This window comes from Carcharhinus amblyrhynchos, chromosome 17 (assembly GCF_965287045.1).
Source record: "Carcharhinus amblyrhynchos chromosome 17, sCarAmb.v2.hapA, whole genome shotgun sequence".
Classification (NCBI taxonomy): Eukaryota; Metazoa; Chordata; class Chondrichthyes; order Carcharhiniformes; family Carcharhinidae; genus Carcharhinus; species Carcharhinus amblyrhynchos.
In genome coordinates, this window is record NC_137340.1 from 27799750 (window position 1) to 27921645 (window position 121896).

Genomic DNA, 121896 nt, shown 5'->3' on the forward strand with positions numbered 1-121896 from the left:
TGTCTTGCACACTAGATGCCCACTTAGTGTTTCCTAAAGATTTGCTCCCCAATCATAGATACAGTAGCTCCTGTGTTTACCTCCATGTCTAAGGGTGGCCATTTACCTGAAGTTTAATCTTGACTGGGGGCACTTGGGTGCAGTGATGCAAATTAGTTGCATTAATTCCTTATCCTCAAGCTGATTTAGTTGCAAAACTCGGCCTTGAGTTTGCTTTACCCTTTGACTTGGGCAGTATGCATTTTGCCTGTTTCAGTAGCCTTGTCTTAGTTGGACCTAATGACTACAAGTGCAGCATGGATGTACTTGCTCCTCACTGAATTGTGGAGAGACTTCCCATCCAATTCTGGAATCTTACAGCCTCTGACTCTAATCACCCCTCCTTGGCAATAAATGAGAAACATGAGTGTTATCTGCTAGGAACTTGGTTCTGTGCTATAGGGGTCACACAAGTCTGAGGACAGTACCATCTATGGGCTCCTGAAGTTCCTCAGCTCCTTCCTTCACATTTTCGCTAGAAAGGGCCAGTTCTATGGTTTTCTTAAAGTCCAGATTTGGCTCAGTCAATAGCTTACTTCGTCCCTTAACATTTCTGAAATGTTAAGGTGGCCCATATTCAGTGTTCCACCAATTTCCCAAAGTTTTCAAGATTCAGTGGCTGGTTCCCCAGGGAGTCTATTGGCCTTGTTAAATCTGTAGCGCTGCAATATAACAGAAGGTTTGGGGTTGTAATGGTTCACTACCATATCTATCAATGATGGATTTAGAATCCAGGGCTGCTGGGTAAATTAAACTATATATGATACTGAAAGTGGGGGTCCTACAAGCGATCAGGAGGATGACTTTTTGCATGGTCATCTCCTTCTATCCTGTTTGCCCAGAAGAAGCATATCTTTCATTCGGAATTCTGGGGCCAATCCTCCACACCCACATCATAGGTTCCACTTTCCCAAACAGTGGCATTTTCAAATCTCTCTGTTACTCTCTTACCGTGTTCTGTGAAAGGCAAGGTTATTCATCGCCAATGTAATAATTCAGGAAGCCCAACTGGAAAAGAATGGCATTTATTGTTAAACACAAATTTAAGCCTCTGCTCCATGGCATACATACACAAGTCCCAGCTGGGAAACCGTTCTGTAGACCCTTGCTGGTGTCTGCCTTACAAAGGGTTCAGGTGATGAGTTCCTCCTAGGCAGGCAATTGCCAGTTATCAGGGGAACCCATATTCAATGAGCCCCATGGGGAGATCAATTAGAGATTCCCTATAGAACTCATGGGGGTGGTTATCACACGTCAGATATGTCTGTAGCAATCCTCATCAGCTCTTCTCTTTCCAGCTCTGATATTGGCTTCCCTGTACAGTATCCTGTTCTCAAGTTCCTCTTTGTTCCTTTTTACTTCAATATTCCCAGTGTTTCTTTTCCATTCTCTGGTTTCTAGAACTAACTGTCCTTTAGTTCCTCTGGAGGTTGCTTTTATGCACTTTACTTCATTGTATGGCATTTCTGCTTCTAGCAAAGCTTAAAACTGGTCACCCTTCTACTTCCAAGCCCCAACTGCTATAAATCCAGTTAAAACTAACCTCAAAATAGTATCCTTACCCTAAAGGTGCCCCTGTTTGGTTGCTAAGCACCAGCTCATTACTTCTCTATCCTCATGTTTTAAAGTTGTAAATTCTCTCAGCACAATAGGAACAGAGCTTGAACTGAAACCTCCATCCCCACACATGTTAAGCACCTTTGCCGAACATGAATCTAGCTATTGGTTTATCCTTCCTTACACAGAAATACTAAATTAAATCCTAAAACTATATCTTAACTTTATCAGTGTGGCACTGCTGCCTCACAATGCCAGGGACCTGGGTTCAATTCCGACCTCGGGCCACTGTCGGTGTGGGGTTTGCACATTCTCCTCGTGTCTGTGTGAGTTTGCTCCAGGTGCTCTGGTTTCCTCCCGCAGCCCAAAGATGTGTTGGTTAGGTTGATTGGCCATGCTAGATTGACCCTAGTGTCAGGGGATTAGCAAATTAAATATATGGAGTTATGGGAATAGGGCCTAGGTGGGATTGTAGTCGTTGCAAACTTGAAGGGTGAAAGGCCTCTTTCTGTACTATAGAGACTCTGTGATTCTAACAGTACAGAAATAAATCAGTTAAAGCTACTTCTGTTTTCCTGACAATATGACAGCGAGGTTTGTAATATATTTCATGAAGTTTATGAGCTCAAAGAAATCAAAACTGATATTGACCTTCATATACACCTATAAGTTATAAAGGCAGGTGGATATACAGCTATTAATGTTTCTCGGCTTCCTTTGTTATAACATCCTCTGCTCAAACAGGGAATGTTTTCTATCAAAGCATTGTGGCATCATGAAGTTCCACGCTGACGACCACATAAATAGGGAGTGCTGTCTACAGTTTATTTGTGTGTGAAACTTCTTGACGTCAGACTAGGTGTATCATACAGAATAGCCCCTGGCTTTACCTACCAGTTTTCAAAAGTGACTCATGGTAAATTGGATGACCAGAAGTAAACTATAAATTACTTCTATCTCCCTTGACAGGAAAGGCTTGATGATATCTTTCCAAGTCAAAGTGGTGTGTGGCTTGGAGAAGAAGATGCAGGTGGTGACTTTCCCATGTATCTGCTGCCCTTGTCCTTTCTAGATGGAAGAGGTCGTGGGTTTGGAATGTGCTGTGGAAGGAGCCTGGGTTAGTTGCTGCAACGTGTTTTGTTGATGGTACACATTACCGCCACTATGTGACCCCAGGGGAGGGAGTGGATTTTGGGATGCCAGTCAAGGAACCTGCTTTGTCCTGGATTGTGCTGATAGACTTTCAGCTCACCAGTATAATATTGGTGTAACAGAGGAAATGCTCATAGAGCAGAATTATGGAGCTAAAGCTCAACGGAAGCTCCTTATATGTAACTATTAAATCTGGAAGGTAGATATAATATCACCCTGCAGCTCTGCGATTACTGAGAGAAAAACAATCAGCTGGTGGTGATGTCCTCTGATAGTCTGAACCTGAACTAGTAAAAGGCAACAACCAATGTGTTACACATCTGTAGCTCACCAGATCTTTCAATTTTAAATATATCTGAGAAAACAATAAGAGTTGCATTTTCTTCCCTTAAACTACAAAAAAAATCTGTAGTAGCAGTAAAACAGTAATGGGAGGAGCTGTCTTAGAACCTGTTTAACTAGAACCTCCTACAACAAAGGAACAAAAAAACTAACACCACAAATCAGGGCACGAAAAAGCTGTCAAAATGCTTGCTGATGAAAAACAATTTCAGAGTTCTTTGAAAAGGGCACAGTAAATAGGCAGATCTATACTGGACCGTGTGAGCTCACACGCTCTCTGAAGCACATTAGAATTAGGAAATAGAATTATTAGAATATAATCTTAGACTACATTTTCAATTTCCCTTTGTTTGGAGTAATATATAAGAATATTATAATCTTTCCATTCACTAAAATACATATATTCATTTGTCCAATTATTATGTTTTAAATGAGTATTGTGTTAAGTCAATTATTCTACGTTACTTGAATGAACAATGAAACAATCAACTGCATACATCAAATATTCACTCACATTGATCTTGACTGACTTCAGGTACAATTGATCCTCTGATAAGTGTATGATCAATACAAATCATCAGTGGGACAAGTGAGCATTGTTGCTCTGGAAACGAGGCAAGCCTTTGTTCACTGTCTATGCATACATGTGTGAATGATATAAATGGTTTCAGAAAGTGTCACCACATTTTAAAAACAAATCAAATAAAAGCACTGAGCTGAAAACTACCTGTGATTCTTTTGAACCGTATTGCTGCTCAAAACTATTTTTACTTTTTCTTTTCAAGTAGCTGCTTGAAATAACAAATGATATTGAGCTTTCCAATTTGACAGAAATAGAAGCTGTCATTAGTAGCTCACTTGATAAGTGCACTACCCAAACTACACAAATCTGGAAGTGCTCAGCTGCAGCCCCTTGTTTGTGCTGAGTTATTGATATCAGCTTGTTAGCAGGCCATAGGAGAACTAATAATGACCCCAGTACTGGGGGTGATGGAAGGTAAAGTTATTGGGATCCCTATTCCTTACTGCTATCAAATGGCCCTCTTACAAAGTCTTAGTGCATAAATGTGAGTGGGAGAGGGAATGAAGTGCAGCTGTAATTCTACCCTCAGTCAATAGCCAACAGATATTGTTTAGGTTTATACATGGCCATTAGTCAGTTGGGCAAAATACAAAGCTTCTGGTGCATCTGGAATTACACCTGAGAAAGGCAATCCACTGATGTGGGCAAGTGCAACATTTTCATTATTTCCATAGATTCCCTACAGTGCAGAAGGAGGCTAGTGAGCCCATCGAGTCTGTACTTCCTCTCTTAATAAACACCCACCCTATTCCAATAACCTGCACATTTACCATGGCTAATCCACATAACCTACACATCTTTAGACACGAAGGGGCAAATTTCATTGACACGATGCAAAGGTAAGTTATACTGATAGAATAAAGTCTGATCATGACTGCTGTTCTGAAGGATCTACAGAAGAGCTCCATTTCTAACAATTATCATTTAACATTCTCTAGGTTTACGATTATGGTCTTTCTTTGTCCTTCTGACATTCTTTGCAGTCAATATTCACCATTTCCGCTCCTTTCTATGGTCCATTTCAGCCACTGTCCTCTCTTGGTTCTCTATCTCCCTGTCTCAGTGCATATGTTGGCTTCTCATTACAAATCAGGCCCTGTTTCACCAGCTCTCTGTAAGTGGCAGAGTCCTCCTGGCCCACAGCACGAGCTCCTAGCTTACCTGCCTTTAAAAGTTCTCTCAACATTTCGAATGCCTTTGGCTACTCACGTCCTGTAAGTCTGAAAATAATGGAAACAGAATAGTAACAATGTGAAGAGCATCAATGAAAAGGGGGGCATTTTAGCATTCTAATCATGGCTGCTGTGGCACTCCTAGGGTGCTGTTGACGATAGGAATCAGAGGTGGGACTAATTTCCCGGTCTGTATGGCTTCAGTAGCACATATTGTGGCGAGTTACACCCCGCCATCAGCTCTGCATTCTGCACAGCCCTTTTTTCTATATACAGACTATTAAACGTGGCGCTTTATTCTATTGTTTCCAATGTATGTTGTTTTCTGAGCAGAAGAATCCATGGTGGGGCTGGGCTTCATAGCTGTCACATAAAGCAAAGATGTGACCATTGCAATGTGAACATGTAGTTGTTTCATTTGGCTGCCCAGTCCCTCAGGCAGCTAAATGCTCCCTTTAAAAGCCAATTCTCTTTATTGTCGTAGAGGGAGATCGCTCTCAGTTGGCTCGCTGCGCCATCTAGCACGATAATCGCGACAGCAACCAACACAGTGTGACTCAAAACTCCAAGGGGGGGGGGGGGGGGGGGAAGAAGGGGAGTTCCAATCGGAAAACGAATCTTTTTTTAAAAAAATAAAACACTGACATTTCAATTTTTCAAAACAGACAAGGTTCGTACTTTGCACATGGTTGGGCGGCCAACAACAACCTTTTCCTCCTATATGTAAAAAAACACACCGAGTTCCCAACAACAGACTGTCCAGGAAGTGACAAGACTACTTCCCTTTGCAATTTCAGCTGATTAGTAGTAGAGTGGACGGCTCCACATCGGGAAAGGGGAGAGAGTGAAAGGAGAGATCGCAGCCCACGGATTGTGTGTGTGTGCTGGTGGTGGGGGAGAACACAAGGAAAGAGAGTCTTGCTCAGGTATTTGCTATCGGGGTGGAGCAGGCGGCTGCGGGCAGTGGGCTGGAGGCAGGTTGGCAATTCCAGCTTCCACCCCCCTCCTCCCTGCCCTGCTTTGCGATAGGAGAGGCTGCGTGCGGATATTGTTACAATGTGTAGCGTCCAAGCTCCTTGATACTGAGTTTGTGACAGCGCTGACTGAGACAGAGCCTGGATAGCAGCTGAAACCTTCCTGCTGGGCTGAACATGTCTTTAACCTCGCATCACCACGGGGAATTGTGAGAGGGCAAAAGAGAGAGAGAGAGAGAAAGGAAAATTACACGCTCAAAGGAGCTGATCTGAAGAAATAGCGTTGGAGTAAAATATAATTATTATAGATAAACAGGTCCAGCACGTCGCATCCTCTTCATCCTGAAGGATGGGTGATCCTGTGGGTATTATTTTCATGTGACTATACAATAGTTTCATATCCAGCCCGTGTCAAAAGTAATATTTAAATAAATATGTCTGAGAACGAGCAAAGGCTCAGCTATATTTAATAATGCCACTAACCTATTGTTCAATAGTTTGACTTGGATTTGTATTTCTGAGCAACCTTGCCGTGGAGTTTGAGGGAGGGGGAAAGTCTCTTTCTCTGCTCGTAAGGGAGGCACCGATTGTATTTTTAGTGGGAAGCTCGGCTTTTCTTGGAGTGGCTGCTCGGGATTCCTTTCCAGTCCCTTTGGTGCGGTTTTGCCAGCGGGCTGCACATGGCGAGCGCTCGATCCCCCGCTCTGTAAGGTTGCCAAAGGGCTGTGCGCCAAGTGGTGCGGGAAACGCCAGTTATCCCGGGACTCCCCCCCCCCCCCCCCCGGCGGCTGTGTCTCACTGTCACGTTTTTGCACGGCCACGATTGTGCTAAAGGGAAACTCTTTTAAAGTTTTGTTTTGGGGTGGGGAGGGGAACAAGGTTTGCAGTCATGGTGAGATTTAAAGCGATCATTTCTCTTCCCAAATAACAAGAATAGCGCCTACCAGTTATATTCTTGTGTCATTCAGTTCATGCCCTGTCCAGTTGTATGTAGATCAACATTCCTTTGCTCTATAGAAAGAATACGATGGCAGTTAAAGCAATTGTAACCACTTAGGCAGTTTTTATGCATCTATGCTTCGCATGGTTAGTTTTTACAAGTATATAAAATGCAGACTTTGCCGTATTTGCTGATGTTCTAAAAAAAAGTTGACTGGGTTACCTGATGTCAAGAGACAAAGTACAAATTATGCTCTTTTTAACTGTGTTGACAAAATGAAAGCATGATTTGCTGCCAAGATCAGATACTGTAGTATATTCCTCCTGCATCAAGCTGGTGCCACAATACGCAACTGCATCTAGTTGGGAGGATGGAATGTGTAAGGTATTTTGAGGTTTGGGATTGGTGTCTCATAAAGAGCTGTGTACAGTATGTACATTTGGATGCCTTTTGTGAAGGCAGCTGGCAACAGTGTTATGTATGTGGAGCGGGGACTTTGTAATACATTATATTGTTTCTAATACGAGTTGTACTTCTGCTGTCACTCAACGCTTACAGGGCTTTTATTGAAGTTCTATTTTCTCCACTGGATTCTCACTTTTTTTCAATCTCTGACGTTTTCCGAGGGAAGCATTATTGGTTTAGCACTTGTTTCCTATTAGGTTTTGCAGAAAATTGAAAAAGATTAAAAATGTTTGAATGCTTTAAATTCTTTGAGTTGGCAAATATAATTGGATATCTATCCACACTGAAAATACTGTTTAAAAAGTCTTAATTTTTTGCAAGTTTACGGGGGAGGGGGTGTATAATTAAACAATGAGGTCTTAAAATTCAATATACAAAGATGACGAATCCTTTACATTTAACCATATTCCCATTTAGAGAGACCTGACTTTGTATTTGGAAAGTACAATTTGTGTCTTTGATGTCTCAAGTGCTTTGTAGCCAATGGATTGCTTTTGAAGTAATGGATTATGGTTGTTTTGTGGGCAAAGAACCTTGGCAGTGTTGGCTGAGGGAGGAATGTTGGCCAGGAGGCGGGATGAACTTCCTATTTCTGGTTGGAAAAAATGTGATTAAACATCCCATAGCACCACCAGCATTGCAGCCTTCCTTCTGCACTTATTGAAGCACCAAATAGATTATAGGCTGAAATATTTGAGTGGGGCTTGAACCCACAACCTGAGTCTGGGGCAACAGAGCTATCGACTGAGTAAGCTGATACATTACTTTGTCATATAGCATTAAGCTTCAGTTAATTTCTAACAGTGAGAACCTTCATTTATATCCATCCACAATTGGCTGTAGGCTTCTCATAGAATCATAGAACTCCTACAGTACTGAAGGAGGCCATTTGGTCCATTAAGTCTGATTGACCACAATCCCACTAGGCCTTATCCCAATAACCCCACAAATTTACCCTGCTAATTCCTCTAACCTACACATCCTGGGACACTAAGGGGCAATTTAGTATGGCCAATGCACCTAACCTGCACATTTTTGGACTGTGGGAAGAAACTGGAGCACCCGGAAGAAACCCATGCAGACGTGGGGAGAACGTGCAAACTCCACACACGCACACTGACTCAGGCTGGGAATTGAACCTAGGTCCCTGGAGCTGTGGGGCAGCAGTGCTAATCACTGTGCCATCATGCCGCCCCACTGTCTTCTCACTGTTCCCTGCAGTTCTGTGCATTGCTGTCATCCCTCCATATGTCCAGTTTCTGATGTTATCTCCCCATCCGATCCTCCAGCCTGACTTGTTCTTTCCTGACGTTTCACTTTCTAGTGCTGCCAGTGCCGGTTGCTCACCCTGCCATTTCAAGTGGCTGTCCTTTCTCAATTTCCAATTTCTTCACTTCAGCTGAAAGCTGGACCTCAAATTTTCATGCAGTCAAATTCATTTATGTTGCACCTTTTTGATAAGCTACAACCTTCCAAGGTGCTTCAAGCATTATTTTAAAGAAAGGGCTTGCATTCCTTTCGTGACCTTTGGTTGTGTCAAACTGCTTCACAGACGGTGAAACAGTTTTGAAGTTTAGCTGCCAATACAATGTGGCCAATTTGCACATCGGGAAGTGCTCTGAGCATCAGTGTGAAAAATTTCTGTATAATCTGTTCCTGTGTGATAGTGTTTAAGGGATAGATATTGATTAGGCACCAGAATCATAAAATCATAGAATCCTACAATGCAGAAGGAGGCCATTCAGCCCATCAAGTTTGCACCAACCACAATCCCACCCAGGCCCTATTCCCATAACCCCAATCGATGTATTTACCCTAGCTAATCCTCCTTGACATTAAGGGGCAATTTAGCATAGCCAATTCACCTAACTCACACATCTTTGGACTGTGGGAGGAAACTGGAGCATCCGGAGGAAAACCACGCAGACATGGGGAGAACGTGCAAACTCCACACAGACAGTGACCCAAGCCAGTAATTGAACCCGGGTCCCTGGAGCCGCGGGGCAGCAGTGCTAACCGCTGTGTCACCATGCCGCCCTGAAAACCAAGGAAACCCAACCTATTTGCCCTTGAATAATGGCAAGAAATCTTTTCTGCCTACCTGCAAAAGCAGAGGGCACCTTGGTTTAGCATCTCACCTAAAGAAGGCACCTCCAACAGTGCAGATATCTTTTTGCACAATTCAGCCTGGAACAAGAAGTAATATTAACTCAAAAGTGAAGTACACCTATTGTGTATTGGAACCAGTAGCTGAGTCTACTTGTAGCTAATAGTATGATGGTGCCACTTCAGTTTACATGTGATAAGAACAATAGGGTGGACTTGGGTGACAAACAAAATGAAACCAACCTGAGCATTGTCAGAATAGTTTTTATCTCATAACTGATCAGTTGACAATATTCACATGTCATGTATGCATATTTGCATAACATATACATATCATACATAACATAGGGACTACACGGTAGCTCAGTGGTTAGCATTGTTGCCTCACAGCACCAGGGACCCAGGTTCAATTCCATTCTTGGGTCAAACTCCACTGTGTGGAGTTTGCACATTCTCCCTGTGTCTGCATGGGTTTCCTCTGGGTGCTCAGGTTTCCTCCCACACTCCAAAGATATGCGGATTAGGTTGATTGGCTATGTAAAATTTACCTTTAGTGTCAGGGAAATTAACAGGGTAAATTTGTGGGGTTTCGGGAATAGAATCTGGGTGGGATTGTGATTGGTACAAACTCTATGATTCAAGGAAATTCAATAATATGAAGTGTAGCTCCCCCACTTGCTGGAGAATTGTGGAAATCTGTTGAAAGTTGTCTTGAAAGATGAAAATATTTACAAATTAGTAATTTTAAAACAACAAAAACATCATCTTTCCTTGTTTAGCAATACTAGAAAGGTAAAGGACACTATTTTATTGATATAGTCTGGATTGAATTCAGGAATAAAATAGCAGCTATTGGCATTGGGAATGTTGTGTATGCTTTTGGTTGCTGATAGGAAGTTAGTCAAGTTTTTCGCACCTTATTTAGTTTGCCGATGACCATGTGAGGTCATCAATAAAATAGTTATGTAAATAAACTGGCAGCAGTTTAGTCAGAGAAGATATATGGTAACCTGATGAAGGAGCAGTGCTCCGAAAGCTCATGATTCCAAATAAACCTGTTGGACAATAATCTGATGTTGTGAGACTTCTTACTGTGCCCACCCCAGTCCAATGTCGGCATCTCCTTGTCATTACTAGACCAAAGGTTTTTGTCCCAGTCTTTATAAAAAAAAAGCAAAAATTGCGATATTTAGAATGCGTAGGTAATAATATTTTTAATCACAGCACATGTGTTCCATGCAATATTTAAGTGTTGATTTGGTTCTGGACAAAGGCTTTGCAATATAAGCAATAGCATTTCCTCATCCTGATGGCTTAAGCCAGAAAGGTGGCAACTGCAATTCCTAGTCCCTGCTGAGGTCTTTGATTCCAGTTGGGAAGCATTAGGGCACAATAGGTGGTTGCAATTCCCCTGGGATGGAAGAAGTATTGGTTGGAATGCCTGCTCCTGAATGGTGAAGTTTAGCCCCTATCTGTGGATCTACATCAGAAAGGAGTAAGAGGGAAAACAAGATGAGCCTTTTCTTGAAGAGTATAGGGGGTGTAGGAGTAGAGTCAAGAGAGAAATCAGGAGGGCAAAAAGGGGACACAGGATTGTTTTAGCAGATAAGGCAAAGAAGAATCCAAAGAGCTTCTACAAATACAAAGGCCAAAAGAGTAACTAGGGAGAGAGTAAGGCCTGTTAAGGATCAACAAGGTCATCTATGTGCGAATCCACAAGAGATGGGTGAGATCCTAAATGAATAGTTCTCAACAATATTTACTATTGAGAAAAGCATGGATGTTAGGGAACTTGGGGAAATAAATGATGATGTCTTGAGCAGTATACGTATTACAGAGAAGGAGGTGCTGGAAGTCTTAAAGCACATCAAGGTAAATAAATCCCTGGGACCTGATGAAGTGTATCCCAGGACATTGTGGGAGGCTAGGGAGGAAATTGCAGGTCCTCTAGCAGAAATATTTGAATCATCGATTGTCACGAGTTAAGGTGATTGGACAGTGGCAAATGTTGTGCTTTTGTTTAAAAAGGGCTGCAGGGAAAAGGCTGGGAATTATAGGCCAGTGAACCTGAAATCTGTGGTGGGTAAATTGTTGGAAGGTATTTTAAGAGACAGGATCTACAGGCATTTAGAGACACAAGGACTGATTAGGGACAGTCAGCATGGCTTTGTGAATGGAAAATCATTTTTCATAAATTTGCTTGAGTTTCTTGAAGAGGTAACCAAGAAGGTAAATGAGGGCAGTGCATTTGATGTTGTCTACATGGACTTCAGCAAGGCCTTTGACAAGGTATCGCATGGTAGGTTCTTGCAAAAGGTTAAATCTCATGGGATCCAGGGTGAGGTATCTAAGTGGATACAAAAGTAGCTTCTTGACAGAAGTCAGATGGTTGTTTTTCAAACTGGAGGCCAGTGACCAGAGGTGTGCCTCAGGAATCAGTGCTGGATCCACCGTTATTTGTTATTTATATTAATGATTTGGCTGAGAATATAGGAGGCATGGTTAGTAAGTTTGCAGATGACACCAAGATTGGTGGCATAGTGGGCAGTGAAGAAAGTTATCTCCAATTGCAACAGATCTTGATCAATTAGGCCAGTGGGCTGACGAATGGCAGATGGAATTTAATTTGGACAAATGCGAGGTAATGCATTTTGGTAGATTGTACCAGGGCAGGATTTACTCAGTTAACGGTGGAGCATTGGGGAGAGTTACAGAACAAAGAGATCTAAGGGTACATGTTCTTGGCTCCTTGAAAGTGAAGTCACAGGTGGACAGAGTGGTGAAGAAGGCATTTGGCATGCCTTGTTTCATCAGTCAGAACGTTGAATACAGGAGTTGGGACGTCTTGTTGAAGTTATACAAGACATTGGTAAGGCCACACTTGGAATACTGTGTGCAGTTCTGGTCACCCTATTATAGAAAGGATATTATTAAATTAGAAAGAGTACAGAAAAGATTTACTAGGATGCTTCCGGGACTTGATGGTTTGAGTTATAAAGAAAGGCAGGATAGACTGGGATTCTTTTCTCTGGAGCGTAGGAGGCTGAAGGCTGATCTTAAAGATGTCTATAAAATGATGAGGGACACAGATCAGCTAGATAGTTAATTTCTTTTCCCAAAAGTAGGGGAGTCTAACACTAGAGGGCATAGGTTTAAGATGAAAAGGAAGAGATACAAAAGTGTCCAGAGTGTGGTGAGTGTCTGGAACAGAGGTAGTAGTAGAGGCTGGTCCAATTTTGTCTTTTAAAAAGCATTTAGATAGTTACATGGGTAAGATGTGTACAGAAGAAAATGGGCCAAATGCGAGTAATTGAGATTAGCTTGGGGGTTTAAAACAGAACGGCATGGACAAGTTGGGCCGAAGGGCCTGTTTCCATGCTGTGAACCTCTATGACTTTACAGTGATGCTTCTTGCTTTCAGAGAAACTTGGTAAACATGGAGCTGCTGTATAAGAACAGAGGCATTGACCAAGACTACTACTCCCAATAGTTTTTTTTGTATTTGCTGTTCTATGCAAGTGGCAGTAACTTTTCATGGCAAACCTTTCTTTGGGCTGGATGTCAGGGGGAGGGGCTCTGCACATTTTGCTGCCATTAACATTACACATGTGAAGTAATAATGTGTTTTGGCGTGGATTTACATTGTTCATCTGCAAATACTTATTCATCATAATAGTTTCCATTGGTGAGTTTTCATGAACATTACAGTAGCAATTGCTTCAAAAGTGATTTGAAAACTGCACATATTGAGTCTTTGCAAAATGTTGACTTTGTGGAAAAGAAATATGCAGGATAGAAACATGTATTGGTCACATCACACTTTGGCATTACTTACCCATCAGTGACAAAGGGTGAGTTTGTGGCAGTCCCTACGTTTAACTTAGAATTTATTTCTGAATATTAATAGCAAATTTAAAACATTAGCTGAACAGCACTGATAAGACTGGGTAACACGATTGTACATAGATTGGATAGGCTCAATCACATCTCTTCTCCTACGCTGAGGAAACTAAGGCCGGATTTTACCAGCATGCCCGCCCAGATTCTGGTGGTGGGTGAGGCTTGGGAGAATGGCATTTTCTTTTGATGGGATTGTATGAACCTCAGGCAGACATGCCGGTAAAATTTCACCCTAAATCTTTCTTGATGTGTAATAATGGTGACTGATAACACTGTCATCACCTGTCATGCTGCCATACCTTAAATACTTTTGATGATTCTGTGATTAATATCTAAAAAAAAGCTTCTCCGAGTCACAAATTTGGAGTCTGTTTCTTGAGTTTTGGTTTTTACATTTTATAGGTTATTTTTCTCCCCCTTTCCCAGATCAAAGCTCAGTTGGCCTTCTATGTAACATGTGCAAGTGTTAAACACCTCTTCTTAAAACATAGAGATTCCAGGAATGAAAGTGATTGAAAGGCAGTAATTTAATCCAGGCATTCAGTTCACATCAGAAACTTGGAGAGCAAATTGTGAATCACTCGTAATGACCATTTGAATCAATGGATTGAATTAGTGTAGAACTGTAAAGGTTTGTTTTCAATTCTGCATTTGTTTTTCGGCTTGCCTTTACATAGAAGCCAACTTGGAGCTCATTGTTTTTAAGGTGCTATGATCTGGTAGAGAACAGCTTTTAAAATTGAATCAAAATCCCAATTAACAGCTGATTGAATGACATAACAAGATTTCACATTTTAAGAATTTTACTGTATAAGAAAACTAAGAGCAACATTGACTAAACATTTTTTCTGTAGACAGTTGTACTTTCAGCTACCAAAATGAACTTTCCATTTTTACTTTTAACACAACAAAAACTCCAACTTCATAATTATACTTCACACTATCTCCTAGGTAAACGTCCAATTCTCCTGGAACCAGATCAAAGTGATTGTTAGCTCCCAAGGATTTACTTCCATTCTTTTCTTTTCCCAGTCTGGCAACTTATATTCTCCAGAACTGTCTTTCACAGTGAAGGTTTTCCTTGGAGTTTCTTCCTCTAGTTCAAGCCTAATGAATCTTTCAGCCTTGTTTTAAATCCTGAAGAATGGATTATTTCCAACCAGAGCACAAGCTCTCACTTGAATTCCTGCATGGTGCTCTGTATAGATGTTTTGCCTCTAGCTGCTGACTCTCTTTGGATCTTGGCAGACTAACTCATCTGTAAGATTGTGATGTTTTGTGAAAACTTGCAACCTGACTTTCTAAGGACCTTTCCCCTCTCAAAGTCTACTTCCACTGGCAATGTGAATCATACGGGCCTTGTATTCAGGTAGAAATGCGTTTATCTATTCTTTAGAATAGAATTGACGTTTGAATTCTAAGTATATTGACATTTTAAAGTATGACCAATTACAATCTGATGTTGCCAACACCTTTTTGGGACTTTGGAGAGTAGCAGTCACTAGAAACACAGATACTGCTGTAATTGTCTCTAAATATGAACATCTTAACAACCCAGGCTTTCCTTTAACCGTCAATAGCCATGCTGCAGAAGCTTATTATCAGGCAGACTACACAATAGGTCATCTTACTGCTAAAGATGCAGTCCCAAAACATAATTATCAAACCTCATATTTATAACAAATGTGTAATGTTCACAAAGACGGTTTATCGATTTGAGATGTAATCAGTGTTTTTAATCAACTAAGGAATATTTTTAAATTATGTATCGATTGGAGAATGCATTTACAGGTCTCCTATCTACCTGTATCTACAAGTAGTGAAGTTGGTGTGAAGTATAGTTTCCGTTCACTGTGCAATGAGTTGGAGCAGAAGTAACAGCCATGTTTATTGTGAGGATCTGCTGTGGATTATAGTTGTAACTTGAGTTTTGATATTTTATAGCAAACTTGTCTTTGGTTAGCATTGCTGTCTCAGAGTGCCAGGGACCTACATTCAATTCTGGCCTTTGGTGACTGTGTCGAGTTTGCGCATTCTCCCCGTGTCTGCGTGCGTTTCCTCCGGTTTCATCCCACAGTCCAAAGATGTGCTGGTTTGGTTGACTGGCAGTGCTAAATTGCCCCTTAGTGTTCCAAGATGTGCAGGTTAAATGGATCAGCTGCGGTAAATGTGTGGGGTTATGGGGAGAGGGCCTGGGTGAGATACTCTGTCAGCGAGTCAGTGCAGATTTGATGGACCGAAAGGCCTCAGTGTGCGGTGTAGGGATTCTACGATTTATGCCTGTCAGAGAGTGCTTTGGCATCATCACTATAATGCCATTGGGTTTAGCATCTCATTACTGTTAATTTCATTTTCAAAAATAACTTAACTAATTATTAAAACCGTCCTGTGAAATGTGCTGATGTATGGGTGTAGTGGCTGTAAAAATCCAACCAGCTGCCAACATGGCAGGACTAAAATGGAGTTTCGTGAGCTTTCCTGGAATGGAGTCTGTCCGATTCAAATTGCTTCAGGCATGTTGTTTGTAACATGTTGGGCAGGTGTACGCTGCCATGCACATGAACTCCTTACTTGAAACCTCAGAATTACTGAAGTAAAGCAGCCATGAGAGCTTGTTCCATTTATAAACTGCTCTTTCATTTGCAGAGTGTGCAAGGCTTTTTTCTAGAATCAATATTAGGTGCTAAATCGTAAAATCCCTACACTGCAGAAGGAGGCCATTCGGCCCATCAAGTCTGCATTAACAACAATCCCAATTATGTCGCATCTTTATGCATCTTACTACAATAACTTGCAAATGTCACCTTATCGATGCTCCAGGGCGTATATCCTTTTAATTGGTTTCTATGTATTATGGCGCTAAAGTTTTGGTGTAAAAATGTAGAATATTTTGAAAGCTTTGATGTATATTCACCAAAATATGTGCACGTTTTATAGTGTGATGTGTATTGGTATGAAACTAGGGTTTCTCATGCGGTGAAATATCAGTGTATGTGCCATTGGGATAGGAGCAGTGTAGATGCTCAAAGGGATAGTTGGAAAAATTGAGAGTTTTTTTTGCCAAACGCATCTTAGATGCTTTGAAGTGGCTGGAATTAAAACAACCTTTAGACTTAGGAGCAGGTTGCTTGTTGAACATCCTGAGAGTAGATAGGGATTGCATTGATAATGGCAGCAAAGAAAATTTTGAGGGATCAGCAATGTGGTTGACTCTCAACTGCCCTCTGAAATAGCCTAGCAAGCCACTCAGTTATACAAGGGCAAATGGGAATGGGCAATACATGCTGACCAGCCAGTGACACCTATGTCCTATAAATGAATAAAAACAAATAGGGGAGGATTTTTCAGTGCAGGGGATGATATGGCAACACAGGAGGGAGTCCCAATTTGAGGTGGAACCCACATCTGCCATGTTTTTGTCACAACCTCCTCCATACTGTTTCCAAGATGGGAGCAGTTCTTCTGCTTGGCCTTCTGTCAAAGGAAAGCTTTGGGAGCATGTGTGCGGACCAGTCCTAGACTTCCCTGGGAATTCCACCTAGCTGACCGCTGCTTGACCCAGTGAGACCTGCACCCATTGAGAGTGGGCATAGGTCCCTTTTGGACTTTGGAGAGGTCCCAAGAAGAATTAAAAAGCTAGTTGAACTTACAGGCAGTTTGAAAAAATGTAAAATTTGCAAAACTATCTTTTCTTAGGTCTTTTCAGACCTTCTGTATCATCTTTTGAGTGGCAGGATGATACTGTGATTCTCTGCAGTGAAGCAATGGTCTCTGTTGCACTGATACAGTGATGGCTGTGCCCTGAATGTTCTGATAACCCCGTCTCCATGGGGTCAGGATTGCCTATCCTCCAGGATTGCCCTGGAGTCTCCAGGAATTGAAGCTCAAGCTTCAGGACATGGCTGTGTGCAGCCCTGGAGAAAAATCATCTCACAAAGACAGATTTTGAAAAAGATTCTTTGAACATTTCTCTTTACCAGACAGGAAATATTGATAATGGAGGGAAAAGATTCTTTAGTTGACAGTCAAGCATCATCCAATTTGGCACTGAGTCTTTTTGCTTTTCAATTGGCGCAGCAAGGCAGTGTGTCAGAAGGATGGATGTGCTGGACAATGAATGGTTGGAGCATGGGGGCAAGTCATGTGATTAAATCTCCAGGAGTACACTCAATCATAGTTGGCAACCAGATGTGAGGTCAATAATGGAGCTAAGAAGTGAGAATTAGTGTGTCACAATTCAACATAGAGAAACATAGAAGCAGGAGTAGGCCATTTGGCCCTTTGAACCTGCCCTGTCATTCATTTTAACCATGGCTGATCATCAAATTTGGACTCTGCAGTCCGAGACTCATATCTTGAATGCAGGATGTCCTTTTATTTTAAGAGTGGTAATATTAATAGAAGCTCAGAGCAGAAACAATAGTGGATTCATTGGTTATCATTTTTCCCCTTTATTTCCTGTTTTCTGAATTGATTCAAGTTCCCTGATACCTTCAGATCCTCACAGGAGCAGAGGGCAATGCTTTGGGGGGGCGGTTCCAGAATTAGTTCCATCTCCTGTGTAATCTGTTCTCCTGCATGTTGAGCAACATATCACAGGGTAACACATTGCATTGCTAGCGAGTGATAAGTGAGTTTGACCTGTGATTTTCTAAGAGGAGTTTGTGCTGTCAGTCATTGCATGCAGCAAGTAGCAGTGCTGTCACAGGCAAGATGATTATGCACTAAGCGGGAAGATTGCTGCTCAATCATACTGTGCTGTTCATGTATTCTTCAAAGCAGTCTGGGAGTAGGTTTCCTACTTCTTGGTTGGAGGATGGTACAAGGCAAAAGAAAAAGAGTGGGATAAAATATTATCTTTGGAGCTGCCAATATGTATCATGGTATTGGGTGAGAGAAATTCAACTACATCACATTAGCTAATATGGTGGCACAATGGTTAGCACTGCTGCCTTACAGTGCCAGGGACTTGGGTTCGATTCCTGGTCTGTGTGAAGTCTGCACGGTCTCTCCGTGTCTGTGTGGGTTTCCTCCGGGTGCTCCAGTTTCCTCCCCACAGTCCAAAAGATGTGCTGGTTAGATGCATTGGCCGTGCTAAATTCTCTGTGTACCCGATCAGGTGCCGGAGTGTGGCGACTAGGGGATTTTTCACAATAACTTCATTGCAGTGTCAATGTAAGCCTACTTGTGACACTAATAAGTGAAGTTTGAACTGATCTCAACATAAGCGATGGGAGGGCTGCTACAGCCGGCTTCAGCATCTCCTATTAGGATTTGTTCCACTCCTGATGACCAGTAGCTCCAGTTGGAATAGGGTTGAACATCCTGCTGATGCTCAAACCCAGGTTTCCAATTGGTGTTAATGCATTCAATTAAAACCACTTCATGCTAATATTAAAATAACTCCAATGGGAAAATTTAGGCTTGGTCAAGCAACATGGCTGTTTGGGTGAGTTGTTGGAGGGCTGTCGGTGCTAACTGTCTTGGATCACATGAATCACCATCTTATTTATTAGTCACAAGCAAGCTTACATTAACAGTGCAAGTTACTGTGAAAATCCCCTCCTCGCCACACTCAGGTGCCTGTTTGGGTACGCCTGAGGGAAAATTCAGCATGGCTAATGCACCCAACTTGCATGTCTTTCGGACTGTGGGAGGAAACCGCAGCACCTGGAGGAAACCCACACAGACACGAGGAGAATGTGCAGACTCCCCTCTATCACTCAAGCTGCAAATCAAACCCAGGTCCTTGGCGGTGTGAGGCAGCAGTGCAAACCACTGTGCCAGAGATGAAGGAACAAAAGTAAGTAATTCAAAATATTAGATTATAACCCGTGGATAAGATTCCTGGGAGATATTTTTAAAGATAATTTGGTGCTTGTAATGAGAAAGCATAAATTCTTTGTGTTGTTACTTTTTGTTCCTTTGACACTCTTGCTGTCTTGTGCCCTGTCGCTCTCTTTTTCCACCCTTTCACTATATAACTCTGAAATTTTGTCTGACAGTTTCACTCTCTCCTCACCTTTTCTCTTTGCTGAATTTTGCGCCTCCGTCCTTCCCTGTGGCTCCACAAACAAGGAAGTAGTGAGGGAATAGAACTAACTGGAACATTTACAGAAGAAGAAGCAGCTGGGAAGAGCAAATCCAAAGTAATAACACTGGAGAGGTCAGCTGCAAAGATGGTTTGGAGTTAACAAGCAAAATCATGGGCTGTTACAGGTGCATTTTCATGTGTGCACCTTTGGGTGCCAGTTTGGATGTTGCTTAAATCTGGCCACAAAATGTGGGATCTCCAACAATGGAGACAGGTGGATAGATCATGGAATCATAGATTCATAGAATCCTACAGTGCAGAAGGAGGCCATGCAGCCCATGGAGTCTGCACCAACCACAATCCTACCCAGGTCCTATCCCCATAACCCCATGCATTTACCCTAGCTAGCCCCCCTAACATTAAGGGGCAATTTAGCATGGCCAATCCATCTAACCTGCTCACTTTTGGGCTGTAGGAGGAAACAAGAGCACCCAGGGGAAAACCATGCAGACACAAGGAGAATGTGTAAACTCCCCACAGACAGTAATTCAAGCCGGGAATCGAACCTGAGTCCCTGGGACTGTGAGGCAGCAGTGCTAACCACTGTGCCATTGTGCTGCCTAAAAGTGGTGTAAAAAAGCTTGCTTAGTGAGTTGGGAGTTAGGGCAGAAGAGGAAGATGGACAAAGGGGAAGTTTAGGAAAGAACTTCTAGACAATGGGGAAAGCACAGATGGTAGTGACATGGTAAAGAGAAGTTTGGATGCAAAAGAGATTTGTGTCAGAAGAATGGAGAATGTAAGAGGGAGGGGGATTTTAGTGTTTGAGGAATCAAGAGATATGGAGGTAGAGTAAAGTCACAAAAGATTTGAATGCAAGCATGAAGATTTTACGTTTGAGGTTTATAGGGACTAGTAGCCAATGTTTCAGGACTGCAAGATATACAATGGTGAGCAGAGATTGGTATGCGATAGTGTATAGGCAGGAAAGCTTGTGGCTTTCTGCTGCTAAGTAGGATATACGCATGTTTGAGGCTATTGATGAGTACAGCCTGGGAATGGGAAGAACCTCTTGAACTGAATACTTGGTTTTATTTTTTGATGTTGTGAGGAGGATGATAAGCAATCAGAGTGACTATTACTTCAATTTTGTTTGGCGCCACCTAAGGAGAAAATTTGGAAAGGGGGAGAAAGGATTGTCCACTACAGCTCAGATTATAAAAGCAGAAAATAGTCATTTGAAAATGGACAGATGAAGAAGGAGAAAATTGGTGCACGTACAATGCTCAAGATTATCGTTACGATTACAAGGCGGTTCCTTGGCTATTCTTTTGCTGTTTTAGTTCCAGGGGCAGATCTTATCTGGTTCAACATTATTTTGTGAAGAAATTTTGTTTCCACAAGCCTTGTACCATATCTTCAAAATGTATTTTGACAGAAGTTTCTCAAGACTAGACTCCTTTTATAAGAGTGTACACATAGAAGGGCTTGTGCATATTATGATTACTATAATAGCTTTAGTTTCAATAAAAGTTTATTAGACTGTAGGGTTTAGAATTTCCAAGTACATATCAGTGAACATTAAGGCAGTTGTAGTCTTTGGCTGGAGTCACCCAAAAATCAGCAGTATCCAATGCTGGGTGGGAACACCAGTTGTGTGTTTTTCCATCATCTTGTGCGTACAGAAATGAACAGGCACGGATTTCACCTTATATTGCTGGTGGGCTGGCCTCTGATTCACCAATCCCACCAGAACCTCAAAGATTCATTATTTTGGCCATTGTATTTAAAGGCCCTCCCTACACACAGCTAGCACTTCCCAAAGTCTAAGAAGCTGCTGTGAATGATGGCTGTCAAAGGCAAGAAACATACAGCCCCTAAATATAGTGACACCTCCCTCGAGCACTGACCAGACACAGTGGAGGCCCGGCATGATGTCTCCTAAACCTGTTCTGGCTGAAGATCACCAAGCAAGGACAGCAACCCGGTGTAGGAGACAGAGGCCGTGGTCGTCTGTGCCAACACTCTCTGAATGAGGACAGCCATCCAGTGCAGAAAGAGGATGAATAATCTCTTCCACAAGCCTTGTACCATATCTTCAAAATGTATTTTGACAGAAGTTTCTCATGACTAGACTCCTTTTATAAGAGTGTACAAATAGAAGGGCTTGTGCATATTATCAGGGTAGATCACCTTTCACATCACTGTCAACTCACACAATCACAGACCCATCACACATTCACAGGGATCTTACTCTCTGCCAGCTCAAAGGATATCACCACTCACTCTCCCACAGACACCTTCATCTTTGCTGTGGGTCACATCTTCATCCTGTCCATGGTCCCACTCACCACCCACACTTGCCAGGGAAGCTTACCATCTGGAATGGCACACATGATTCTTGCGCTCTCTCCATCTGTCTTCATGCAAAATAAGCTGGTACACAATGAAAGAGACAGGCTCCAGGCTGGCAAAGGGAGGTCCAAAAGTCAAGCTCCTCATAGATTTTGAGGACAGAGGGATTCAGCTGGCTGGCGAGGATGTGGACAGCTCGTGTGCTGATGGTAAAGCTGGTGGCACTCAGTGACGATCTTGCATTGTAAGTTCCATCAGATAACCGTACTGTGAATGACGTCTCCTGTTTCACAAGCCCCTGCCGTGTACTAATGATCTCATACCTTTAACAGATGCATCAGAAAAGCAGCCGAGGGGGTCCAGCAGCTGGACTGCAGCCCTGAGAACAGCACAGCGTTCACCCACACTCTCCACCAGTGCAGAGCATACTTTGTGGGCCCTAGTTCTAGAGTAGCCTTTGTGGGGTGGGGGGTGGTCACAATCTGGTGAACACATGGCACCGTCTGATCCACAGCAGGCTGAGGGAGGCAGAGACATCCAAGATTGCTGACAGTTGGAGGAAAGCTGGAGTTCAGGAATTTGCTGAGTCCCAGTCAGATGAGGAGACTGTGGTCTCAATCCTACATCAGTTGCTGGGGTTACAAAGACAAGCTTGGGGACATCAGGAAGGGAGACTGCTTCACTGCGCAGATTGCAAAACTCAACGATGAAGTCCATCCGCCTTCAGACCGAGGCGATAGTGCCGATGGGCCATGAACAATGACCAATGCTAGTAGGTTGGCAGCCACAGTGGAGACCTTGATCCAGGACATCTGTTGCAGGAGCTGCACCATGGCTGAGGTGCTTGGTGGATGTCAACGCACAATGTTAATGCCAGAGCTCGGGCGGGACACCTTGAGCTCACTCCAGCTATTCTTCCCTCGCCAGGAGGCAGACAGGGTTCCTCAGGCACCTATGGGAGGAGGATCAGCAGGTACGCACCCCAGGGCCATCCACCCAAGTGACTCCGGGAGTGCCCAACCCATTCTAGTCCCATTTTCCTGTGACCACCTCACCTCCAGCTCCAGAGGTCGAGGAGGGTGGCACTGCCACATAGCAGGAGCCCAAAAGTAGTACTCCCTAGGTGTCAGCTCTCCAGAGGACACCCGCCAAGGTTATCACAAACAACAAGAGTTAGCAGACAGCAGGTAGCCTCCACCTCTGATATGGATGTTGAGTAAGCACCAAGACATCATGGTAGAGATTGAAAGGTCACGAGGGTGCAGTTGCACAGTGTGGATATGGGCGTTAATCACACGTACGTAATATTAGCTAGCGTAAATAAACTCCCACCAATCTCACCCTGTCTAAGGCCCCTTATTATCACAAGCAGTGCTCCTGTTACACTGAAGTGAAAGTTTCATTCCTGCACAAAGTAAAGGCAAATATTTCAGTCCAGGGCCACCTCCCTGTGCTGTATGCAACCTTTCCAGCACATTGACCTCACAGTTACTGGACACATCAGTCATGCCTGCATCTCAATGCGGTTTATCGTTGCTACAGAATGTCCTGTGTTAGGATCACAGAGTTCGGTCATTCTCTCTTTGTGCGTTCTGCACTTTTAAGGTGTGGCTACCTCCCAATCTCATCAGCTTCTGTCTCCAATGCCACTGTGATCCTGCAAGGTTCAATTCTCAAAGGATGCCATAAGATCAGGAGAAGTTAAATTTTCTCTGCCACACCTCTATATGACCCTGATGTTTGAAAGTTAGTGAGCTACCATCAACCAAACAGGGGTTATACATTCACAGAAGTTCTGTGAGGATCTATGGAATGTCCTCACTGCAAGTAGTCACCATCTTGCTGGAATTCCGGGACAATGGGAATCAGCTGCATCTCATGTCACAGAGGGTGTGCACTGCCATCAGTCAGACCTGAGTCCATAGATGCAATCTGAGGCTATATGGAGGGTCCTCACTGCATGTTGTCGTCATCTCCATGAATCTAGTGGCTGTAAACATGCTCCAAGTGCTCATGCCTTGTCTGGACATTATAGCCATCATCCTCGACTTTTGAGGCCCTCCTCATCCCTATGATGTGCAGCTCCTCCATCTGCCACTCTGGCAACTCATCCCCCGCTGCAGCCTGAGGCTGTGAAGAATTCAACAAGTGATGTCAATATGTGCCCACCCTCCCCCCACCTCTGTGGAGTCCACCAGAGTAATCAGACACCAGAACCTCAGTTTCCCCCCGCCTCCCCCTACCCTCCCCATACATGTATCTGAGTGCAAACTTCACCTTCATTGTTCCCCATCTTCTGGCATTCCCTTCCCTCTCCTCCCTCCTCTCCTGCACTGTTTCTTGTTTTCCAGCATTCTGTGCCCTCTCTTCTCTCCTGCAGTATTCCTTGTTTCCTGGCATTCTCTTCCCTCTCTTCTCTCCTGCACTATTCCTTGTTTCCTGGCATTCTCTTCCCTCTCTTTCCCCCTGTACTATTCCTTGTTTCCCTCTCTTCTCTCCTGCAGTATTCCTTGTTTCCTGGCATTCTCTTCCCTCTCTTTCCCCCTGCACTACTCATTGTTTCCCTCTCTTCTTTGCTGCACTATTTGTTGTTTCATGGTGTTCCCTTCCCTCTCTTCCCCCCTGCAGAGTACCCTCTGCCCAGGCACCACAAGGCAGCCATGAAGAAGCTTCTGAAGGGATTTTAGCGTGTGGCCTCTATAATGAGATGTTCCTGATGTTCAGTGGTGGGAAATATGACTCTCCATTAGTGGGGGAGGGGATGCATTCAGGCCACTGAAACATATCAAGAGCCTCCTGGTGATGTTTTCGAGTATGCACCAAACTTGCTCACCTCAGTTGGGTGTGGAAGATCATAGTCTTTGTTTTAATTTCCCAACTCGGTAGAACCCAGCTGCGGAAAGCGTGGTGATTGTTCCTTTAAGGCCAATGGTACCAAAGAAAAGCTAGGTAGTGCCTTAATGACTATCATCTGGTGGCTCTGACATCCATCATTATGAAGTGCTTTTAAAGGTTAGTCATGGCACAAATCGATTCCAGCTTCCCAGATTGCCTGCTTCCACTACACTTCACTTATCACCACTGCAGATCCATAGCTGACGCCGTTTCCCTGGACCTGCATTCAACCGTGGAACACCTAGATAACAAAGATACCTATGTCAAACTTCAATTTATTGAGTACAGCTCAGCCTTCAACACCATTATTCCTATAAAACTCATCTACAAACTCTGTGGCTTGGGGCTTGCTCCTCTCTGTGTGACTACATCCAAACCCACAGACTGCAATCAGTAAAGATAGGCAACATGATCATCATGATCATCCTCAACACTGGTGCCTCACAAGGCTATGCTCTCAGTCACTTATATACCTATATCCCTTATACACCTCTGACTGTGTGACCAAATTCCTCTCCAACTCGATTTTCAAGTTTGCCGATGACACCACCGGAGTGGATCGGATCTCAAACAATGGTGAGACGGAGTACAGGGAAGAGATAGAGAATCTGGTGAACTGGTGCAATGACAATAATCTCTCCCTCAATGGCAACAAAATGAAGGAGATAGTTATCGACTTCAGGAAGTATAGTGGAGAACGTACTCCTGTGTACATCAATGGGGACAAAGTAGAAAGGGTCAAGAGCTACAAGTTTTTAGGTGTCCAGGTCACGATCAACCTGTCCTGGTCTCTTCATGCCAACACTATAGTTAAGGAAGCCCACCAACGCCTCTACTTTCTCAGGAGCCTAAAGAAATTTGGCATGTCTGTTATGACTCTTATCAACTTTTACAGATGCACCATAGGAAGCATTATTTCTGGTTATATCACAGGTTGGTATGGCTCCTGCTTTGTTCAAGACAGTAAAAATCTACAAAGAGTCATGAGCGAAGCCCAGTCTGTCACGCACCAGCCTCCAATCCATTAACTCTGTCTACACTTCCTGCTATCTTGGAAAAGCAGCTAGCATAATCAAGGACCTCATGTACCATGGACATACTTTCTTCCACCTTCTTCCATCAGGAAAAAGATTCTAAGGTCTGAGGACACATACCAACCAACTCAAGAACAGCTACATCCCTGCTGCCATCAGACTTTTGATGGATTTATTTCGTATTAAGTTGATCTTTCATTGATCTTTCACTACATATTAGTTATGGCTGTAACACTACATTCTGCACTCACTCCTTTCCTTCTTTATGAATGGTATGCTTTGTCTGTATAACGCGCAAGGAACAATACTTTGCACTGTGTTCCAATACATGTGACAATAATAAATCAAATCAAAAACATGGCTAAGGTCCACATAACCTGGGTGACCAATCAGCACTCAGAGTGGGGAATCACTCCAGGGGGACGAGTTCTTAGGCAGAAGCATTCCAGAACCAGCTGCAGCCACGCTGCTGCTCTTGTTGATCCTTGTAAATAAATCCCATGTTGTTCATTAATGAAGTCTCTGAAAGTGCGCCATTATATCTGGTGATGAGGACAAATTATGCTTACGCTGCCTCTGGCCCAACACATGTGAGTATCTGTTTTAATTGAAATCTGCGGAAAAGAAAACTTACACTCATCAGAATGCCTCTTTGGGCAAGTAGACCCGTTTGAGATATTTCCAGACCCTGATGTAGAATCAAATAACATTGCATCTTTTTCTATAATGACCCATATTACATTTTAATTGTTTTATTATATTAATGTGTGGGATGTGGCTATTGCTGGCCAAGTCAGCATTTATTGTCCAGCCCTAATAATCCTTGAGAAAGTGGTAGTGAGTTGCCATCTTGAACTGTTGCAGACTGTGTTGTGTTGGTATGTCCTCTGTTGGGAAGTTTGTTTCAGGACTTTGATCCATTAACTATGAAGGAATGATGACAGATTTCCAAGTCAGACTGGTCAGCTTGTAGGGGAATTTTCACTTGGTGGTATTCCTATGCTCCTGTTGCCCTTGCCCATCTAGATGGTACGGGTCATGGGTTTGTGAGGTACTGTGGAAGAAGCCTGGGTCAGTTGCTGCAGTGCGTCTACATAACTGCTGCCACATTGTGTCAACGGTGGCCTGAGTGAATGTTTGGGTTGCAGGATGGAACTGCTTCGTCCTGGACAGTGTCGAGCTTTTTCAGTATTACTAGACTGACAGGCAAGTGAATGAATAACCATTGTACTTCATCCCAGCACCTTCAAGATACAAGTCAGATTTTGAGAATTTGGAAGTGAGCTGCATGTCATAGAATATCCAGTCTCTGACCCGCTATTTTAGGTACAGTTTTTCTTTTATGGCAGTTAAATTTCTGGTCAATGATAACCACCAGGATACTGCTGGTGAGGCATTTGGTGATATTGCCCATGAATTCCGAAAGGAAGAGGGTAGACTCTCTGTCTTCCTAGGTGAAGCAATGATTTACTTCTACTGCTTTCAATTTGGTCTACTGGATTTGCTGCTCACAGTGCAGCCTTCAACACAATGGGGAGATCAAACACTGACTTGGGTACCTGCTTCGTGGAACCTTTGTTCTGTCTGTGAGCATGACCCCGGTCACTTGCCATTTCAATTTGCCATCTTTCTCTTGTGCTCACATTTCTGTCCTTGGTCTGCTGCTATATTCAGTGAAACCCAGTGCAGGCTGTGGAGAAACAGTACATCATCTTCTGATGAGACACTTCACTGCTTTCTGGACTCCGTTCTGAGTTCAACCATCCCAGTCCCTGAATTCTTTCCTCCATTTTTAACTTTCCTTCTCACAAGTGACAGTCTGAATCTCTCATGTTTTTGCTTTCAGACTGCACTGACTGTTATTACATTAACATCAATTCTGGATCAATGTCTTTAATACTAACATTACCAGTCCCCTCTGTTTCATGACATATTTGTCATTTAATCTCTCCCACTCTCTGGAACAGCACGGTAGCACAATGGCTAGCACTGCTGCCTCACAGCACCAGGGATCCAGGTTCAATTCCTGGCTTGGGTGACTGTCTGTACTGAGTCTGTACGTTCTCCCCGTATCTGCATGGGTTTCCTCCAGGTGCTGTTTTCTCCCATAGTCTGAAAGATGTGCAGGTTAGGTGCATTGACCATGCTAAATTCTCCTCAGTGTATCTGAAGTCGCCAGAGTGTGGTGACGAGGGGATTTTAACAGTAACTTGGTTGCAGTGTTAATGTAAGCCACCTTATGACACTGATATATAAACAGTTTTAAACAGTTAAAGGGACCACTCCACCTCACTTAACCAATACTTATTTTAATAAAAGGAATTACTATGGATGCTGGAATCTGAAACCAAAAGGAAAAATGCTGGAAAATCTCAGCAGGTCTGGCAGCATCTGTAAGGAGAGAAAAGAGCCCAGATGACCCTTTGTCAAAGTGATATTTTGAGTCGCAAAACGTCTATTCTTTTCTCTCCTTACAGATACTGTCAGACCTGCTGAGATTTTCCATCACTTATTTTAAATCTAAATCCAAGTAGATCAAAACCCCCTGAACTTATCTGGACTATGTTAAGTGTTGGCTTCAAATGTGGGATTTCTCTTAATTGAAAACTCTTAGAATTATTTTTACTTTTAAAATAAAGCTTCAAGAAATACTAGAAAGAGTTTTTGGAGTATTGAAGGTAACCATGATTTTAAATATTATTATGGAAAGCAGACAGTAAATGGAAGCAGACGGAACTGATGACTGAGTCCTGAAATGTAACGCTGTTCTTGATAACAGTGGAAAGTTGTGAGGTCATGAAACCCAACATGTGGGCTGACTACAGCGCTAAATGAGACCTCAAATATAACTTGACAGTATTTTACAATTAATCTCTGGCTTATGTCAGAAGCTGGATATTGATGCTGCTCGATGGGCAAGAGCGACACATTCATAACCAGAAACAAATAGATATACTAACACAATGAATGCAAACAAATAAATTTGCACAGTAATTTTCCATGTAGTCTCCAGCTTTTCTTTCAAATCAGAGTGAGCGATGTGCTTTACGCTCTAAATCAAAAGCAAACGTTTTCAAGTACTTCATTTTCATAACATTATAGCAGCAGTTAATTTTTTTTTCTCTTCTCCCACTGTGGCCTCCTCCAGCTGAGATTACTGGATAGTTTAAGCTGTGTTCCAAAAAAAAGTTTAATTTTTATAGTCATCCAGATGAGGTTTGCTAGTACTGGGAATGTAGCCAGTGCCAGAATTAAACACTACTAGGCCAGGCCTCTCTAACTGTGTTTTCTATACTCACATTGTGGCTGAGCTTCTGAGGAGCAGTGCTCTTTGGAGCAGGATGGCATTTTCCATTCACCACACTAGATGTTTTAGGGGCTTGCTTGATTTGAGCTTCAGGTCAGTTTTGTGCTATGGACCACGTCCTGGGAATTTTTAGCTGAAACTGTCAAAGAACAAAGAAAATTACAGTACGGGAACAGGCCCTTCAGCCCTCCAAGCCTCCACCGAGCATGAACTAAAACCCCCAACCCTTTCGGGCACCATATCCCTCCATTCCCATCCTATTCATGTATTTGTCCAGATGCCCCTTAAAGCTCACTTTTGTACTTGGTTCCACTACCTCCCCCGGTAGTGAGTTCCAGGCACCCACCACCCTCTGTGGAAAACTCCTGTCCAAAACTAATTTTGCATAGCACTTGTCTGGATGGAGGACAATTTGATTCATTTAGTCCAAGGTGTACTTCAATCCAGATCACTGTGGACAAATAATACCATGCTAACTCACTGTGTTTTAGGTGTAGGTGAATGGTGAATCTTTCCATGTTTGTCAGCGGCCGCTGCTCTTGGAGGTTTGTGTTAAAATATGATAGGATCTCAAACCTTGGAAGCTCTGTAATTCAGTATATGTAGATATGATTTAAGGGCCCTGCCTTGATTTGGGCTTATAGCAGTTCCCTTTGCCAATGGAACTACAGCACAGATGTCTTTGTGGAAGAGATAATTCTTAAATAAAGCTGCAACCCATTATTGTGAAACTTATCCATAAGCATTATAGAAGTCAAAAGGTATCACCAGAAAGTCATACAAACCTTATCCTGTTGGAAAGACCGTTTTAGATCTGCTCGTAGAGGCTACTTGTAATCTGTATGAGAGAAAACATGCAGACAGATGAGTTAGGAGCAGGATTTAGCCATTCAGCCCTTCAAGCCTGTTAGTGACCTGACACGGTTCCTGAGGGAACATCATTTAAATACATTAACATTTATCAGACCTCCATGCCTGAATTCCACTCCCACTCCCCCGCCAACCCGTCAAAAAATACATTCATGTCACATGAGGGCAGAACAGTGTGCATCATGATTGGTCTCCCAAGGTGTACACCAGTCGAGTAGTAGACCTTCCAGCGAGTTCAAAGGAGTATATTGCTTGGAGGAGGGTCATGACGGGGTGCGGGGGGGGGCGGGGAGGTTCCTACTGATTATCTTTGCACTGGGGGAGCCTTTAAAAATGGCACCCCAATCTTTGAGGGCCTAAGTTGCTGGTGGGGTGGGCAAATCTGAGGCTGTCCTAGCAGCATAGCATTGTGGGGTCCACCCCTTGAGGTTTTTTTTCCCTATGTCTAGCAGTATGCAAAGGGAGCTTGGCATGTCTGTCCACAGATCTCTGAAGGCAGAAGGGCATTTTAGTAGGGTGGTGAAAAAGGCATATGAAACACTTGCCTTTATCAATTGAGGCACAGATTACAAAAGCAGGGAAGTCATGTTGGAGTTGTATAGAATTTTGGTGAGGCTACAGCTAGAGTACTGTGTGCAGTTCTGGCTGCCATATTACCGGAAGGATGTAATTGCATTGGAGGGGCTGCAGAGGAGATTCACTTGGGTGCTCCCTGCGATGAAAACAGATTGGATAAGTCTGGGTTGCTCTTGTTGGAGTAGAGTAAACTGAGGAGTGATCTAATTGAAGTGCACAAGTCTAAAGGGGCATGGACAGGGAGCAGCTGTTCCCCTTATTTGAAGGGTCAATCATGAGGGGACAAAAATTCAATGCGAGGGGCAGGAGGTTTGGGGGGAGGGGCATGTGAGGAAAAACCTTTTTAACCAGAGGGTGGTGAGAGTCTGAAATGCACTGCCTGGGAGGGTAATAGAAATGGGTTACCTCGCATCAGTTTTGGCATGTCATAACATTCAAGGCTGTGGGTCAAGTGCTGGTAAATAGGATAAGATGGGAGGTCAAGTGTTTCATGTGTGTCGGGGCAGACTCAATGGGCTGAAGGGCCTCTTTTGTTTCGTTTGAGATTCTATACAATGGAGAATGCTGTTGTTAGTGCCGCTGGCTTCAACTTTTCCCACTAACCATTGGCTTTTGCAGTATTCCAAAAAAACTCCTCCCCCCCCCCCCCCCCCCCCCCCCCCATCTTTCCACACCCACCTTGTCAAATCCCTCAGAAACTTTTATGTTTCAATCAATTTATCTTGAGAGCTGTTGTAAAGTTTAAGGTCCAAGTTTTTAAGTGTGGCCTAATCTCATCATTGGTGCTGCATCTTATATGTAATACAAACTAGAATTATGGTGGTTGTGAATTGCAAGGTTCCTGGCAGCTGATTGGAGAAGAGAGTTAGTCCTTACAACATTCCCTGTGAGTCAGGAAGAGCAGGAATTCTCACTAGCATCCTCGAAAAGCCTTTGACCTCCCTTCTGATTCTCAACAGCCCCTGCCATCCAATTGCTAACCCTCTATCTCCTATTGAATGCTGATTGAGCACCCATCTGAATTGCCAAGGACCATCCCCAGTGATCCCAGCTACTGCCTCCTGCCGTTAGTGGTCTCTCACACCATCCAGACAGTCTCGGTCGGCTGTTGAGAGCGAGACATAAAGCCAAGGGTAGTGTATTGGCAATTCAGCCCCCACTTGCGTTTTGCAGCAAACTCTTCCATTAAAGAAAAATAAAAGTTTATACACTGAATCATTATCATGAGTGGCTATTGAAGCCGTGCCATTTAATGCATAAATTGTTTGAAAAAGAATTTGAGAAAATTATTAGACGATACGAGAAAGTGTGAAAAAGGGGATTGGAGTTGGGCTAGCACTGGTATAGGCAAAGTGGGTCAAGTGGCCTCCTTCTCTGCTGCAATGCAATGAGTTACTTGCAGTAAACCACTGCTATGATCCAAAGTTAAGATGTGACAGCTACTGTGCATTGTGTTATGAGTGCCTTTATTGCAGAGATCTAATTTTCTATCCTTCAACCTAACCTTCTTAAGGTCAATTTAACCTGCACAAACCTACAAATGCTTTTCCCATAATCTATTCTTTGTGTTGCTTGGTGGGAAAGCTTTTGTTGCACAGCATCTGTGAAAAATGAGTGCTGGGAGGTATGTTCACCCCAGTAATGGGTGCTATGTTACCACGGCTTGCATTCTGACCATTGGTTTTAACTCAGCTGATGCAGGCATTTTTAGTTTTGACGACTGCAGACATCCTAGTTGAATAACTCCTCTGGGCTAATGTACACCTCTATCTGGGTGGGAGTAAAGTGAACAATATTGAAGAGAATTTCCTAAGCAGCACCTGTAATTAGTAGTAATTTACCCCAGTCACAACCATATGCCTGAATTCATTATTTCCCCCAGTAAAGCTGTCTCAGCAGATAGAGGAATTGTCTCAACTTATTATTTTGCTCTTTATTAAAGTCGACCTTGCTAGGATTGAACTGGGTAAATCCTGAACTCCAACTCGCAGACCTGAATGACTGGTTTAATCATTTATTTCCAGTAACTATGCTGACTTTGATTGCAATCTCTGGACTATTGAGGATAAAATGACCAGATTTGTAATAACTGCCAAACACTGAGATATTGTTAAGTTTAAGATAGGCACCATTACAACACCAGCTTCTTTTCAAAAAAAAAGTTCTTAAGCATTTAGAATGAGATCAAACTGTATTTCTTTTGGTTTTTTTCTCTTCTACAGTGCAGAAGGAGGCCATTTGGCCCATCAAGTCTGCACTGACTCTTACCCAGGTTTACCCCATAACCTCACATATTTTCCCATTAATCCCCCTAACCTATCTATCTTGGGGTTCTTAGCGCAATTTAGCATGGCCACTCTGCCTAACCTGCATATCTTTGGACTGTGGGAGGAAATCAGAGCACCTGGAGAAAACCCACTCAGACACGGGAGAACATGCAAACTTCACACAGTCACCTGAGGCCAGAATTGAACCCAGTCCCTGGCACTGAGGTAGCTAGGCACTGTGCTACCATGTCGTAATGAAAGAATACATAAGAACTGATGAGAGAATATTGATACGAAAATACATAAGAACAACCATGCAATTCTTTCTCACACTCTGAACTTGACAAGTTCTTTGTTACTGCTTGCGGTCTTACTCCCTATAGGTAACCAACTCTCCTCCTGTGAGCTGCTTATTTCAGGAACCTAGTGAACCATACTTGGTAAGGTACAGAGGGAGGAAGGTATGTATGTGGCTCAATGGGAATATCTCCTGACATCCACCTGTATTTATAATTGGTAAATTCCATCAGGAATTGTTGGTTTGACTGTATAGTCACCACTACCTGGAATCTCTAGTCAGAATGTCCAAATTCCATAAATTTGGGAACAGAATGCATGAGTTTATGGTGTGATGTGATCTCCAATGCCCCCATGCAAGCAGAAACAGAATGACATTCTGTAAAAATGGGACCTTCACCCAACCACCAGTGCAGGGCTGGCCTCTTGACCACTTTATGAATGTGTTCCTTCCAATGGATCAACTGTTCATTAGCAGTATGTAATCTCGCTCTATCTGTTTCTTCCTATTTAATTCTTTTCCTGTGGTTCTTTGTTTGTGTGGGTGGCACAGTGGTTAGCACTGCTGCTTCTCAGTGCCAGGGACCTGGATTCAATTCCTGGCTTGGGTCACTGTCTGTGTGGAACTTGCACTATCTCCATGTCTGTGTGGGTTTCCGCTGGGTGCTCCGGTTTCCTCCCACAGTCCAAAGACATGCTAGTTAGATGTGTTGGCCATGCTCAATTCTCCCTCAGTGTAACCGAACAGGCACCAGAGTGTGGTAACTAGGGGGTTTTCACAATAACTTCATTATAGTGTAAATGTAAGCCAATTTTGATGAATAGATAAACTTTAATTTTAACTGCACTTGCAGCAGAATGCTTGTTTATTTGGCTGGCATAATTCTTGGGGTGTTCATACTGTGTCTTCCGGTATTTCTTTCAGTGTTTTGCATCCTGTTGATCTTTGTAATTTGTCCATTTGACATATTGCCATAGTTCCATTCGTCAGTGCGTGAGTATCATCCATTGCTGCTATTGTCTCAGCCCTGTCCTAAATCATTTGGGAGGCTTCCAGCATGAATACAGTTGCAAAAGGAACGTGTGCTTTGAAAGCCTTGCTCTTCAGTCAAAATTTATTTCTGCTCCGTTTTGCTCTCTGCGTGCAGATTCTTCAGTTCTGGCATCTGGTGAGCATATGAATCCAACTAATGTGGATGTCACAGAGAAGAATCTTAGTTTTTAACAAGCAAAAAAATCAAATCTTATTCTAGTAAAGCCTAGCAAACCCCAGTGGTGGTGAGAGAACCATGCTTTCCCTGGAAACTCTTCAAATATGCATGAATATACAAACAGACTGATTCAACCTCTGTTAGAAAGCTGGCTTCTTTCCTGTGATGGCGATAGGAATTTTTAAACTTCGAGCTCTTGAGCTTTTTTAATATTCTGTTGACACTTGGCAAACAAGGTATGTGCACCTCCACTTGCAAAACAAACTGATTAATCCAATGATAGGCAGATTATTTAAGTATGAGGTCCAAGTTTTCTTCAAACCCATTCAAGGCATGATTTCTGTGGAAGGCAATCCTGCTATGCATGTTAATTTACATTTGATACAGTCAACATATTCTGCCAGAAAATCACCCTTTCTGCAGATTTCTAACAACTTTTAGAACTTCAGTTGAAATGTTGTATATTTATTGAGTGTAAGCAGTGATTTGCTATCTATGGTAAGCAATAAGCAGCATCCTCAATTTTAGGAACTTAAGTTATTATTTTGACAAAATTCCAAAGGCAGTGGAGTACCTTTTATTAAGCAATTCTGAATTTTGATGTACGGTATCTTATAAATGTTGCCAGACAGAGGTTCATCACTGGGGCTCAGTTATAGTTTGAGCAGTCAACTCTTTTGTCTGTGGGCTGTTTTGAATGTGGCATCCCACAACAATAACTCAAATATATACCATACCTTTAATCGAATAAAATGTGTCTAGATGCTTCTCAGAAGCATTTTCAAAAAAATATGATACCAAGCCAAATAAAGTGATATTAGATGACCAAAAGTCAGGTCAAGATTGGGGGAACGGCAAATTGTGCGGAGGGTGTGGAGAGTCTGCAGAAGGATCTAGATAGGCTGGGCGAATGGGCCAGGAAATGGCAAATGGAATTTAATGTTGGCAAGTGTGAGGTGGTCCACTTTGGTAGGAAGAATGGTAGGAAGGACTATTACTTACGGGGCGAAAAACTGCAGCAGGCGACGGTGCAGAGGGACCTCGGGGTCCTTGTGCATGAGTCGCAAAAACCCAGCTTGCAGGTGCAGCAGGTGGCCAGGAAGGCGAATGGGATGCTGGCCTTCATAGCGAGGGGGATTGAATATAAAAGTAGGGAGGTCTTGCTGCAGCTGTATAGGGCATTGGTGAGGCCGCAGCTGGAGTACTGTGTGCAGTTTTGGTCGCCGTACTTACGCAAGGATATTTTGGCCTTGGAGGGAGTGCAGAGGAGGTTTACTAGGCTGATACCGGAGTTGAGGGGGTTGAGCTATGAGGAGAGGCTGAATAAACTGGGCTTGTACTCGTTAGAGTTTAGAAGAATGAGGGGAGATCTCATTGAGACGTGTAAGATGATGAATGGGATGGATAGGATAGAGGTGGAGAGACTCTTCCCGCTCAAAAAAGACAGTAGGACTAGGGGGCACAGCCTCAAGATAAAAGGGGGGCGGTTTAGAACAGAGTTGAGGAGGAACTTCTTCACTCAAAGGGTGGTGAATCTCTGGAATTCTCTGCCCGTTGAAGTGGTGGAGGCTGCCTCGCTAAATATTTTTAAGACGCGGGTTGATGGGTTTTTGATAGGAGAGGGGATTAAGGGTTATGGGGAGAGGGCGGGAAAGTGGAACTGAGCCACGACAGATCAGCCATGATCTTATTGAATGGCGGGGCAGGCTCGAAGGGCTAGATGGCCTACTCCTGCTCCTATTTCTTATGTTCTTATGTTCAAAGAGAGTGTATTTAAAAAGTACCTAAAAGGAGGAAAGTGAGGTAGAGAATAATAGTAAGGGTATTCCAGAGGCCTAGGTTACCAATGGTGGAGCGAATGCACAGGGGGCCAGAGTTAGAAGAGTGCAGATATCTGAGAGAGGATTGTGGTCTAGGGAAGATTACAGATGTAGGTAGAAGTGAGACCATGGAAGAATTTGAAAACCAGGATAGGAATTTTACAATCAAGTCATTGCTTGTCATTGTAGGTCAGCAAGCACTGAGGTGGTAGGTGAACGGGACTTGGTATGAGTTAAGACACATGGGATAGAGTTTGCTTGACCTTAAGCTTAAGGAAGGTAAAATGTGGGAGACTTGCCAGGACTGCATTGGAATATTTAAATGGAGAGATAACAAAGGCACGAATAAGGGTTTCTGCAGCGGATAAGCTGAAATGGATGAATTCGGACAATATCACAAAGATGGAAGTAGATGGTTTTATTGATGGTGCACATACGTGGTTGAAAACTCTTCTTGGGATCAAGTTTGACACCAATTGGCATTGACAGGCTAAACGGTCTTAGTCTTTGAGGGAGAGTTGGTAGCTAGGAATTGGAGCAGAGACCAAAAACAATGGTTTCAATCTTGCGAATATTTAATTGGAGAAAATGTCTGCTCAATCAGCACTGGGTGCCAGGTAAGACATCAGATAATTTAACATCAATTGGGGAGTTGGAAGGTAGATCTGGATGTCATCAGCACACACATGAAACCTAATGCTGTGCTTTTGGATGAAGCCACTGATGGGGACTTGTAGGTGAGAAATGGGAGAGGATCAAGGATAGGGAGTGTCCAGAAGTAATGATGTGAGCGCAGAAAGAGAGCCATAACAAATTAGATTCTGTGTAGGAATTGATTGATAAAAATGGCACCAGCGGAGAGCAGTCCCATCCAGCTGGATGACAGCAGAGAGGCATTGGATCAGAATGGTGTGGTGAAATGTGACCAAGGCTGCAGACAGGATGAGGAGTGACAGAGGATGTCATTTGTGACTTTGATACAGGGTTACAGGTGGTTGATCTAGATAGGACAACATGATTGGCACAGGCTTGGAGGGCCAAAGGACCTGTTCCTGTGCTGTACTGTTCTTTGATAAGAGCTGTTTAGATACTGTGTTGGAAATTAGATTGGCGGCACTTAAGCATGGAGCTTGGGGGAATGATGGACACAAATTTGGGAGGCTATAATATGCCTGGCAAGGTTTGAGATGGATGGTGCAGGTCAAGGATTTTTTTTTGAGGTGAAATATTATTGATGACTGTCTCTTTCTTTTAAATCAATGTTAAAAGAGAAACTAACATGCGGACCAAGAAGGGAAATTGGATGATCAATTAGGGGACAGGATTGAGTGAACAGAAGGTAAGTCTTGTAGACAAGGTGAGCTCAGAGAACGCACCAAGGAGATGGGAGAGAACCTAGAGAAAGATATTAGTTCAGTGCTTGGGCAGAGGGAAGTTCAGAGGAAATTTGGCCCTGTGGGCTAGAGGAAGGGGAAAATGTGGCAGAGGAAGCTGATTGTACGATCTCAATCTTTGAGACAAAAAGTCCATGAGTTTCTCATACTGATGGAGGTGAGGGTGGAAGAGACAGAGTATAGAAGATGGTTAGCAGTACTTCAGTTTCATCACTTCAACTGAACTCATTGACTTTAACAATGAAAGGGAGCTCATCACCTATTAGGGTTCAAATTAAGTTGAAAAAGTATAGAAATCTCAGTGTAGAAAAATGTCTGCACACACCACCAAACATCCTGCATGGGCAAAGTATTATATCTGCTTTCCCAAGATATTAACTCACTATTACCTATATTATTTGAATTAAACAAGGTGGGTGCAAGTAAAATTGTAGTGCTGGTCTATTTGGAGTCAAGTTGGATACAACATATCTGATTTCCAGTTAAATACTTGAGGACGTCAATGAAATCAAATGCAGAAATGTGTTGCAGTATTTTCATGTCAATAATCCCCCTCTATTCTGTTTAGCCTTTATTCCGTGCAGGCATGGAAAGACACAACATACAAACAAGGCTGAGGCACCGAGTTTAGGATCTGGTTCATACTAATGATTTCCCCAAAGACTGATTCCCTGACCTCAGTCACGACACCAGGAGGACACAGTAGAAGCCAGTCACCTCCCCAAACAGGAATGAAGTTTCATGGGGATGTTGCACTGAATTCTTATTTATTAATGAGTTGCAGATGGCTAGAGAGCAGAGTTGCCATGAGATCTGAATACAAGTCACTTGACAAATCTTGCCCGAGACATAATGCACAGTGTGCTGAGGGTGGTGTCAGGGAGGAGTGGTGAGGGGCATTGGGGGGGAGTAGGAGGAGGGAGGAAATAAATGTTCAGCAGATATTTAATTCTTCAAGTTTTTGATATATTGTATGCAAAACTCACCTGTATCTTTCTCTTTTCCTCTTGTTTGTGGTATTGGACAGTTATGAAGAGCTTGCAGTAGTATACTCGCAACTAGCTCTCGTGGTGACCTGAAATGGAAGATGTGGCTTAAGATGATACCAACAGACTACTGCCCACAGTGTAATGGATCCAGAGAGTTGACTATGTTACCATGGTGACTCTTTTAACCAAAGGTCTGGAAAACAAGGGCTTGGATTATGGTATATGCAACACCTTCAACTCTGAATTGGTAAGCTTATTAATTAAGTCTAATATGTGGATCATATTTTGAAAAATAACATTTACTTTGAACATCTGATATAGTTTCAGAAGTTGCCTCCAATATATTGTGCAATATTGGATTCTTTAGAAATTTAGAAATTCTTTAGTTGTATTTCTGGGATTTTGCTTCTTCTATGGTGCAACTACTAATGTGTAAATTTAATTTCAAGCCAGTTTTCACTGAGAAGTTTAGTTTGATCTCGGTGGGATGGCTTCAGTTTTTACTCCCGTCAGTATTGATACTTAAAGCACCCTGTTACTTCCAAAATCAGAACTGCAATCTTATAGTAATCATAGCTGCTACCCTGATCCTTGGCGCAGCCTCTGAAATACTAAGTTCAGGAAAGTTAGTTTGAATGAAATTGCTCACATTTGTAACTGGTGGAAGATGACAGAACAGTGCCAATATTTAAAGAAAGCCTTACAAAGGCATTCGATGTGGGCTTTCTTGGGGAATTTCTTCAAACTAACAGTTGAACTTTTATCAGTGGTAGAAATATTGCTCCGTGCTGAAATTCCATCTGCAGCAAATATTTAACGGTGACAGTTTTGCCACCAATATTTATGTGAGTTGGCCAACGCATCTATTTTCCCACAAAATGGAAGTGTTTACTCATCCTCTAAATGGTGAGTCTATGTTGTTGTCCCATTGGCCCAATGTACATTCTAAGCTGAGTTGCTCTAGGATTACATCTGTATAGATAAACTGTGTTAATCATTATCCTATAGGGGTTATGCAAAGACAACGCTGAATGTGAATGCTTCCAAATTCATCTTTATTTATAGGCTCACTTACAAATAGTCTCATTAATTTCCAGTATTATTCTAGTTTGATTCAAATTGAGTGGCAGGAAGATGGACTTTGTTTAATGACTGCAAATGGTATTTCTCAGCAACTGTAGCAGATTAATGGCAAATATTCTTAAAATGACAAAGAAAATGATACAAAGTTTGTTGGAACCGTGAGTCTAAAGCAGGATATGTGCAGTTAAATCATTTATTTTCTGCAACATTTCAATTTGATTTATTATTGTCACATGTATAAGGATACAATGAAAAGTATTGTTTCTTGTGTGCTATACAGACAAAGCAAACTGTTCATAGAGTACGTCGGGGAAAAGAAAAGGAGATAGTGCAGAACGTAATGTTGCAAATAGGGTATAGAGAAAGACCTGCTTAATATAGGGTAGGTCCATTCAAAAGTCTGATGGCAGCAGAGAAGAACCTATGGTGCTCCTGATGCAACACTTTGAACAATTTTACAATGTCTTCCAGCACTACCTCCTCTGTAATATGTACACAAGATATCACTATTTATTTCCCCAAGTTTCCTAACATCCATGCTTTTCTCAACAGTAAATACTGATGAGAAATATTCATTTAGGATTTCACCCATTTCTTGTGGATCCACACATAAATAACCTTGTTGATCCTAAAGAGGCTCTACTCTCTGTCTAGTTACTCTTTTGGCCTTTATGTATTTGTAGAAGCTCTTTGGATTCTCCTTTGCCTTATCTGCCAAAACAATCTTGTGTCCCCTTTTTGCCCTCCTGATTTCTTCTTAACTCTACTTCTACACTCCCTATACTCTTCAAGGATTCAGTTGATCCCAGCTGTCTATGCATGTCATGTGCCTCTTTCTTCTCCTTGACCAGAGCCTCAATATCCCGAGTCATCCAGGATTCCCTACTTCTGCCAGCTTTGCCCATCACTCTAAAAGGAATGTGTTTACCCTGAACCCTGGTTAACACACTTTTGAAAGCATTCCACTTATCAGATGTCCCTTTGCCTTCCCACAGATTCCCCCAATTAACTTTTGAAAGTTCCTGCCTGATGTCATCAAAATTGGCCTTGCCCCAATTTAGAATTTTAACTTTTGGGCCAGACCTATCATTCTCCATAGCTATCTTAGAACTAATAGAATTATGGTCACTGGTCCCAAAGTGATCCCTCATTAACACTTCTGTCACCTGCCCTTCCTTATTTCCCAAGAGGAAGTCAAGTTTTGCTCCATCTCTAGTCTGGCCATCCACATACTGAATGACCATAACATCATTGAGTAGGCCTTTGGTGCAGCGGGTAACGCACAGAATTTTCATACTCAAGTCCTACTCAAGGGCTTGGTGGCCAAGGAAGGAGTGTTCATTAGCATGGCCAAACAAGTTGAGTTTCAACTTGTAAATCCTTCTAATGTTTACCAATGGTGGTTTGTGGGAGAGATTCCTGGTCAGCCATGACCAGCAAAGAAATTGGAGCCTCCACCATCACCTATCCATAGTTCCTGACAAGAACATTCAATTCAAAGTATATGTTGCCATAGCATCTCAGACTGCTTGGCCCGAATGGCTGGACGTCTGGTGTGGATCAGACTGGTGCCAACAGCTATAGATTTGATCCATTTTCTGGCTGGGGTGGAATTGGGACCTGCCTCACCATATCTATGGTGGAGATTGCAACACTGGGGTGGACCTGCCTTCAGGCAGGGAGCTCAAGAAGGAGAAGAGTAATACCATTGAATTTCATGTTAACTCTAAAGTCGCAAACTCCAGTCACAAACAAGATTCTTAAACTTTTGCAAAGATACAGTGGAGGGCAAGCCTCCTTTTCCTTCTGTTCCGTTGTATATATCTAAACTGCTTCATTTGTCAATCTGAACAGCCCTGTGATACAAAAATAATTGACACTGGGAATGTGAAAGGAAAGTGCAAAATATTGGGGAAACTGGGCATCTGTAGAGGCGTCAGTTAGATAAGTTCACATTTTGATTGCAGATTGTACAGAAGTTCCTGAAATGAACTGATTCATTCTCTGCATGGATGCTCCAAAAATTCTGAAATTTCTTTTGCTACGTTCTCTTTAAAAGGTTATGGTGTTACTTTAACTAGTTGCAGCAGTGCCAAATATGCCAGCTTTGAGTGTGTGAGCTCACTGACTGGAACTCAAAATCAATGCGTAATTCTGCTTATCAACTCTGGAAGATTTGATTAGATTGGCCATGCCTTAGTTGGCCAGGTGCAACATTTCGGCTGCATTCATGCACATGACGGAAAATCTATTCAACAGTCACAACAAGGGCAGATTTTCCTCTTCAGTGCCTTGGCACAGAAGCTTGGCAAGGTGGAAACATTCATCACAGGCTTGGGTACAGGTTGCTCATGATTTTCCATTCATTAAATTGTCAGCCGCTTACGTCCTGGTTTGCAATTAGGACTTCAGTTTTGCCAAACTGTTCTGCCTGAATGTGGAAGTGTGAAACCTTCCCCCAGTTCCTGGAACAGTATCTGGACCTTGTTGACAAAGCAAGCTGACTGGATTAAATGGAATTTCTCATTAGTAATTTTACTTGAGGTTAATGTGCCTAGAAATTACAGTTGGAGGCATTGACAGAGAAGTGCTAAACACTGGTCTTTGACACTCCTTTGCCAGGTATTTAACCAAAGCATTTATCTATTTAGTTTACATAAATTAAACTTCAGTTGAAGTTGCAGAGAATTGACTGTGACACAAGTGTTAACCATTCGTCTGCTAACATTAGTGACAGTAATTCTGAAATCTTCAAGTCACATTATCCAGAATTAAATTTCTTTTCAATTTACTGCAAAGTCAGCGCAGTAGACACTGATATTTAGAGATTACAATAGAATTTCACATTCTGGCTTTCTGACCACACAGAAAAAGCGACTTCACCCCATTACCCTGTGTCGGTTCAAAACAGAACTATGCAGAACACAAGGGAAAATACTCCAGGCACCAGCTCTCATGTGGAGCTTTCTTATAGACGATGCAACCACCTGGAATTGTGTCTCTTGTTAACAGGGACTTAAATAGATAGACATCACTTCATAAATTTGGGTTCAGCAGCATGTGATAAATTAGGGAACATCTCAGATTTCTCCTTTTGTACTCTCAGCGACTATTGAGGTCAAGTTTGTGAACGATCGGCTTTTGTTACACTAAATGTTTACTTTGGGCTTCCGTCCAAAAGTGAACCAATGTTTACTAGATCAATTTTAATGGTGTTGGGGTGCAGGGGCACAATTTAAACTGTCCACTGCTACCATAGCGCCAACAACAGGAGTTCTGTGTATGGACAGGCTTATCCCATACTGGTGGAAGCTTCTTGAAAGGGGAGTGGAAATGGGAATGCTGAAGTCATGCCAACTGTTGTCCCAGATTGTCCCAGCTCCGTGAAAGTCCAGGTCATGGAGTCTGGTCTGCTTTGGATCAGCTGTTCCAGTTCCTGGATTTTTGATCTTTGCAACAGAGAAATGTGGTTTTCATTCCTTAAGTGTATCAATTGGAGTGCTTGAAACAGTACATGAATTCCTGCAACCAGAGGGAGGCAGTGGCATAGTGGTATTGTCACTGGACCAGAGATCCAGGGTAATGCTCTGGGGACTCCAGTTCAAATCCCACCATGGCAGATGGTGAAATTTTAATTCAATTAATATCTGGAATTAAAAGTCTAATGATGACCACGAAACCATTGTCAATTGTCACTAACCCATATAGTTCACTAATTTAGGGAAGGAAATCTGCTGTCATTGCCTGGTCTGGCCTACATATATGACTCCAGCAATGCATTTGGCCCCAGTGCCCTTGGGGTTGAACAATAAATGCCGGTCCAGCTAGTGACGCCTACATCCCCTGAATGAATTAAAAAAACAATTGTGTTAACCAAGAAAAACACCTCATAAATCTAAGCACTGCATAAGGGTCAGTGTAGCTTCCAATAGCACACAACAGATAAGTTAAATTCCATCCACTATAACAAGTGCATGTCATTTAACAGATCCCTAAACTCTATTAGATGGTAGAGGATAATTGTCCTGTTACTGGTTTTTTTTTTGTATGTTTGTATGGTATTGTATGCATATGCACACTGATTATTAGGCTTCATAGTTTGTAAATGAAGGTCATGATGTAGAAATGCTAGCATTGGATTGGGGTGGGCACAGAAAGAAGTCTCACAACACCAGGTTAAAGTCCGACAGGTTTATTTGGAATCACAAGCTTTCAGTGTGCTGCCCCTTCATCGGGTGAGTCACTGATGAAGGAGCAATGCTCTGAAAACTCATGATTCCAAATAAACCTGTTGGATTTTAACCTGGTGTTATGAGACTTCTTACTGTAAATGAAGGTATCAGTTTTTTAATCTGCAAACCGTTTGGGTCTTGTCTGTTGCAATATTTGCCATTTTAAAGATAATTTGATAATGTCACACAAATATATATTCATTCTAATAGCTAAATGATTAAGTGTTAGCTTGTTGCGTATGCACTGCTTTAGATGAAAAACACACAAAAAGATTCCGCTTCGGGACCTAAATTCAAAATTGTGCTTAAAAAGTGATAACCATCTATTACTGAAAATAAAACATATGTTCTAAACAGTGTGCCAAATAAAGACTTTTGAAAGATTTTTTTTGTGGCTTCGCACTCCTTTTAAAAATAAGTTGCTTATTTAAAAGTTCTCACATTGGTGATATTCAAAATCAAGTCAGTTAGTGGTGTCATAATATCATGCAGTCACATGATACAATTGCTTTGTTGTGATTGGGTAATTTTACTGGCTGTAAAATGTCAAAGTTACATCAGTAATTTTGTCAATTACCTATCTTTTCTCCTCGGTTGTGATTGGTTGATCTTACGATATAATTGTAATCTTTTAAATGCATTTTTTTAGTCAGCTACCTGTAAGTGCTGTTTCTATATTTAAAAACAAACTCTTTTAAAATGATGGTTATTAGAAATTCTGGCTTAACGACATTTCCTAAATTGTTTTCAGCACCTTCCAAAGAAGATGAGTAAAGGGCCTACTCTCCTCTCATGTGGAATCATGGGTAAGTGTAGGAATGATTGGTTCATTAGAGCGCTTGGTCAAACGGCCATTATTTGTGCCAATGGTAACACATTGCTCATGTGCGTGTGAGCTCCCTGTAATAAAATTAGTGAGGGAGGCTAATTCCATCAACTTAAAAGCTATGCACATGATGTTTTTGTTCCCTCAGGAGTTTATTCTGTTTTCATGGGTGTTGATAAGAGAAGTTTTCTGGGTATAAAGAGTTCTGGTTCTGAAAGGAAATGATTGGAGCCCTTTTCTTTGTGTGGAGTGTTTGAATCCTAGCACTAAAAAGAAAGATCTTATGGAATTATGTGCAATATTTCACAAAAACATTATGAGGACCACAAAGCTTTAGATTTTGAAGCCCTCGTGACAAGGCATCACCAGAGTGTTTTGAAATTGTGGAGTAAAGTTGGCAATTCCATGCTCCCAGAATAGAACCATGCTTGAAGGAAATGTGGATCAGGATTAGTCCTACAGAATTGCAACTCTGTCTCTGACCTGTGTTCCTTCAAATGTCATTCCCCGTGGGGAGCGCAGAATCACCGAATTTGCCTTTATGTGCGTGTAAGTCACAGAGAGGGATGCAAGTCATAATATAAACAACCTCTCCTCCCATATCCCAACACTAACGTAGAACAAAGTATGGGCTTACAATTGTGTTATGCAGGTAAGGGTGTTGATTTTCATAATGTGAGCTGCTTCTGAGGGTTTGCAGAGTCTCATAGAAAATCAGCAGTTCCGCAGGCACTGGCCTCCATACGACAGTCTAAAAATGAGAAAGAAACAATTGCTCTCCCGAAACTGGATGAATTGCAATCTCTAAATATCAAACCACCATGTCAACAGGAGCAAAGGATGTAACCAACTCATCCCTTTAATTGAGTGGGAAGAGGATCTTCCCCCTCAATAATTTGAGTTATGGGATTGCTTCAGGCAGATGATGATTTTCCTGCTAGTTGCCTGTACCTGCCATTACCTAAGCCAATCAACTGTAACTGTGTAAACTGCTGATCATGTCCTATCTATCATATGCACCACAGAGCTAGCAAGTCAACAATCGTATATCTGAAAACAGGTCAAGTTTTCAGTTGCAAAAGCCTGCTCCCAGTTTTTTGTTACGGTATTAGGCCTGAGGTTTTAGTGCTCCGTGGATTTTGAGTCTTAACCCATTCAAAAATGGGTCGGCCATTTGATCTGGAAGATAATATTTGGCTGGTTGGAAATACAGAGCAAGTTACTGAAACAAGTAAATCATTGGTTAAGTACACATCAGTGAGAGCTGAACCTTGCATTTGCTGGACATATTTCAGCAGTTAATTTAACGATCAAATATACATCCCTTTTTTCTTGTTGGGGGTCTGGGTTGGGGAAATAATTTGGGTCAGATATATAACCTACCACCACACCATATCCCAACCCACCATGGAGTGAATTGATGCTTTATACAATGGTATTATCAATTCCTCACACAAAAAGATAAAATGCTGGAGAAACTCAGCAGGTCTGACAGCATCTGCGGAGAGAGAATGGAGCTAACGTTTTGAGTCAGGATGATCGTCAGATCCCTAAGCACCAATGTAATTGTGCGATGATAAAATTCCTACAGTGCAGAAAGCCATTTGTCCCAGCAAGTCTGCACTGACTCTCTGGTCTTACCCAGCTCCTCTTCCCACCCTATCCCCATAACCCCATACATTTCCCATGGCTAATCCATCCAACCTACACATCTTGGGACACTAAGGGACAATTTATTTGACCATTCCACCTAACTGGCATATCTTTGGAGTGTGGGAGGAAACGGAGCACTTGGAGGAAACTCACACAGACACTGGGAGAATGTGTAAACACCACACAGACGGTGATCCGAGGCCAGAATTGAATGGCACCCCTGGTGCTGAGAAGCAGCAGTGCTAACCACTGTGCCATCGTGCCACTGGTTGAATTTAAAAGGTGTACACCTGTTTCCATAGCAGTGGGGCTGGGTGGGTTAGGGCAGCATCATCAGAACTGTTTTAATGGGTATAACCTTGATTTTTTTTTAAAGAAAAAAATCCCTTGCATGAAAATTCAAACTTTATTTTAATGATGGTGCCGGGGCTACATTTTATCCAACATTTGGGACTGTAACCAGCCACTGTGTACATCCTTAGCTTTGGAAATGGGCTGTGTGCTTCTATACAGTAAAGGCTGTTGTACTATCGCAATGATGTAGCATGGATTCCTATGTTATTGCTGGTCCCTTGTGGTCATGTCTACTGCAATCCCTTTATTTATTATTGTGTAAATTAGGGTGGAGAAGCTGCACTAATTCTACCTTGTGTAACATAAACACGGGCTTGAACCTAATGTGAAATTGGTGGGTCAGAGAGCCTGACCACAGTTATGCTTCCCGTGGCAACAAATCTAGAAGTTGGAAGTGCAAAGAAATAACCAAATAACACACAGTCTAGCAGTGATTCATAAAAATCAGATTGGCTGGTAGAGGAATCCCTGACACTGGATTTGTACATGTTATGGCCAGGAGGAGCCTTTCTTTGGATTTCACCTGTGCTGGCTGTTAGAGCTATTCAATTGCTTTGTCTTGTTTCACATTTCTGTGTGTTAAAGGGAAGTGAGGTTCACAGGAGGTGAGCATAGGTTGCACATTGCCACATTCCTCCCCCGTGACTGCTGCTGACCACCTAGAATGCAGAATTTCCTTTGAATTCCATGTGACACACAAACGCCCGATGTACTAACTCTTCAGCTTTCTGCATAATTAGATAGACCATGTGTCAAATTTGCGGGAAAACTGGAGTAATTTATATTGGTTTTTTTTTCAGTGGGAGTTCAGACAGGAATCTCCCACACTCTGTGCACTGCAGAGAGCAGTCATGATGTGGAGATGCCAGCGTTGGACTGGGGTAAACACAGTAAGAAGTCTGACAACACCAGGTTTAAGTCCAACCGATTTATTTGATAGTAAACTCACAAGCTTTCGAGGTTTGCCTCTTCGTCAGGTGAATGGAGAGTACTCTCCATTTGGTTGGACTTAAACCTGGTGTTGTCAGCCTTCTCACTGCAGAGAGCACCAGCACTGATATCGTTATAAGTCAGGGGGCAGGGCTTATTTCTGCCCGGGAGGCTGGAAGCATAACACTGAGTGGGCCACTGCACACTTACCGGTCTGTCAGTGTGGAGGTCGTTCAGTGGCCCCACATTACAGGCTCCCTGATTGCTGGTCAGCTCGATCATTCACCAGCTCTGTGATCCCAGCAACGCCGGCTGCAAGATCACTTCACATTGGCCCAAACCTTTGGACATGTGACTGAGAAGCACATGGGGAACCTGTGGAAATGTGCTGACCTATGTGGGAAGTTTCAACTTCCAGTGGGCAATTTGCCTGCTTCTTGGGCCCCCTATGAATGCCACCTTGGTGACTTGAGGCAATTCTGATGTGCCTACCTGAATAGTTACCCAGGAAATGTTAGATTAAAACCTAGCCTAATTCATCAGGTGGTGACTCACCTGATGAAGGAGTAGCGCTCCGAAAGCTAGTGGCTTGCGCTACCAAATAAACCTGTTGGATTTTAATCTGGTTTTGTGAGACTTCTTACTGTATTCTTCATTAGCCATATCATTCTGAGTGAATTATAATTTCATCAAGACTTAAGCCTTTAGAAGCTTTCACACGGCCCATGTGTACAGTTACCCAATCTTTCCCTTTTCAGCAGAAGTGCTGTTAACAGCTGCCTGGCCCTCTGGCACAATTTCACCCTGAGGATGTCAGCAGGATTGTGATCAGAGTATCTGCTGTCTCCAGTCCCACTCCTCTTAGTGTTCCATCGCAGCATGATATGTATTCCACTTATGAGTTTCACCATCATTTTTTGGATTATACCCTTTTCAGAGTTCTCCGAATTGCTCCACTTTCACCCGAATCCTTTCACTTTCATGATTATGCTCATCTGTGCAAAATACTCATTTAGTATCTTCATCACTCCTTCACCAGCCTCCGTGAGAAAATTACCTTTTGATTACATTGTGGCTTTGATATACCGATTAATCTTCTATCATCTTGCTGCCTTTTTACACCATTCTGATATTTGAGGCTGGGAAATTCCAGGCAGAAAGCCACGCTGGTTTTGCATTGTGCATAGTTGTGTCATGATAATGTCTTTTATGTTCCCCCCAAGGACTTTATCTGAATTGGAATGTATGTTTGCACACTATAAACTACTCCAGGTAAAAGAAGAGAATTGTAATGATCTTGGAGATCTGTGGCAACACACACATTATTTAATTACTTCCCCTCCTGCTGTCTCTCTCGATCTCACAGCAGGGTAGAAATGGCTTCTAAGCGCCTGCAAATGTCTGACCGCAACCAGCTACAAGGAAGTCCTCAGAATTGCCACAGGAGTGTTCCCCCTTTCCCTATCCCACCCATGCAGAACGGTTTCATGTTAATGAAACTTTAGAGAGTAGGAGTAGGCCATTCAGCCCTTCGAGCCTACTCTGCCGTTCATTATAATCATGGTTGATCATTCAACTCAACAGCCTGATCCTGCCTTCCCCTCCTATCCTTTGATTCCCTTCACCCCAAGACCTACATCTAACTAACTCCTCCTTGAAAAGATACAATGTTTTGGCCTCAACTGCTTTCTGTTGTAGCAAATTCCACAGACTTACCATTCGCTGGGTGGAGAAATTTCTCCTCATCTCAGTCCTAAAAGGTTTAGTATTCTTAGACTATACCCCTTGTGCTGGAGTTCCCACCACGAGGTACATCCTTCCTGCATCTACACTGGCCAGTCCAGTTATAATTTTATAGGTTTCTACGAGATCCCCCTCTTCCATGATGTAGCAGAGTAAAAAGTATATGCTTGCGATGCACAGTGTTGCAATTCACATACTCCCGATGCACAATTAAGCTTGTGCCAGTCATATTTCTGTGTCACATGGTGAATAAATTTGGTACAAGACTTGAGCATCTAGCTTATTAAGGTGATTTGGACAATACATGCTGTCCTGCGTAGATTCTCCCATCACTGAAGGCAGGTATCCATTGTCTGGCTGACGAGCATGATTGAAGGTTTAGGATGACAGGAAAGGAAAGCATCACCATGACTATACTGGGTTGTTGTAGAGAGACAAGCTCTTCACTATTCAATGCCTATGGTATGTAGGCACACTGTGATTTTGAGGAATATAGCAATCCGCTTGCACATTTTTTAAGAAGAGTTGCATTGGGCATCATGCCACATGTAAGAAGCTTCTAGCACTTACTACTCTTCTGAATGTATTGGTGCTTTAAGGGCACAGGAATGTAGGAAATAGGAGCAAGAGTAGGTCAGTCAGTCCTTCCAACTTGCTCTGCCATTTAATAACATGATGGCTGATCTTTCACATCAACTCCACTTTCCTGCCCTATTCGCATAGTGCCTAAATGTCTTGAATACTCTGATTAACTGAGCATCCAGAGACCTTTGAGGTAGAGAATTGCAAAGATTCAAAACTCAGAATGAAGGAATTTTTCTTCACCTCAGTTCCAAATGGCTGACTTGAGCCTATTAACCCTAATTCTAGATTCTCCAGCTGGAGAAATAGCCTCTCAGTATCTATCTTGTGAAATCCATTAAGAGGTTTATTCATTTCAGTGAGATTATCTCTTTCCTCTCAACTCTATTGAATATAGGTTCAGTCTACTCAATCTCTCCTCATGGGATAACTGGGAATCAATCTAGTGCCCCTTCTCTAAGGCAAGAATATTGGCAGTTGTTTACTGGCTAACGCCTAACACTCAGTGGAGAGGGAAATGGGCTTTGCTTGACGACATACTTGCTGATTGAAGTCAACTCTGATATTTGGAGTATTGCAATGCACTATTGATAACTGACAAGCCAACATGAAAGGGTGGACCTGAGACTGGAATTCATCCCACCTGAGCCCAAGTGACTCTGCAAGCCAATGCACTACTAGGTTGGCCAATCCTAACAGGATCATCAACTACGTTTTGGCTAAAGTTGAGCATCAGATCAAACCCAGTGTAATGCCGTATCTTGTCAGCTTGTTTGTCTCTATTCTCAGGATCGTGAATTGGATTCAATTTGAATTTGGTTTTTGGAACAAGCAAGGAATGGATTTGTGTTTGCCTGGTCACTCTGAGCATTGGCTTTGTAACTTAAAGAATGGAATAAAAAAAACAGGATAATCAACAGTAAGTTTGTCAGTGCTCAGTGCTGATAAATTATAAATCACACTATCCATGCTCAACAGCCATTGGTATAGTGAAGCTAGATTCTTTTAATGTGGATGAATTGGGTATGCCCTCTACACCAGGCAAACAGCAAGTCCATCTTTGTGGATTTCTGAGTGCTTTAGCCTGAAGACTTGTACACTTACTAATGCATTTCTCCAGCCATAAGATATATATGTGCAACTCTTCATTGGCAGTGTTCAGCCACTTTTGCTGCCTCTTATTTAGATAACAAATGTTTTAGAATAGTTAACAGTAACTCTTATCCTGCTCAGTTGTGTTAGAAAAATTGTCCAACTTCCAATGTTGTTCCATTGGTCCATCCTTGGTATAATCATTTTTGATTTTGTTGCCAAATACTGTGCAAAGAGACTGGATAAATATGAAAGATTAAAATGTTTCAATGTGCTTACATAAGATGGACATTTTGCAATATACAGTAACAAAATATTTCTTGACAATATGAATACTTTCAGATCATTTTTGCCTGAAATTATGCATTTTTTCACACACTTATTAACAGATTAGAATAAAATTTAAAAAGGATGTCTTAGGCTTTTCATCCACTTCAAATCTTATGAAATATGTCTTTTTTTTATTCACTTTCAAATTTAGTTCCCCACTCTTTATTTTCCTGTTCTTATGGGTTGAAGTGGTGGAGGCTACCTAGCTAAATATTTTTAAGACGCGGGTTGATGGGTTTTTGATAAGAGAGGGGATTAAGGGTTATGGGGAGAAAGCGGGAAAGTGGAACTGAGCAGCGACAGATCAGCCATGATCTTATTGAATGGCGGGGCAGGCTCGAAGGGCTAGATGGCCTACTCCTGCTCCTATTTCTTATGTTCTTATGTTCTTTGTTCCATTAGTCTACATTAGGACAAACCTACATTTTGTTAATTTTATTGAGAAAGTCAGGGTAACTGAGGTGCGATGGCCTAGTGGTATTATCACTAGACAATTAATCCAGAAACTGAACTAATGTTCTGGGGACCTCGGTTCGAATCCCGCCATGGCAGATGGTGGAATTTGAATTAAGAGATAAAAGTCTGAAATTAAGAATCTACTGATGACCATGAAAACATTGTTGAAAAACCCATCTGGTTCACTAGTGTGCTGTAGGGAAGGAAATGTGCCATCCTTATCTGGACTGACCTACATGTGGCTTCAGAGCCGCAGAAATGTGGCTGACTCTCAATTGCCCATCAGGCAACTAGGGATGGGCAATAAATGCTAGCCAGCCAGCAATGCCCCATGTCCCACAAACTAATAATAAAAAAACTATCATCAGACAGAATCTGCAGTGGTGAGATGTGAAATGCTCCAGCCCCAAATTGGAAATTTGCATACTGAAGATATGGAGAATTGAGATTTTCAAAATAGCGCAGAATATTTTAACTCTTGAGCAAAGCAGCATTTATGATGCAAAAACTCAAGCAAGCAGCTCACATCCTGTGTTGTCCAAAGCCAACAAGTTTTTCACTGCTACAGTTTGTCAATTCTACAAACCAGCTAATTATTTTCTGCCAAATAACACTGAAGACATTTTCAGAATGTGAAATGAAATAGCAGTCCGTTATTTTTAGTTTTCGGTTTCCCTCCAAATTCAGCAGATGCTCTGAGACTCTTTTATCAGTTCTTGAACTGCTGACTGAACAAGGAAACTCTGAACTGCATTTTTTGGAAGATTGCCTCTGTCCCCAGAGCAGCAAAGAGAAATATTATAGTCCCTTCAGAATCATTTGCTGTGCTTTTAGTGTTTTGTAACCCATTCCTGGAATGTTTAAGTTTTAAGTTTATTTATTAATGTCACAAGCAGGCTTACATTAACACTGCAATGAAATTACTATGAACCTAGTTGCCACATTCTGGAGACGTTCGGGTGCACTGAGAGAGAATTTAGCACGGCCAATGCCAAGACTGTGGGAGGAAACCAGAGCGCTCAGAGGAAACCCATGCGGACATGGGGAGAACATGCAGACTCCACACAGACATTCTCACACGCTGTGAATCGAACCTGGGTCCCTGGTGCTGTGAGGCGGCAGTGCTAATCACTGTGCCGTTGTGCTGCTTATTTTGACCTGTTTCAGCCTGTTTGTGGTTTTTTTCAGCTTCCAGTAGACTTTTTTGTAATTTGCCCCATCACTTTTTCCACCTGGTCTGTTTATAAATGTGTTTTTTCTCATTCTTCTGTGACAAATCTCAATGTCTTGCTGGAAGGCTCTGACTGTGGAGTTTTGCTTGTGTCCTTTTTGTGTTGCCTGGGAAATATTATTTTATCCTCTTTCTCTCACATTTGAACCATGGTTTCTAGTTAATTTTTGGTCAGTGCTTGTCTCTTTTTTTTTATCTATTTCACCTGTCAACCTTTTTTGTCAATATGCTGATTTTTTTTTTCCTTTTGAAGGCATGATTTGTGTCTGAACGTACCACACATATCGATGGCTCGATTGTCAGTGTAAGCTCCTACAGCTGAACGCTCTGTCTAATTTCGGGACCTCTGCTTCTCTCCACCTCCACTCCTTTCCACTCCCCTGCCCCTGAGGTCTCTGATTATTTGCAGGCCCTCTTTACCTTACCGAATGACTTCACTAATGAGGAAGAAATAAAGATGGCATTGGCAGTAACCAAGAAATGTCAGGGAGCAGAATTTCCTCTTGGATTCTACACTGCTGCAACTTGGGATGTGACCACTTCATGGCTGCATCCCCAACCAAACCAGGCCATTTTTCTTAGGTCAGGATCACCAGAGGTGCTCTCATTGGTGCCTCCCCAAGCTGAGGAAGGTGTGGGGGAAGACACTGCAATGTGATACGGCCCAAGCTGAGGATCAAAAAGGAAGTGATGAATTTATATCTCCTGATTAACGTAATTGGCCTCTCTGTGACCAATAGATTCCCATAAGCGTCTTACTTGTGCCTCGGCTGAAAACAAAATGTTTCCTATGAGACTTGCCTTGGAATGTGTTTCTTGGTTGCACATCAGAAAACAAGTCTCGGTTTTTCTTGTAAAGCACTGGCTGTGATGACGTTCTGCATGCTTATGCAGCTTTAAAAAAAAGAATATTTTCTTACTTATTGAATCGGAAATCTGTCCCCAAAGGGAAATTACTGAAAAAGAACGTCAGTTGAACCAATGCGCAAGTCAGAGGTCCAAATCCTCAAGTTTTTTGTTTGGTTTGGCTTTGGTTTTTTGTCCTTCTCGAACTTAATTTTCCACCATTTTAGGGATATGTAAAAGAAATTAAAGCCACGTTGTCCCATTTGAATGTTTGAAAGCCACCAAACTGGTGGTCTTGGTTTGGTGTACTTTTTGCCTCTTTCCAGGTTTACACAGTCAAATCAGTCAACTTTTTTTTTGTTGATTTGACTCCAAATTTCTCTAAAGGAGGTATTAAAAGCTGAAACCTCAAATTCACTACAGCTGATATTAGTGGATAAATGTGTAAAAGGAAGGTTAAATGCGCACATTCACTTGCTAATGTTGGCCATGTTACTTTCTAACCTGCATTCTCTATGACCTCTCATATATGACTTTGCTCATTAACTTTTACTTGCTGTCTCTCCCAGTCCTGCAGGAGCAGACTAGAACTTCAAGCAATCATTTGAGGCTTTTGCTTTTTTTTTTAGAGCAACAAACTTTCTTGGGTAAAATAAATGAATTGAATTTCTGGTGCTTCCTCATAGTTTAAAGTTTATTAGTCTCACAAGTAGGCCTACGTTAACACTGCAACGAAGTTACTGTGACAGTCCCCTAGCTGCCAGTGTGCACCTGTTCAGGTACACAGAGGGAGAATTAAGCATGGCCAATGCACCTAACCAGCACGTCTTTTGGACTGTAGACCGGAGCACCTGGAGAAAACCCACACAGACATGGGGAGAACATGCAGACTCTGCATAGACAGTGACCCAAGCCGGGAATCGAATCTGGGTCCCTGGTGCTGTGAGGCAGCAGTGTTAACCACTGTGCCACCCTGCCTCACACTTTGCAGTGTTTCCATGTTTCTGCGTGCTAGAGTTTTAATATCAGTGGACCTGATTTTACCATTTTTATTCTAAGTGCTGAATCTGGGCGCAATTCAAATCCGACTTGGAGATTTGCTTTCTGGCGCCCCCATACGCACTCAGCCTGAAAAAAAATCACAAGTCCGAATCACGCTTTGGGCGAGGCTTAGCACATCCAAAACAATCAGAGCTCTGAACTGTGCACGCACTGTTAGAAAATATTTGAAAAAGCGCACCCATGTCAGATCGCTCCCAGACCACGAAAAGCAGGAGCGATGGCCCCCACAAATATCACTGTCCATCTATTCATCCCCCACTGCTACCCAAACTGATCGCGACCCCCTGTCCCCCACCCCCCCCCAACGATCGCCCGCAGAATGGCAGCAGACCCCTCTGCCCCCCTCATTCCCCCTCAGAGATCCATCTCACCCGCCTCCTCCTCTAACCCCCTGCCAAAGAATGACCTGTCTTCATTCCCACCTCCGCCCCCCCCCCCCCCCCCCCCCCCCCACCAGACAACGATTGGCCCTCTTCCCCCCACGACCAGACAGCGATGTGGCCTCACTCCCCACCAAGCCCCCCCCCCCCCCAGACAATGTTCTGACCCATCCCCTCCCCCTGCCCCCCCAGCCAGAGAATGATCTGACCCGTGACCCGTCTCCCGTCTCCCCCCCCCACCCCCGATCTGAGTCAGAGAGTTGTGGGAAGTGCTGAACTTGCCTCTTCAGCAGCTGGAGCGTCCGATTCAGACTTTTATTCAGCGTGTTCATTTTGGCGCAATTCCAGATTGGTGAACACGGCGGTAAAGGGGGAAATGCTGATAAAGTTGGGCGGGCAGTTCATTAATTCAATTTAAATGCATGCAAATGTATTTAAATGGCTGTTGCGCCCGTTTTGGGTGCAAATCGGAACGTGGCTGTTCTTGGGTGTCAGTGAAGTGGCCGTCTGCGCAGACACGGGCACAGATCACGTTAATGGCCTCACATCCGACTTTACCATGTTTTCTGCAATGGTAAAATAGGGCCCTGTATCTAAGTATCAGAACAAATAAGGGACTAAAATTCATTGTTCATAATTATTGGTGAAACCTAATAACATTTACAAAATTGTGTACTGTAACAATTGCAGAAATAGAATTTGGCCAACTATAGCTGTAACAGTGAGATAAATAGATTTTTTACTCCTAAGAACCTGTCACCTCATTTGCCCATATCTCTTTATGTTGAGCCAGTAAATAGCTAAGCCACAGAGGAAAGATTTGGTTCCCTAGTTTGTGTGGAGTTAGCTGATAGCAGCAGGGTAGTGATAAGAGTCCTACTGTTGTCCCCAGAGGCTGTTCCAGGTAGAAGAAAATCAGCTGGGCTTTCCAGTCCTGATTTGCTATTCACCAACCTCCGCTAGAAGTGTGCATGTCTCTGTGAGGGCTAAGGATTGTGCTCAGTTTTGATGTGTTCCGTGTTCAAGTGGACTCCAGACATGAATAATGGCCATTTGGGTAAGGCTAGCCAAAGACAATATCTGTCGGGAAGGGAAGATAACTGCGAGGGAAGATAAAGAAACTGGGTTAAAGTTTAATTTATTCTTATGCAAGCAAAAACCTATTTGCTCGATATTCATGTTGTAAATTGATTTTACAGCAATGCTTGTGTTGGGCTATATTCCCTTTGTGTCACTGATGCAGGTGTGGAGGCACTTGTGTTGTAGCAGGAGGCACTGCAATTAGCGATCACTATGGTGCACCCACTGTGATCATTTTAATCAAATACAATCCTTCCGGGAGGAATGAAATATACGAGATGTGCAGCCAGGAAATTACTTTTTTAATTAAGAAAAGGAAATTCTATTCACTACTCAGTGGTGTTTTTAGCGACCTTTTTTTAAAAATGTATTGTTTTAATAATTCTGAAGGTATTCCTCTCCTGATAGTGCTGTTTTACCAAAATATTGAGTTGAAGAAAACAGCACAAAACCTTTTTCAATCACGTCTTATGACGCAATTGCTTGGTACTGCTGGATTTGATTTTGATTTGATTTGATTTATTGTCACTTGTATTAACATGCAATGAAAAGTACTGTTTCTAGTGCACTATACAGACAAAGTATACCATTCATAGAGAAGGAAAGGCGCGAGTGCAGAATGTAGTGTTGCAGTCATAGCTAGGGTGTAGAAACAGGTCAACTTAATGCAAGATAGGTCCATTCAGCAGGGAAGAAGCTGTTCATGAGTCGGTTGGTATGTGGGCTCAGACTTTTGTATCTTTTTCCCAATGGAAGAAGGTGGAAGAGAGAATGTCTGGGATGTGTGGGGTCCTTAATTATGCTGGCTGCTTTGCCAAGGCAGCAGGAAGTGTAGACAGAGTCAATGGATTGGAGGCTGGTTTGCATGATGGATTGGGCTACATTCATAACTTTTTGTAGTTCCTTGCGGTCTAGGGCAGAGCAGGAGCCGTACCAAGCTGTGATACAAACAGAACCTCAACATTAATCCATTAAAATTCCCTACCCTGCCTCTCTCTCCCTTATTAAAACCAAAATCTCAAATTAGCACAAAAATAGATACACCAGCAAAATAAACATATTGTGTTTAAAACTTATGCTATCCTTTTGTAAAAAAAACAAATCAATCCCTTTTATTTCAGAGATTGCTTGTGCATTTGTGGACTTCACTCTTCTTTCTTCAATTTTTCCTTTCCAAACTGTGGTGTGCATGCTGGGGGAAGGATTGGTTTCTCATTTATTCCCCCCTTGTGTATGACTCACAGTTCTCCTTGCCACTTCAGCAACTTCTCATGAATTATTCCCTGGTTTAATTGGCATGTAAGTAATCTCTTCCCAAATCCCTTCCAATCCATCTGCAGCCAGCGTACAGGAGTAGCCCAGGGTGATATTGGGACCGAATTTTCTTGGAAGAATTTCTCTTCGTCTTTACTTAGTGCCCTGTCCTGTGACTCATCCAGCGCTGTCAGTTTGCCATGTGGTGATGGAGTTACAGGCTTGGGCATGTTGTGGCATGCATGCACTGTATGCCATGTTGACACATTAATCACCCTTTTTGATTCTGTTCTGGATCAAATGACAAATGCTGAATAAAACTGTCTCCTTCCTTCCTTGATTTAATTGTCAGATTGCACCGCTTGATTCCTATTTATCAGTTTCGGAGCCATTTACCAATTTGAATAGTGTAGATGTGCTGAAATTTCAAAATCGCTCCATGTTTGACTCCTAAATTAAATTATTGTAGGGGTTGAGAAGAGAACTTTCTGAATTGAATATTTAAGCACTGAATGGAAGAGTTTTGAATTCGTACCTGATGGAGAGCAGATAAAAGGCATGATAAAAGCCCCTTGGATCTGCATAACAGTTCATATTTAAATTAAACATTCAATAGTCCTCGTGTTTTAAACCCAATAAACCTATGGTGTTAAAATAGTAAATCAGTGCCTTCACATTGTGAACTGATAACTTGCCTTTAGAATAGCTTGCGATGAACTGAACAACCACTGAGGGCTATAATTATTGTGTCATATATCAGTCATTCATCATACTGTTTAAACAATTTAATTCCTATTCAAATAAATGAGAATCGGGGGCTTAAAGTAGCGTTGTCTACAGTGCCAGCCTACGTTGCCACGGGAGCACTGAGAGTTGTTCACAAAATCAGAAGATGATCATGGAGAAGGACGACCATTCAGCCCATGATAGTTCATCCATCCAAACAGATTGAAATCTCTCAATGGTAGCAAGCATCCTTGCTTCTGGGTTTTTAATCTCTCATATTTTATTAGGGAATTGATTGCTGTGCTGAACACTGCTGCCTCACAGAGCCAGGGACCTGGGTTTGATTCCTGGCTTGGGTCGCTGCATGCGTGGAGTCTACACGTTCTCCCCACGTCAGCGTGGGTTTCCTCCACAGTCCGAAAGACGTGCTGGTTAGGTGAATTGACCATGCTAAATTCTCCCTCCAGCGTAACCCGAACAGGTGCCAGAGTGTGGCGACTAGGGGATCTTTACAGTAACTTCATTGCAGTGTTAATGTAAACCTGGTTGTGACACTAATAAATAAATCTAATACTTTAAATTCCATAGTCCAGGTTTTAACATTGTCTGCCTGGCAAGAACATGCTGGGTTCAGACTGGATTTACAACTCCCCTGATTTCAGTGGAGCATAAGAGTTGGCACTGTGTAAATTGGGTGTTGGGTCCAAACCAACTCCTTTCCAGCTGTATGGTTGGATTACAAAGGAGCTAATGCCTGAGGAACAACTTTCTGATATCAGCTCTAAATTTACCTTTTTATTACTTTGAACTCATGGCAATATAAACTCAAGTTGTTGTTCCCACATACAAGTCTTAGAATAATCGAAACATTGATTGGAAACTGAAATTGACATTTCTGCATGGATAGAATCACAAAGTACAGCACAGGGGAGGTCATTCAGTTCCTTGCTGATTCCCTGCAAGGGAAACTCAAGGTCCATTTGATGTAATATCATGAAAGGTTGACTTATGATGCAACAAATATAGTTCTGCACTTTCTCCATATTGTTTCTAATCTCTTGTATCCCTTATTTATTGGTCACAAGTAGGCTTACATTAACGCTGCAATGAAGTTACTGTGAAAATCCCCCTAGTCATCACACTCTAGCGCCTGTTTGGGTAGACTGAGGGAGAATTTAGCACGGCCAATGCATTTAACCAGCACGTCTTTGGACCATGGGAGGAAACAGGAGCACCCTGAGGAAACCTGCGCCGACTCCACGGATAGTGACCCAAGCTGGGAATCGAACCCAGGTCCCTGGCACTGTGAGGCAGCAGTGCTAACCACTGTGCCGCCATGCCTCCCCATATGAGATTACCTCAAATATTTCCTTTTGAAGCTGAGGAGCCCAAACTTCCCTAATCATCAAAATGCAGATTGTTGCCACAAAGGATCTTTAGGGTACAGTTTTCACTCCTTGTGGTTTGTTATTGAAAGAAACAAAGGGGGAAAATGACCTTCATGTTGTACCTTCCCACCTTCTTGGGATGTGCTTCACAGCCTATGAGAGTGTGGTCCCTGCTGTAATGTAGACAATACTTGCAGCAGGGCTAGAGCTGTTAATTTATTCTGGTTGTGGGCACCATTTGAATTTTTGGTACATGGCATGTTGGTCTGAGCGTACAAACAAGGCATTTATTTAATGTTTCCTCTGAAAGACAGCCCTTTCAACAATGCAGGACCCCTGCAGTACTTCACCCATGTGTTGGTGGAATGTACATACACTCCAATAGTGCAGGTTGAAGCCACTTTGAACTGAGTCCTTTCATTAATCCAAACGTGGTGTTGTTCAGGACACACTGGGATTATTAAAGTTTCATTGCTCGAGTCAAACAGTAAAATTTAACATGTGTTGTGCGTGTAGAAATTTGCAGGGTTTGTTATGGAATGTTTTACCTCACAGAATCGCTTTTCATAAACATTGAGAAGCAATCATTTTGGCAGGTCAGAGCTGTTTAAGCTTGTGGTGAATTCAGATTGCCAAATTTTTTTACTGAATTGATCCATAATGCTAAATGCAATAGAAAAGGGACATTTGTATGCTAATCAGCACCTCTCAGTTGCTTCTGATTCTTCTAATGCTTTGCAACTACTGGTTAGTATCATGGCCACGTACATGGAAATATCCAATCACCCCACACTTTCATGGCAGAATATCGTGTAGTCATAACAGGAGAAGTGCAGCCCAACATATCTATTCACAGACCTTATTTAGCACAGTAGCTTGAAAATAATTCAAATAGCAATAAGAGGTTACTGAGAGATACTGCTAAATATATATATAGGTAGCTTTTCACACTGTTTGGATTACATGGCATGTCTGTAGAATGTACTAATTTGAAATAAGGAAATCTCTGAGGACACACTGTCCCAAATCTTTGACATAACCTCCCACTCGTAAGAACAATATGCTTGTTGATGTTGTTAGGGGAACAACTAACACTGAGGTTATGTTGCTAGGGGAGGAAGATTAAATATTTAGCAATTATTTTCAGCCGAGGAATTAGCCTGGTAGCCTGTTTCAATGTAGTTAACGCAGGTTATTTACTTTTTGATGAAGTGACTTGGAAAATGTTGGGTTAGTATTACCTCAACATGACTGCTCTCATCTATCACACATTGACCTCAATAGTAAACAAGTATTGTCCCATATTTGACCCACAATTTGAATGGAATCAGTCAAATGGATTGGTAAAGACAGCTCATGCTTGATGAATCTGACTGACTTTTTTTTCCAAAGTGACCACTAAAGTAGTGAACAAGGAAACTTCTGAATATTTTTCATATGGACTTTCGGAAGGACTTTTCAGATGAAGTCCTTCATAAGAAACTGTCAACTTAAGTTGAAGCTCATGGATTTGAAGGCAAATTATTGATCTTTGTTAAGAAATTGGCTGAGTGACAGGAGATGATGAGTAATGAGGATAGTGGACCTATATGCTAATTGGCAGTGTTGTGATCATTTTAGGGGCCTCAAATGGGCACCATATTTATTAACAACTTAGATGATGGGGTAGAAAGCCACAAATCTGAGTTGTTGACGTTACAGGTCGGTGGAACTGTGAGCAGTGTAAGTGGAAATGTAAGATTCTAGCATTATTGACTAAGTGAATAGCGCAAACTGAGACAAATTAATTTTAGTGCAGACAAATATTAGGCTTTGGACCTAAACAGGACAGAATGATTTTCCTAAATGGTGAACAGTTGGAAAAGGTGGTGGTCCAAAGAGGCCTGCTGGTCTAGGTGCATAGGTCATTAAAATGCTTTGAAAAAAATGATTAGAAAGGCAAATGGAATGTTGGCCTTTATATCTAGAACTAAAATACAATGGGTAGAAGTCATGTTGGATCTTTCTAAGCTCTGGTTAGATCACTAGCTGGAGTACATCTTGGAAGAATGAATTGGCCTTGTAGGAATTGCAGCATAGATTTACCAGAATGAAACTCAGACTCTAAGCAACAAATTACAAGACAAGATTATGCTAACTAGGGTTATATTCCCTGAAATTTGGAAGGTTTAGGGGTGGTTTGGTGGAATTGTTCAAGCTATTAAGGGGAACACACAGGGTAAACAGAAAAAGCAGTTTCAGCTGGTTGGAGAGTCTAAGGCCCACGTTTTCAGCACCAGAGGAGTGTGGGTTGGCAATATCCTATGTTCCCATCACTGATTGGCATGCCAGCTTGTCGATCTGTTCTCACCTCCAGGCCATTTTGGAACAGACTAAACTGGGTTTTGGGAGGGGTGGGATGAGGTGTCTAGCAGACTACCTAAAGGATGTATTAGGGCTAATCTGCTAACATCAATTGGAGTTTCCCAATCAGGAAGCAATCCCTTGCACAAGCCAAAACACTTGCCAAGGGATAGGAGCAGACTGGGCAACCATCCTGCATTTGCTTTAGCTGTAGGGTCACAGTTGTGACTAGCGGACATCCATTGGTTGATCCTCCCTGATGATGGCCTGGCAGCTGTGGTCTCTTTTAATTTATAAATTTACCAAAAGTCTTCAGTGGGTGCCTCAACCATGAGACACCTCATCTTCCTCCTACATTCATTGGTAGCTTCCATCCATTACGATGGAGCTGCCAATCTTACAGTATTGGAGAGTCTCCTGTTGGAGCCCAGTCATTGTCCTTAGCTGGACAAGTCTCCGGGAGGCTGCCACCTAATTGCCAATCTCCTTGAAAATCTCTTCCAAGGTTCCTCCATCACGTCTCCGGATTCCACATTCAGAGTTCATCCTGGCATCAAGATCAGGGCACAGGAATGGAAATCCACTCCTAAGATCTACTGTTCTTGAGTGAAAGGGAGTTGAAAATGAAAGTAAGTTTGGTGGGATTTTATGCCCTCGCTCATCCTGAAACTGTAAAATCCTGCCTGAGGTCAACGAAACTTCCCGTTGTTCAGCCCTCACCCGCTCTGATTACTGTGGTGGACAGGATGGTAAAATTCCAGCCTCAAATGTTTGAGCCAGCCTTTTGCGGAGTAAAATTAAGAAATGCCACTACACGGCAAGGATGATAGAAGTTTGGAATTCTGTTTTGGAAATCACTTTTAGCGCCAGGTGAGTTGGGGGGGCAGATCAATTATTACATTTAAAACTGAAATTGATCAGATTTTTATTAAGCCCAGGTATTACAGAATATGAAACAAAGAGGAGCATATGAAGCTCGATTTCAGCTCAGGTATGATCTCTCTGAATGGTGGCAGAACCTACTCCAGAGCTAAATGATCACCTCCTCTGTTTCCAGTTTCCTATTTAATTATTTTTTAGAAAACCTCTTTTAAAGGACTGGAATAAATATTTATACTTAAAAGGCAGATTTAAGTTAAGACCAATTTGTTTTAAAATGTGTCCTTAAGAACTAATCCATGTTGTGGCATCAGGGTTCAGACTAATAAAATCTTTTTTTTGTTTTGTTTTATTTGAACTGAAAAGAGGGGGATCGGTGGAGAGACATCACCAGGAAGTGTCAAATCGACCTTGAGCAAGCCACCAATAATCTCGATTCTCCTTGGACTTGTTTGACCAGCTCGGAGGAATGTCAAGAGAATACTGCTTGGCCAAGTGATTCAAACCCAACGTCTACTGTAACCAGTTTAATCAAAGACCTCAGCCTCACTGATCGAAACGGCCATCCGTCAGCACCTCCTAGCAAACGGCAATGTAGGTCACTGTCATTTTCAGATGAACTCTCAAGCTGTCGGTCACCGTGGAAACCTAGTGGGTCAAAGGTGTGGACTCCGGTGGATAAAAGACGCTGCCACAGTGGGAGCAGTGTGCAGCATTGTTCAAATGGGGTATCCACCATGCAGAGGAGCTCAAGTTTTAGCCTGCCTTCAAGATCCAATGTCTTTTCTTTCTCGTATGAACCCTTGGCTACCAGCACCAGATCTGTATGCCCCCAGACACAGGGCTTTTGGACCTCGCCCACTTTTGGAAGGTTTCAAGATGACCTGCGCCCTGATTCCAGCTCGGGGGCTGCATCCGGGATCAACCTCCTGAGACCCCTCTCTGTATCTCATGAGCAGATATCTGTGCTGGAGCTCAGCGCACCATCCACCCTGGGTAAGTCTGCTGCAAATCCAGAGACTGTGCAGCAGACTAGTCGACTACTCCGATGCCGATCACAGCCGTGTGTCCACAATGATCAGAAGGTTGGGATGAAGCGTCGCAGACCAGAAGAAGATCAAAGGCCATCGCTTGACCTTGCCAAGATGACTCAGGTATGAGGTGTCACTGTGGCAGACTCCAGACTTGAGTCTTTTGAAAGGGTAACCAAGAAGGTAGATGAGGGAAGTGCAGTCGACATTATCTACGTGGACTTTAGCAAGGCCTTTGACAAGGTACCGCATGGTAGGTTGTTGCATAAGGTTAAATTTCACGGGATCCAGGGTGAGATAGCCAATTGAATACAAAATTGGCTTGATGATAGAAGGCAGAGAGTGATTGTAGAGGGTCATTTTTCAAACTGGAGACCTGTGACCAGCAGTGTGCCTCAGGGATAATTGCTGGGTCCACTTTTAATTGTTATTTATATTACTGATTTGGATGAGAATTTAGGAGGCATGGTTACTAAGTTTGCAGATGATTCCAAGATTGGTAACATAGTGGACAGTGAAGAAGGTTATCTAGGATTGCAATGGGATCTTGAAATTGGGCCAGTGGGCCAATGAATGGCAGATGGAGTTTAATTCAGACAAATGTGAGGTGATGCATTTTGGTAGATCAAATCGGGGCAGGGCCTACTCAGTTAATGGTAAGGGCAATTGGGGACCTACCATTAACTGAGTTATAGAACAAACAGATCTAGGAGTACAGGCTCATAACTCCTTAAAAATTGAATCACAGGTGGACAGGGTGGTGAAGAAGGCATTCAGCATGCTTAATTTCATTGGTCAGAACTTTGAATCCAGGAGTTGTGATGGCTTGTTGAAGTTGTGCAAGACATTAGTAAGGCCACACTTGGAAAACTGTGTATAGTTCTGGTCACCCTATTATATAAAGGAATTATTAAACTAGAAAGAGTGCAGAAAAGATTTATTAGAATGCTACCGGGACTTGATGATTTGAGTTATAAGGAGAGGCTGGATAGATTGGCCCTTTTTCTCTGGAGCTTAGGAGACTTCAGGGTGATCTTATAGATTCTATAAAATAGTGAGGGGCATAGATAAGGTGGATAATCAACACCTTTTCTCAAAGACAGGGGAGTCTAAAACTAGAGGACATAATGAGAGGGGAAAGAAATAAAAGGTCCAGGGGGCAATTTTTTCACATAGAGGGTGGTAAGTGTCTGGAATAAGCTGCCAGAGGCAGGAGTAACGGTGGGGTACAATTTTGTCTTTCTAAAAAGCATTTAGTTAAAGTCCAACAGGTTTATTTGGTATCATGAGCTTTTGGAGCACTGCTTCTTCATCAGGTGAGCTCCCACTTCGTCGTCTTCTCACCTACTCATCTTCTCATCTTCATGAGGTGAGTGGGAGCTCACCTTTGGATACTTTGGTATCATGAGTAGTCCTGCGAAAACTCATGATACCAAATAAATCTGTTGGACTTTAACCTGGTGTTGTGAGACTTCTTACTGTGCCCACCCCAGCTGGCATCTCCACATCAAGCATTTCGACAGTTATGTTGGTAAGATGGGTACAGAGGGATATGGGCCAAATGTGGGCAATTGGGACTAGCTTAGTGATTAAAAACTGGGTGGCATGAACAAATTGGACCAAAGGACCTGTTTCCATGCTGTAAACCTCTATGACTTAGACTGATATCCATTTTCAACTCCCTTTCCCTCTAACATACAAAAATAATAAGTGTCAATGGACCGTAAATCACACTGATGTATATACTATTACCCTATATTTACATGAGGATATAAACACGTTGATGTGTATTATGCTGTAGTAATGATAGCAAAAATCTCGGTATTTGCTCGTATTATTTTTCTGAAACTGACAGCAACTTCTAGTGCTTAGACATGTGCCCTTCAATATGGAAATCCAGAAGTTGCTTCAGGGATTCCCTCATCAGGTGCATTGTTGAAGGTTCTCCAGACTATAAACAATTAGAAATCACTGAGCAGATAAGATCTTCCATTTTGTGTTCTCTATCTTGGTATCAAAACCCTTGAAAAATTTAACCCTTGCTGAGTGGGCTGTAACTGGGTTTTTAATGATGGACCAATTTCATAATTACTGTGAAATATTTTATTTATGAAATGATTTTAAAAGTTTCATTAATTTCAGAATTGGTTCTAAAACATTTATTGACATAATCTGCACATGCATATCTCAATCATTTATTTTGCAATCTGTACAATTTCAATTAAAAATGAAGGCCTTCGGTGATCTTTGTTTCCTGCTTTGCTACCTGTGAGAATGCTTCAGCGTGATTAGCTACTTCAATTTGCTTGATGCTTTGTTGATCTGTTTGACTTGGAAATAAATTCAAACTGATGTCAGGAAAGGGGAAAGATGAGTTGCTGCAGAACATCTTACGGATGTTACACACTGCTGCCGCTGCATGTCGTTCCTATACCAGACTAGGTAAATGAAGCTTCAGGGGTTCTAGAGCAGCTCCTGAGCACCAGCACATTAAGGGTGGGTTATTTCTAGTCACGCCTGCCCCAAGATGGAAATTTCTGTTGCGGTCAATAGACCTTTAAATGGTTAGTCAAATGTTCCGTCTCACTTGAGACGATTCCCGTGATGGGCGGGACTGGAAAATACACTCATATCTTTGAGGCTCCTACTCAATTCCATAAAGCATTCTCGGAATTGGCAGAAGTCCTTTTAAAGTCATGGAAAGATATTCCCAATGTATTTGGTGGCACTTACTACCTGTTTGCTATTACTGCACTTCTAAGGGACATTTTAGACAGTAGAAGGATTGCTAAGTTATTAGACAATTGATTGCTGCTCAGAAAACACAGCACAATTCACCACTTTCTATGATTTGATGGTTTTAATATGAACTTCTTTGTTTTTCAACACACTTTGCACTTTCCAATTCTTTCCTTTTCTGCTATTGTTTCACGCTGCGAATTGAACCTACAGCTGCTGTTTGCTACCCATTAGTGTCTCACCCATTTAATTAAAGTTAGTATAGGCAGTAAGAAGGTTACTTGACTATGGGTAGCAATGATGATGAGGTGGGTGATGTGGGTTAAGGGAAGGTTGGAGGGAGTCAGAGGATGCTATATATTGACCTGCTTTTCCCTTTAGGGATCACTAAGCCTGAGCATGGCACTTTAACTGCATTGAAAGTGGTACATTTATTTACTAAGCTATTGGGGAAACTATCCAGTACATTTTCACTGCAGTTTAAATGTCATCACTGCATCACAAATGTCTTTTAATCAGAAAATCCATTTGGAAGCAGCATTTTCTGATATGTCAAAAGTCTTGCCGGGCAGAAATATTTCTTACTTCGTAGCAAATAAATTTCATTTCATTAAGATGGTATTAAAGGAATAAAATGACTGGAAGTTCAGCAATAGAGGTGTGTTTTACAGTACAATATACTTGTACTGATTACTTATCTGTATATAAAGTAGTAAATATGTTTGTGTGCAGATCTTGCAGTCAATTGGCTCACTCTTTGTGTGTAACTCATGCTCACAACAATTGAGTTAAGGTTAGTTACTCAGTGGGATTTTCAGGTTCACACTAAATAGGTTTTAATCGATATCCATGGTGTAAGGCGCTTGGCGATCCCTGAGGAACCCCTTTGGACACAAATTGCTCTCTTATCACTGCAAACAGAAATGGGCAGCATTGTCATGTAATCAATTGTGTGCTGACTTTTCTGCAGTTACTGTATACTTATCAGCATCTTACGATGATCATTGAAACTTAGATACTGAAAGGCACTGACTGAGCAATATGTTTGAGTCTGTTCAACTCCAGTACTTAAATAAAAAGTTTAATAATATAGGTGACAATGCTATTTGCACAGGGCAGCAAATACACAGTGACAACATGAAATGTGGTATACATTGTTAACATACAATCATTTCAATACAATGAGCTAATGCTAACTAGAACCTCGCTTGGCATTTTAGTGTAATCAAAAGTATAACCATTTCGTACCTCACACCATGTATTGGAATATTCTAATACCATTTTTAGTGGATCATAGAACAGAAATTCATAAAAGTTAACATTGTGACAGATGTTTGAAGCTGTCAGCAGCAAATGTTTAAAAGCTTCACCTAATGTGACATTAAATATTACCGTTCGCTGTTCGGAGTGAACTGGATTCCACAAACATCATGTACAATAATATAGATCCCCAGCATGATTGCTGGTAAAGCTACATTTAGCACCTTGCTGCACGCATCATCTATCCACATCTCTCCTTCTACTTGTTTTATTTTGAAAAGCAGCAGTTCGATAAACTATACAAGCCGGGCTGAGGTTGTTAGTTCTGTGCAATGATCCTACCCTATGAGGTAAAAATGAGAGCTACTAAACTATATACAGTATGGTTGTCTCTCACTATATCCTTTCTATGTAGTGTCAATTACTTTGAGTGCTTTGAAGTGACTCATTTGGACTCCTTGTTCTAATGCACATCTTTCTGTTTTTATTTGGGTAGTGTATAGCATGTGAGAGGGGCACATTACAGTTGTATGTGAGTTATTGAGACACATCTATTTCCAACATTTTTCTTGTTCATGTGTCTAAATGAATCATTTACAGTTGTGAAGTGTATATTCATCTTTGTTTGTCCAGGATAAAATGCAGTTTCTGAGTTTTGTATGGAACTGGATTTTACGCTCCCTTGTCAGTGGATCAGAAGGGAGGGGGGGGGGGGGGGGGGGTGCGGTCTCATAAAATCCTGAGAGTGGCCGACCATCATCTACTTGCATCCTCTGTCTGAAATTTTATAAGGGGTGGTGATGGAAGCGTCAGGTGATTCGCTCACCCTTGGAGCTACTGAAGCTCTGGGAAGCATTCAATTAGTACTCCTTCATGTTACACAGGGTTTACTAAAGATGCTGACTAATGGTTTGCCTTTTATTTTAAAATCATTCCATTGTTATAGTTAGCCATAAAGTAATGGTGTCAGTATGGCTTGGAAAGAGGATGTTCAGCCCATTGAAAACATGCTGACTCTCTGCAGAGCAGTCCAGTCAGTCCCATCCCCCACTTTATCCCTGCATCCTCTTCAATTTCCTTCTAAAATCATTGTCTCTGTCACCAGCACCTTGTAGACAGCGAGTTCCATCCTATTATCAATTCTGCGTTTTAAAAACATTTTTCCTCGCATTCACATTGCATTTCTTGTCCAAAACCTTAAATCTATATCCCTTAGTAGTCCTACCATCAGCTAGTAGGAACAACTTTTCTGTGTCCACGTTATCTAAACTTGTACACCTCTCTCAAACCTCCCCTCAATTGCCTTGTCCCAACCTAACCTTGAAGCTAAAATCCCTCCACATCCTCTCACGGCCAATCACATCCTTCCTAAAAGAATGGTGACTAGGATATGACATGACGTGCCACAAGGCGTTTGTGTGGAATTGGCCAGGACTTGAGGAGAATAATCTAATTGATCTAAAATAGCTGTCTCGGAAGAATGCAGATTCATTTGCCTGAATTTGCTGTTACAATGCTGGTGAATCTGTCACTGTAATTACACTGTGAAAGTGTGAACAACTTCTGGCATCCATATATGTGCAATTAAACACAGCAATCCAGAAGTTGCAGTCAGTGATTCCCTGTTTCTCCACAGGCCAGACTGCAGTAGTCCTTGCACATGGAAATCAATTAGAAATCACTGAATTGCTGTGAACTTCCCCTTTTCCGCATAAAAATGTTAAGCCTTATTGAATGACGTGTAACTGGGCTTGTAACAGCATACCCAATCATAGTTACAGCTGAACAAGCCTTCTGGCTGATTTTATATTTCTGGAATGTTAAATTTCTCCGTTCTCTGTTTAAAAATTCCAAAGGTTAAAAAAACTAAAGTGTATGATATTTAACCCATGTACATTTGATAAACATTAAATGCTCTGAGGAATGAGAACAGTTGTAATTAGGACTGCGTTGGAAGACCTGGTTTCCAACCCAACAGAGCCCTGAGGGCAAATGTTTTTGGCACTTTGTATTTGAGCTTGTTGTTAAAGTAAGCAGGATTTAAATGCAAAATTCTTATTTTTGCCAAATTTCTTCAGTGTGGGACATCTCTGATCCAAAAGCTTTCACGGGTTCTGGTTGCCAGATGAATGCCAGCTTGTAACCATCACCATTTTAAATTTCCTCACAATCGCTATAATTCTTAACTTCAGATGGGTAGTTGCAGTAAAATGTCGTTAAAATGATCTGCACCTTCTAAACCCATGACCTAGAAGGACAAGGGCAGCAGATGCATGGGAACACCGCCACCTGACTTCAAAACATATCGGCTGTTCCTTCACTGTCACTGGGGAAAAGTCCGGGAATTCCTTCCTAACAGCACTATTGGTGTACCTACCCCACATGGATTGCAGTGGTTCAAGAAGGCAGCTTAGCAGCATTTTCTCCAGGGCAATTAGGGATGGGCAATAAATTCTGGCCCAGCCAGTGACATCTGTGTCCCATAAGTGAACAAACAAAAAATCATGGAACTGGCCAGCCTGAGGGATATTAACAAGGTTCCTGTTTTAGTCAGATCTGGTTAACCCCATGAACTCCCTTGCTTTGTCCTGACCCACAAGTGATCATTCTGGTATGCATACCCAATATACATCACATTTGCTACAGAATTTCATGGACACTTAAACCTTTCCACAGCGCATTTTTTTTTTTAGGAAACACCTGGGCCATTCATGACTCGTCGCCACTGCCAGCCAGAATGGAGAATTTGGCACTCAGCCAAATCTCCGTTCACTGCAGCGGGCCTGGAGAATCCTGGCTGCCGGCGAGGTTGGAGAATCCAACCCTTAGCATCACATTGTGGTTGCTGTGAAGCACTGTTTGAAAGTCACTTTTGTTTGCAGTGTATTGGGTTCCCTATAAATGATTTTTACTGCATTTTGTGACATGCATCTGTGTTCTTGTCGCATGTCCTTATTAATTGCTGAATGCTGTACAAATAGATTTGACTGATTGTAAAACAAGGGAATCAGTGCAAACTGAAATCCAGAACAAGTCTGATGGGTTTTGATGTTTTATTCAGTCCAATGCATTCAGGGCTGTCATCAATACAAAAGGGTCGAGCTGTTTTACATTCCATGAGCTCCAGTCTCCATCGTTGTCTCTGACTAACCACTGTTTCCTCTTTCAGCCTAGCCATCCTTTTGAACTTGGAATATGTTACCCAGAGTAACATATTCCAATAACCAGCAAGGATATTTTGGCCCTGGAGGGAGTGCAGAGGAGGTTTACTAGGCTGATACCGGAGTTGAGGGGATTGAGCTATGAGGAAAGGCTGAATAAACTAGGCTTGTACTCGTTAGAGTTTAGAAGAATGAGGGGAGATCTCATTGAGACGTATAAGATGATGAATGGGATGGATAGGATAGAGGTGGAGAGACTCTTCCCGCTCAAAAAAGACAGTAGGACTAGGGGGCACAGCCTCAAGATAAAGGGGAGGCGGTTTAGAACGGAGTTGAGGAGGAACTTCTTCACTCAAAGGGTGGTGAATCTCTGGAATTCTCTGCCCGTTGAAGTGGTGGAGGCTGCCTCGCTAAATATTTTTAAGAAGCGGGTTGATGGGTTCTTGATAAGAGAGGGGATTAAGGGTTATGGGGAGAGGGCGGGAAAGTGGAACTGAGCCACAACAGATCAGCCATGATCTTATTGAATGGCGGGGCAGGCTCGAAGGGCTAGATGGCCTACTCCTGCTCCTATTTCTTATGTTCTTATACTGACCAGTCGTTTTTAGATTCTAAAGCGATGTTTTCTACACCATACATTTTCTCCACAATCTCATTCAAATGGTTCCAAAAAGTAACTGACAAAGTTACCATTTAGGTGGTGGAATTTTACCGGCATGTCCGCCCAAGGTTTGTGCGATCCTGCCCGAGGCCATCGGAGAATGCCATTCTCCGAGCCTCGCCCGTTCCTGAAATCAGAGTGGGCGTGCTGGTAAAATTCCTGGGTCTTTATCGTCACATAATTACACCCAATATTTGTACCAAAATAGAAAGCCACAGTAATATTTCAGTGTCACTGAACCTGTATTCTTGCCTCTTCTCAACACATGCAAGTATCATTAATAGAGTTGTTCTTGACTCCCGTGATCCATGGTGGCACAGTGGTTAGCACTGTTGCCTCACAGCTCCAGGGATCTGGGTTCGAATCCAACCTTGGGTGACTGTCTGTGTTGGAGTTTGCACATTCTCCCCGTGTCTGTGTGGATTTCCTGCGGGTGCTCCAGTTTCTCCCCACACTCCAAAGATGTGCGGATTAGATTGATTGGCCATGCTAAATTGCCCCTCATGTAAAGGGGATTAACAGGTTAAATGCGTGGGGTTGCAAGGGTAGGGTCTGGGTGGGATTGTTGTCGGTGCAGGCTCGATGGGCTGAATAACTTGCTTCTGCGCTGTACAGATTCTATGAAAATCTGTAACCTCCTCCTCCTCCTGTCCTGGTAGAAATTGGCTGAGTACAGCACCACCACTATAAAAGTAGATATATAATCATATCCAAGCCACTGCTGATTTTTAAAATATTTTTGCATGGACTTTTCTGGTTTTACTTGATTTGCGTAGGGCAAAAGAATATACTTTAATAATTTTTGAAAATAAATCCCCTTAATTTCATTAAAAACAATTCTGGATCTTATGAAAATAATTACATCGTGATGGTCCTGGGTATGATGAACTGTGATTTACGTAGATTATTTTCCTTATTTTTTGGGAGACCTGGAGATGCAGTTTGGAAATATATAAACAGAATAATGATTTGGCCTTGTACAATTCCAGTGGTTTCTGACAGATGTATGCTATGTAGGCCCGTGTGAATCAGACTGTTTAATCATCATACTTCTCTTGAGAATTTTGTTATTCACACGATGACCACATGTTTGATTTGTTGCATAAGCTATTTTATTGCTGAAGTAAATAGTTGAAACCTGTTGATGCCATTCTACCACCAAGCACATATTGCCTGAAGTCATCCTCAAAGTGAATCCAAATAGCCAAAAGGCACTTTGCAATATTTAGATCTGTGGGAGACAGCGAGTCTGCCAACTTGGGAATTTTGCCTTTTGAATCGTTTCAAATTGCTGTGAGCTAAATGCAGAGACTCACCATTTACTTTCCAAATTCTCTTCAAAAGAATTCATCCCACATCACCCACCCTTAGGCTAGACCATAACTCCAACAGTGTGTGAAAGACAAGAGCCTGAAAGCATTTTCACACGACTACTCACATTCAGCTCCTTCTTTGCTGAGGAAACACTGTCTTTTTTAAGACATGTCAGATATAGCGGCAGGACCCATGCTCCGAATTTTCGTACGTATCGAGATTGCCTACAGCATAGACAATATGGTGACCGGAGCATGATTCAGGAAGTTCTGCCTGCCATTCACGGCGTCTGTCAGTTTTGTTGGGGGAACGGGGATGGTGTTGGAGTTTGCACACCCGTGCTTCACAGAGGAAGCTGCACATGTCGAAGTGTAGCTGCCTTCAAACTGCTCCAGTTTTTGCTAGTGGAATGGCCACAGCGTGACTTGGGGGTCAGACACTTTTCAGGAGAAGGTCTGAAGCTGCCAGAATTATATGGAGAGGTGGGCTACACTATTGGAGAGGTTAGATGCCCTTTGGGATTGCTAAAATTAGACATGATTATGCATAAAAAGTGGATAAGCTGATTGAAACCATCAAGATGTTTAAACCTCATTAGAACTGTCAAACTATTTGGAATGGTCAAGCTGCAAAGGGTTTCAATTTCTAGTTCTTTGAATTTTAAAAAAAAACAAAACATATTTCAGTTTAAAAAAAACACTGCTTGCTATTTCATTCTGTCTTATGACAAATTCTTGAGGGTTATCATTATAGGATTTGTGCTGCATAACTGATTTCACAACCTGTCATTATCACAGTGGGGTGCCTATAAGTTCAGAGTTTGATTGGGTATGAAGTTTCTTGTGGAGCTATGAATACAAATATTTGCACTTGAATGAAATGTTTGTTTTTGAAAGGTAAACGTGTTGCTGAAGGAAAGTAAATGTGGTGAATGGGTTTTTATAAATAAGAATATTTAAAAACCATCACCTGAATTCTCCAGCTGTTCACACTGGTGGGCTCTTTCTGGATCTCCCAGCAGTGTAGGATGCTGTCAATGGGACCTTCAGATAGATCCCTCTGCCAATGAGCGGTGCACTTCCTCCCACCATAGGAAATGATATGGGGTGGCCAGTAAATCCCCTCCATGTCTTCATTGGGAACTTAAAACTTCATTTTATTTGACTCATTTTATTCTATTTAATTTTTGTTTTATTTAATCTCAGCTTGGATGTTGAATTTGCCCATGGTGAATGCTGGGTGAGTTGCCATGGAGGGTGTGAGGGCAAAAGGAGTTGAGTGAGAGGGACATGGGTTGCATGAGATGACACTAAGTTGCCATAAAGGTTATAAAGGACCTTTGGGATGGATTGGTGGACATACATTGTCATGGTGGATGAGGAGCATTGAAGTACGGCATGGAAAGTGTATGAAGATGAAGTGATGGTTGGATGGCTGATTTTTCTTTTATAGAATTATTGAAAGTTTACAGTGCAGAAGGAGGCCTCTTGGCCCATTGTGGCTCCACCAGCCAAAGAAAACCATCGGCCTGATCCCACTTTGCAGCCTTTGGCCCATAGCCCTGCAGGTTACTGCCCTTCCAGGCACCTTTTTAAATGTTGTGGGTTCCTGCCTCTAATACCCCTTTTCTGACAGAGTGTTCTGGATCCCTACCGACCTCTGGATGAAAAAGGCTTTCCTCTTCTCTCCACTAATCTTCCTACAAATCAATTTAAATCTATGCCCCCTAGTTACTAACTACTCTGTTAAGATAAATAGGCCTGCCCCTACACTCAATCCTCACAATTTTGTACAACTCAATCAAATCTATTCTCAGCCCCCCTCTGTTCCATTGAGAATATCCTCAGCCTATCCAATCTTTCCTCGTAGCTGCAAGTTTCTAGTCCTGGTAACATCCTTGTAAATCTCTTGTACACCCTCCCAAATGCAATTATACCCTTTCTGTAATGAGGTGACTAGAACCACTCACAGTACTCAAGTGGTGGCCTAACTAGTGTTTTACATAGTTCTAGCACCAGCTCTCTGCTCTTATGTTGTATGCCTCAGCTAATAAAGGAAAGGGTTCTTCATGCTTTCTTATCAATCTGAACTGCTACCTTCCGGGATCTGTGACTTTCACTCCAATGTCCCTCACCTCCCAGTATCCTCCTGTTTATTGTGTGTTGTTTGACCTTTCTCAAATGTTTTACCTCCCACTTCTTCAGATGGAGTTCTACTTGCCACCTTTCTGCTCACCTGATTAGTCCATTGATAGCTTCCTGCAGTCTACAGCTGTCCTCTTCACTATCAACCACATGGACAATTTTTGTGTGTCCGAAAACTTCTTGATCATTCCCCTTACATTTATGTCCGAATCGCCACAGTAGCACAGTGGTTAGCACTGCTGCCAGGAACACGGGTTCAATTCCAGCTTCAGATGACTGTATGGAGTTTGCACTTTCTCCCTGTGTCTGCGTGAGTTTATCTCTGGGTGCTCCAGTTTCGTCCCACAGTCCGAAGATTTGCGGGTTAGGTTGATTGGCCATGCTAAATTGACCCTCAGTGTCAGGAGGATTAGTAGGGTAAATACGTAGGGTTATGAAGATAGGGCCTGGGTGGGATTGTTGTCAGTGTGGGCTCAGTGGGCAGAATGGCCTCCTTCTGCCCTGTAGGGATTCTATGTGAAGGTTGAAACCACTTCGAATGGAGTCCTTTCATTAATCCAAGCGCGATGTTCAGGACACATTAGGACTATTGAAGTATCATTACTAGAGTCAAACAGGAAAGTTTAACATGTGTTGGTATGTGTAGAAAATTGGGTTTGTTATGGAATATTTTACTTCACAGAATCGCTTGTCATAAACGCTGGGAAGCCAAACATTTTAGCAACTCAAAACTGTTTAAGTTTGTGGTAAATTCAGATTGCCAAAAGAAGAACTACTTTCCACTGAATTAACTCAAAATCTGAGGGATTCTATGATTGTATAAAAAAGCAGGGGACATAGTATTGAGATGTCTGCAACCCCGCTGAAATAGTCTTTCAGTAGCAACGTTACACATCATCCACTACCCTTTGTTTCCTGGGCCCATTTTGTATCCAATTTGCTACATTCTCCTCAATCCCATGGGCTTTTAATTTTTTTAATCAGCCTGTTCTATGGGACCTTGACAAGAGCCTTGCTAAAACCCATGCAGACCATTTCAACTGCACTGCTGTCATCAGTTATCCTTGTTACTTCCTCAAAAAATTCAATCAAGTTAGTAAGACAACACCTTCCCTTCACAAACCCTTGATTACTCTGTCCTTTTCTGTGTGGTAGTTTATCTTGTCTTTCGGAATTGATTCCAATAATTTGCCCATTACAGCCATTAAATTGACTGGGTTATAATTATTGAGTCTACCCGTTGCTGCCTTTTTAAACAAAGATACAACATAAGCAAAGATCCAATTGTCCAGTGCTACACCTGTATCCAGGTCTCACTACCTGGGCTACTGGTGATTTATCCACTCTCAAGGATGTTAATCCCATTAACGCATCCTCTTTTTCTATGTTTATCACATCCAATTCTTCACACTTCTCATCCTTAACTAGAATGTCTGCATCATCCCCCTTTTTTGTGAAGACATGCAATGTATTCATTAAGAACTTTACCCAAATCTTCTGCCCCCAGCTTAGTTTAGTTTTTTTTTGGTTGTATATGGAGCTTGCTCTTTCCTTGGTTATCCTCTCACTCTTCATGTATTGATAAAAAATCTTTGGCTTTATCTTGATTTTGCTTTGCTTTATTTAATAACCTCTCTTTGCTTTCCTAATTTCCTTTTTTGATTTCACCCTCTACGCTGACTATATTTCTCTCCGCTTTCTGTGGTATTGAGTCCTTTGTATCCAGCATAAGCTTTTCTGCCTTACCTTACTCTGTAAGCTCCTAGACATCCAGGGGGCTTGATATTTTGTCATCCCAATCTTTCCCTTTGTGGGAATATATTTACCCTGAGCCCCTTGAATTTCCCGTTTGCCTCCCGCTGATTTACAGTGACACAGTAGTTAGCACTGGGGACCCAGGTTTAATTCCCAGCTTGGGTCACTGTGCAGAGTCTGCACATTCTCCCAGTATCTGTATGGTGCTCCAGTTTCCTCCCTCAGTCTGAAAGACATGCTGATTAGATGCATTGGCCATACTAAATTCTCCCTCAGTGTACCCAAACAGGCACTGGAGTACCCAAGGGTATTTTCACAGTAACTTCATTGCAATGTCAATGTAAGCTTACTTGTGCCATGATTAGATAAACTTAAACCTGCAAATATCTATTTCCAATCCACTTTTGTTAAATCACTTCCCAGCTTAGTAAAATTAGCCTCATTACAATTTCGAACTTTAATTTCTGCTTTATTTTTGTCCATTTCCATGATTATGTTAAAACTAACTGAATTAGGATCACTGGGGCAACAGGGTGGTGCAGTGGTCAGCACTGCTGCCTTTAAGCACCAGGGACCCAAGTTCAGTTCTGGCCTTATGTTTGCATGTTCTCCCCGTGCCTGCATGAGTTTCCTCTGGGTGCTTTGGTTTCCTCTCACAATTCAAGGATGTGCAGGTTAGGTGGATTGGCGATGATAAATTGCCGCAGTGTCCAGTGTAGGTTAGGGAGATTAGAAATAGTAAATGTGCAGTGTTATGCGGTTAGAACAATGGGTGGGCCTGGGTAAGATGCTCTGTCAGAGAGTTGATGCAGACTTGGTGGACTGAATGGCCTCCTCCTGCACTGTAGAGGTTCTATGGTGCTTTGGTACGACCAAAATACTCCCCTAGTTCCACTGCTTTCACCCGCCCAGCTTCATTACCCTCTCTTGTTGGATTTGTATACATACAGGCTCAAAAGGTTCTCCTGAATGCACCTTAAGAATTCTGTTCCCTCCATTCCTTTCACACTAAAATTATCCTAGTTAATATTGGGGCAATTAAAATCCCCTACAATTACTGCATTTCTCAGAGATTTGCTTTCATATGTAGTCTCCCACCTCCAAATTTTTGAAGGTCCATAGTACACTCCCAGTAGTGTGACTGTCACTTCTTAGTTCCTAGGCTCAACCCATATGTCCTCAAATGATAATCCTTCTATCATATCATCCTCCCTAGTTGCAATTGCTTCGCTAATCAAACTTGCTATCCTCCTCTTGCTTCTTAACCCTGCACTATGTCGCCTGAAAACACTGTAACCAGGAATTGTAAGCTGCCATTCCTGTCTCTCTTCAAGCATATTTCTGTAATAGTTACAATATCATATCACCATCTTTCGAACTGTGCCCTCAGCCTCATCTGCTTTATTTATTCCTTGCATTGAAGTATATAACCACTGAGCATTGCCAACTGTTATTTAAATTTTCTATCTTTTGTTTTCCCTGTCTTCCAGGCTCACTCATTAATTTCCTGCCTTCCATTTCCATTTCTGATTTAATTCCATTCTTATCCTATCCTGAGGTTCCCATCGCGCCTGCCAAACTAGTGTAAACCCTACCCAACAGCAAGCCTCTCGAGCTCATTCCCACCTCCCCCAGAATTGACCTCTGTTTTGTTGTTTCTTATCCACAATTGGGACAAAGTCTCCAATCAGCAAGAAGATTCTTGCGCACAGCTTATCTCCACGCCTGTCATCATCTCTGGCTGCCTCCGAGCTCTTTCTGGGGGTGTTGGACCCAGTAACACACCCCTTCCCCACCTCTGGAATGAAAATTAAACCATTTGCAGAGTGGGGAATTCTTCCTGACTCCGTACCCCTGACACAAGTGAACATTCCGGCTTATGTCCCACCTGAAAACTTGCATTCAGAATGGTTGTCAGAACATGGGTCAGCTGCTTTGTGGTCTTTCTCCAACTAATCACATTATGTGTTGACTTTTAAGGTGTTGCCATTCCAGTTGAGAAATAAGTTGAGTGCAATATTTAATTAAAACAGATTTAACAATATTGAGATCTTAGACATAAGGCAGGATTTTCTGGCCACACTCACCCTGAGTTGGCTGCCCAATAAAAATTCTGCCCAAAGTCAATAGGCCTTTCCAAAGATTCCACCCCCCCCCGCCCCGCCCCCATCTGCTATGATTCCTGTGGCGGGCAGGATGGGAAAATCCTGTCCACAGCGTATCCTTTAAAATTTCCAAGTACTGCTGCAAAATGCTTACAAACAGCAGCAAATAGATGCTAATTCTTTGCTTCAATTCTGCACCTCCATGCCCCCGCCACCGAACTAGGCTGAATCCAAACTTCTTCCATGTTTTTTCAGTTTGATGAAGGTGCAGGAATACAATTAAAATTCAAATCAATACCTGAGAATTTTGAATGCCTATTTCCTTTACTAACACTGGGTGCTTGTTAACTGGGAAATCTGTTCCACTGTAAATTTGTGACGCACATTCCTGAACTGACACTCGGGAATTATGAAAGCCTAAAGGAACAATTGATATTGTTCAGGGGTTCTTTATTCTCAATTTTTAAAAAGAACTTATTTCAAACTGCTGTTAGTATTTGACATTGATGGAAACCATGTTCAATACCCGCCCCCCACCCCCATTTCCTCCCCCGTTTCTTCACAATAGCCTCACATGGGAACAGGTGAGGAGAAAGAAGCACAAATTCCCTCTGAGAGCCACCTGCCTGCATCTCTACTTAAACCTGACTGCTACTTCGAAACCTCATCCAAGTTTTTGAAATTATGCCGATATTCCCCTTGTGGCATCTCCACCCTCCATAAACTCTTTCTCATCCAACTCTTCCACCCGCCTCCTTTTCGTCACCAAATTCCCCACTCGCCCAATACCTTGTCATTGTTGACGTTTAATAGCTCCCCGAGTCCCTTCCAGAATTATCTCCCTTGTGTTGAAGTTTCTTCATGCCCTTTCTGTAACTACCCTACCATTCCCTCCAAATTCTCTGTTGCCCTATCTTGTGCATTGCTCTTCTCTCTAGTCCTGTTAACTGGTCCAAAGCTCCATGCTCTGGAATTGCCTCCCTAAAACCCTGATGCTTCTCCACCTTTCTGCCCCTCTTCTTAATGCCTTCCCTCAACCCCAGAGTCTTTGGTCTCATTTCTTGGTATGTCTCTTTTTGGATTAGCATCCATCCTTGTCTGGTTACAACTTTGTGAAACACCTTAGGATATTTTCTATGCTAGGGTGATATATAAATGTAATGTATTATCATCTGAAAAGTGAAAAAGAAACATTCTCCATCTGGCTCCACCATGAAGCTTTATCGGTACCTGTCCCTTTAAAGGAGTTTGGTGCCTTTAAGTCTCGAGAAGTGGGCAGATCCTCCTACCTTGATAGCTGAGGCAAATATTCCCAACATGCTTCCTTAAAACTGGACACTAAGGAGGAAAATTATCCCCTTGTATGTGTGTATGTGTAACTCCTGTAAAATCTGGAGAACTCAACAGTAATCTGTGTCACGTTTTTTGAATGTGGGATTCTGGTATCAGTGCATTTGCTCTGGGCAGGTTCCAAGATTCATAATGGAATTATGACATTGGCTGGGAACACTGGAACAAAACTATGCTGGCATTCCTGGGCAAACTGAATGGCATTTGTCTGGCAGCAAACACCGTTTTAAGCTATTTATATGTCGCGATGTTGGAATTGCCTCAAGGTCAACGTGAATAGCAATTTCTAGCTGGTGAGTGCCAGACTGGAAGTGCATTGATACACTGTACCTTGGCAGCATCAGTTTTACTTTATGGGCTGTAAGGTAAACAAACAATCCCTGCTTTGTGCAGTATTTGCATTTGGGAATTGGGAACTGCAGCATTTTTATTTTGGAAATGAGAAAGTCAGCTAAAGTGGCTAGAAAAATAGGGCAATGGAAGGGGTTTGTCTAATATCAGCTAATGTACACAGAGGCCATCTGTACAGTATGTGAAGTCTGAGATTCCTCTTACTGATACAGTATCCCCCTTCGACTGATGTTCTTCCTGAATTCCATTTCAACAGTAACAGCTTGTTGTATGGGCTGGCCTGAAGGAAGAACTGCCAGGAACACTGTGATAAAATGTCAAATTCACCACCCAAATTCAAACATTAGATCCAGCAAGGTCACAGGGCCCACCGTTTAACTGTTGATTGGACTAGTTTTTAATTCTATTCATTCACTGTGGCACTTAATCGAATGCCTTTTGGAGATCTATGTACAATTCACCAACCACATTATTTTCTTAGATACAGGACATTGCTGTTTGACTTATAAGGAGAGGCTGGATAGACTGGGACTTTTTTTTTCCCTGGAGTGTAAGAGGCTTAGGAGTGATTTCTTCGAGGTCTATAAAAGAATGAGGGACATAGATAAGGTAGATTTCCCAAAAGTAGGGGAATCTAAAACTAGATGGCATTGATTTAAGGTGAGAGGTGAGAGATGCAAAAGGCAATTTTTTTCATTCAGAGGATGGAGAGTGCCTGGAACAAGCTGCCTTATACTAAACATAGTATATAGGTGGGTACAATTTTATCTTTTAAAAAGCATTTAGACAGTTACATGGGTAAGATGGGTGGAGAGTGTTATGGACCAAATGCAGGCAATTGGGTGGCTTAGTGGTTAAAAACTGGACAGCATGGACGAGTTGGGCCAAAGGGCCTGATTCCATGTTGTATGACTCTGATCCACCCTTCTATTCCCTTGTTTAAAAACTTCGTTAAATGTGCTTCCTCCTTAACAAATCCATGCAAGTTTTCCTTAAATAATCCATATTTGTCCCAGTGGCTTTAATTTAGTTCCAAGTTATTGTTTCTAAAAGCTTTCCCAACATTGACCGGCCTGTACTTGCTGGGTTTATCCTCACATTCTTGTTTGTAAAGAGGGTGTAATATTTGCAGTTCTCCAGTCCTCTGACGCCAGCCCCGTATCTAAGAAGAATTGGAAGATTATAGTCAATGACACTTCCAAATTTGTGCCCTTACTTCCTTCAGTGTCCTTGGAAGCATCTCATCTAGTCCTCGTGACTTATCAACACATGGTGCAGCCAGCTGATTTAAGAACTCCTATTTATAAATCTCTAGCCCATTCAATGTCTTAACTACCTTGGCTGTGATTTTATTGGCTCACCCTGCCCATTAATGGGCAGAACAAGCCAGTAAAATCACGCAAGAACCAAGAAATCAAGATCGCGCTTGATCTTTTGGCTCTCGCGATCTTAACGACACTGGATTTTGGTGTGGTCAGCCTCTTGCCCATTTCCACCGAGAGGCTGAATATATTATTTAAATTCATTTAAAGCAGAATTTGTATCTGTTTAGCGAGCCCGGTGCTCAATTGCCTGGACTCACTTGCCTTCAGGGCGTCGCCGGGAGAGGTTCTCTCCGGCGAAGAAAACACCTGCGCCTCATGAACGGGGAACAGCTGTGTTGTCCTTGTCGGTAGAACCGGAGGCCGTTGAGGCCCCCTGGGAGATCAAGGACCGGGGTGGGGGGGGCCTTTGGGCAATGTTTTTGAGTGGTTTAGGGCTCGTGATTGGCTGTGGGCACCTGCAATCGCAGGGTGGGGAGTTGCTGTATTAAAGCTGGCTGCAATGGCAGAGCCTGACAGCTCTCTCTGCCTTTGTCAGGTATCTGCTACTGGAATCGCGCATGTGCAGACACAGAGGACCACATGTGCATAATAGTTCCATCTGCTGCCTGATCAGGGCTAAACTCAGCTGGTGAGTTTAGCCCCTTTTACCGCCTCTAGTAGCTAGGAACAGTCTAGTCCATTTTTACAAGCGCTGTGAAATAAGATTAGGAATAAAAACACACCAAAAAATGGAACTACAACTTTCTGATTTACCCACTTAAAATTGTTCTGGTAAAATTCTGCCCCTTATATTTTAGTGACTTGAGCAGCCTCTTCTTCCCTGGTAAAGACAGATGGAAAGTGTTCATTTATTACCTTGGCCGTTTCCACCAACCCCATATGTAAATCCTCTTTTTGTTTCCCAAATGTTGGTGCTTTTACTTTTTAAAAGAAGGCTTTTGGATTCCCTTTTCTGCTAGCTGGCAGTCTCTTCTCATACTCTCTGTTTGCTTCTATCATTTGTTATTTTGCACTTCCCCCCTGCACCTTCTAAATTTGATTTAGTGCTTGTTTGTGTTACCTGACATCTAGGCATGTGTCCTTTTCCAGTTTATCCAGGTGAAAACTGTAGAAATGGAAAATTCTAAACCTGTTCCTGTCTGTGAGGATTTTAGTTTCTAATGTAAATGAAGCTTTTAGTTGGCTGTTCCTATTAAATGGCTCCTGTTTCCTTCTGCCAGTTTGGGTGTTATTCAGTTTACAGACCAGGTTATATACAAAGTAGAAGTACCTTTTGCAGTGGTGTCCCTACAGTTTACCATGACACAGCAATGGGTATATGAAATAAAGTATTCAATCTCAATTTAAGATTGGGCAATAGGACAGCTTTATTAATGTTTTAAAGGAATAAAACGTTGTGGTGAACGTGCTGCTTGCTGAACAGGAACTATCTACCCTGGTGTTAAAGCACAGAACCTAATGAATACACTATTACTAAAACAGTGAGTGTGACACAAGAGAGAGCTTGGAGTGGCTGTAATTCACTCACTGACTTGGAAGGACTTCTAAAGGAGAACAATTAGGTTCAAGCTTAGAGACGAGAACAATGCCAGGGTGGAAATGAATAGAGGACAAACCAAGTTGGGTGGCCCCAAGCTTTGATTGTAATGCCTGTAAGGAAAACATGAGGATGATTGGGTGATACATGTGCTATGATACACACATCTTTATTTTCTATGAGGTAGAAAATTAAACGCTTTAAAGTTTAAGATTTGGCATGTCATGTTATTGAGAGATACACTTGTTTAGTGCCTAGTTTGAGCTGAATTAGCTGATTTCCTTTTGACGTAAAAGTTACGTGCTATAATTGACCTCAGTTAGACTGAACTTGGTTGGGGGCCGGGGGGGAATGGTGGGGTGTTCAGGGCAGGGAGAGGAGAAAGAGTGAATAGGAAGGACCTACTTTCCTTAGCATAGAGCTCCATAACCAGAATACATCGATTTAAAGTAATTGACAGAAGGTTTAGAGGGTAGTGAAGAATTTCTTTCTCCCAAAGGATGTTGGAGACTAAAACAAATTGTCTGGAGGTGGGGCAGACACACCTACCCTCAAATGGTTTATTTCAAAATAACCTGAAGTGCTGGGTAACCTAGAGGGCTGTTTGCTAAGCGTTAGAAAGCAGAATTAGGCTAACTAACTCTCTTTCAGTTGGCATGAACACGATGGTTTGGATGGCCTCCTTTCTGTTGTGTCAATTTTCTATGTTCCTGTTCAACTGTGAATCATCCTCCCCTAAAGTCTGCATTCAGAAAATACCAGCAACAATGAGCTGTATGCATATAGTGACCAGAATTCTCTGGCCGTTCACGCCCTGTAGCTGCTGCAAGTGAGGATGGAGAATTTGGTGCTTAGCCAAATCTCCGTTCATGGCAATGGAACCAAATAATGCTGCTGGCATGAAGGACCGGAGAATTCAAAATGGAAAATTACTTGGAGTGCTCAATCAGAAACAAAGTGACACCAGTACAAAGAAGGAGATAATGGAGGGAGTGACCAGATTCTAGATCAAGAGATGGGTTTGAAGAAGGCAAGAGAGAGATTTGGAGAAGAATGGGCACAGAATTCTAGAATACGGAGTATGTCTAGCTGTCCTTCAACGATGGACAAAAGTGGGAAGATAGAGAAAGGATTGGAGAGTTCAGGAAATGAGAGTAAGCAGGAGGTAGGAAACCAAAATATTTGATTTGATTTATTATTGTCACATGTATTGGGATATAATGAAAAGTATCGTTTCTTGAATGCTATACAGAAAAAATATACCATTGTCGATGACATAGGGGAGAAATAAAGGAGAGGATGTAGAATATAACGTTACAGTCATAGCTAGGGTGTAGAGAAAGATCAAGTTAATATTTGGCAGATCCGTTCAAAAGTCTGATGGCAGCAGGGAAGAAGCTGTGCTTGGTATGTGACTTCAGATTTTGTGTTTTTTACCCGGTGGAAGAACGTACATTGGGGTGGGTGGGGACCTTGATTATGCTGACTGCTTTTCCAAGGCAGCAGGAAGTGTAGACAGGGTCAGTGGATGGGGGGGCTGGTTTGTGTGATGGACTGAGCTTCATTCACAACTCTTTGTAGTTTCTTGCGGTCCTGGACAGAGCAGGAGCCATACCAAGCTGTATTACAGCCAGCAAGAATGCTTTCTATGGTGCATCTGTAAAAGTTGGTGAGAGTCGTAGCTGACATGCCAAATTTCCTCCTAAGAAAGTAGAGGCATTGTTGGGCTTTCTTACCTGACCTGAGGAGCTTGGTGGCTTGGATCATCCTAAACTGTTACGAATCACTTTGCTGGCTAGCAGGATCAGACTTGTCTTTAACTTGGAATACCATCAAGCTATTGCTTTTGGAGCCTGACATTACAGAAGCATAAATCTTCAAGCTCTTTATTCCAAGCTGGATTGCTTTATTGCCATTTATATTGCTGCTAAAATAAATGAGAAAACAAATTAAAATGCAGGGTAATAAAACATTAATTACAAATGAGGCCTACAAAGCTGCAAGGAAGGATCATTGCAGTTGTGAGATTTACGGGCCGATTTTCCTGGCAATGACAATAAATTGCAAAAAAGACTGTAGATCAAAATTCTAAATTAACTTCCAGACACTGTTGATCATAAAGCAGTCATTAAGATGAGATCGTTATAAAAATATCATAAATAGAACTAAGGATTCAATGCTCTCGCCTGGACCATCTGTCAGCCTTTATTGAACACTTGAGTCTGATCAAATAGGCCAGTGCAAAGGTGGCCTAATGTGTTTCACAAGAGCTTGCTGTACATATGATCAGCATTTTGCCCAAATGTAATGTTCTTGATCATGACTGTGTTCGGTAATGTTGGGACTTGGACAGTTGCAAGAATAGACCACCCAGCCCACCAAGCTTGCTCTGCCATTCAATGAAATCTTGGCCAATCAACTGCTTAATCTCCACTTTATTCCCCCCCCTCCAAACCCTTTGATTTGCTGGGAGACCGAGGTTGGCATTTTCAATTGTCCGTATGTGGCTGGAAGTGCTGGAGTGGGGGTGCTTTGAAAATGGAGCTCTGATGGCCTATCTGTGTCTCGGCAGTTTGGGAAACGCACCAATTTTTAAAGGGACGGCATGGAAAAGAGTCAGGAGCGTGCTTGCTGCTAGTAAGCCCCTTTAGGAGCCTCGTGAATAGGCTAGAGAGGCCCATTTTTGCAAATTTGCAATTTGTAAATCATCAAACCTAAGAGTATGGTGAGTGTCAAAGGTTAAAGGTCTTTTATTATGCTGATAATCTTTGGGACCCCGGTGGATCTTCACTGGGCCATTTGACCACTCTGGCGAACATTGCTGGCCCTCTGAGGATCTTAACCACTCTTTTTTCTGCAAGGCAGCAACAGATCCCTTTATGGCCACACTCTGTAGGCAGTAACCTGGTAACACCCAGTGCCTCAAACTGGGTGCCGAGCTCACCTTTGGCCCAATTAGGATGCCTACATTTGAAAGTTGAGGAAGTGCTGTAATGTGGGGACCTGGACATTATCCAGGCACTGGGTTCCTGACCGCCCCCCCCCCCCCCCATTGAAAATCAAGCTGCAAAGATCTGCTCAATGCAATCTTGAATCTCGTCAATGATAGAGCAACTCTGACTCCCTGGGCTAGATCAGAATTCCACAGGCTCACAACCCACAGAGGCAGGGATGTGGTGAAGAATTAGAGAATGAGTCACCAAAGCAGTAGACATGAAAGAAAGCAAAATTATAAAATGCGGAATATCTGGGCTGAAATTTCCCGTCTTGCCCACTGCTGGAATCGTAATGGACGAGACAGAAAATTTGACGGGACCATTTAAAGTCTGTTGAACTGGGGCTGGAATTTCTCATCATGGGGCGCACATAGCTGGAGAATTCTGCCCCCTGAACAAAAACAGAGAAAATACTGGGAATATGTACAGGTTCATCAGCATCTATAAACAGGATGGGTGATGTGGGGAGGGGTGTGAGGGAAGAGACACGGATATCTTCAAGGGACCTCTGATTTCTTTACCTTTAATGTTAACCTGACATTTCTCTTTAAATGCCGAGTGTGGGCAACATTTTCTGGTTTTAAGCTCCAGACGTTGACACAGGTCTGGGACCGTTCTCCCTGAGGCACACTCACACAGTGCTCAGTGACAGCTGAGGAAAAATAAACATGGTTAATCCTTAGTGGAGAGAGTGGGTGGAAGGGAAGATGAAATGTTGACCCTTTCTTGGGAAGTGAGATGGTTGGTTACAACATCTGCTCAATAGGGTCTGATACCTGGTGTGGGGACTGGAGTTTTTTTTTGAAGGTAGCAGGAAATTTATAGATTTTTGTTTTTAAAAGTTGGGGGAAACGAAAACACAGATTCACTCTGGACTGAATTCTATATTTGACCATTCCCAGGGCAGCCCAGTTCAGATTGCAAAGTGACAGCTTGGAAATTTGTCAGGGAGGCAGAGTTATACCAGAATAAAGAGAACATAGAACAGTACAGCACAGTAACAGGCCCTTTGGGCCTCCAAACCTGAGCCGATCATAATGCCTGCCTAAGCTAAAACTGTATGCACTCAAGAGTCTGTAACCTTCCATTCCCATCCAAATCATACATTCATCTACACGCCCCTTAAATGCTGCTATGGTACCTTCTCCCACTATCTCCCCATGCAGCGTGTTAGACTTAACCAAACATTGAAAATGCTGGGAAAACTCAGCAGATCCGGCAGCATCTGTGGAGGGAAACAGTTAACGTTTCAAATCCGTATGACTCTTCAACGCTAAAGCTTTTAACTCTGAAACTTGAAGCCGTACAGCCTTAAAATGTTAACTCTGTTTCTCTCTCCACAGTTGCTGCCAAGCCTGCTGAGCTTTTCCAGAATGTTCTGTGTTTATTTCGGATTTCCAGCATCTGCAGTATTTTTGCTTTCTTTGAGGTGGATCTGTAGCTTTGGGGGTGATTTTGATGCCCACGCTCTCCGTCTGTGGGAATGGCGGTGTGTGCTCAAAATCTGGAGAGCGTGACTCACGTTGGTGGCTTTCTGAGTTCCGATTTTACCGGCCCCTCGCCGATGGAGTGGCCTGAAACACACCGCAGGATGGCAGAAAGCTCATTTTCATTATTTCCGCATGTCATTAGTCAACGCTCTCTCCGGGGCTTCCCCGACTGGATTTTCAGCAGGCGCTGGTGTCCTGGAACGCTGGTGCCATTTAGGACACGCACTCGTAGATGTGAACCTGTCGTGGGGGTCTACCCCGGGGTCATAAAGGTAAGTATAGCCTCCAGAAGAGAGAGATAGAGAGACATGGCCAGACAATTGTCTGGCAATAGCCCTGTGGCACTGTCCCATTGGCACAGGTTGGCACCATGTCAGTAGGAGCTTCAGTTTGGGCAGGGATTAATTTAGATGGCCAGGAGTGGACGGAGGAGCAGGGGTTGCCGCGATGGCCGTTGACAGGTGGTATGGTGTGGTGGAAGTGGGTGCTGGCTCAAACTGTGGTGGAGGAAGAAAATGGGAAGGGGCCGGTGACTGGGGGGGGTTGGTGGAGAATGGGCTGATGAGTGGTGAAGTAGGAGGAGAAGTGTTCAATGATTCGGGAGGGGAGTGGGAGAAGAGGCCGGTTGGGAGGGGGGGTGGAAAAGAGGCCGGTTGGGGGGGGGGGGGGGGGGGGGTGGTGGAAAAGGGGGTGGGGGGGGGGCGGCGGCAGCAGCAGCAGAGAAGAACCCAGTAAGGGGGGTGGGGGGGGTGTGGAGAAGAGGCCAGTGGAGGGTGGTGGCGGGGGGGAGGTCGGTGGAGAAGAGGCCACTGGGGGGTGGGGAGGGGGTGATAGAGAAGTGCCAACTCCAATCGGGGGTAGGGAAGAGGGGGGTCCCTGAGACCTCCGTGGTTGGCTGGGGATAAGTTTACCCAGGTTCTGATCAGGGTGCTCACTAAAGATGGTGCCCTGATCTCTGAGCAGCAGGGTTTTGCTGATGTGTTGAGGCCCCCTCTCAGGGTTTTGCTGATGTGTTGAGGCCCCCGGGGTTTTGCTGATGTGTTGAGGCCCCCGGGGTTTTGCTGATGTGTTGAGGCCCCCTCTCGGGGTTTTGCTGATGTGTTGAGGCCCCCCTCTCGGGGTTTTGCTGATGTGTTGAGGCCCCCCCCTTGGGGTTTTGCTGATGTGTTGAGGCCCCCCCCTTGGGGTTTTGCTGATGTGTTGAGGCCCCCCCCTTGGGGTTTTGCTGATGTGTTGAGGCCCCCCCCTTGGGGTTTTGCTGATGTGTTGAGGCCCCCGGGGTTTTGCTGATGTGTTGAGGCCCCCTCTCGGGGTTTTGCTGATGTGTTGAGGCCCCCAGGGTTTTGCTGATGTGTTGAGGCCCCCTCTCGGGGTTTGGCTGATGTGTTGAGGCCCCCTCTCGGGGTTTGGCTGATGTGTTGAGGCCCCCTCTCGGGGTTTGGCTGATGTGTTGAGGCCCCCTCTCGGGGTTTTGCTGATGTGTTGAGGCCCCCTCTCGGGGTTTTGCTGATGTGTTGAGGCCCCCGGGGTTTTGCTGATGTGTTGAGGCCCCCTCTCGGGGTTTTGCTGATGTGTTGAGGCCCCCTCTCGGGGTTTGGCTGATGTGTTGAGGCCCCCCCCCCCCACCCCCAGGGTTTTGCTGATGTGTTGAGGCCCCCCCCTTGGGGTTTTGCTGATGTGTTGAGGCCCCCGGGGTTTTGCTGATGTGTTGAGGCCCCCTCTCGGGGTTTTGCTGATGTGTTGAGGCCCCCAGGGTTTTGCTGATGTGTTGAGGCCCCCTCTCGGGGTTTGGCTGATGTGTTGAGGCCCCCTCTCGGGGTTTGGCTGATGTGTTGAGGCCCCCTCTCGGGGTTTTGCTGATGTGTTGAGGCCCCCGGGGTTTTGCTGATGTGTTGAGGCCCCCCCCCCCCCCCCCCCCCCAGGGTTTTGCTGATGTGTTGAGGCCCCCAGGGTTTTGCTGATGTGTTGAGGCCCCCTCTCGGGGTTTGGCTGATGTGTTGAGGCCCCCTCTCGGGGTTTGGCTGATGTGTTGAGGCCCCCTCTCGGGGTTTGGCTGATGTGTTGAGGCCCCCGCACTCTGTACGATGGCGGGAAACACTCCCCCTTGATTTTGTTTGACAGAGCGTCGCACAATCTGGAGAGAAAATGCACCCATTTTCTCGCTGGAAACAACACTGCCATATTTTTGGGTAAGATTTTGCCCTTTGTGATGAAGCAGCCCTCACAGACTTTCCTCCAATATTCAATGGGTTAGAATTCTGCCTTGTAGCACAATCAGCAACAACATCCATTTATACGTTCTTTAACATGGAAAAATAGGGCAAAAATCAATAATAATGTTATTTTTAAAAAATAATTGTAGCCCAGGCTGTTTTGTTCAGAATCTCACTCAATTATTATCATTTCTAATCCAGCTGGATTGATTCCAACACCAGGCCTGGGCTTTCTCTGGCTTTCTGCCGCTTTGCCGCAGCAACTTTGACAACACTTACCTGTAGTGTCACAGTGACAGCGAGGCTGAGGGAATTTGGGTCCAATGGATTTCAGAGTGGATCTAATTCATCATCTGGTCAGGATCAATGTTCCTGCTAAATTGTAGCAACAAGCAGAAAGTCCCCTTTAAGATACCGATGCCTGAATTTTGCTGCCTCACCCACTCCAGAATTGGGGTGGGTAAGGCTTACAGAATGGCATTCTCCTTTGGCCTTGGGCAGGATCTTACAAGCCTCGGGTGGGTGAGGCAGTAAAATTCTGGCTTGAATGTCTGCGCACAAAAAAAAACAAGTGAGGGGAATAAATCAACTATGTACTCCTAAAGAAATCCAAAGAAGCGTTGGTCAGCGTGCTGATAGTAGATTAGGTTGGGTCTGTTTTGTATTTTTCTTCTGTGCTAAATGTGTAAACCATTACAGAAAACGAAGTTTATTTATTAGTGTCACAAGTCAGCTTACATTAACACTGCAATGAAGTTACTGTGAAAATCCCCTAGTCGCCACAATCCAGCGCCTATTCAGGTGCACTGAGGGAGAATTTAGCATGGCTAATGCACCTTAACCAGCACATTTTCGGACTGTAGGAGGAAACCCATGCAGACACAGGGAGAACGTGCAGATTCGGCACAGACAGTGACCCGTAGTATCATAGAATCCCTACAGTGCAGAAGGAAGCCATTCAGCCCATCAAGCCTGCACCAACCACAATACCACCCAGGCTGTATCCCCATAATCCCATGCATTTACCCTAGCTAGTTCCCCTGACACTAAGGAGCAACTTAGCACAACCAGTCCACCTAACCCGCACATCAATGGATGAAGCTGGGAATCGAACCCGAGTCCCTGGCGCTGTAAGGTAGCAATGCTAACAATGCAAAATCAGACAATTGACAGAAGTATCGTCAACGTTACTGTTTGGACAAATTCAGAATTTGGGGAGGTGGTGCTCAGGACATCAAACATCCAGTTCAAACGCATTCATGCAGTTTATACTGAAGTGTCAATTGGTATAGTTCACGTCAGGCTGTTTAACCTTGTGGTTCCCACCTTAGGGGGAGGGGGTGGTCTGAAATCTTTAGCATCTCCTTCCTTGTACATGCTGCTGTTGCTGTACTAACTCCCTTTAGATCATGATTTGTTTCCAAGAGGATCACGTTACTTGTTATAAACTGGGAGAACAAAGTAGCCAGTGGTGAGGAGTCTGACATGAACAGAGCCCCACTGGCACCCCTATCCTCCCCTCCTCCTCCTCTGCTGGATAAAACGATAAGCAAAGATTTCCTTTTACAGGAAGAGCTGGTTTCTCCCTGAATTAAATCTGACCAAACCCTGGCTGGAATGGTGATTGTCTAATAGACTCATTTTAAAAAAAAGCATTCTGCCTAAATGATTTGATTTATTATTGTCATATGTATTAGTTTACAGTGAAAAGTATTGTTTCTTGCACACTATACAGACAAAGCATACCATTCGTAGAGAAGGAAATGGGAGAGTGCAGAATGTAGTGTTACAAGTCATAGCTAGGGTGTTGCGAAAGATCAGCTTAATAAATGGTAGATCCATTCAAAAGTCTGGCAGCCGGGAAGAAGCTGTTCTCGAGTTGGTTGGTACATGACCCCATACTCCTGTGTCTTTTTCCTGATGGGAGAAGGTGGAAGAGAGCATGGCTGGGGTGAGGGGGGTCCTTAATTATGCTGGCTGCTTTATTCCTGTTGGCACGGCCAGTTTTCTGAAATTAGTCTTGAAGCTGAGACGAGTTAGTGGAAAATACAGTCGTTAGAATTTTTTTAATGTGTTTATATTTTGCTAAAGGTCGAAGAATTCCAAGTGCTATTTTTGTTGCTGCTCATGGTATATTGCTGCAAAGAAAATACTATTCTTAAAGTCAGCTGGTTTGGATAAGAAGCACATTTTTCCCCTCTTTTGTTAATTTGTTTTCTACCCTTTGTGCAGTTTGTTATGATTCATCTTGCTTCTTTGAGAGCTTTGTTTCCGAATTGGCAGCATATGTTCCAATGTCTGGTTTTTCTTTGTCTATCTGAGAGTTCTGATTGTGGCTCCTGGTAAAAGGATCCTCCAATCTAATCTGCACCAACTCAGTCTGACTCTAGTGCAAGGCATCCCTTTTCGGTTCTGGCTAACCTGCTCTGTTGAAAATATTAATAGCAAACTATCTCCGAAGAGCTTTTGCTGCTCAGTTGTCAAGCTGAGTTTATGGTTGTAAAACCGGTGTGGTGTTTCCTCGCCGGGGAATTGATTCAAAATTGATCATTTTGCGTACAGTACAAAAGCTGGCCCTCACTGAGGCTGTACATCATGCCACAGATGTAAGCAGCTTTTGTCACACTGGGCACTCATCCATATGAGAACATCCTGAATCATAAAGTCCCTGCCGCCTAAAGTTCTCAGCATTCCTTTCTCATAGCAGGTCAGGGATAATGATTAATTTACCTGCCACATATTAAAAAAAGAATAGCTCCCTCTGATGGTTGGATGATTTTATGCAGTAACATCCAAACTCAACCAGCGAGCTTCTCAGTTCCATTTCTGACGTTTGCTAAATTAGCTAATCTTCATTGGCATGCTTTTTGGAGCACCTTTTTATGATACTGGTTACGGAGCACAAAAACGGTGGTCTTGCTTCTTATGGCTGTCCAATTACACTAGGAATTTGTGTAGCTGGACACCAAATCTAAGTGAGTGGGCAAGGGTCTGGCAGGTGGAGTACAATGTTGGTAAATGTGAGGTCATCCATTTTGGTAGGAATAACAGCAAAATGGGCTATTATTTAAATGGGAAAAAATTGCAGCATGCTGCTGTGCAGAGGAACCTGGGTGCCCTTGTTCAAGAATCACAAGGAGTTGGTTTGCAGATGCAGCAGGTAATTAAGGCAGCAAATGGAATTTTGTCCTTCATCGCTAGAGGGATGGAGTTTAAAAACAGTGAGGTTATGTTGCAGCTGTATAAGATGCTGGTGAGGCCACACCTGGAGTATCATGTACAGTTTCGGTCTCCTTATTTGAGAAATGATATACTGGCACTGGAGAAGATGCAGAGGAGATTCACTAGGTTGATTCTGGAGTTGAGAGGGTTGGCTTATGAGGAGAGGCTGAGTAGACTGGAGCTATACTCATTGGAATTCAGAAGAATGAGGGGAGATCTTATAGAAACGTATAAGATTATAATGGGAATAGATAAGAAAGAACTAAGAAGTTGTTTTCACTGGTGGGGGAAAATAGAACTAGGGGGCATAGCCTCAAAATAAGGGGGAGCAGATTTAGGACTGAGCTGAGGGAGAACTTCTTCACACAAAGGATTGTGAATCTGTGGAAATCCCTGTCCCTTCAAGGTTACCTCATTGAATGATTTTAAGGCAAGAATAGATAAATTTTTGAACAGTAAAGGAATTAAGGTTATGGTGAATGGGTGGGTAAGTGGAGCTGAGTCCACAAACAGGTCAGCCAAGATCTTATTGAATGGCACAGCAGGCCCGAGGGGCCAGATGGCCTACTGCCGACCCTAGTTCTTATGTTCTTTTGTAAAGGTGACGAGGAGTGAACACCCCTTGCCTCAGTAATCTGCTGGTTCTCAGCGTTATTTGCTCACATGCGCAAAACGTCTATTTGAGCGACATTCCCAGAGGGTGAAAGGTTCCCGAAAATAAGACGGAAAATTGACACAACGTACAAACCTATGGAATATTCAAATAATGTAAAGAGACTGAAAGAGAGGATGAGAGAAGGGGATGAAAGAGGAAAACATTTCAATGCCTATGCCTCTCTGACTTGCCTTGGTCTGGAGTTTAAAGGCTAGGAGGGTAGAGGTGCTGAAGGCATCTGTCCTTGCCTTACCTGCTCTCCTACGTTTTCAATAAGAGAATCCAATACCTTTGTCAGAATGCAGAAAATATTTGCTTTATTTCTGTGCAGATCACAGAACAAAAGTGCTGAAAGAGTTACAAGTTCCTGTAGGGTTAGCCTCAACGGGTATCACTGAAAAGAAGGCAAGGTTTTGGCCAAAAGAAACACACGGGAATGTAACTAAACTTCAGAAGTGTTAGAATAGGGCTCCTCCTCTGAGGCTCAAATCCCAGGATAAAAATCAACACAAGTTTCCAATTTACTTTTCTAAGCAAATTCAAAAGCTGCGTAACTGAGCCATGTTTGTGTTAGGCCTCAGTAGTATTATCCTACTGGTGGGAAAAGGTGCTGAAAGCTTTTCCCAGAATTACTTGGAGATCATTTCTCTGATACATTCCTAATCTCTTTTCTTCGAAAAACAAAGGCAATTAATTATGTCACCTGAGATAAGATTAAATTGTTGTCGGAACATCGATTCAAATAAATAAGCCTGCTTTTTCAACAGTCACTTTGCTCATGTGGGTAAAGCGATGTTATCAATTCCACAGACAGATTACCTAATGTATTCCTCAGGACTCACGCAGTGTAGGTATAACAAGGTCCAGCAGGGGACCAAGCTTCATCTGGCTGTCGTCAAATAGGATCTGTACTTGGGTCATATTTTCACATTTAATAGCCAGTACAATATGGGCTGAACTTGTACATTAATTCGGTGCTCGATGCAGTGACACAGTGTGTTTTGTTGGGAGCTCGGCTGATTCTGTCTGGCGTTCAGTCAATATTTCTGTGCTTGAATTACTTGCTGTAATCGCCAGTTCTGATCTCTCCATCCTTTCACTTGCTCTTTGTATATTTAATGCTCACCTAGCTGAAGGACCTCATTGCTGAGGAAGGGAACACTTTCCCACTTTGAATGCCCATGAATCATTCCCCAGTCAGGCACAGCACAGCCAGATATAAAATACCCTCAACGCTGTCATTATTGTTTCTTTGGTAAACGATTGAGAAAAGCAAGGCTCCATGTGCTTGACTGGTGCTGTACTCCCACTATAGAGAAATACATTTTCTATCACAACCCCCAGTAAAGATGCTGAAAATATTAAGCCATACCTCATAGCATCATTGCAGATTAATGACAACAGACTATTTATACATTTCTCTCTGGTTTGGAGCCGTCACATTTATTCATAATTAGCAACTAATGATTGCAGGTAATGTACCTGTAACTAATAAAAAAGCTGCTGAAATGTGTTTAGTGTTATTTGTATCAGGCATGTCTGTCTGTTGATGTACGTTTTAGTGTGTGAGGTGGAGATGCCAGCGTTGGACCGGGGTGGACACAGTAAGAAGTCTCACAACACCAGGCTAAAGTCCAACAGGCTTATTTGTAATCACAAGCTTTTTGAGTGACTCATCTGATGAAGGAACAGTGTTCTGAAAGCTCGTGATTCCAAATAAATCTTGTTGATTTTTAGTGTGTGGTACAGCATGGTGCTACACTCTGCGTGATGGATTCAAGTTCAGGAGCTGAACTTTGCAGCCGTTCTGATAGAAATTCCTCCCTCTTTCCTTCCTTCAATCGGATTCACACTCTGGAGTAGGCCAAGAGAAAAAGTGCAAAATAACTTTTCAGTGATGCTAATTGATCTTTTCTTTAATTAATTGCTTTGTCTGTGGTTTCATTATTTTTTTAAAAATGTTTCCATCCTGGTTTTACTGGGGAGGTTTGATCACTTACAAGGAATAGCAACAGTTGGCTTCCAAAGCCACCTTCGTGAGAGAAGGTTGCCAGCTATCTATGAATTGTTTAAACTCAGCCTAGGTTAGTCCAATTATTGTTCAGAGTCTAAACAAGTTGCACGAATGGAGACAGTATTTACATGTAGTTTGTGCAATGTGAAAATGGTAGTGAAGTTGTAGCGTGTACTAGTTTGGCATGTTGGGTGTGATTCTCTGGCTTCGCGTGCTAGTGTGCAGATTAATTCGGTGCTCAATGCAGTGACACAGTGTGTTTTGTTGGGGAGCTCGGTTGATTCTGCCTGGCATTCAGTCAATATTTCTGTGTTTGAATTCCAGCTCTGATCTCCCCACACTTGCATTTGCTCTTTGTATATTTAATGCTCACCTAGCTGAAGGACATCATTGCTGAGGAAGGGAACACTTTCCCACTTTGCCCATGAATCATTCCCCAGTCAGGCACAGCACAGCCAGTTACAAAATAACCTCAATGCTGTCATTATTGTTCGCAGAATTGCAGGGGAGGGGGCCATAGCATGTTTAGCCCCAGTGAAGGCGTGAACCAGATTAGTTTATGTAAATCCTCAGCATATTTAAATCTGTCAGTTTTAAGCCAAATTCTCCTTGCTTCCGGGATTCTCCGACCCACAGGGGCAGCGGGACCCCGACAAAGATCACCACTGGTCTCCAAAAACAGAAACCAGTCATGATGGCCACACTGGGGATCTCGGAGGCCATCAAAGCTCCCTGGTGGTTGAGAAAATGGTTGGGTCATGCCCTGGTACTTACCCAAGCATCCTGGCAGTGCCAACCAGGGAGTCAGGGGCCTGAAGGGGTGCCTACAGGGGGCAAGGCCTGAAGTGTTTCCTGGAGAGGATGGGCCCTTAAGCAACCTCATCACAGGATATTGGGAGTGTGGGGAAGGACCTAATGCCAGTGAGAATGGATGGTATTGGGGTGGGGCGCGCGTTATCCTCATGCTTCTGTGGTGTGAGGGGAGAGGGCAAGGGTGACCTGAACATTTAGTGGGGGAGGAGTTTGCCCCTCCAGTGTCAAGGGCTGGGAGTGATGCCCATGTCTGTTGGGGGGAGGGTGGGGTGCCTTCAACTTAACTTTGAGATTAGGATGCCCTTTTTAAAAGGTGCCCTGATCTCTGAAGGGCCAGTCTTGTCGGTGTCTTCAGGTCTCCACTGCAAAATAAACTCTAAACATGGGTGAATCCAGTGAGAATCTCCCCAGGCTCCAAATATATTTCTAACTGAGGGAGAATTGTGAACTGAATTGTCCCAAAATACCCAGTGCGAATCTCACTGATTTTCCCTGGGGGAGTTGGGGATGGGGGGGTGTAGTCGGGGCTGAGTGGGGAGAAAACTTTGGGGGAGAAATTTGCCTGTGGCATCTTCTAGCATGTTTCTAGTTGTATGATATAAATTAGCCTTAAGAGGACCCTCCTCCATTCTTCATCTCTTGAGAGTTCAAAGGGCTGGGTGGGTATTGAAGGGACAGCGATACATTTCCAAGTCAGGGAGCCTAAAGGTGGTGGTGTTCCCTTGCATGTGCTGCTCCTGATGTTGGCAGATACCAGTGATCACAAGTTTGAAAAGTGCTGTTGAAGAGGCTTTGGTGAGATGCCACAGGAAATTTTGCAATCGGTATACACTGCTGCCACTGTGCACCAGTGGTGAAGGGAGGGAGGGATTTTGATTTGATTTGGTTTATTATTGTCACATGTATCACATACAGTGATACAACCAGAAAGAATGTTTTCTATGGTGCATCTGTAAAAGCTGGCGAGAGTCGCAGCTGACATGCCAAATTTCCTTAGCCTCCTAAGAAAGTAGAGGCGTTGATGTGCTCCCTTAACTATAGTGTCAGCATGGGGCGACCAGGATAGGTTGTTGGCGATGTGGACACTTAAAAATTTGCAGTTCTCAACTATTTCTACTTCATCCCCGTTGATGTAGACAGGGGCATGTTCTCCTCTACGCTTCCTGAAGTCGATGACGATATCCTTCATTTTGTCAACATTGAGAGAGAGATTATTGTTGATGCACCAGTTCACCAGATTCTCTATCTCTTTCCTGTGCTCTGTCTGATCACGGTTTGAGACCTGACCCACTATGACATGTCTATATCTGTAAAACAGCTCCTTTTACCCTGGATCTGAACTGTTTTGATTGTAACAGTGTCACAAGATTCTTTTGGAAGAAACTGGTCTCATTTCTCCAGGATACAAATGAGATCTGGGAGGAGTTGACAGGGTGGATGCTGAAGGGATGTTTCTCCTTGTGGGAGAGAACAAACACGGTTTAAAAATAAACGGTAAATACAAAGTGCTGGTAAAACTCAGCAGTTCGGAACTGCTGCCAGATCTGCTGAGTTTTTCCAGCACTTTCCGATTATATTTCAGAACTCCAGCATTTACAGGATTTGCTTTTATTAAAAATCAGGGGTTTCCCATTTAAGAGGGAGAAGAGAAAAAAATCCTTCCCTGAGGGTTGGGAGTCTTTGGAACTCTCTTCTCCAGAGAGCAGTGGAGGCATTTTTAAGGCAGAGGTACATTGATTGACTCCCTTGTTATTTGAGTATTTCAGGTTATCAGGAACAAGCAGACTATGGAATTGAAGTCACCATTAGATCAGCCATGGGATGTGTTGCATTGCCTATCCCATGCTCTTAATTGGTATCAGATTTCATTACAGCATCTAAACTCTGTTGAAAGAGTCCAATGTGCTGATCTGAAACACCCTCCTTGGGACGAAAACAGAGAATGCTGGAAATACTCAGCAGTCACGCAACATCTGCAGGGAGAGAAAACAGAGCTAAAACTTCAAGTCTACATAATTCTTCAGCACTGAAGACAGGGAGCAATCTGTCGGATTATATACTGTATAAGAGGGGATGGAACGGCTGGAACAGAGAAGAAGGTCAGTGATTAGTGGGAGCTAGGAGAAATGGAGCAAAATGTAAGAACAAGTGACAGGCAGCCCAGTGGGGGAGGGGGAGGGAAAGTTTTTTTTGGAATAGATTTTAAAAAAATGTCAAGAGAGATGAGAAAGATCACAGCCTAAAGTTGTTGAACTCACTGAGTCTTGAGAGCTGTAACGTGCCAATCAGAAGATGAGATGCTGCTCTTCCAGTTTGCACTGGGCTTCACTGGAGCATTGCAACAGGCCGAGGATGGGTATGTGGGCAAGGTGCTGAGTTAAATTCCCCAAGTGACAGGAAGGTTCTGATCATGCGTGCAGACTGAGCAAAGGTGTTCCGCAAAGTGGTCACCTAGTTTGCATTTAGTCTCCCTAATGTAGAGGAGACAGCATTACGAGCAGCGAACATGTTCCACCTGGTTGATCGCCTGTGTAAAGAAATAAACTTACTGGAATTGCCCTTAATTTGGGCAATTAATGCTGGCCTTACCAGCAGCACCCATGTCCCATGAATGGAGAAGTTTACAATAAAACTTGCATTTCAAATCATGATCCTATGCCTGTTTGCTGTGCCATCTGGACTTACCTGAAATATCGTTCTTGGTATACTCAGTCCCAACGTTTTGCAAACTTCGCAAGCCACGGAACCCCTCCCCAAACATTCTCACAATGTTATTGCTTCTGTTTTGCTGAGAAAAAGGTGTGAATGCAGAAATCAAATATAAACAAGTCTTTTCTAGTTACATATCATGCATATATTAATCTAGTAATGATTTAAAAGTTCACTGATATAAAATATGTAAGTAGTACCCTTAAGTCATTTTAATGAGTGGAGTGGTGCAGGAAAGTTGATTCTCATATCAGATACTCACATCTGTCTCTTGTACACTTGTGTACACACATGCTCACGCGCACACACAAAGAACAAAGAAAAGTACAGCACAGGAACAGGCCCTTCGGCCCTCCAAGATTGCACCAATCATGGTGCCTTAACTAAACTAGAGAAACCTTCTGTCCTTACTTAGTCTGTATCCCTCTATTCCCTCCCCATTTGTGTACCCAGCCTCTTAACACACATCCACATACATGTGCACACATGGACACACACACACACACACACACACACACACACACAAATGCATACATGCACACTCACTCAGTCACACACACACACACACACACACCCCTCTTAAATTCACACACCCTCATCCTCTCTCTCACACTCATACATATTCACATACACATCGCCTTCTCTCATGTTCTCACGCGCACACACATCTCTCACATTCATACGCCCTCATCCTCTCTCACATGCACACACACTCGGGTCTCTCTCACATTCACTCCCTCACACATACACAAAACACTCATCCTCACAGGTTATATTTTACTGCATTAATTTGTCCTTTTGTGAACCTCACATCTATTTCAACTGTTAAATTAAAGCACCACATTCATTTTTTTAACAACACTTTGGATTCAAATGGTCCGGACAGTGATCTGGTGAGTGGATTGTCCTCCTTTTTGTGGAACTCACCCAATTTGTATTTAATTGATTCTGCTGCAATAGAAGTTGGCCATTATTGGTTCTCTGCCTGTCTGATTGTTTTAGCTGAATATGGGCAAGTTACAGGCAATATAGAGACATCTGCATTGGTGCATACGCTCAGCTCACTGTGTGGACTGAGTCTACATGTGGTGAATTGACGTAGAGTAACATGCTGAACGAATTGTCGTTGTTAAGCTGCAAATTCTCAGCACTCCTAATTATAAAGTCACAAGTATTATGACAGCTTCCATTTTTATAGAGCCTTTAATATTAAATATCCCAAGGCACTTCACAGGAGCTTGATATAACAGTGTTGCTGAGACAAATGAAGATGTTGGATCAGGTGAGCAAAGACTTGGTCAAAGAAGTCATTTTTAAGAATTGCCTTGAAGGAGGAATGTGAGATGGAGAGATGTCGGCTGGAGATTCTAGACCTTAAGGCCTTTGGTAAGTGAGGCATGCCGCCCATGGTGAAGAAATTAAAATTGGGGATTTCATGAGGCCAAAATTGGATGAAGGTTGAGGGGCTGGACAAGGCTTGAGATAGGGAACAGAGAGGCTATGAGTGATTGGATAGGGTGGATTAGTGGGTGAGGTAAGTGGATGGAGTGGCACATGGGTTGAGAGGTAGGTGGGTAGTGGGGGGAATCGGGGTTGGGGTGTGAAATTTGAGTCTGTGAGTGATTGGGTGGTCAATCCTGTGGAGTTAGAGTAGGATTTAGGAGTTAGAGTTCAGGAGTTCTAACTTCAGGAGTTAGAGCAGGATTTTTCTGATGAACTATTCCAGGGTGAGCCCCACTGTCCAAAATCTCTGTCCTAAGCTTAGAATCAGAGACATTTGTGTGAGGTACTGGTGAACTGCCCATCGGAAGTTTAAACTACTTGAGTAAGCCCCAGGGAAATCAGCATGCTGGGATTTCTGCAGGATTCTAATATTTATCTTGGATTGTATGTCTGGTTTCCAATCTGGGGACCGGATGATCTAGGCCAATGTTTGCAGCAATAGTGTAACAGTCTTTAGTAAATACTGCGGTGGTATTGGGATTGCCGGGCTGCCTGTGGAATATGAGATATGCAAAGCTGATTATTTCAATTTATCTTTTATTCTTGTAACCGTGTTTTTAGTAAGGTTTTGCCACCTCTATTCCCTGGCCAAGTGCACCACGGGGTGACTTTCTCTATGGTGTCTTGTTTGAGGTTTTGTTTTAAAGGATTTTGGAATAAACTAGAAAAGAGGTAATATCTATTCAATCAGAACCAGACCATACAGGAGAGAAGTTAGAAAACACTTCCCCAAACACCTGCCCAAGGCAGATAAATAGACTTGGGTCACAGTCACCCAAGGTCAGATTGAAGGGTGGAACGGGCTTGAGAAGTTAAATGGCCTCCTCCTGTTCCAGTGCCCTATCCAAGCCCTTCATGAGCTGGGATGGGTATGGGGGAAAAATAAACAGCCTCTTGTTTGTTCCCTCTCCTGGCAGAGTTGTTGAGTTTGTCCCTTAAGAAGGAGCTGTGGATGCAAGGACACATCATAGAACTTTGGGCTTTACAGTAGCTAACTCTGCATGATGGTTGTGAAATTTATAATCTGTATGAAAGGCAGAGAAGATATCCTATTAGCAACCACACACACACACACACACACACACACACACACACACACACACACACACACACACACACACACACACACACACACCAGCAATAAATTCAGAGAATAACCTCTATCTTTTGTATGAGAATATGGGAGGCATGATTAGTAAGTTTGCAGATAACACCAAGATTGGTGGTATGGTGGATATTGAGGAGGGTTATCTCCAATTGCAGTGGGATCTTGATCAATTGGGCCAGTGGGCTGATGAATGGCCGATGGAGTTTAATTTAGACAAATGTGAGGTGATTCATTTTGGTAGATTGATCCAGGGCAGGATTTACTCAGTTAATGGTAAGGCATTGGGGAGAGTTACAGAACAAAGAGATCTAGGGGTACATGTTCATAGCTCCTTGAAAGTGGAGTCACACGTGGACAGAGTGGTGAAGAAGGCATTTGGCATTCTTGGTTTCACCAGTCAGAACATTGAGTTGGGATGTCTTGTTGAAGTTGTACATGACATTGGTAAGGCCACACTTCGAATACTGTGTGCAATTCTGGTCACCCTATTATAGAAAGGATATTATTAAACTAGAAAGAGTGCAGAGAAGATTTAGTAGGATGCTACCGGGACTTGATAGATTGAGTTATAAGGAGAGGCTGAATAGACTGGGTTTCTTCTCTGGAGCGCAGGAGGCTGAGGGGTGACCTTATAGAGGTCTATAATATAATGAGGGGCACAGACAAGGTAGACAGTCAATATCTTTTCCCAAAGGTAGGGGAGTCTAAAACTAGAGGGCATAGGTTTAAGGTGAGAGGAGAGAGACACAGAAGTGTCCAGAGGGGCAACTTTTTCATACAGAGGGTAGTGAGTATCTGGAGCAAGCTGCCAGAGGTAGTAGTAGAGGTGGGTACAATTATATCTTTGAAAAAGCATTTAGATAGTTACATTGGTACGATGAGTATAGAGGGATATGGGCCAAATACGAGCAATTGGGATTAGTTTAAGAGTTTAAAAAAAAAGCGGCATGGATAAGTTGGGCCAAAAGGCCTGCTTCTATGCTGTAAACCTCTATGACTCTATCACCGATTCCTATGGCTCACAATAATTACCATCTAGAAGGACAAGGACAGCAGATAAATTTGAACACCACCATCTGAAAGTTCCCCTCCAAGCCACTCACCATTCTGAATCGGGAATATATTGCCGTTCCTTCACTGTCACTGAGTCAAAGCCCTGGCACTCCCTTACAGCACTGTGGCATACCTAACCACTGCAGTGGTTCAAGAAGGCAACTCACTGCCACCTTAATTAGGTAATCAAAGCTGGCGTAACCAGCGACACCCACATCCCATAAGTGAATGAAAAAAAGGAGGCTAGAGTCCGAGAAACAAAATTGAAGGAATTAGGGCTGGAAAGCCAGAAGTTGGAGAGGTAGGGAGAGGCAAGGCTATGACAAGATACCAGCACCAAGTTTTGAAGTAGTGGGGGGACAGGGTCCAAGTTCGATCAGCATGAGGTGATGGGCAAGCAAAACTCGCTGTGCGATAGGATCTGGACAATAGGGCTTGGACAAACTGAAATTTATAGAGGATGAGAGGCTGTCCGGGAGAGAATTGAAGAAATCAAATCATGTGGTGACAGACACACAGATAAAAGTTTTAAGGGCAGATGAGCTGAGGTAGTGATAAGGCAGACAATGATGGAAGTAGCCCCAGTCTTTGTGATGGAGAGGATGTGGGATTAGGAGTTCAGACAGGGTCAAATTGGATGGTGATGTTGTGAACTGTCTAGTTCAGTCTGACAGTGGCTGCAGAGCTTGATGGAGTTGTTAGCAAGGCTAAGAATGATAGCTTCAGTTTTTGAAATGCTTAGCTCGAGAAAATTGCAGTTCATCCAAAACTGGATGTCAGACAAGCAATCTGATAGCACAGTGATAGCGGAGGGATTAAGAAAAGTAGTGGAGAGATAGAACTGGCTAGCATCATCTTCATGTATACAGAAGGTGATTGCATGTCTTGGGTTAATGCTACACCTAATGCTAGGTGCTGCAATGTAGTGAAAGGAGAGAAGTACCGAGGATGGATCCTTGGGGACTCTGGAGGTGACAGTGTAGTGATGACACTGCCGAAGATGGCCCCGGTTACAAGAGCAGCCCCACAAGGCTGGGCAGCAAATGAGAGTGCCTGGGAGAAGATGGTTTGGTCAACTGTATCAAAGGCTGTTGATATTTTCACAAGGGCAGGAGCCTCAATGAAGGCTCAGTGACAGTGGTTTATGCACATGCCACCTCCTCATTGTGACGACATCCCTCCTGTCAATTGTATATATTAAGGTTAAGTGTCTACAGATGGTGGGTTTTAACAGAGTTAGGAGCTATGCACTAATAATGTTTCACTTTGTGAATGTATTTAAATCTGAGTGAAGATTGACTCCACTCCCTCTCTCTTGTCTCACCAGTCGGCTTGACTTAAAATCATCAAATCGCAAAAGTGGAGACTGCAGTGCCTCTGTTTCAAACTTTTTGCACTTTCTAAATTGGTTTCACTAATGACATCTTTTCAGAATCAGGCCTCGCTCTCTCTGGCCAAGAACTGTGCAATTGTGACCACTCGGCAAATACCAAAGATATGAAAATATCCCCCAGAGTCCTGCAGCTTTGAAAAGGGCAAAGTATTCAATGACTTTTTCTGTTTGTCAGTGTGGGATGCACAAACAAGCTGCTCATTTTCAGCATGTTGACAGGGAAGTGAAAGGCGAAGGAACAGACTAAATGTAGAGCGAATTCTAGAGTGATGACAACTACATTGACAGACTACTTACATTGGGAAATAAATAGTAACAAATAGAATTAATTGTGCACCAGTGAGAATCAGTTGCCCAGTTTTTAATATTTGTCCAACACCTTACAGAATCCGGTCAGGAATTTGTATGTTTATCAGTTTCATTTCAGCCTGGAGTGTAAACAGTCAGGTTGTTACTGGCTACAGCTCGAGTAAGATTAATATGCTAACAAATTCATCCTGTTCTTACATACTTGTGGTGCTTTGCAATGCGAGGGTTCTAAATCCAGTCTAAATGATTATGTGATTACAAACAGTCATATCAAGACCCAGCCAGCTAACAAACAATAAGTTGAAATGCAGTTGGTGTTCCGCTGTACAGTTTAAAGTTGTGCTCCCTCCTTGTGTGGGGAGGCCTAATCTCCCCATCGTTCGAATTAACTTGAGATAAATCTCTCCTTTTAAATTGCTCATACAGGAGAAATGAAGATCTGGACATTTTTAGTCCTCCATCTTTAGTGAGAGCAGCACATACAGTGCTGAAGTGGAAGCAGCTGTTCCTGGGAGTCATTCCCAGAGACTTTGACTGTGGTGTTGCCCTGAGTATTTCAAATGCAGTTTTAAAAATCACGTTGCAGGTTTAGTAAATCAATTAGATTTGAAGTGTGGTGTTGAATCTTAGAACCATAAACTGTAGAAAAACCACAGCGTAGAAGGAGGCCATTCAGCTCATCTTGTCTATGCCAGCCCCAGGACACCCCAGTGGCCTTTCTAATCCCATCTACCTGCACCTGGTCCGTAGCCCTGTAGGTTACAGTACTTAATGTGCAGCACTTACAGTGCAGGTCCAGGTACTTTTTAAAAGAGTTTAGTGTCTCTGCCTCCTCTATCAATTCGAACAGCAAATTCCAGACGCCTACCACCCTTTGTGTGAAAAAAGTTCTTCTTCGTGTCCTCTCCACATCTACTGCCACTTATCTTGAATCTGTGTCCCCCCTGGTTGTAGAATCTTACAGAAAAGAATATCCCAGAACTGGGTCCAGGCTGAGTTTGGTGGGGGTTGTTGCCAACAGAAGGAATTTCTGATCCTAGCTTCTCCGTACCCAAACCCCCCCCCCCCCCCCCCCCCCCCCAAAACACCATCACTATTGTTTCTTCCAGCCCTTCAGGTGGGTTCCTATTTAAATTCGAGCTGGCAAATCACAGAAAGGCCAGAGATCTTGGGGCTCAATGTGTGTGGTGCCTCCCTTAGTAGAATAGTTCATTGATATTGTTCAGATCTGTAAATAAAGAATGCCTGCTTGGCTACTGATGCAGCTATGGTAGAACCTTGCATTGTCCCCTTAAGAAAGGGAGGGGAGGAATCTTATAAAAATTTGTGTAAATCTCACTTCATATTGAGCAGACCCTCCATTACAAAATGAATTTCAATCCTGTGTGTGTTTTGTATTTAAATTTGGAACCTACAAGCAAGTCTCCCCAGCTTTAGGATTCTGCCAGCAATTAGCTTGGCCTCGCACTCAGGTTTAGAATATTATTGATGCTCACAAGTGCTCTGGGGGTGCTCGGTGCCAAGTCAAGGCATCATTTCAGAGCTGCCAAAAGTTGAAAAAAAATTTATTACACAAATATTCTGTCACCCTGGCAGGCAGTCATCTTCATACTTTCTGCCTTAGGCAACTTTGAGGCAAGTTTGAGGAATCTGCATCCTGATCCCTGCCTCCAGTGGGAAAATCCGACTTGTAGGGCTCTCTCATTTTGGAGCTTGGCGCTGTTGGTAATGAATGCATATGACCCAGCAATACCATGGGCTGGCATGGTGGCACAGTAATTGGCACTGCTGCCTCACAGTGCCAGGGACCTGTGTTCGATTCCCAGCTTGGGTCACCATCTGTGTGGAGTCTGCATGTTCTCACAGTGTCTGTGTGGGTTTCCCAGGGTGCTCCGGTTTCCTCCCACATCCAAAGATGTGCAGGTTAGGTTGATTGGCCATGCTAAGAAATTGCCCCTTAGTGTCCAGGGATACATAAGTTAGAGGGATTAGTGGGTAAAATATGTAGCGAAAGGGGGGTAGGGCCTGGGTGGGATTGTGTTCGGTGCAGACTCAATGGGCCGAAGGGCCTCTTTCTGCACTGTAGGGTTCTATCATTCTATGAATGGCCGACTGCTCCCAGAATAGCCTTGGAAGGCAAGTTTTTAAAAAGCTCCCTCAATTACCTCAAACCATCCAAGAAAGTCATCTGAGTTGTGGACAGAGATGACAGATCATTGGTACCATTTTGTTTGCCATCCTGTCACTGTTCTATCTCTTGATGGATTAAAAAGAATGAATCACAGATGGGCCTTGAATTCATTTTTACCTGACAAATTTGCTCATACTTGGGGTTCCCCCTAAACATGAGTGGTTTTTAAACTATGGAATATTCTTTAAAAGTGGGTGAAGTATGAAAGGGATGCACCTTTGAATGTTCATAAATATATCTGCAGACAGAAAGAAAAGCCACGAAGGCTGGAAACCGGGAGTAAAGCAGAAATTTCTGTGGCTTGGTTTTAGCAAAGGATTTCACCCAAAACATTTTGCTTTTAAACGCTGCTGACCTGCTGTGCATTCTCAACTCTTCCTGTTTTTCAGTCTGTATATTTTGCGTTTCTGTGGTATTTAAAATTCAGATCTGAAATACTCCTCCACAGATCCCTGGAGACTATCCATCTGCTGTGGTAATATTTTAACTTCATTCCCACTTGGTGTGTTTAATAAAAGCTGACATTGACCAAGTTAAAAGGTGGGAGGGTTACTCGATCGTTTCAGCACAAACATGACCCTGACTGTTGTTGCATTTCTCCCATCCATTTTCTTACAAACATGTCTGTTCCATTGCTACAAATGAACATTGTAATGACAGTACCTGACAGTGTTGTCCAAAGCTGGAATGAGGAAGGTATTGATATTTTTAGAGTTCCTCAAATAAATCATGGATGACTTCAATCTTCGTTTGGGTTGGGAAAATTAAATTGGCAGAAGTAGCCATGAGAAAGAACTCAGAATGTATTCAGGACAGTTTCCGAGAACAATATGTTACGGATCAGAGCAGGGATCAAACCACTTTGGATCTGAGAATGTCTAATGATGATGTGGAGATGCCAGCATGGGACTGGGCTAAGCACAGTAAGAAGTCTCACAACACCAGGTTAAAGTCTTAACAGGTTTATTTTGTAGCACAAGCCGCAAGCTTTCGGAGTGCTGCTCATCAGGTGAGTGGGAGTCATGTTCACAAACAGGGCATATAAAGACACAAACTCAAGTTACAAGATAATGGTTGGAATGCAAGCCTTTACATGTAATCAAATCTTAAAGGTACAGACAATGTGAGTGGAGAGAGGGTTAAGGACAGGTTAAAGAGATGTGTATTGCCTCCAGTCAGGACAGTTAATGAGATTTTGCAAGCCCAAGCAAGTTATGAGAGTTACAGATAGTGTGACATGAATCCAAGATCCTGTTTGAGGCCGTCCTCATGTGCGCGAAACTTGGCTATCAGTTTCTGCTCAGCGATTCTGCATTGTCCTGTGTCTTGAAGGTCATCTTGGCAAACACTTACCCGAAGATCAGAGGCTGATTGCCCGTGACTGCTGAAGTGTTCCCTGCCTGGAAGAGAACACTCCTGGCTGGTGTTGTGAAACTTCTTAATGCCTAATAAGACAGGTTTAATAACCCATCTCAGTGTAAAACATCCCCTAGGAAACAGTGACCATAACATGATGGAGCTTAGCATTCAGTTTGAGAGTGAGAAATGTGGATTGGAAACAAATGTGCTAAACTTAAATAATGGTAATTACAAAGGAATGAGGGTGGGGCTAGCTGACGTGGAAACTGGCTGAAGCTGGCAAGAGCTTAGATGAGGGAAGTGAATATATTATTGTCAAGTTTGCGGATGACGCAAAAATAGCTGCAAAAACAAATGACGAGGATGACAGAGTTTACAGAGGGATATAGATAGATTAAATGTGGGGGGAAAGATTTTGCAGTTGGAATGTAATGTATATGCAGTTATGCACTTCAATAAGAAAAATAAAGGAGCTGAAAATTATTTAAATAGAGAAAGACTGCAGAAAGTGGCACAGGGTGATCTGGACCCTCATACATTAATCACAAAAAGCCAGCATGAAAGTTCAACAGATAATATAGATTGTTGGCCTTTATTTCAAAGGGAAGGGAGTGTAAGAATAGGCAAGTCTTGTTAAAACATTTCAAAGCACTATTTAGATCACACTTGGAGTACTGTGAACCGTTTTGGTTCTTTATCTAAGGAAAGATACATTGGCATTGGAGGCAGTCCAGAGGCAGTTCACTAGGTTGATCATGTGTATGGAAACATTGCCCCATGAGGAGAGCTGGAGTAGGTGGGATGTGTATTCCTTATGTAGATGCTGAGAGGATGTTTCCTCTTGTGGGAATATCTAGGACCAGAGGGCATAATCTCAGAGTAATTTTAGAAGAGATGAAGAGGAATTTCTTCTCTGTGGGTGTTGAACTTGTGGAAATTTTACTTGCAGAGGGTTATTGAGGATGGGTTATTGAATATATTCAAGGCTGTGATAGACGGATTTTTCATCAGTCAGGGAATTGAGGCTTATAGGCGTGAGGCGGAAAAGTGGCATTCAGGATGACCATAGATGAGTCATAATCTCATTAAATGGCACAGCAGACTCGATGTGCTGAATGTCCTACTTCTGCTCCTATGTCTCATGGAATGGTGCCCACAGGTGTGCCCCTTGAGTGCTCTAAAAGATCTTGATAAGGTGCCATCCTGGGGTTACACAGTCCCAACCGGCTGACGTGACACCAGGAATCCAAATTTGTGACACAAATACGCAAAGAGTCTTTTCATTGTTCACTCTGCACACATTAAATTTGATGGATGTGCGCAATTTAAAAGGACACATACTCAATTTGCAGGAAAACCGGACAAAGTACTCTGGAGTGTTTTTAAAGGTGTTTTGGTGAGTTTTGGTGGTTTGGACAAGATTTGCCACAGGGCACAGGGGACGATGCGTCGTTGGGGAAACAGAGGAGCAGGTGAATTGTACGCTCAAAGGTAGGGGGCCGCAGTAACACTGCCTCTGCGTCTGCAAAATGATAGGGCAATGGGAGTGGAGTCTGTGGAGAGGCCAAACTCTGCAACATGCTATCTATTCTGAGACTGGCAGATCAGCCAATATGCCCAGCATCTCAGTGTTAGTGCCACCAGCACTCTACTGTACATTGTCCCAATGAGATCCTCACCTGAGTCCTCTATGGCAGCACTCATCTGCCACCTTACCCTCCAATGAGCTGGCAACTGAATCATCCTTTACATCTGCAGCTCACTTGTTCTGGTAAGCCTCGATATGCAGATGCTAACTTTGTACACGCCTCCCAGGGTTTATGCGGTGCCATTATCTTGAACTGATGGCTGAGTTTTAGACTAAGTGATTGAATCCAAAGATGTGTGGGTTAGGTTGATTGACCATGCTAAAATTGCCCCTTAGTGTCCTGAGATGTGTATGTTAGAGGGATTAGTGGGTAAATATGCAGGGGTATGGCGTAGGGCCTGGGTGGGATTGTGCTCAATGCAGACTCGATGGGCCAAATGGCCTCTTTCTGCACTGTAGGGTTTCTATGATTCTATGAGTCTGTACATCAGTGCCATGCTGTGGTCATCATTCCTCTGCCTGGGTTGCTGGGGTTGTATGGGCAGCTGGCAGTTCCTGCACATCTGAAGGCAGGAACTCAAAAAGGAAAGATGGCTGGGATGGGAAAGGGAGAAAAGTTTGAAAGTTTATTTATTGTCACAAGTAGGTTTATATTCACATTGCAATGAAGTAACTGTGAAAATCCCCTAGTTGCCACACCCCAGTGCCTGCTCACTGAGGGAGAACTTAGCATAGCCAATGCATCCTAACCTGCTCATCTTCAGACTGTTGGAGGAAACCCACGCAGACATGGGGAGAATGTTGGTGTGGAACCTGCACAGTGACCCCAGCCGGGAATTGAACCCAGGTCCCTGGCGCTGCGAGGCAGCAGTGCTAACCACTGTGTCATCATGCCAGTTGGGACTGGGAAGCAAGAGGTCCATGTTTCCAGCATGCTCATCATGTCACACCAGCAGGTTGAGTTTTGCTTTGGGAGTTGAGAAGGGATGTAAGGCAGGAATGTTCTCAGCAGCTCTGTCATAGGCAGCCCATGATGCAGAGAACCATCTTCTCCATAAGAATCAGGAGATACAGGCATCCTGGTGCCCTCTTGGCACTGTACCCTTCTGTGTGCCAATTTGTCCTGCAAGACAGTGGGCAGAATGTCAGTTGTTGTGTAGCATTGTTTTTGGGCTCTGGCTGCCTGACTAGTGAAGGTATATGGAGGCAGTGAAAGGTAGCAACGCTGGTAGTTTTGAGGGTGATGGGGGAGTATCTGGAAACCAAGCGTGAGTCCTGAGTGCCAGGAGCTGGTGGGAGGTTTGTGGTAGGCATGGGGTCATTGAACAGTGAGAGCAAATGATAGGAAATGCCATGTGACATTTGTCACAGGGCTATGCCCCTTTAAGTTTGAAAATATAATTTTCAACTTCTAACTGACTGAAAAGATTGCAATTTTAAATAAGGTGGAACAAACCATTAAAATGCAAGACCAGCTTCCAAGGATAAGGTGAAAAACAAAGAAATCATCCCTCAGGAAGTGGAAAGAGAGAGACATTTCCTATAATTCAGAGACCCACATCTCACAATGCACACCTGTCACAATGGATCCTTCTGTCTGCCCTGGTGTTCACTTTGCAATAATTTACATTGCAGCTATATTGTTGAGTGCAGCTTTCCTATAAGGTACAGTCTTCCTTTATGCAGAGTAGGCTGTTTGTATCACATGGTCTACAAAAATTGCTGCCAAGATCCCTGACAGAGCACAGAGGTGACAGGGGACAGAAAAACCAGGCTTCTCGTCTCTTGGGCAGAAGTTACAATGGTTCAGATGAGGTGGGCGCACCAAGTTTGAGTGCTGACCACCTCAGCTTGAAGAACGCAATGCGCACACCCTGAAACTGGAGTGAACACAATTTCTAGCTGAGTTTAGTAAAAATATTTGGGAAATTGAAAATTGCCTTATTTGGCAGTAGAGTCTAGACATTAACTTGGTGTGATCCTCTTGGGATTCATTTAAGTACTGAACTGCGGGTCATTCAGTTTTAGAAGATGTTTTGTGGATTTTGGAAGTAAGGGTGTATCATAAGAGTGAATTTTACTACCCATTCCTGTTCCATTGTTCTGCTCACTGCGCACAGCCTTCAGCTGGGAGGGATGGTCAACCAATCTGGTCCCAGTTCCTCAGCAATATTTCACCTGCTTTGATTTTAAAACCAGGTTAATGTCTCTCACCTTATCTTTGCCAAGAACAAACTGTGCCAACCCTTGGAATGAAGCACTTTTGCAAGGAACGTGCATTTCATCAAGTGGTGTGACTATGTAACTTTGTCAATGCAGTAAGACAATGTATCTGGGGAACTCTGCCTTTCTGAATATCGCATTATTACTGTGAACAAGCAATAAATGGGTGGCCTTCATTTCCATGCTGTGTGAGAAGGTTATTGAACATAATTACATTCTATACAAAAATTACATTAAAACATTAATTCATTCCCCCTCTGGGTCCCTTTTGTTTTTGCATTTTGTGCTCTCTTGCATTCCTGTCTCTTACTCTTTCCCTCCTGGTTTCAAGGCTCATTTGTTTGTGGGACTTCCTGCTGCCAATATTTTGCTTTCATTTATTTTCCTTTCATTTTGGGTGGAGATTTCTAGCCAGCAGGAAAATACTATTGAAGTGAGAACACCAGATTAAAATTGAGACTGAAAGCTGTTCCACAATTCTCTTGCTTTGCTTTCCATCACTGGATAGTAAGGGAGAGAAAAGAATTCTGGGTGAGTACAATTGCAATGTAATCTTATTGAAAGCAATTCAGTTCAGCTGCAGACGGATTTTTTTTAAACTGTGGTTGTAATTTGGTCACGCCATGATATTAATCATCTTCAACTACCATTAGAGTGTCTTCATCAGTGGTAACAAGTTCAGAATATTTTTAATCATGCCTTGTTCTGGACATAGAGTAGTAACTGAGATATACTGCTGTTGATTAATTTGACTGATCTAGGCAGACTTGATATGAGCAGCATCCTCCAAGATACCAATTTACCAGCACGCTTGGCAATGTTGGGCTTAAGAATGTGTACACAAGAGTGTGCAGGAACATTTTTCAAATGTGTACTCTCTCACCTGCTGGGAGCACATACCTAAAAATCAGTAGTGAATTTAAGTCATTGATTTAAATGATTAGAAAACAGAGGGTTCCAATCTTAGCTCAGCAAGAGAGACTCCTCACAGCAGCGTCAAATTAAGAACATTAAAGCAAATTACTGCGGATGCTGGAATCTAAAACCAAAAGAGAAAATGCTGGAAAATCTCAGCAAGTCTGGCAGCATCTGTAAGGAGAGAAAAGAGCTGACATTTCAAATCCAGAGAACCCTTTGTCAAAGCTTGCAGCTTTGCAAGTTCCTTACAGATGCTGCCAGATGTGCTGAGATTTTCCAGCATTTTCTCTTTTGCTTTAAGAATGTTAAACTAGCCACCAGCATCTTGATCTTCCTTATTGTGTTCTGTAAGAATTTGAGTAAAACAAAATTAGCAGCTTTTAAAACCAATACGTTTTCTGTTAGCTACAAGAATTATTACATTTATTGTTGGTTATTGCAATCTTGAAGAAATATCTGTAATGGAAAGCAGCTGCCCCATGGGTGCGCAGATATGATGCTACAATAGTGAGTCAACCCAAAAACATTACACTATGAATGAAGCAAGAGAATATTGTCAGTTTGGGTATTGGACGGTGGTTAGCATGCTGTCTCACAGTGCCAGGGACCCGGGTTCAATTCCAGCCTTGGGTAACTGTCTATGTGGAGTCTGCAAATTCTCCCCATGTCTGCATGGGTTTCCTCCGGGTGCTCTGGTTTCCTCCCACAGTCAGAAAGATGTGTGGTTTAGGTGCATTGGCCATTCTAAATTCTCCCTCAGTGTACCCGAGCAGGTGCCAGAGTGTGACGACTAGGGGATTTTCACAGTGACTTCATTGCAGTGTTAATGTAAGTCTACTTACGACACTAATAAATAAACTTTAAACTTGATAGGATTAGTGATCTGTTTTTGTTGTTTTGGAAATAGTTTGAGTAAGATTTAAACTGTGACAGGCCTGTGGAGAATTCTGGACCAGATTTTGGTGGTTGTCAAAATATTGCCGAGTTAAGTTTTGGGTTAATAACTAATGTTAATTTTCCACAGCTGAAGCAAATATTTAACCCAACCAAATCTTCCAGTGGTAACCTTAACTTTGAAAGGAAATACATTTGATGAAGTGCTGCATAATAGACTTGCCAGCCAAGTTGAACCCCATGGAATGGAAGAGACAGCAGCAGCATGTGTATGAGGTTGGCGGAGTGCCAGGAAAGAGAGGTCTGTGTGAATGGTTGTTTTTTGGACTGGTGGGAAGCACACAGTAAGATTCTCCAGGAATCAGGATTAGCACCACTGCTTTTTGTAAAATGTATTAATGACCTAGAATTGGGGGCACAATTTCAAATCTTGCTGATCACACAGGTCTTGGAAGTTTTGTGAACTGAGGGAGCTGGTGATCAATTCCAACAGGACATAAGCTGGTGGAATGGGCAGACATATGGCAGATAAAAATTTAATGCAGAGAAGTGTAGAGTGTTAGATTTTGCTAGGAAGAAGAGGAGTGATGTCTATAAATAAAAGTCTGCAGCAACATCTCTCGTGATGGCTCCTTGTAAGAAAGCGTTATACAAGTTAGTGCTTTTATTGTGCAGATTATGACTTTGAATTATGAAAGTATGAATTCAATGAGTATTAGAAACTCAAAATTGTAGGAGAAAGAATATAATTCTGAGGATAGAGGAACAGAGAGACTTGAGGGCATATGTGCACAATATACTTACGGTGGCAGGGCAGGTTGAGAAAGGATCCTGGACTTTATAAAGACAGGCATAGTACACAAGCAAATTACGGTGAAACTTATAAAACATGACTGCACCTTCAACTTACATACTGGATAGAATTCTCCCAAACAATTTTGAAGTGTTGTTGCCAGCAGGAAAAGGGGTGAGATTCTGACTGCGGTTTGGGGCAATTCTGTTTGCAATTCACCCCCTTTTAGAAATTGTTTTGGGTCCTGGGGAGATCTTCACTGAATTCACTCACATTTTGTTTTGGAGTGGGGATCTGAAGATGCCAGCAAGGCTAGTTCCTTGGAGATCAGGGTGCTCCTTTCAAAGGACACCTCAAACTCCAGATATCCGTACACATTCCATCCCTCACTTGCTTGCTAAGAACGCCCCCCGCCCCGCAACTTGCTGCTGCCAGCAAGCCCCCGCCCTCCCCAGAGCGTGGGATTGACTTCTTTTTCTTGCCTTCTCTGAACATAGAACAAAGAAAATTACAGCACAGGGAAAGGCTCTTCAGTCCCCCAAGTCTGCACCAACCATGCTGCCCGACTGAATTAAAACCCCCTACACTTCTGGGTACCATATCCCTCTATTCCCGTCCTATTCATGGATTTGTCAAGACGCCCCTTAAAAGTTACTACCAAATCTGCTTCCACTATCCCCCCGGCAACGAGTTCCGGGCACCCACCACTCTCTATGTAAAAAATCTCGTACATCTTCTTTAAACCTTGCTCCTCGCACCTTAAACCTGTTCCCCTAGTAATTGACTCTTCCAACCTAGGAAAAAGCTTCTAACTATCCACTCTGTCCATGCCTGTCATAATCTTGTGGACTTCTTTCAGGTCGCCCCTCAACCTCTGTCGTTCCAGTGAAAACAAACCAAGTTTCTCCAACCTCTCCTCATAGCTGATGTCCTCCATACCAGGCAACATCCTGGTAAATCTTTTCTGTACCCTCTCCAAAGCCTCCACACCCTTCTGGTAGTGTGGCAACCAGAATTAGACACTATATTCCAAGTGCAGCCTAACTAAGATTCTATAAAGCTACAAAATGACTTGCCAATTTTTAAACTCAGTGCCTCGGCTGATGAAAGCAAGCATGCCGTATGCCTTCTTGATTACCTTCTCCACCTGCATTGCCACTTTCAGTGACCTATGTACCTGTACACCCAGATCCCTTTGTCTATCAATACTCTTAAGGATTCTGCCATTTACTGTATATTTCTTATCTGTATCAAACCAAAAATGCATTACTTCATATTTGTCTAGAGTAAACTCCATCTGCCACTCTCCGCCCAAGTCTCCAACTGATCTGTATCCTGCTGTATTTCTGATATCCGCAAATCCACCAACCTTTGTGAGGTCTGCAAACTTACTAATCAAACCAGTTACTTTTTCCTCCAAATCATTTATATGTATTACAAACAGCAAAAGTGCCAGCACTGATCCCTGAGGAACACCACTTGCCACAGGTCTCTATTCAGAAATGCACCTTTCCATTGCTACCCTCTGTCTTCTTTGACTGAGCCAGTTTTGTATCCACCTTGCCAGCTCACCTCTGATCCCATGCGACTTCACTTTCTGCACCAGTCTGCCATGAGGGACCTTGTCAAAGGCCTTACTGAAGTCCATGTAGACAAAATCCACTACCCTACCCTCATCAATCATCTTCGTCATTTCCTCTAAAAACTCGATTAAGTTCCTGAGACACGACCTCCCCTTCACGAAACCACGTTGCCTCTCACTAATACATCCACTTATTTCCAAGTCGGAATAAATCCTATCTCGAAAAATCCTCTCCAATAATTTCCCTACCACTAAGGTAAGTTTCACAGCCCGGTAATTACCTGGATTATTCTTGCTACCCCTCTGCTACATCTCTATCTCATTATTAAGATGTTATGACTCTCAGTGAGGCAGCATGATGGACAAGTTGCCACCATTTTGAATGATAGCAAGCTCCTCCCAGTCATTAAAGTTAATGTGGCTGCAGTCCAGATTAAGGTTTCTGTTTCAGATCTCCCACTCAAAAATTGCAGTCGTATCATCAAGAAGGGATTGCCAGGTTGTGATGATATTTTTGGGACATCCAAATCCATGGACATAATTATGAGTGTCATAATGGCGAGAAAACAGGAGTGATCCTCTCCGGTCTTTCTCTGCACTGCAGTCCTTCCACACTCCATCAGTTTTTTGGAGAGTGGCGAGTGTTGCGCCAGTACTGGCGGTGGGGAGGGTGGGAAGTTCTAAACGTACTGCTGAGCCCTGTTTCAGAGCACTCGACCTCACAGTGCCCTCTCCCTCCTTCCCTCCCCCATCGACACGGGAGCCTCCCCCAACTCCGTCCCCAAATTTTGTCGTCATCATCATCCACATATCAGGGCCCTCCTGCTTGTCCCTCATTATGACCCCCACCATGCCCCTCCCAGTCAGGACTCCCGACATGAACCACCCGCTTGGCACTGCTCCATACTGACAGTGCCCAACCAGGGTTGTCTGGTGGCCACTGCTGGAGTGTCAGGTGGACATTGCACAATGGGCACAGCCTGGCCATGCCCACAGCCACCCCAGGGCTTCAATGGCCTCCAAGTCCTCTTGTGTGGCCATCGCATCAGGTGTGGTGATTGGTGCAGCGTGACCTCCTGCCAGAGGGGTGGCAGCATTCTGGGAGGGGCAATGATCACATACCAACCTTGCTCATGAGTATGAAATCCAGTCAATCTCATGCTGTTCGGCCTTGTGTCCTTTCTGGGTGCAATCTGGTTTGCGCCATTAGAAAGGGGCGGGGATGATTGCAAACTGTTTGGCGCCAGGTATGAAACTGATGTCTCATACTATTCTGCACACCATTCTTTGGGATCAGCACAGTGAAGTTGGAGAATCGCCCCCTTTGAAGCCGAATCCACAGAACCCGCTCCATTTACTGAACCCCATGCTTGGATCAGTTCGATGAACGCAATGAAAAGATGCTGGTGTTATTCTCAACATTTTCCTGCAATTTGTCTCGCAACAAATCCAAATTAGGCATTGTTCTTATTATTCAGATGTCTTATTTACTTAGGTAATTGATCAAAAGCGCGACTAATCTATTTTCAAAATATGAAATGGCATTTTCCAGTGTAAGATAAGCTCTAGCATTGTAATGCGAGGTCTCAGCTGGACGGTGTGATGAGGGATGAAGTCGGCACAAGCCCTCAAGTAAATCACATTTTTAACGTCAAGATTTTAGTTTTGTGGATAAAATAGGTACTTTAAACTGAAGCAATTCCTCATGGATCAGGCTGCAGTGTAATACTCCTATACTGTGGGCCAATGTGGGAAAATGGTTCAATTATAGGCTGTGGTACATTCAGAATGTTGAATTCAGTCCCACATTCATCGTTACATTTTGCACTCTGGCCAGAAAGTGGTATGGAGAGAGGTTTTCGTTTATGTAAATCCAATTTTACCCGTTGTCATTGCTTTTCTCAGGAATCTCAGAGATTGTGTTTTTTGCTGAGGGATTCTTTTTGGTGCTATTTTACTAACTGGTGTGCTTTTTGTTTGGAGCTAATAGGGGACTTTGACAATAACTCTATTACAGTGTTAATGTAAGCCTACTTTTGTAGCACTAATAAATAAACTTTAAAAAAAAATAAGCTAAATTGCCCTTGGAATAGAAGCTAATGTCATGGTAAAGCCATGGGAGTTCACTGAACTTCCTGAATTCTAAATGAATTCCCTTTCACCTGCTGTTTTTTGTGATTTTTCTCTCTCTCCCTCTCTAGAATCTCAGGAATTTCCGCAGTCCCAGCTCTGTGGGCACCGCTGGGAATGACTGCTGCCAACGGGGACAGCCCATCTCGCCGAACCCAAACACAGCCAAGGCATGGACGCCACACCTTTACGTCTCAGCTCCCCTGCCAGGAACGACACCCGCCTCCAGCCCAGAACCACAGCACCAAGGGGACTCTGATAAACCCTCCACCAGCAATGGGGAAAGTAGCGGGGAGAAGGCAGAGGTGTTTGGAATTGCGAAGCAAAGCTGGCCAAGCGATGAGAATGATAAGGACTCGTGGAGCAGGGGGGAAGCTGGACAAGTGGTATTTCAGCTGGATGGTGAACTGGACATTGAGCAAATAGAAAACAACTAGGCTATCAGGTTCTAAGATGCATGAGCGGAAGAGATCTATAAAATTCTGCACAATTTGCTGCATAATTTTTTTTGTGTTTTTAAGCAGTGCTCCAAGGGCATGTTGAGTCAAACAACTTCACATCTGAACATTTCCATATCTGAATATTCAATTTGCCAAATGACAGTCAGGCAGTCATAGTTCTGTGGGTGGCAAGCCCAAAGGAGATTGGAGTTAATTAGCTTTTAACCTACTCGTTGTGCTACAGACGTAATTGGCCAAGGCATTGGGTTTAAAGCTATGCTTAAGAAAATGTGGCTCCACTTTACATGTTTTTGCATAAGCTTGATCACAGTGCAATTTCAATGCAGTGAGGATGATATTTCTCATTTGATATGGTAACTGACACTTCTCCATGTCATCAAACTCCCCACCCCTCTCAAATCTGAACTGAAAACCAATATCCCAAACCCCAAACTGTGATCTCAAAAGATTGGAGCTACAAAAGAAGCAATCTGTCACATGTTGCGTGCTTGCATTCTTTTTTTTGTGTTTGATTTTTGTTTTCTTATACCCACCATTTATTTTTTAAACTGCCTTAATGTTTAATTTGCTTCTTTTCTTCTTGCAACTAAAACTTGGCATTGTCTCACTGAGGCTCCTGAAGTAGAGTCACTCTGGTTTTGACTGCTGCCGATATTTTCCGGCATGTTTGTGCCCAGCTGGTGTCTGAGCTGCATTACTGCAGGTCCTTTTCCTTCCGTTTTCAGTGAAAAAAAACTAGGAACAAAACATGTGTTTCCCTGTGTTTGCAATGGGACTGGGTGGATGACTCTCTCAGAGAATTAACACGCGTGCAGCAAGGCGAGGGACTACCTACCGTGCTGTAAAATTCAGAGGAATGTATACCCACTGGTACCTTGACAATGCCAGTTGCTGGGCTCTTGATTAACTGATGTTAGCCGCCTGATATGGGAGATGGTCACAGATCTGACAGATAAGGAGAGGTGAGAAATTGTGTGTTAATACAATCGGTGTGTGTCAGAAATACAAAAGTACTGTTTTGGAACCACAAATGGAGAGGAAGTTCATTAACTTCAGGTATAACATGCAGAGAAATACACAGGTCGAAAAACTAATTGTAAAGGAAACTATCCAGGAATCCTCTCAAAATCAGGAGAATTGGCATCTCTGGCTTTGAACACCACCAGAATTCCAGTTATCAGTGTGTGTGTGCGTGTGTGTGTGTGCGCGCAAGTGTGTGTATGTGTATATGTGTGCGCGTGTGTCTACTGTAGACTCAGGGTGTCCATAAATGGACTTGTAATATGAACATTTAAAAAAAAACATGACTTTTTTTAATTTATATTAAACTTGTTCAATACAGGACAAACATGTTTTCTACTGCAAGGATTATTTTCTTCTACTTTTGTGTGTAACAAATGATCTAGAACCCTCATTCTTTGCAATAAGCCTCAACAGGAATTAGTTACATGGAGTGTTTGACCAGTACTGGCTGGTTTCTGGTAGGACATGAGAGGATGAATACTGTAAGTGAACTGGGAATGAGGCAGTGTATGTGGAAAGGTTGCGTTTTTAAGTGTTTAGGTATTACAACTTCTGGAGTATCAGGAATTTCATGGGTAAAAAAGCAAGGACGTCTGTGAAAGTATTGAGTATGTTCAACTTTTTTTTCCAAATATAGACCAAGCAATATTTATGCCTATACAGTACTACCTGCACGTGCTAAGGAAACTTGACGGTAGCACAATGCATTGTTTAATGTCGAAGGCCTCACAACTCATGGAATGCTGTCTAGTATGGGATGACTCAAGAGTTAAGCCACAGAAGCCAGTGGCTAAATGTAGTTTTTCCATCCATTAGTTGCAGCAATAGCATAACCTGTTTGCCTTACTGTACTTCAAAGCTTACGCAGTAAACGCTACAGTTATATGTGGCTAGTCTGGATATTTCAACTTGATACTTAAGAAAACTTATGCTAACAAATCTGGGTGGTATACTCTGTATGAAAGGCTGCTCAAATGCAGTGAAACCATGGGCGACAGTTGCTGAAATGAATTGGAGAGCACTACTGTATTTCAGAATATTTGTAATGTGGTTGCTAACAAGGAAGGAAGTCTTTGATGATCGAATGCCTGTTCTGAATCAGAAAAACCTGATTCTAATGAAGAAACTGTCTTCAGCAAAACTGTATCACTTCCTGGTGTTTTACATAGGCTGTTCTCCATTTTCAATAAAAACTGAAGCAAGGAGTTTATTTTTTGCCTTATTTTACTGCTATTGCAATCTGATCTCGATTTGTGCATTATCTTTTTTCCCCCTCTTTCAACTAGGAGGTAGGATCCAGGCCTCTCCACTGCGATCTTTAGCAACATAATGATTGATCTGGTTACCTGAGTCTTCCAGCCTGAGACTGGCTGTATTGGCTCATTATATGTCAATTTCCATAGTGTTGCACCTGCAATAAGTGCTCTATCAATGCCCAATACAATTGATGATAACCAGCAATGTGAACAAACTCAATTTCACCCTAAGAACGTTTAGAGGATTTACATTGAAACAGTTTTCTTTTTTTGACTTTTTTCCCCCCCAGGAAACTGAATAACTCGGGTTTTGTTTTAATTTCAAAAGTCGAGGATCAGATTATGTCTTAGTGGCTGATATAAACAAAGTACACAATCTGACCATTTGTCAAGAAGCATAATCAGACTGCAGTCTGCTCACATCTCATATCTTTGCGCCATACTTCATTTGATTATATTTTTCAGCAATAATAAAATTCTGAAATCATGAGTGAAATCATGTAGCCTTTCTTGGTAACATC

At 42.9% G+C, this 121896-nt stretch overlaps 1 protein-coding gene across 3 annotated transcripts; it reads left to right on the top strand.

The window, feature by feature from the left end:
- The first annotated feature begins 5692 nt into the window (after window positions 1-5692).
- On the top strand, window positions 5693-121328 carry fam53b (family with sequence similarity 53 member B). 3 transcript variants are annotated; one of them, XM_080205669.1, is made up of 5 exons: window positions 5693-5771; window positions 38315-38523; window positions 44343-44397; window positions 63113-63900; window positions 118707-121328. In XM_080205669.1, exons 2-5 carry the CDS (start codon window positions 38446-38448, stop codon window positions 119070-119072), a joined length of 1287 nt encoding a protein of 428 aa, XP_080061795.1. In that variant the 5' UTR covers window positions 5693-5771; window positions 38315-38445; the 3' UTR covers window positions 119073-121328. The 3 variants fall into 3 exon arrangements, with proteins under 3 accessions (XP_080061795.1, XP_080061794.1, XP_080061796.1); XM_080205668.1 differs by lacking the exon at window positions 5693-5771 and adding an exon at window positions 5919-6180; XM_080205670.1 differs by lacking the exon at window positions 5693-5771 and adding an exon at window positions 33993-34031.
- Window positions 121329-121896: the final 568 nt, after the last annotated feature.

Bases quoted from the DNA above. Each gene is read 5' to 3' on its own strand.
- fam53b (XM_080205669.1), top strand. From the start codon at position 38,446: ATGGTGACTCTTTTAACCAAAGGTCTGGAAAACAAGGGCTTGGATTAT. The intron at 38,524-44,342 runs GTAAGCTTATTA...AATTGTTTTCAG, and splicing joins ACACCTTCAACTCTGAATTG to CACCTTCCAAAGAAGATGAG. The intron at 63,901-118,706 runs GTATGAGGTGTC...CTCCCTCTCTAG, and splicing joins ACCTTGCCAAGATGACTCAG to AATCTCAGGAATTTCCGCAG.